This window comes from Mobula hypostoma, chromosome 25 (assembly GCF_963921235.1).
Source record: "Mobula hypostoma chromosome 25, sMobHyp1.1, whole genome shotgun sequence".
NCBI classification, from domain to species: domain Eukaryota; kingdom Metazoa; phylum Chordata; class Chondrichthyes; order Myliobatiformes; family Myliobatidae; genus Mobula; species Mobula hypostoma.
In genome coordinates, this window is record NC_086121.1 from 41343177 (window position 1) to 41487355 (window position 144179).

A 144179-nucleotide genomic window follows, 5' to 3' on the forward strand; every position below is an offset into this window, starting at 1 on the left:
AAAACCTCCAGAATTATTTTCTTCCTTGGTATCAATTGATGGAATGCATTCCTTTCATATCTCAGCCTCTGTGGGCAGATCTCTTGTTTGAACCCATCTCTCCTTTTACTACATGGTGACTATTTCCATGCTGGTAAAATATTTCTGGATTCCTTCCCCCTCTTTTTCTATCCTACTTTTTTTTACTTTCCCCTCTTACTGTAGTCAATTGTATTGTCAACCTGTTGCCTACCTTTCATGAGCTTGATTTTACACTATTATTTTGTTGAACCGAGCACTTCTGTCTTAAATTGTCATAACCTCCTTTTCCAGACTAGAGTGCACAATTATGCAAAATTAAGACCTTCTGATGAAAGTGATCCCGTCTGTGCTAATTAGAAATTGGAACTGGTTGTAATGTTCTCATTAACAAACTCCCAAAAGCAAATGAAATTTCATTAAAATCATCAGATGCACGGAAGGTCAAGGAGTGAAACGTCATTCTTTGACGCATCATGCTTTGAACGGCAAACCCATTTCTATAACCCTCAGCACATTTTCAAATGAATCCAAGAGGGTTTTGCTGACCTAACTGGAAAAGTATTCTTGGGAAATAATACCTTTATAAATGACAATTATATCTCGTCAAATTCTTGGTCTTCATTTCAGATCCACTTCATACAACATGATGCCCAGTGCAAAGGGTATTGTCTTTGAGTGTTCCTGTTTTGGGGTTTGGCTGTATTTGATCATCTAAGATCTTTAAACCCATAGAGTTATGGATGTCTAACCTTATGGTCTGTTTACCGTGTCCAAAGTAGCCTAGTCTCAGAGCACAGAAACCAGCCCTTCAGCCCATTGAATTTGTGCTGACCATGAACCACCCATTTACTCTAATCTGATATTAATCCCATATTCTCATTAACTCACCCAAAAACCTAGCACTTACATACGGGGGGGGGGGGGTGACTTACCTACCATCGTACATGTCCTTGAGATGAGGGAGGAATCTCACAGAGTTACAGGGAGAACGTGCAAGCTCTACACAGACAGCACCCAAAGTCAGGATTGAACCCAGGTTGCTGGAGCTGTGAGACAGCAGGATTACCAACTGAGCCAACCTGTGTTAAATTTATCTCCAGAGTTTGGGGAAAGAATGTGGATGGTAGGGAGTCCTGTGGAGTAAGTTTAGAGAGTTAGGAAGGGGGCTGAAGGGGACCTCCTAGGTGGTAATCTCCGGATTACTCCCAGTGCCATGAGCAGGGAAGGTCAGAACAGGAAGATAGTGCAGATGAATGAGTGGCTGAGGAGATGGTGCAGGGGGCAGGGTTTCAAGTTCTTGGAACATTGGAACCTTTTCTGTGGAAGGGGTGACCTGTACAAGTGGGACGGGTTGCACATGACCTGGAGGGGAACCAATACCCTGGGGGGGAGGTTTGCTAATGCTATTGGGGAGGGTTTATGCTAGATTTGCAGGGAGGTGGGGACCAAAGTGAAGAGACAGAGGATGGGGCAGTTGTCACACAAATAGAGTCAGCTTGTAGGGAGTTTGAGAGGAAGGATAAGCAGATGATAGAGCAAAGATGCACTCAGCCCGATGATTTATGAGTTTACTTTAATGCAAGGAGTATCATAAACAGGATGAATGAACTTAGAGCGTGGATCAATACATGGAACTATGATGTTGTGCCCTTACAGAGACTTGGATGTCTTGGGGTAGGAATGGCTGCTGAATGTGCTGGACTTTAGATGTTTCAAAACAGACAGGAAGGTAGGCAACAGAGGTGGGGTGTGGCATTTCTAATCAGGGATAGTATCATAGCTACAGAAGGAGGAAGTCATGGAGGGATTGTCTACTGAGTCATTTGGGTGGAAGTCAGAAACAGGAAGGGGGCAATAACTCTACCGGGTGTTTCTTCTAGACCCCCCCCCCAAATAGTAACAGAGACATCGAGGAACAGATAGGGCGAAGGGGGAACAAGCACCAATCTGCTTGTTGAAATTAGTGGCTGGATGTAGAAGTTATCCAGTCTCCCAATCCTTCAACTTCCTCTTGTAGATGTCCAGATACTTTTCTTGCAAACATTTATTCAATGCCCCTTTGAACACCAAAGTTGTTGTTGCAAGTTATACAGATGTCTTTGGTTCAATCCTGCCCTCGGGTGCTACCGCATGGAGTCTGCACATTTTCCCTAGAGATTTCTCCCGGGTGCTCCGGTATCTTCTCACATCCGAAAACTTGTGGGTTGATAGGTTAATGAACCAATGAAAATTACCTCTAACGCTGTCTGTTGATTGGAGGATTGGTTGGCGGGGGGTGGGGGGGTGGGGATGCAGGTGCTAAAGAGTGTGTGAAAGAAAAAATAGGTTAGATAGAAATAAGTGGGTGAAGAGGATTGATGGGATTGGTCTGGAAGCTGGCAAAGACTAGATAGGCAGAATTGCCTGTTGCTACATCATTAGATAATGTGAAATCTGCATCTTCCTCTACTAGAACAAACTGTAGTGCTTTCCAGACCCAAGCATACTTTGTGTTAAAATAATTCTTCATTTCTATTCTGATTCTTTTAGCCAATTCCTTCAAAACATGGAAATCTACAGCACATTACAGGCCCTTCAGCCCACAATGTTGTGCCGACCATGTACCCTACTCTAGAAACTGCCTAGAATTTCCCTACCACATAGCCCCCTATTCTTCTAAGCTCCATGTACTCATTTAAGTCTCTTAAAAGACTCTATTGTATCCACCTCTGCCACTGCTGCTGGCAGTGCATGTCACACACCAACCACTCTCTGTGTGAAAAACTTTGTTCTGACATCCCCCTTGTACCTACTTCAGGCACCTTAAAACTATGCACCCTCATGTTAGCCATTTCAGCCCTGGGAAAAAGCCTCTGGCTATCCACATGATCAAAGGCTCTCATCATCTGATACACCTCTATCAGATCACCTCTCATCCTCCATCGCTCTATGGAGAAAAGGTCAAGTTCACCAAACCTATTCTCATAAGGCATGCTCTCCAATCTAGGTAACATCCTTGTAAATCTCTTCTGCACTGTCTCTATAAAATCCACATCCTTCCTGTAGTGGTGTGACCAGAACTGAACACAGTACTCCAAATGGGGTCTGACCAGGGTCCTCTATAGCTGCAACAATACCTCTTGGCTCCTAAACTCAATTCCATGATTGATGAAGGCCAATGCACCATATGTTTTCTTAACCACAGAGTCAACCTGCACAGCAGCTTTGGATCCCAAGATCTCGCTAATCCTCCACACTCCCAAGGGTCTTACCATTAATATTATATTCTGTCTTCAAATTTGACCTACCAAATTGAACCACTTCACACTTATCTGGGTTGAAGTCCATCTGCCACTTCTCAGCCCAGTTTTGCATCTTATCGATGTCCCACTGCAACTTCTGACAACCCTCCAGACTATTCACAACACCCCAAACTTTTGTGTCATCATCAAACTTACTAAACCACCCTTTTCCTTCCTCATCCAGGTCATTTATAAAAAAGCTCAAAGAGGAGGGATCCCAGAACAGATCCCAGTGGAACACCACTGGTCACTGTCCTCCATGCAAAATGTGAACCATTTACAACCACCCTTCGCCTTCTGTGGGCAAACCAATTCTGGATCCACAAAGCAAGGTCTCCATGCATCCCACACCTCAATACTTTCTAAATGAGCTTTGCATGGGGAACCTTATCAAATGCCTTACTGAAATCCATATACACTACATCCACTGCTCTACCGTCATCAATGTATTTAGTCACATCCTTAAAGAATTCAATCAGATTCGTAAGGCATGACTTGCCCTTGACAAAGCCATGCCGACTATCCCAAATCAGCGTATGTCTCTCCAACTGCTCATAAATCCTGCCTCTTAGGATCTTCTCCAACAACTTGCTCACCACTGAAGTGAGACTCACTGGTCTATAATTTCCTGGGTTATCTCTACTCATTTTTCTGAACAGGGGAATAAAGTTTGCAACCTTCCAATCTTCTGGTATTTCTCTCGTCCCTATTGATGATAAAAGGTCACCACCAGAGGCTCAGCAATCTCCTCCCTTGCTTCCACAGTAGCCTAGGGTATATCTCGTCCAGTCCTGGCGACTTATTTAACTTAATACCTTTCAAAAGCTCCAGCCCATCCTCTTTCTTAATGTCAATACACTCAAGCATTTTAGTCCACTGCAGTCATCCCCACAATTGCCAAGGTCTTTTTCACTGGTGAATACTGAGGCAAAGTATTCATTAAGTCCCTCTGCTACCTCCTCCAGCTCTTTGCACATGTTTCCACTATCACTCCTGATTGGTCCTATTCTCACACGGCTCATCCTCTTGCTCTTCATATACTTGCAGAATGCCTTGGGGTTTTCCTTAATTCTGCTCGCCAAGGCCATCTCATGTCTCCTTCCAGCTCTCCTAATTTCATACTTGATCTCCTTCCAGGCACCCTTGTAATTTTCTAGAGCTCTAACAGGACCTAGTTTATTAAACCTTTCATGAGGTTTTCTTTTTTTCTTAACTAGATTTTCTACATTGTTTGTACACCATGGTTCTTTTACCCTGCCATCCTTTTCCTGCCTCAATGGAACATACCTTTGCAGAGCTCCATGCAAATGTTCCCTGAACATTTGCCATATTTCTGCTGTGCATTTCCCTGAGAACATCTGCTCCCAATTTATTTATCCAAGTTTCTGCCTAACAGCTTCATATTTCCCCCTACCCCAATTAAATGTTTTCACAAATTGTCTGCTCTGATCCCTCTCCAGCACGTCGTAAAGGAGATGTAGTTGTGATCACTTCCTCCAAAATGCTCTCCCACCAAGAGATCTGACACCTGACCAGGTTCATATCCCAACACCAGATCAAGTACAACCTCTCCTCTAGTTGGCTTATCTACATATTGCATCAGGAAACCTTTCCTGAACACACCTAACAAACTTCACCCCATCTAAACCCCTTGCTCTAAGGAGGAGCCAGACAATATTAGGAAAGTTAAAATCACCCATCACAATAAACCTACTGCTATTGCACCGTTCCAGATTGTGCCTCCCAATCTGCTTCTCAGTCTCTGTTACTTTGGCAGGGGGGCCGGGGGGGTGGTGGGAACGGTCTATTAAAAACATCCAATAGAGTTATTGCCCCCTTTTTGTTTCTGACTCAGTAGGCAATCCCTTCATTACTTTCTCTTTTTCTGCAGCCGTGACACTATCCCTGATTAGCAATGCCATGCTCCCACCTCTTTTGCCTCCCTCCCGGTCCTTTCAGAAGCATCCAAGACCCAACACACTCAGCAGCAATTCCTGCCCCTTAGACATCCAAGTCTTTGCAATGGCCACAATGTCACATTTCCATGTATTGATCCACACTCTAAGTTCATCTGCCTTGCTTATGATACTCCTTGCATTAAAATAGATGCATCTCAAACTATCTATCTGAGTGCTTCCTTGCTCTATCATTTGCCTGTCCCTCCTCATAAACTCCCTTCGGGCTGTCTCTACTTGTGCGCCACTCGACCCTTCCTCTGACTCCTCCGTTCGGTTCCCACCCCCACCCCCTGCAAATCTAGTTTAAACCTAAATAAAAATAAAAATAAAAATAAAGTATAAAGTTTGGATGACATGATGTATTGTTAAGTGTAATCAGACAAAACATGGAGCAAGGCCATGAGAAACTTGCTCCTTCTGGACATGATTTGTAAATGTCCCAGCCACCTAACCAACATTACTTTGGCCTCAGTGACAATATTTTTCCCATTGTTTGGTGCAGGCCTGGGCTCCTCTGACCCAGAACCTCAGTCCTTCATGTAGTAAGCTGAGATTTCAGAAAGACAAAAGATCAGCTATCCCCTCACTCACTCCAGTTCACCCCGATTTCTGGAATTAACTGGGGTTGACCATCAGTGTCCATGACCTTGTGGGTGGATATCATACTTTATACACTTTCCCATCAGAATCACAAACATCTGTAAACATAAGAGAGTCTGCAAATGCTAGAAATCTTGAGTAAAACACTCAAAATGCTGGAGGAGCTCAGCATATATGGAAGGAAATGAACAGATGAAATTTTGCACCAAGATCCTGATAAAGGATTTTGACCAACATATTTACTGTTTGTTTCCCTCACTCGATGCTGCTTGGCCTGCTCAGTTCCTCCACCATTTTGTGTGTGTGTGTTGCAAATGTCTAGAAAACTGTTCTCCAACTCACAGAAATAATTTAAACTGCTGCCTTTCACTGATAACGTGCCCCAGCAGGGCTGGAATTAAAGCAGATTAAATAGTTTTGCTCATCAAGTATAGGTCTTAAAATTTCAAATCCTGTTTTTAACTAGATATTGATTCAGTAAGTTTCTTAATAAGCTAATCAACAAAGCAGTGCCCATTTTCTATACGATTTTGTATCATTATTTAACATTAACAGAAGATAAACATTCAAATGATTGGTTCTCACTTTAGGGTTGTTAAAGAGCTTTTGTCCTTTAACTTTCTACTTTAGATTTGATTACCTGCTTATATCCACATTATTGACATTTCTCAGCTCTTAAAGAACCCTAGTCATGTTCCCTCACAATCTCGTTTTCTCCAATCACCTCATTAATATTACAGAGAGGCGAGGCTGCCTTTCTTCACTCTGAACCTTTTCCATTAGTTAGTTTAATTCTCATTCCTCCTGGCACTAACCCATCCCAACGTACATTTGTTATCAAAGTATGTATACATTACGCAACTTTGAGATTCATCACCTTACAGGGAGCCACAAAACAAGAGACCCAAAAGAATATATTTAAAGAAATCCAACAAACAGCCAATGTGCAGAGGAAAAAAACAAATCGTGCAAACAAGCAAACAATTCCTTTCGAATTCTGTTTGATAAAGTGATTACAAGCACTTTTACTGTTCTCAATCACTACCTTCTCACTCAAATTACCACACTACACAGATACTTTGAAAAATGAACTTGTATTTAATAGCTTGATTTACTAACCTCAACATTTAATATGCCTTTGGAAGAACTGAATTTACAAATCAATCTTTCATCTGGATTGTTTTGTTTTTTGCTCGATGTAATTTCCTTTGAAGCTTTAATCGTATATGATGTTCGGACACTAATACCTATCAGTCTAATTTGCGATTCAGCTGCACAAATCTCTTGCCTTTGTGTTTTTCTTTTAACTTTTTTTTTGATCATGGCCATCTTTAACATAACTGAATATTAACTATGAATTTAGCTATTTTTGACAAGGCAGGTTCAATAGACTAAACGCAGAATAGTGAAAACAATTGCTCCTCGGAAGTGGCACTTGACAGACCAAGTGATGGTAAATGGGATAGTATGGAGAGCTGCAATGGTAACCATGGACATGGTGGGCTGAATGGTCTGCTCCTGTGTGTATGAATCCGTGATTCTAAAGGCTGATTTATACTTCTGTGTCAAATTGACGCCATAGGTACGGCGTCGCTGCGAACCCTACACAGAGTTTATGTGGATCCATACACCGTAGGCTGACGCGCACCTCTCCCAAAATGTAACTACGCGTCGCGGCAACGCAGATCGCAACAACTGTGATTGGTCCACTTGGTAGCATCGCATTTCCTCCTACGCTGCAATAGCTTCCCATTGCGCGACTGAAGGGCAGGGAAGGAACTCTGTCTGCAATGCTTTCCATAAAGCTTTACAGACCTCAGAAATTATGAAGGACACATTTCGCTTTTACGAAAAAAGACGCTCGCTTTAAACTTGTTTACCCCGAGAAAGACTACCATGACCATGAAGCCTTGTACGGGCAGGTGTGTGCGCATGCGTGACGTGTGCGAATTGCAGAGCGACGCAGACGCACAAACACACAAGTATAAAGGCTCACAACGTGCGTAGGCCACTTTAGATTAGATTAGATTAGATTATGAGAACACTCAGTCCTCTTTCATTGTCATTTAGAAATGCATACATGCATTAAGAAATGATACAATGTTTCTCCAGAGTGATATCACAGAAAACAAGACAGACCAAAGACTAATACTGACAAAACCACATAATTATAACATATAGTTACAGCAGTGCAAAGCAATAGTAAAAAAAGTCTCAAAGTCCCGAGTGGATCGACTCCCGAGTCCCCGATAGCAGGCGGTGAAAGGGAGAAACTCCCTGCCATAAACCTCCAGGCACCGTCAACTTGCTAATGCCTTGGAAGCAGCCGACCCCAGCCGACCCCGAGTTCATCCGTCCGAAAACTCCAAGCTTCCGAGCAGCCTCTCCGATACAGCCTCCTGAGCGCCATCCTCTGCCGAGCGCCTTCGACCTCTCCCCGGCCACTGAAACATGCAAAGCCAAGGATTTCGGGGCGTTCAGCTCCAGAGATTCCGGTTACCACACAGTATCAGCGGTAGCAAAGCAGGCATTTCTGAAGTTTTCCAGATGTTCCTCCGTGCTCTCACGTCTGTCTCCATCAAATCAGGATTGTGTACGGTCCCCTACTTGACAAATAACAGATATTCTGTTATAGATATACTTGCGTAGGTTACGGCATCTATTTGACGCACAAGTATAAATCAGCCTTAACCCAGTGTGTTTACAAACATGAGACTTGATTACAATTCCAATGCAAATGCCTAGTCCACTTGGAGATCTCAGATCCAGCCTGGTGACCATCTTCCAGCTGGTGACTCATAATACAGACACTAGACCATTCTTTGGCTGACTGATGTCAATACATAGACTTTCCAGGTGACTGCTGTGGGAGGCTGCAATTGTCTGTAATGAAACAGTTACAAGAAAGGCACCGCTGGGTGGGAGAATACCCTTGTTGCTTCCCCTTAGCCACACCCCTCCTCACCTTCAGACCCCTGCACCTTGTTCATCAGATGGTGCCAAAAGCACGCTGGTGGTTGAGACAAGAGAGGAGGAGGCAAAGTACTAGGTGCCAGGAAGCTGGGATGTAGAGGAGGCGGTGGGTGTTGGTGAATCAGCCTGCAGCTGTCAGCTGTGCAGGGAAGGTAGGCCGAGGTGGGAACTCTCACTACATCCGGGGGCTCCTGTCAGTCAGTCAGCAACTCACACCCTCTCACTGGATAACAGTGACGGACACACTCCTTACAGCTCTACCCCCTCCACAGCATCTCACACATAGTCACTCACAGTCTCTCTCACACCAAGTCATGCTCCCTGTTATATACACACAGATCACACTCATTTTGATATTCACACACACACACACACACACAAACAAACAAACACACACATGCCTATATTTAATAAGAGATTCCTTATAAAAACCTCTTATAAGGAACATCTTATTTCTTATAATACAAACGTTTGTAAAATGACTGATAACGTGACTCGGACCACAGGCCTGGCTCAGCTGACAGTGTACTGCCTCTCTCAAAGGTATCAACATCGTCAGTACCTTCACCATCCATCCTTATCTCCTGGTAATGACGGCTCCTTCCTGTGTCTGCACTGACCATGGCATTTGGTAGTTCTGTGCTTTCATCATTATATTGCACTGCTCCATATCCTCATTTTCGCAGGGTCAGATCACTCGAATCATTAGATCATTTGGATTCATGTATTTATCACTCACAGCCTCCTGCAACACTGAGAAGGCACATCTATATTCAAAGGTTCAAAGCACAAAGAATGTATGAATTATACGCCTTGAAGCTTGTCTGTTTACAGGCAGCCACAAAGCAAGAGACCCGAATAATCTAAATAAAAAAAACAAAAATCACTGCTGAGAGAAAGAGAGAGAGGGAAACACACACACAGACCCACCCACACACACACATCCACCCACACACACACAAACACACACACACCTACACACACACACCCACCCACACACACACATCCACCCACACACACACAAACACACACACACCTACACACACACACACACACACACACACACACACACACTCATACACACACACACAAACACACACACACCTACACACACACACTCATACACACACAAACACACACACCCACACACACACAAACACACACACACACCCCCACCCACACACGCACAAACACACACACACACACTCATACACACACACCCACCCACACACACACATCCACCCACACACACACAAACACACACACACCTACACACACACACACACACACACACACACTCATACACACACACCCACACACACACACACACCCCCACCCACACACGCACACACACACACACTCATACACACACACACAAACACACACACACCTACACACACACACTCATACACACACAAACACACACACCCACACACACACAAACACACACACACACCCCCACCCACACACGCACAAACACACACACACACACTCATACACACACACCCACCCACACACACACACAAACACACACACACACACACACACACAAACACCCACACACACACACACACAGACACACACACACACACACACACACAAACACACACACCCACACACACACACACAAACACACACACACACAAACACCCACACACACACACACACACACACACACACACACACACACACACACACATCCCCACCCACATCATGCAAACAATAGAAGCAAGCCAACAGCATCCTTAACCAGACTGAATCCCAGATCCACTCCTGGAGTAGCCGGAGTAGGCCCAGAGCCTCGGTCCCCAGATTGACACAACAGCGTAACAGAAGCACACAGCAGCTGGATCAGTTCACAGCCTCAGCATGGCGGGAAAAGGAATAAACATTTACGGGACGGTGAGCAAAACCAGCCTGACCCTTGCCTCCATACCCAACACTCAGGCTTCTAGTCTACTTGGGCCGGCATTTTAATTATATCGAAACATAGAGTGGGATGTGTCCTTTGTGTTGACAAACAACACAACATAAGAACGTGCTGGGGGCAGCCTGAAAGAGGTTGCCATAGATTCCAATGCCAACATAGTGGGTCCACCATGTTTACAGAAGGACACAAACAGCAACAGCAATAACAACAGGACAACAACGGTAAAACAAGCCCCATTCCTTCCTGCCATCTACCAACAAAATTGGGACAAACTGTCTTTGGCCTCCAACCTGCAGCAGATCCAGACTTGAACTGACTTTCCCACAGGCACAGGGCTCTGTCCATTAGGCCTCTACATCCAGATTTTAGATCAACTTTAAGTCTGGCAACGACTCAGGACTCACCGATGATGATGAATCAGGACCTAGATGAGGATTTATGCCTCGAACACCATATGCTCTGATGACTGGGACCCCAAACACTAGGACTTGAACTCTGGTCTTAACTGACTTGAGTATTAGGGGGCCTTCTGCATGCACAAAACTCATATCCTGGAACCTGCCAATGCCTTGGGTTCACCAGCCCATGTACAGAGTGGTTTGCCAGACCAACACCCAACCACGGATGTCCTTCATCATTTGTCCACATTGCTGGCTTTTGAATGTGCAACAGAGATCTTAGACTCTGGCATGACCTTCAACTCACCCACATCCCTCTGCATAAACACTACCTGACCCATAACCCCCTTTATTGTCCCCAAAACCATCCCTGCAAACATAAAACACCAACTGAGTCTGAACCATGACCTCGACGGAGTCTGTAGCTTGGCAACATCTCGACTTGAAGAATCTCAGGAGATACCCACCTTCTCAGTTATGATGAAGGGTCATCAAACTGAAATATTGACTCTGATTCTTTGTCCTCAGACACCGCCTGACCTGCTGAGTGTCTCCACCATTCACTGTTTTAGTCTCAGGTGATGTCAGCTCCTCACTTCTTTCCCAGCTTCCATCACCACTGAGAAGGCACTTGATCACTTCATCTGCAGTTGCAAAGGACCAGCACGGACTGTAGCACACAGTGAAGATGTGAGCAGTTTAAATGGGCAATCTCTTGACACATGGTTGTCGAGATGTGGAGTGAGGCATCGCCAGCCTCCTACTGGAGCTCATGCAGAGCCAGAAATAAATTATTTCCAATTTGGACATAGAAGTCAGCACAGTGTCAGGGGCCAGACAAACATTTAGTTTAAATCAGATGAAGCAGCCTTCAGCTTCAAACAAGCCTACCCTCCGAGCAACTCCAGTCAGAGCACTGCTTGATGCCATCCCCAGGGCAGACAGTAACAACAGGGCTGAACTTCCAGCTCTGGGCAATAACTGCACACTTACAGCCCGTTCAAGTAAACAAAACCTTTGAAAGGCTAATTTTGTTCCACTGCCCGCATAAAATGCAAGACTCTGCATCATAAATTCCCGGGGCAACTTTTTCATATTTTTTCAGATGCAGAGAAATACAGCAAAGAACATGAACTAAAGTCCATCAAGTCTGCATTGATCACAAACAGCCCACTTGTACGTAAGATTCCTACATTAATCTTAGCTTTCATTCTCATCCGCATTCATATGAGATCACAATGATTTCACATCCGTCGAGCAAACTCATCAGTGGGTCACCTTCGTTGGTTCTTTCTCTCTTGAAACACTGTCTACATAATGTTTGTGGATTCCAGTGCGATGTCACTAATACGCTGCATGTACAAGATCAGCCTCAGAGCTAGTTCCAGTGTCTGCCCAATGAGTTGCCTCTTTCATTACCTGCACAGCTGCTTGGCTAGCCCTGCATTAGGACTGGTGTTCCCTATGGTGACATTGAGACCTAGAGGCTTCACTGACACAGAATATTTGCACCACATCGCTATCGCTGTTTCAGGTGTCTCACTGTTATTCTTTTAGATATCTGGCTCCTGAGCTTGGGTTTGAGCACAAACACCCTGCTCTGAGCTGGAATAGCTCAGCTCTGGACCTAGGTACATGAGTCTAAGTCTAGGGTAATTCTAACCTATGGGAAAAGCAATTGTCAGGTTTTGACAGAAACATCAATATTTCCTTTCTTTCCACAGATGCTGCTTGACCTGCTGAGCTCATCCAACAGTTTGATGCTTTTCCCAGATTCCAGCATCTTCAGCTTCTTGTTTCTCCATATCCGTAATCTGATAGCCAGATGCTCAGGCTTGGTTCTAGACAGATCTAAGCCTGGGGTGGCCTGGGTCTGAGAGACAAAAGGCATAGTTGTGCCTTGAAGCAGTCAGCTGAACTGAGCTTTACTGGTCCTGCCTACAAGATGTGGGATTTCTTGTCTCCTAATGACTAAACCTGCAGGAAGTGCATGTGATTTCAGCTCCTCATTGACCTAATGAAGGAACTGAGCTGGAACTGGATGCACGCAGGACCATCCAGAAAGCTAAGAAGCTCATAGATGAAAAGTTTACTGAAGTGGTCACACCCAGTGTGTAGACTACAGATAGAAGATGGGTGACCGCCAGGAGAAGTAAGAGGAATAAGCAGTCACTGTAGGGCTCCCCCGTGGTCATTCCCCTTTGGATACTGCTGCAGGAGGGGTGACACCTATCACTAGCACTGTTTCTGAAGCTCAACAGGGAAGGGTAAATTTAGGCAGGGCAATAGTGATGGGAGACTCAATAGTTAGGAGGAAGAACAGGCAATTCTGTGGCTGTAAAAGAGACACCAGGATGGTATATTGTCTCCCAAGTGCGAGGGTCCAGGATGTCTTATAACGGCTGCAGAATATTCCCATGAGGGAGGTTGACCAGCTAGAGATCATGGTGCACATTAGCGCCAATGACATAGGTAGAAAGAAGAAAGAGGTTCTGCACAGTGAGTATAGGAAGTTGGGAAAAAGGCTGATGAACAGGACCTCCAAGGTAGTAATCACTGGATTACTTCCGGTACCACGTGCTCGTCAGGGCAGGAAAGGAATGACAGTACAGATGAATGAGTGGCTGAGGTAAAGGTGCAGGATTTCAAGTTGTTGAATCATTGGAACCTCTTCTGGGCAGGGGTGGCCTGTAAAAGAAGAACAGATTTCATGTAAACTAGAGGTGAACTGTATCCTAGCTAGGAGGTTCACTACTGCAACTTGGTAGGGCTTAAACTAGTTTGGCAGGGAGCTGGGGACCAGAGCACCAGGTCGGAAAGTGGAGAGACGGAGAGGAAGGTGAATGTGAGGACCAGTAAAAAACAGGCAGGAGCAAAGTGATAGATAAGATGGGATGGATCATCTGAAGTGTGTGTATTTCAATGCCAGAAGTCTTATGGGTAAGGGCGATGAACATGGATCAGTACATGAAACTATGAAGTTGTGGACATTACAGAGACTTGGTGGAGCGAGGGACGGGAATGAATGCTTAATGTCCTTGGTTTTGATATTTTAGAAACGATAGAGAGGGAGGTAAGGGGGTCGGGTGGAGAGAGATGTACTTCCAATCGGGCACAATATCACAGCTGGGGGTATCATTCTCTGAGTCAATATGGGTAAAACTCAAAACTAGGAAGGGTGCAATCTCTCTGATGGCATTGTACTAGAGACCCCCCTGCCCCCCAATAGCCACCGGGACATTGAAGATTAGATATGCAGGCAAATTAAGAAAAGTTATAAAAACAATAGGATTGTTGTCGTGGGGGACCTTGACTTCCCTGGTTCAAACTGAGATCTTTTGAGTGCAAGAGGTTTAGTTGGTGCATCCAGGAGAGTTTCTTAAATCGGCATGCAGGTAGTCCAACAAGAGGAGGGGCCGTACTGGACCTGGTGTTGGGTAATAAGCCTGGGCAGGTGATTGAGCTTTCAGTGAGTGAACAGATAGGGAACAGTGACTAGTCTTAAGAAAGCTATAGATATGGACCTTGTAGGAGAATATGAAATTGGAGCTGTGCAAATTATAAGAGCATTTGGCAGGAACTAGGGAGAATTCATTCTGAACAGCTGTTTTTGGGCAAGTCCAAATCTGACATGTGGATGATGTTTAAAGGCCAACTGCACAAAATACAGAACAAGTGGATAAGTCCCTAAGGCCTGATGGAATATAGAGAGAGGCAAGAGAAGAGATTGTTGGGACCTTGACTCATATCTTTGTGTCCTCCCTAGCCACAGGCAAGATCCCTGAACAAAGGGGAGGACGGTAGGCTGATGAAGAGTGTAAAGTGCATTTTCCAAGCATTGAATGAACTCTCCTAATTTGGGCTGTGACATCAACCTCTCCTTCAACTTCCCCTTAAGCACTGCCAACTGACTTATGGGAGCGAACATACTCTGCCCGTGTAGTGGAAAATTTGAGGAAACTTTTCATTCTAAAGACGGTCAAGTGTGGCGATTTTTGTAGAGGAGGTGTGAGTTGGGAGAAGAGGATTCTAGGCCTTGGCCTATGAACAATTCTGATAGGATTAATGATGAAAAATTCCAATCTTCTGAGTCATTTCACTGCACTAGTGCAACAATGAACAGAAAGAAAGTCCGTCTTTTGTTTTACAAAACTATAAAAGTTTATTTGCACAAAAAATACACAAATTACAAACAATAAAATCATTCAAATTAAAACATGATTACTACTGTCTATAAAACAGTTACTTCCCTGGGGGAGGGGGTGGCACCAGTCCTGGAAATCCCTCACTGTACTCATCGTGACCATATGCTCCCTCTCCAAGGATAGCCAGGGACGAACATATCCTTTGAAGAGAGGCAGGCAGTAGGCCCTGGCAGAGCCCTCGACTTTTCATCGCCTAGACCAATGAAAGACCATCTTCGCCAGGCCCAGGAGCAACCCACCTGTAGATCCCCATCGCAACCCGTCCTCTTCTGTACAACCTCTCACACTCCCTATAAGCATGGTACACTGACCTACTCCTCTTGCGACCCATTCCTTTCCATGCTGGGTGCCTGTATATAAGGGGTGTGGGACTGACGTGCGACCAGAAGCTGATCAGCAGCCCCTTCAGATACTCAAACAGGGGCTGTAACCTCTCACACTCCATATAAACGTGGTACACTGACTCTTCCGGCCACAGACTGGACAGGTGGACGGGGTGTCAGTGTACTCTACCTGCTTAAAAACCTGTTGCACAGTACTGCCCAATGCAACACCTTCCACTCCAGGTCCCCAGTGTACAGGGGAAGCACCCCTTCATAAAGAGATTTCCACAGGAGACCTCCTCTGCTGCCAGATGGTAATGCAGATTGCCAAGGCGAGTCTGGTTGGCAGGCGAGGGCAAGGAGGTGAAAGGTGTGCAAGGGGAGCCCGTACAAGAAACGTTTTGGAGCGGCACAGTGGGCATCCCTCTGAGACAGCTCACATTGTGTGGGACCCTCTCCCACGTGGTATCCTGAGGCCTGGGTCCAAAGAGCGCTTCCAGCCCATCAGATGGTGGTGCAGCTGGAACCCCTGCACTTCCCTGCGCCTCCTTGACACCCACCGTGATGGGATGGGGAGCAGCTCCCCATCAGCTAGAGACTGTCCCCTGCCGGCACAGGAGCACCCTGTCTGGATGAGACTGGGGCCCAAACCCTCAGCAGCTCTCAGTAAAAGCAAGACAATTCCCTCAAAGTGGTGCTACTGGAATATGAGTGTCCTCCTGCAGGTAGTGTCCCCGGCAGAGAAAGTGCGTCGCCAGCGCATGACATCTCGGGGGCTGGTCGCTGTACAGGTATCTCTGCAAGGTCCCGAGGTGGAGAGCCACCAGCTGGGTGCAAACACCAATGACTGACTGCCCACTGCGATCAGAAGACTCAGCACTGCCTCCTGTTACCCCAGACAAAGTTCCCCTGCCTCTTCTGAGTCCTGGAGACAAAAGCAGTGGGTGGGACTAAAGTCATCAGCCAGTACCATATCTTCACAATGAAAGCTCTTATCAATGGGTTTTACACGGACTGGTGATCCAAGTTGTCCTATTCCATTGTGCCTGCTCTGTGGCCAACAACTTACAAATGTAGCAGTGGCTCCAGCAAAAATTGAAAAAACACTAAACTGCAAATCACAGCCATATGAAATGTAAATGCGCTGATTATTGTAAACGACTATTGGAATCTCAAAACAAACCGATTAAAGCTTTTGAAATTAAAGTCACAGTCAGTAAAAGGATTCAAGAAGCAAGTTATTTAGCAGTTTAAGACCAATTCACTCGAGAAAGTTTAACAAACTGTGTGAAAACCTGGACAACGAGCACACCAGTCTCCTGTTACATACAGAAATGCGGTGGGTTAGCAGAGGAAGTGTTCTCAACAGGGTGTTTGAGCTGAAAACTGAATTACAGGAGTACTTTCAAGAAAACAGTAGGCCAAAATTTGCTAAGGGCTTTGATGATGAAGAATGGCTGCAGAAACTAGCCGACCTAACAGACATTTTTCATCATATGAACCATTTGAACAAGTCTCTACAAGGCTCTGGAGAAAATGTTTTGAAATGTTTTGACTTTAAGTGTCAAGACTCTTGGATTTAAAAGGAAACTAAATCTTTGAAAAAAACCATGCTGCAAAAGGAAGTCTTGAAACATTTTCACTCCTGTTTGGGATTGAGAGCGAGGAAGGATATCACAAAATCTTGAGTTTTATTGAAAACCACCTGGAAGATCTGCAGAACAAAATTGAGAAGTATTTTTCTTTCCTTTCAACACAGTGTATGTCTGGGTGAGGGACCCTTTCTCCAAATCTTCTGCTCAGCCTGAGAATTTGACTTTAAGAGAAGAAGAATAACAATAAGTACTTCTGTATGAGTACTGTTGGGGGAGACGGTCTACCTGGGGGAAGCAACAGTGGCTGCACCTCTGGCACAGAGTCTGGCCCTGTGGCTCAGAAGGGTAGGGAAAGGAAGAGGATGGCAGCAGTGATAGGGGACTCTATAGTTAGGTGTCAGACAAATGATTCTGTGGGCGCAGGAAAGAAACGCAGATGGTAGTTTGCCTCCCAGGTGCCAGGGTCTGGGATTTTTCTGATTGCGTCCACGATATCTTGAAGTGGGAAAGAGAACAGCCAGAGGTTGTGGTACATATTGGTACCAACAACATAGGTAGGAAAAGGAGGAGGTCCTGAAAGCAGACTACAGAGAGTTAGGAAGGAAATAGAGAAGCAAGACCTCAAAGGTAGTAATCTCAGGATTACTGCCTGTGCCACGTGACAGTGAGTATAGCAATAGAATGAGGTGGAGGATAAATGCGTGGCTGAGGGATTGGAGCAGAGGGCAGGGATTCAGATTCCTGGAGCATTGGGACCTCTCTTAGGGCAGGTGTGACCTGTACAAAAAGGACAGGTTGCACTTGAATCCCAGGGGGACCAGTATCCTGGCAGGGAGGTTTGCAAAGGCTACTGGGGAGAGTTTAAATTAGAATTGCTGAGGGGTGTGAACCGAACTGAAGTGATGGAGGAAAGGAAGATTGGCTCACAAATGGAGAAAGCTTGGAGACAGTGCGAAAGGATGGATAGGTAGGTGATAGAGAAGAGATGCATTCATACTGATGGTTTGAGATATGTCTATATTAATGCGAGGAGTATTATGAATAAAGCGGATGAGCTTAGAGCATGGACCAGCACTTGGAGCTATGATGTTGTGGCCATTACAGAGACTTAGCTGGTGCAGGGGCAGAAATGGCTACTTCAAATACCAGGCTTTCGATGTTTCAGAAAGGACAGGGAGGGAGGCAAAAGAGGTGGGGGCGTGGAACCATTGATCAGAGATAGTGTCACGGCTGCAGAAAAGGAGGAAGTCCTGAAGGGGTTGTCTACAGAGTCTCTGTGGGTAGAAGTTAGGAATAGGAAGGGGTCAATAACGTTTTTATAGACCACCCTGTAGTAACAGGGACATCGAGGAGCAGATAGGGAGACAGATTCTGGAAAGGAGTAGTAATAATAGGGCTGTTGTGGTGGGAGATTTTAATTTCCCAAATATTGATTGGCACCTCCCTAGAATGAGGAGTTTAGATGGGGTGGAGTTTGTTAAGTGAGTTCAGGAAGGTTTCTTGATACAATATGTAGATAAGCCTGCAAGAAGAGAGGCTGTACTTGATCTGGTATTAGGAAATGATCCTGGTCAGGTGTCAGGTCTGTCAGTGTGAGAGCATTTTGGAGAGAGTGATCACAATTTTATCTCCTTTACCATAGCATTGGAGAGGGATAGGAACAGACAAGTTAGGGAAACATTCAATTAGAGTAAGGGGAAATATGAGGCTATCAGGCAGGAACTTTGAAGCATAAATTGGAAGCAGATGTTCTCAAGGAAATGTACGGAAGAAATGTGGCAAAGATTCAGGGGATATTTGCATGGGGTTCTGCATAGATATGTTCCAATAAAACAGGGAAAGGATGGTAGGGTACAGGAACCGTGGTGTACAAAGGCTGTTGTAAATCTAGTCTAGAAGAAAAGAAGAGCTTGCAAAAGTTTCAAAAAGCTAGCTAGTGATAGAGATCTAAAAGATTATAAGGCTAGCAGGAAGGAGCTTAAGGATGAAATTAGGAGAGCCAGAATGGGCCATGAGAAGGCTTTAGCTGACAGGATTAAGGAAAATCCAAGGCGTTCTACAAGTATGTGAAGAGCAAGAGGATAAGACGTTAGAGAATAGGACCAATCAAGTGTGACAGTGGAAAAATGTTTTACGGAACCGAAGGAGATGGCAGAGGTACTTAATGAAACTTTGCTTCAGTATTCACTATGGAAAAGGATCTTGGTGATTGTAGGGACGACTTACAGCGGACTGGAAAGCTTGAGCATGTAAACATTAAAGAAGAGGATGTGCTGGAGCTTTTGGAAAGCATCAAGTGTGATAAGTCACCGGGACTGGACAGGATGTACCCCAGGCTAATGTGGGAAGCGAGGGAGGAGATTGCTGAGTCTCTGGTGATGATCTTTGCATCATACAACCATATAACCATGTAACAATTACAGCATTGTAACAGGCGATCTCAGCCCTTCTAGTCTGTGCCGAACGTTTGCTCTCACCTAGTCCCACCAACCTGCACTCAGCCGATAACCCTCCATTCCTTTCCTGTCCATATACCTATCCAATTTTTCTTTAAATGACAATATCGAACCTGCCCCTACCACTTCTACTGAAAGCTCGTTCCACACAGCCACCACTCTGAGTGAAGAAGTTCCCCCTCGTGTTACTCCTAAACTTTTGCCCCCTAACTTTCAACTCATTTCTTGTTTGAATCTCCCCCACTCTCAATGGAAAAAGCCTATCCATGTCAACTCTATCTATCCCCCTCATAATTTTAAATACCTCTATCAAGGCCCCCCTCAACCTTCTATGCTCCAAAGAATAAAGACCTAACTTGTTCAACCCTTCTCCGTAACTCAGGTGCTGAAAACCAGGTAACATTCTAGTAAATCTTCTCTGTACTCTTTCTATTTTGTTGACATCTTTCCTATAATTCGGTGACCAGAACTGTACACAATACTCCAAATTTGGCCTTACCAATGCCTTGTACAATTTTAACATTACATCCCAACTTCTACAGTCAATGCTCTGATTTATAAAGGCCAGCATACCAAAAGTTTTCTTCACCACCCTGTCCACATGAGATTCCGCCTTTAGGGAACTATGCACCAATATTCCTAGATCCCTCTGTTCTACTGCATTCTTCAATGCCCTACTATTTACCATGTATGTCCTATTTTGATTAGTCCTACCAAAATGTAGCACCTCACACTTCTCAGCATTAAAATCCATCTGCCATCTTTCAGCCCACTCTTCTAACTGGCCTAAATCTCTCTGCAAATTTTGAAAACCTGCTTCATTATCCACAACACCACCTATCTTAGTATCATCTGCATACTTACTAATCTAATTTACCACCCTATCATCCAGATCATTAATGTATATGACAAACAACACTGGACCCAGTACAGATCCCTGAGGCACACCACTAGTCACCGGCCTCCAAACTGACAAACAGTTATCCACCACTTCTCTCTGGCATCTCCCATCCAGCCACTGCTGAATCCATTTTACTACTTCAATATTAATACCTAACGATTGAATCTTCCTAAGTAACCTTCTGTATGGAACCTTGTCAAAGGCCTTACTGAAGTCCACATAGACAACATCCACTGCTTTACCCTTGTCAACGTTCCTAGTAACCGCTTCAAAAAATTCAATAAAATTTGTCAAACATGACCTTCCACGCACAAATCCATGTTGACTGTTCCTAATCAGACCCTGTCTATCCAGATAATTATATATACCATCTCTAAGAGGCCGATAATTGCTAGGTTTACTCTTAGAACCCTTTTTAAACAATGGAACAACATGAGCAATACGCCAATCCTCCAGCACCATATTCGTTTCTAATGATATTTGAAATATTTCTGTCAGAGACCCTGCTATTTCCACACTATCTTCCCTCAAGGGCCTAGGGAATATCCTGTCAGGAATATTCAGTCCCGAAGACTTATCCACTTTTGTATTCCTTAAAAGCGCCAGTACTTCCTCTTCTTTAATCATCATAGTTTCCGTAACTTTCCTACTTGTTTCCCTTACCTTACACAATTCAATATCCTTCTCCTTAGTGAATACCGAAGAAAAGAAATTGTTCAAAATCTTCCCCATCTCTTTTGGCTCCACACATAGCTGTCCACTTTGATTGTCTAAGGGACCAATTTTATCCCTCACTATCCTTTTGCTATTAATATAACAGTAGAAACCCTTGGGATTTATTTTCACCTTACTTGTCAAAGCAACCTCGTATCTTCTTTTAGTTTTTCTAATTTCTTTCTTAAGTTTCTTTTTACATTCTTTATATTCCTCGAGCACCTAATTTACTCCATGCTGCCTATATTTATTGTAGATATCTCCCTTTTTCCCAACCACGTTTCCAATATCCCTTGAAAACCATGGCTCTCTCAAAGTTTTAACCTTTCCTTTCAACCTAACAGGAACACAAAGTTTCTGTACCCTCAAAATTTCACCTTTAAATGACTTCCATTTCTCTATTGTACCCTTCCCATAAAACAAATGGTCCAATCCACTCCTTCTAAATCCTTTCGCGTCTCCTCAAAGTTAACGTTTCTCCAATCAAAAATCTCAACCCTGGGTCCAGACCTATCCTTCTCCATAATTATATTGAAACTAATGACATTGTGATTACTGCACCTGAAGGGCTCCCCAACACATACTTCTGTCACATGACCTATCTCATTCCCTAACAGGAGATCCAACACTGCCCCTTCTCTATTTGGAACCTCTATGTACTGCTGCAAAAAACTATCCTGCACACATTTTACAAACTCCAAACCATCCAGCCCTTTTACAGTATGAGCTTCCCAGTCTATGTGTGGAAAATTAAAATCTCCCACAATCACAACCTTGTGCTTACTACAAATATCTGCTATCTCCTTACAAATTTGCTCCTCCAATTCTCGCTACCCATTAGGTGGTCTATAATACACCCCTATAAGTGTTACTACACCTTTCTCATTCCTCAATTCTACCCAAATAGCCTCCCTAGATGAGCCCTCTAATCTATCCTGCCAGAGCACCACTGTAATATTTTCTCTGACAAGCAATGCAACACCTCCCCCTCTTGCCCCTCCGATTCTATCACACCTGAAGCAACGAAATCCAAGAATATTTAGTTGCCAATCACACCCCTCCTGCAACCATGTTTCACTAATAGCTACAACATCATAGTTCCAGGTATCAATCCATGCTCTAAGCTCATCCTCCTTTCTTACAATGCTCCTAGCATTAAAATAAATGCATTTAAGAAACTCTCCACCTCTTACTCTCTGTTTATCATCAACGGTGCAAACAACTTTATTATCTTCTTTTTCTTCCTTCTCCCCTACAACTGTTCCTACACTCTGGTTCCCCTCCCCCCTTATATCTAGTTTAAATCCACTGGAGCCTCTCTAGCAAACCTACTTGCAAGAATATTTGTTCCCCTCCAGTTCAGATGTAAACTGTCCCGTTGGAACAGGTCCCACCTTCCTCGGAAAACTGCCTAATTATCTATAAATCTGAAGCCCTCCCTCCTGCACCATGTCTTCAGCCACGTGTTGATCTGCTCTATCTCACTATTTCTCAACCTGCCTGCACTTGGCACTGGTAGCAATCCTGAGACTGCTATGCTGGAGGTCCTGTCCTTTAACTTGGTGCCTAACTCCCTAAACTCACCTTTCAAGACCTCCTCACTCTTCCTACCCAGGTCATTGTTCCCTACATGGACCACGACATCCAGCTGCTCACTCTCCCTCTTGAGAATACTGAGAACTTGATCCGAGATATCACGGACCTTGGCACCAGGGAGGCAACAGACCATCCGGGATTCTTGATCTCTTCCACAGAACCTCTTATCTGTCCCCCTGACTATCGAATCCCCTATCACTACTGCTCTGCTCTTTTCCCTCCTTCCTTTCTGAGTTGAGGGTCCCGTCTCGGTGCCAGAGACGCAACCACTGCAACTTGTCCCTGGTAGGTCGTCCCCACCAACAGTATCCAAAGTGGTATACTTATTATTGGTGGGAACGGCCACAGGGGTGCTCTGCTCATTCTGTCTATTCCCCTTCCCTCTCCTGACAGTCACCCAGCTACCTGCCTCCTGACTTTAAGAGGTGACTATCTCCCTGTAACTCCTCTCTATTTCTGCCTCTGCCTCACGAATCATCAATGAGGATGGGAGAATTATGTTGACCTTATGAAAGTGAAAGAAAAAGTAATTTCAAGAAAGATACGCTAATCTTAACTATATGTTTTTTACAAGAAAGGTTGGCTAAAAATTCTTTCTCTACTCTAAAGAGCATTGTCAATAATTTTTGGATAACATAATGTGAGCTGTAGATATAATAGATTTTGTGCAAGGGTTCCCTGAGACCTGAAAATTAGTTCAAGGTTTTCTCCAGGGCAAGAAGTTTGAGAAAGGCTTTTCTAGAGTATCGTATACAATTCTGGTTGCCCCATTATAGGAAGTGCTTGTAGGCTTTGGAGAGGGTGCAGAAGAGGTTTACTGGAATGCTGCTTGGATTAGAGCGGATTTGCTATAATGAGAGTTTGGACAGACTTAGATTGTGTCCTCTGGAGAGGCAGAGGCTGATAGAGGTTTTTTAGGTTATGAGAGGCATAGACAGAGCAGACAGACAATATCTTTTTTCCAGGGCTGAAATATCTAATACCAGAGGGCATGCTTTTAAAGTGACAGTGGTAATTTTGGCGTTCACGCTTAAACTGGAAGATTTCTGATTTTCTCCTAAAAATGAGAATTTCTCACTGATGGTTAACCATGAAACCACTTGTTTTGTTATTAAAAGGCCCAAATGGTTTACTAGTGTCCATTCTAGAGGAAATTTGCTGTCTTTACCTGGTCTGACCTATATGTGACTCCAAACTTAAGGAGTTTGAACGACTCCTTCTCCAGTCTACAGCAATAAATACTGACATTGACAATGAGATCCACGGCCCAGGGATGAAAACATGTCGGGAACTGGTTGAAGTGGAAGAAATTTTGAAAATTGGCATGGTTTAACATTGAAATGTCACCTGGTCTCCACTATTCACCCTGGTAGCTGAGTCTCTCACAATTAAAACCTGCTTTTTCTCCTTTCTTTGTAGAGTGATGCCAGATAGCAGGAGGTGTATGTTCTGCCAAGGAAGAGGAAGGTGGGCAGCAATTATACACCAGTTTGCCCAACAATGCCGATAAGAGCATTTAAAGGATGAAGGGAAAACAAATTGCTCTTTGGAAAAGAGTGCAACAATCTTCACTGCACTTACTCTGGACCATAACACTAGCTTCTGCACCGTGTGACTGCATTTCCCTTGCATACCTCAATGTACTCACACTCTGCTATGTCATGGCTGTCATTGTATCCCGGTGCATGTGGCAATAATCAACCAAGTTATCTATTTAGCATAGATTAATAAGCAAAAGTGAAACAAGTGCCATAAGGGAAAGAAAGAAAGATATGGTATAGTACTGTGACATTTTATTCTGCAGTTCATCTTGTTTTTCCTTGTACTAACTCAATGTACTGATGAAATGAAATAATCTGTATGATGCCGTGCAAAAATGTTATTCACTACACCTCAGTGCATACGGTGCAGGTTACTGCTAGATAACAAGACCAGGAATTTTGGGAATGCCCACAAGATGGCCTTTTGGAACAACTTGTGGTCGAGCCCACTAGGGAACTGGCAATTCTGGATTGGGTCTTGTGCAATGAACCAAATTTGATTAGGGAGGAAAAGGTAAAGGAACCCTTAGGAGGAGTGATCATAATATGTTCAAATTCACCACAGGCACAATGAGAGTGCAGCAGTTAGCATGCTGCAATTACAACTTGGGGCATTCCAGAGTTTGGAATGCAATTCAGGTGCTATTCTATAAATAGTAGTCATAGTCATACTTTATTGATCCCAGGGGAAATTGATTTTTGTTACAGTTGCACCATAAATAATAAATAGTAATAGTAATATTATTATTAGTAAATAGTAATGGTCATAGAAATAATAAATAGTAATAGAATAGTAATAGAAAATAGTAATAAATAGTTAAATAGTAATATGTAAATTATGCCAGTAAATTATGAAATAAGTCCAGGACCAGCCTATCGGCTCAGGGTGTCTGACCCTCCAAGGGAGGAGTTGTAAAGTTTGATGGCCACAGGCAGGAATGACTTCCTATGATGCTCTGTGTTGCATCTCGGTGGAATGAGTCTCTGGCTGAATGTACTCCTGTGCCCACCCAGTACATTATGTAGTGGATGGGAGACATTGTCCAAGATGGCATGCAACTTAGACAGCATCCTCTTTTCAGACACCACCGTCAGAGAGTCCAGTTCCATCCCCACAACATCACTGGCCTTACGAGTGAGTTTGTTGATGCTGTTGGTGTCTGCTACCCTCAGCCTGCTGCCCCAGCACACAACAGCAAACATGATAGCACTGGCCACCACAGACTCGTAGAACATCCTCAGCATCGTCTGGCAGATGTTAAAGGACCTCAGTCTCCTCAGGAAATAGAGATGGGTCTGACCCTTCTTGTAGACAGCCTCAGTGTTCTTTGACCAGTCCAGTTTATTGTCAATTCGTATCCCCAGGTATTTGTATTCCTCCACCATGTCCACACTGACCCCCTGGATGGAAACAGGGGTCACCGATACCTTAGCTCTCCTCAGGTCTACCACCAGCTCCTTAGTCTTTTTCACATTAAGCTGCAGATAATTCTGCTCACACCATGTGACAAAGTTTCCTACTGTAGCCCTGTACTCAGTCTCGTCTCCCTTGCTGATGCATCCAACTATAGCAGAGTCATCCGAAAACTTCTGAAGATGACAAGACTCTGTGCAGTAGTTGAAGTCCGAGGTGTAAGTGGTGAGGAGAAAGGGAGACAAGACAGTCCCCTGTGGAGCCCCAGTGCTGCTGATCACTCTGTCGGACACACAGTGTTGCAAGCACACGTACTGTGGTCTGCCAGTCAGGTAATCAAGAATCCATGATACCAGGGAAGCATCCACCTGATTGCTGTCAGCTTCTCCCCCAGCAGAGCAGGGCGGATAGTGTTGAACGCACCGGAGAAGTAAAAAAAATGACCCTCACAGTGCTCGCTGGCTTGTCCAGGTGGGCGTAGACATGGTTCAGCAGGTAGACGATGGCATCCTTAACTCCTAGTCGGGGCTGGTATGCGAACTGGAGGAGATCTAAGTGTGGTCTGACCATAGGCCGGAGCAGCTCCAGAACAAGTCTCTCCAGGGTCTTCATGATGTGGGAGGTCAATGCCACCGGTCTGTAGTCATTGAGTCCGCTGGGGCGCGGCGTCTTCGGCACAGGGACGAGGCAGGACGTCTTCCAAGTACAGGAACCCTCCGGAGCCTCAGGCTCAGGTTGAATACATGGCGAAGTACTCCACATAGCTGAGGGGCACAGGCTTTGAGCACCCTGGTACTGACACCATCCGGTCCTGCAGCCTTGCTTGGGTTGAGACGTTTCAGCTGTCTTCTCACCTGTTCAGCCGTGAAGCCCACCGTGGTGGTTTCGTGTGGGGGAGGGGTATAGTCATGAGAGCAGGGTGGGGGACTGTGAGGAAGGGTAGGAGGGGAGAGTGGAATATGTGTTGGTTGGGGGCCGACTACAGATGGCTCATGTACAATATCAAATCTGTTAAAGAACAGGTTAAGTTCGTTGGCCCTGTCCACACTGCCTTCCACTCCTCTGCTGCTAGTTTGCCGGAACCCAGTGATGGTCCTCATCCCCCTCCAGACCTCTCTCATGTTGTTCTGCTGGAGTTTCCACTCAAGCTTCCTCCTGTACCTGTCTTTAGCCTCCCTGATCCTGGCTTTCAGGTCCCTCTGTATTGCCCTCAGAGTCCCTGTATGTTCTCTCTGTGGAATGCATGGGTTGTCTCTGGGTGCTCCAGTTTCATCTCACATTCCAAAGGTTGACCAGGTAGGTTAGTTGGTCATTGTAATTGGTCCTGTGATTAGGTTCAGGATATTCAGTGTTGTGGGGTTGCTGGGGTGGTGTGGATCAAAGGGCTGGAGGGACCCACTCCATGTTGTATCGCTGTACAAAATAAATAAAATAAAATAAAACTAAAATTCACCCTGCAGTTTGAAAGGGAGAAGCTAAAGTCAAATGTATTGGTGTTACAGCTAAGGTGAATACAGAGGCACTAGAGAGGAGCTGGCCAAAGTGATTGTAGAATCCCTATAATTTGGCTTTTTTGAGCAGCTTGTGGTTGAGCCCACTCAAGGATCAGCTATTTTGGATTAGGTGTTGTGTAATGAACCCAGTTTCATTAGGGAGCTTAAGGTAAAGGAACCCTGAGGAGTGCTGATCATAATAGAATTTACCCTGCACCTGCAAATTGAAAGGGAGAAGCTAAAGTCAGATATATCAGTATCAAGATCATTAGATATAGGGACACAATTAGGTCATTTGGCCATTTGGCACATTGAGTATTGGAGAGGAGGAAAGGGGATTACAGAGGATGAGAGAGGAGTTGGCCACAGTTGATTGGAAAGAGACACTAGCAGGGATGATGGCAGAGCAGCAACGGCTGGAGTTTCAGGAAGCAGTTTGGAAGGTGCAGGATGGATATACCACCAAGAAAGAAGTGTTCTAAAGGCAGGATGATGCCACCGTGGCTGATAAGAGAGATCAAAGGCAACATAAAAGCAAAAGAGAGGGCATATAATAAAGCAAAAAATAGTGGGAAGCTAGAAGATTGGGAAACTTTTAAAAACCAACAGAAGGCAACTAAAAAGCCATAAGAGGAGAAAAGATGAAATAAGAAGGTAAGCTAGCCAACAATATCAAAGAGGATACCAACATTTTTTTTCAAATATATAATGAGTAAAAGGGAGGTGAGAGTTGATATTGGACCACTGGGCAATGACACTGGAGAGGTAGTAAAGGGGGATAAGGAAATGGCAGATGAACTGAGTAGGTACTTTGCCTCTGTATTCACTGTAGAAAACACCAGCAATGTACCGGAAATTCAGAAGTGCCAGAGGTTAGAATTGAGTGCAGTTGGTATTACCAGGGAGAAGATGCTTGGGAAACTGAAAGTTCTGAAGGTAGATAAGTCACCTGGACAAAGATGTACTACACCCTAGGCTTCTGAAAGAGGTAGAGAAAGATATTGTGGAGGCATTACTAATGATCTTTAAAGAATTAGAAGGTAGGTTAGACAAAGGAGAATCAGTGGATGTTGTGTACTTTGATGTTCAGAAGGCCTTTGACAAGGTGCTTCACATGAGACTTCTGAACAAGATAAGAGCCCATGGTATTATAAGAAAGTTACTAGCATGGATAGAGCATTGGTTGAATGGAAGCAAAGATTGGGAATAAAGGGAAGCTTCTCTGATTGTCTGCCAGTGACTAGTGCTGTTCTGCAGGAATGAGTGTTGGAATGGCTTCTTTTCATGGTGTACGTTAGTGATTTCGATGGTGAAATTGATGGCTTTGTGGCCAGGTTTGTGGATGATACAATGATAGGTGGAAGGTCAGGTAGAGTTGGGGAAGCAGGGAAGATGCAGAAGGATTTGGACAGATTAGGGGAATTGATAAAGAAATGGCAAATAGAAGAGTATGGTCATACTCTTTGGTAGGCGGAATGAAAGCATGGACTATCTTTTAAACGGAGGAAAGTTCTAAAATCTGGGGTGCAAAAGAACTTGGGAATCCTTGTGCAGGATTCCCTAAATGTTAATTTGCAGGTTGAGGTGGTGATGAGGAAGGAAAATGCTATGTTAGCATTCATATCAAGAGGACTAGAATATAAAACCAAAAATATAATGCTGTTGCTTTATAAGGTTTTGGTGAGGCCTCCCATGGAGTATTGTGAGCAGTTTTGGGCCCCTTATTTAATAAAGTACATGCTGACATTGGAGATGGTTTAGAGGAGGTTCACAAGAATGATTCTGGGAGTGAAAGGCCTATCATATAAGGAACTTTTGATGGCTCAGGGCTTCTACTCATTGGAATTTAGATGGAGGATTTCATTACAATATATTGCATATTGAAATGCCCAGAACAAATGGAATATGAAAGGATGTTTCCTATGGTGGGGGAACCTAGTATGAGAGGGCACAGACTACGAATAGAGGAACAGCAGATGGTGACTCTGTGGGATTCGTTGCCATAGGTGGCTGTGGAGGGGAGGCCAGATCATTGGGTATATTTAAGGCGGGATTTGATAGGATCTTGATTAGTCAGGGCATGGAAGCCTATGGGGAGAAGGCAAGAGAATAAGGTTAAGAGGGAGATGGATCAATGATAATGGAATGGCAGAGCAGACTCGATAGGCCAAATGGTCTAATTCTGCTCCCAGGTTCTAAAAGCCAAAGAGAGGGCATAAAATATAGCAAAACCTGTTTGGAAGCTGGAGGACTAGGGAGCTTTTAAGAACCAACAGAAGGCACCTGAAAACACAATAAGGAGAGAAAAGGTGAAATGTGACTACGCTAGCCAATAAAATGAAAGAGGATACCGTAACCCCTTCTTTGGTCATCAGCCCTCCTTCTCTTTCTAGTTACCCCGCTCTGGTCTTTGGCCTGCTCTGGATTTTTTCATTGCTAACTGCCAATGGGGCGTCAACTGTCTCGACCCTCTCCAATTTCAACCTCACTTTTTCTGAACACACTGCTCTCCACTCTCACCACACTAATCCTAACCTCACCATCAAGGCTGCAGATGGGGGGGGGGGTGCTGTAGTGGTCTGGTGGACTGATCTCTATCTTGCTGAGACCCGGTGACAACTGCCAGACATCTCCTCTTACTTACCCCTCGAAAAAAGATCCCACTAAGAAGCAATAGCCCATTGTCTCCCACATTATCACTGACCTTATTAACTATGGGGATCTCCCAGCTTCATAGTTCCCTCATCCCACACCTCCTGATTCTACCTCCTACCCAAAATCCGCAAATCTGCCTGCTAGGTAGACCCATTGTTTCTGATTGTTCCTGCCCCACCGAACTTGTATCTCATACCTCGACTCTGCTTCATTCCCCCCGTTCAGTCCCCTTCCTACTTACATCCATGACACTTCACATGCTTTGGATCTTCTCAAGTTCCCTGGACCCAATCATTTTATTTTCACTATGGATATCCAGTTCCTATACACCTCCATCCCCCACCAGGAAAGCCTCAGGCCTCTCCATTTCTTTCCGGATACCAAACCAAAACAGATCCCCTCCAACACCACTCTCCTCTGTTTGGCAGAACTTGTCCTCACTCTTAATAATTTCTTCTTTGGCTCCTCCCACTTTCTTCAAACAAAAGGTGTAGCCATGGGCACTCTCATGGGTCCCAACTATGATTGTCTGTGTATCAGCTATATGGAACAGTCTATGTCTAAGCTTAGACTAGTATCACTTCCCAACTTTTCCTGTGCTACATTGACGACTGCATTGGTGCTGCTTCCTGCACCCATGCAGAGTTCGTCAACTTCATCAACTTTACCTCCACCTTCCACCCTGCTCTCACATTTACCTGATCCATAATAGATATCAGCTATATTGATATCTATTATAAATCCACAAGCTCCCATAGCTACCTAGACTATACTATACCTCAGCCTACCCTGTAACTTGTAAAAAAAAGTCATCTCCTTCTCTCAGTTCCTTCATCTCTGCCTCAACAGCTGTCAGGAAATGTCATTTCAGAACTAATGAGATTTCTTCCTTCTTCAAAAAGGGGCTTCCCTTCCTCCACCATCAACGCTGCCTTCAACATCTCTCGCTTTTTGCACATGTCTGCGCTCATCCCATCCTCCTGCCACCCCACCAGGGATAAGGTTCTTCTTGTCCTCACCTACCACTCCACCAACCTCCACGTCCAGCACATAATTCTCCATAACTTCCACCATCTCCAGTGAGATCCCACCACCAAGCACACCCTTCCCTCCCCATACCTTCTGCTTTCTGCAGGGATAGCTCTCTATGCGACTCCCTTGTCCGTCGTCCCTCCCCACTGATCTCCCTCCTGCCACTTATCAGAACAAGTGCTACACCTGCCCCTACACTTCCTCCCTCACTACCAATCAGGGCCCTAAGCAATCCTTCCAGGTGAGGTGACACTTTACCTGTAAGTCGGTTGGGGTCACCTACTGTACCTGGTGCTCCTGGTGTGGACTCCTGTATACTGGTGAGGCCCAACATAAACTGGGAAATGGCTTCACCGAGCACCTTCACTCCATCTTCCAGAAAAAGTGGGATCTCCCAGTTGCCACCCATTTTAATTATACTTCCCATTCCCGTTCCGTAATATCACTCTATGGCTTCCTCTATTATCCTCCCCCTTTTCTTTCTTCCATGGCCTTCTGTCCTCTCCTATCAGATTCCCCTTTCTCCAGCCATGTATCTCTTTCACTAATAACTTCCCAGCTCTCTACTTCACCCTTCCTTCCCCTCCCGGCTTCACCTCTCACCTTGAGGTTTTTCCTCTCCTCACCACATTTTCCTACGTTGACCCCTCATCTACTTTTCCAGTCCTGATGAGGGGTTTTGGCCCGGAATGTTGACGGTACTCTTTGCTATAGATGCTACCGAGCCTGCTGAGCTCCTCCAGTATTTTATGTGTGTTGTCTAGGCATCATCTTGGCACCTGTATCTCACTGTCCAGCTGTACTGTGCATTCTCTGTAACCATAACGCTTTATTCTACACTCTTTATTCCTTGAATAAGACACTTTATTCTTTTCCCTTGTACAACCTCAGTGAACTGATCTATGTGGAGGGTGAGCAAAACGTTTCTTTTCACTGAATCTCAGTACATGTGACAATAGTGGGCCAATTTACCAATTGAAACGATTCCCCAAGCTAACTCAAACAAAATGCTGGAAGAACTCACCAGGTCAGGCAACATCAATGGAAACAGTTGACGTTTCAGTCAGAGGCCGTTTTTCAGGACTGAGAAGAAAGCGGGAAGATGCCAGAATAAAAAGGTGGGGGGAAGGGATAGAGGCTAGCTGGAAGGTGATAAGTGAAGCCAGGTGGGTGGGAAAGGTCAGAGTGGGGAATAGAGGAAGGCTGGGGGGAGGGGGGTGGGGAAGGGGAAGGGGTAGAATTTGTTTACCGAAAAGAAAAATTGATATTCATGCTATCAGGTTGAAGGGTATCAAGACAGAATATAAGGTGTTGCTCCTCCACCCTGAGGATAGCCTCATCTCGGCACAGGAGGATGCCATGGGCCGACACGTCGGAATGGGAATGGAAATTGGAATTAAAATGTTTGGCCACTGGGAAGTCCTGCTTGTGATGGATAGTGCAAAAGAGCGGTCCCCCAATATACAATGGGTCAGCAATGAGGAGAGGCTCCATCGGGAGCACCAGGCACAACAGACAACCCCTGCAGACTCACCTGGAGACACTGTTTCGGTCCCCGAATGGAAGGGAGGGAAGAGGTGAATGGGCAGGTGTAGCAGTTAGGCCGTTTGCCTGGAGGGAGATTAATGGGGAAGGATGAGTGGGCAAGGGAACCACGAAGAGAGTGATCCCTGTGGAAAGCAGAGCTGTGGCGGGGGAAGGTAAAGATATATTTTGTGGCAGCATCCCTTTGAAGATGGTAGAAGTTACAGAGGAAAATGTGTTGGATGCAGAGGCTGATGGGGTGGTAGGTAAGGACAAGAGGGACTCTATCACTATTAAGGCAATGGGAAGATGGGGTGAGTGCTGATGCGTGGCAAATGGAGGAGATGTGAGTGAGGGGAGCACCAATAGTGGAGGGAGGGAAACCCCATTCTTTAAAGAAAGAGCGCATTTCTGATATCTTGGAACAGAAGGCCATGTACTGGGAACAGAGGCGGCAGAAGTAAAGAAACTGAGAAAAGGGAGTAGCATTTTTACAAGAGATCGGACAGGAAGAGGCATCGTTGAGATAACTGGGGGAATCAGTAGGTTTTGCTGGTGATGTCAGAGGAGAGAGAAGGGTTGGGGAAGACCCAAGAGCTGATGGTCGGGCCTGAGAATCATGGGAATGCAGAGTGGTAGGGGTGGTGGAAAGGGAGACCGGGCGTCCAGCAACAACACATAAAGCTTTGGCTCCTAGGTGCTGGTGGTCAAGCTCCAAGCTCGAGCCGGAGCCAGCGATCGTGCAAACAGCACTCTGGAGGTGTCTGGGGTCGTGGGAATCAGCATTGACAGTGGTAGAACTCCCCAAGTTACTACTATCTGGGATACAGTATCTGCCTGAAAGCCCAGAGAAAACAAATTCAATAACTTGCAAATTGTAGTCAGACACAAACCTGGAAAGGAAAATTTTGTAGGGCTACCAAAATAATTGTGTGACTTCCAGTTATCAGCTCCTGTGCAATGGGCTGAAGGACCTGGGGTAGTCAGCAAAGTACCACAGATTTTTAAGTATCTGAAATATTTATTATTTGCATTTTATAAAACTTTCCTGGGGGAAATTTCTCTCCCCCTTTTATTGCATGCCTTTAATAGAGTTGGATGATTTTTTTTTCCAACAGACTGTTTATCATGTTTCACAGCTTGTTTTAAAATTGGAACAACACTCACCATTTTCCAACCTTTTGATACACCCTCTACATTTAATGAGCTGTGAAAATTTTGATCCAGTGTTATTCTGCTTCTAGTCTCATTTCCTTGGGTATTATTGGCTTCATTCCATCGAGCCCTGATGCCTAATGAATATTTAAGCACTCCAGTTTTTAATGACCATTTCATTACCTACATCTGTTTTATTCATGAACTCATAAACAGGAGCCAACTTAGATTCAGGAGGGAATTTCTCTGCTTAATCAACTTCTTTGGCTTTACGGAGCAAGCCGCATTCCAAGTGGATTGCAGAACATTCTGTGTTGCAACACGTGCAGGGTTTCCAAAAGATTCTGATAAAGTTCCACATGAAAGGCTCCTGCTCGGGCTTAGCACGCTGAGGATGTAAAATTCCAAATGAAAGCAAGGAAAGAAATTGAACCCAGGGAAAATGGCAGTGCTCTGTTTTAATATCACGCTGAACTGCAGTGTTATGGGTATCAGCAACCCATTCAAATCATTTTAATTCCGCCAGCTTTTCATAGGAGGAATCTGAACTTTAAAGCATGTGATGCTTTCTCCATAGCCATGCTGCTTTTTCTCTTTTAAATGTTATTTCATACTGATTGACAATTGTATTGCCGTCTGACACAACTATTCCTTGTGAGATAACGTCCTATCTTTCAGCCTCTCTGGAAGATTTATTTATCTTTATTTATAAATACAGTGTAGATTAGGCCCTTCATGTCCTTTGAGTTGTGCCGTCCAGCAAACCCCAGTTTAACTCCAACCTAACCACAGGATAATTTATGATGACCAATTAACCTACGAACAGGTACAGTATGTCTTTTTGTCTGTGGGAGGAAACCCATGTGGTCATGGGGAGAACGTACAAAATCTTTTCAGAAGGTGCCGGGATTCCCAGACTCTGAATTCTGACGCCCCGAGTTGTAATAGCATTGTGCTAACCGCTACATGACCATGACGCCCTTTGCTTCTGCTCCCTCTTTTCTACAATTTTGAACGGATGACACCTCATTATTGACTTACCAAGCACTAGAGGTGACCTTTACCTGTCCACCATTTCAAAATACTTAGAAGTTATGCAGGTATTTAAAACCTCTATTAAATTGCCAGTTAGCCTTCTCTCCTTCAGCAAAAATAGCTCTACATCATGGGTCTCTTGACATTATAAAGAGTTACTCATTTTGGTAAATTTACACTGCTACTGTGCTTTGAACATTCTTACTATAATTAGAGTCTTTACACTAAGCAGAACAGCAGACCTATGGTCTAACATTCTTTAGTGCAGTTTTGGTACTCCTGACCTGAAAATAGATATAACAGTGGTGGAAGCAGTCCATTGGAGATAAACCAGGATGATTCTGGAGATAAAAGATCCATCCTGTCAAGAGAGGGCTGGACAGTTTGTGCCTGTATTCCTTGGAGATTAGAGGAATAAGGTGTGATCTTAGTCACACATTCTGACTTGATCTTGCAGCAACAGCATTCAGCCCAATGAGCAGATTGGTGACCAATGTTATTTAAAGATGATAAAATTGTTCACAGAAAAATAGCCCAAAGCCACTAACTGTGAAAGGGAAATCCAATTCTTGTCCTGGCTTCTGTCCATTCTGAGATGCTATCCAAGTCTGATTTTTCTTTTGTGAATGTGTGTGCATATTGAAAGAATGAATGAGTATTGCATTAAATGTGGGTTGAAGAAGGCATGGATGAGCTTACAGTATGTACCAGCACCACTAGCTATGTCTTTCAGATGCTTCACCAATTCATTAATGCAACAAATGCTATAACATTACCAATACATCTGATATGGAAAAGTTGCCCAGTTCTCCAATTGGACAGGAACTTGGAAACCATGACCCTCAATGCACAAACAACCAAGGCTGTTGTCTCAACACCTGTGATGGGAAGAACTGGAAAATTCAGGTTTGGATGGAGAAACACTTTTATGCAAATCTAGAAGCAACTAGTAAAGACAATTTTGATCACAAGCTTCATCCAAGCCGTAACATTGCCAAAATAGGCAAATTAGAGAAAGGGAATTTTGGACTTGTGTCTGAAATTCATGAATCCTCACTTTAGTGATGAGGTTAATTTTCACTTTGGCTGATGTTATTGACAATGATTTAGGCAGTCATTTACCAATCCAAATTTCCCCAATTTACCTTTGCATCCTGTCGATTACGGATAACCATGCTTATAACATGCACTGAATTGCGTAAGCAAAATTCTTCCTCTTTTTTTCTGCACTTTTGTAAATTAGGACTGAAATTAATTGGCAGTTTAAGTAACCATGGAAGTTAGTAAACATGTTTTAAATATCAGCATCGTGATTATTTTTCTTGGCTGCAATAAATAAAACTGTGACATGTTGCTATTTCGGTGAAAGCATTCACAGGTTGCAATATAAAATAATTGTGTGCTGTCACAGCCAGAGCACCGAAGTTTATTTAATTTACTGAAGCTGCTTTGTTTTCTTTCAGTTTAATTGCAACTGGACCATGTATTTTGTTTGTAAGTGCTGTATATTTAATTAAAGAATGGTTAGTATCATATTGGGAAAGAGGCTGAACCAGCTGGGCAGAATTCTGTCTCTGTCTCAGTGCAGCTAATCCCAAATTCATCAAAATCAATGGAAGTCAGGCTGCTTATGGCAAACCTACTTGTGATCCTTATAGACAGTGCCGACCTTTAACATATAGCCGCAATTTTTCTATGGGTGGTCTGTGTGAGATAATAGTCAATGGTTAATGGACCAGGTTCAGGAATATCTACTTTCCTACAACCATTATGTTCTTGTACTGATCTCTTGCACTACTGTGGATTTGTGTGTACTTTTTTTGCAGTAATATCTTGTTTTACACCACTGTATCTTCATTGTCTTGCATAATTTCTGCATAATCTACATATATTCTTGTGTTGTCTGAATCTATTTACTTATGATGCAGCTGCAAAGACATATTCCATTGTATCTGTATCTCCCTGTGCTTGTGCCCATGGCAATAAACTGGACTTGACTTGGTGACCTCCAGGATGCTGATGGCAGAGGTCTTGACACTGGTAATGACAGTGACTGGAAACAGTTGGTGGTGGGACTGTCTTCTGTTGGATGCAGTAATTACAAAGCAACCTTGTGGCATAAATATTACTTGGTACTTATCAGCCCATGCGAAATTATTGCCTAGGTCTCGTTACATGGACTGCTTCATTTGTGGATGAATTGTGAATGGAAGAGTACTTCCTGCAAACATCAACAAATATTTCCACCTCTAACTATATGAGGAAAACCATCAACAGAATAGATGAAAATGGGAGGATCCAGTTCACTACCATGATCAGTTCCTGGAGTGATGGCTTGGGGCTGACCTCCATCATCTACAGCCATTGTGCAAGGTGTGATTACAACCACTACAGTGTTTTTCTCTTAATGCCCATTGGCTTCAGTTTGACCAGGATTCCTTGATGCCTTATTTAGTCAGATCACTGCATTGAAGTCATGTGCAGTTACTCTCACCTCAGTGCTGGAATTGATCTGTTTCTTCAATGTTTGGATCAAATATGTGCTAAACTTTCTAGTCCTAACTAGCAAGCAAGTTACCAAGTTGCCATTTGAGAACATCACCAATGACACCTTCCTTCAATGTGCTAATTATTGAGAGTAGCGTGATGAGTGACAATTGACTGGTTTGCACTTGCCTGATTTTTACATTGGTGGATGGATACCGATATTGTAAATGTACTAGAAAAACTTGACCTGAGGTAAAGTTTCTGAAGTGCAGCTGTTTAGTCCTATAGCTAGGAAGTCATCTAGTTCAATAACCATTGCTCTATTCAGTGCTCTAAGCTCTTTCTTGATAGCCTATGGAGTGAATTAAATGGTTATCTTTGAGGTTTGGGAGGTCTTGGGGAATTTTCACTCTTGTTGCTTTCTTGTTCACCACCTTTCATGAGTGATGGTGACAAAATTACAGAATGTTGACCTGCTTCATTGGCTGTAGGGTCACCTTGTTCTGTGGACTGACATTTAGCAAGCATCTAGTCCTTCTTTCGCAAATACAGTATGTTGACCCACCCCTCTGCACTGCATCTTGAATCTATGTTGATTCCAGGTGTTTGGTCTAGTTTTGCCCTGTCTCTGATTTAATGTAGAACAGAGTGACTTGCTGGACTAGTTCAGGAGACAGTCAATGGCCAACAAATTACCGCAGGAATGGAGTCAAATATAGGTCAGCCTTTGTCGTGCTTTGACGGACAGCAGTAAATAACAAACAAGAGAGAACCTGCAGATGCTGGAAATGAAAGTAATGCACACAAGACACTGGAGGAACTCACCAGGCCAGGCAGCATTTATGGAACAGAGTAAACAGTCGATGTTTCAGGTCAAGACCCTTCATGAGGATGTTCCTTTTGGTCCTGATTGAAGGGTTTCAGCCCAAAATATTGACTTACTTTTTTCCATAGATGCTGCCTGGCCTGCTGAGTTTCTCCAGCGTTTTGTGTATATTACACCAGTAAATAAGTTGCTTTTTACCACACAGATGGTATGAAACTTGTTGAGTTCCTCCAGAATTTTATACGTGTTGCTACAGAGTTCTGGCATCTGCACTCCTATGCCTTGTGCATGAAGTTTTATGATCCTCATTAAAACTAATACTGTAATTCACTCTAAATTCAAGAACACAGAAAAATACAGCACATAAACAGGCTGAACCATCCACTGTGTCAGTGCTGAACATGACAGCAAATTGAATGAAATCCTTCGTTCTGTACATGACTCATATCCCTCCATTTTCTGGATGTCTAAAAGTCTCTTAAATGTCACAATCGGAACTGCCTCCACCCCTCTCCTGGCACTCCATTCCATGCGCCCACCACATGGTATAAAGAAACTAGCCCCATACATCTTCCATAAACTTTTCCCTACTTACATGTTTCTGAGGGGCAAAAAAGATTCTGACTTACTCTATCAATGAGCTTCAGACACGATAGTGCATCAAGGAAGGGGAGCGATAACTGGACACTGCGTTTTAGGAGGCAGACACATTCATTAGATTCACTGCTTCAAATTTGTTCTGAGGCTAAGAACAAGAGGGTATGATTGGATCCAAGAGGGAGTGCAAGAGATAATTCAGCCCTTGAGCTTTCCCAAAAGGGCTGACATTGTTGCTTCTGGTGAGGCTGAGAGTGCGGGCTATTGGAAAGATGAGCAATTGAACCGTGGCACTGTGGTTCAGGGAGCCATTCAAGAGGGGGTAGAAGTGAAATGTAGTTGTAGTTGGGGTAATGTAAATAAGGGAATGGACTCAATTCATTTGGGTGTTGTGCAATGAACCAGATTTGATTAGGGAGCCTAAGGTAAAGGGACCCATAGGAGACTGTGATCATAATGCAATGGAATTTACTCTGCATTTTGAGAAGGAAAAGCTAAGTTCAGATGTATTAGCATTACATTTGAGAAAAGGCAAAAGTTTAGGGGTGGCATGAGGGGGAACTTCTTTACTCAGAGAGTGGTAGCTGTGTGGAACGAGCTTCCAGCAGAAGTGGTTGAGGCAGGTTCAATGTTATTGTTTAAAGTTAAATTGGATAGATATATGGACAGGAAAAGAATGGAGTGTTATGGGCTGAGTGCAGGTCGGTGACATTAGGTGAGAGTAAGAGTTTGGCACGGGCTAGAAGGGCCGAGATGGCCTGTTTCTGTGCTGTAGTTGTTATATAATTATATGGTTATAAAAGTAAGTACAGAGTTATATCTACAGGCCAAAGTGATTGGAAAGGGACACTAGCAAAGATGGTGGCAGAGCAGGCTGGAGCTTTTGGGAATAATTTGGAAGACACAGGATTAGTTCATTCTAAAGAAAATGTTTTCTAAGGGGAGGATCTAGCGACTGTGACTGACAAAGGAATTCAAAGACTACATAAAAGTTAAAAAAAAGAGCATACAGTATAACAAGTCTCGTGGGAAGCTAGAGGATTGTGATGTTTTAAAAAAACAACAAAAACAACTGATCAAAAGCAATAAGGGGAGGGAAGATGACATATGAAGGTAAGCTAGGAAATAATATAAAAGAGGATGCCAAAATTTTGTATCAGACATATAAAGAGTAAAAGTGAGGCAAAAGTGAACCACAGGAAAATGATGCTTAAATGTTAGTAATGGAGGACACGAAGAAGGGGCTGACAGTGAATATTTTGCATCCGTCTTCACTTTCAGCCGTACATTTGAGAGTGTTATGCGGCAGAAGTGAGTGTAGGCACTATTAATAAGAAGAAGGTGCTCGGGAAGCTGAACGATCAGTAAGTCACCTGGACCAGATGGTCTACATCTCAGGGTTCTGAAGGGTCGCTGAAGAGATTGTAGAGATATTAGTAGTCATCTTCCAAGAATCAATAGATTCTGGAATGGTTCCAGGGGACTGAAAAGTCACAAATGTCACTCCACTTTTGAAGAAAAGAGGGAGGCAAAAAGCAGAAAATTATATGCCAGTTAGGCTGACTTCAGTGGTTGGTAAGATGTTAGAGTTTTCAGAGTACGTGGAGGCACACAATGAATGAATGAATGAATTAGAACAGTCAGGATGGACAAAGTAGAGTTATTGGATGTTGTTTACTTGGATTGTCAGAAAGCTTTTGTCAAGGTATCACACATAAGCTTGCTAAACAATATTAGAGCCCAAAGGGGCTTAGGAATTCTGGTACAAGTTTTCTAAAGGTTAGCATGCAGTTGAATCAGTGGGAAGGAAGACAAATGCAATGTTAGCTTTCATTTTAAGAGAACTAGAATATGAAAGCAAGGATGTAATGCCAAAGCTTTATAAGACATTGGTCAGACATGTTTCAAGAGAACTAGAATATTAAAGTAAGGATGCAATACTGAGGTTTTATAAGACAGTGGTAAGACACATTTGCTGTATAGTGAGCAGTTTCAGGTCCCGTGAAAGGATGTGCTGGCATTGGCAAGGGACCAAAGGAGGTTTATGAGTATGATCCAAGGAATCAAAGAGTTAACTTTTGAGGTGAGTTTGATAGCTGTGGTCTCATACTCACTGGAGTTTAGGAGAATAAGTGGGAGGATTTGTTTGAAATCTACCAAATATTGTATGTCCTAGAATGGAAAATAGGAGGATTTTTCCAAAATTGGGGAGCATAGCACAAGAATACAAAGCCTCAGAAGAGAAGAATGTCTCTTTAGAACAAAGATGAAGAGCTAGAAATTCATAAATTTTTTGAATTCCTTGCCACAGATGACTGTAAAGGCCAAGTCATTAGGTATATTTAAAGTGGAAGTTGATGGGTCCTGAATTAGAAAGGGCGTTGCATTTTATGGGGAGAAGGCAGGAAAATTGGATTGAGAGGGAAATTAAATCATTCAGGTCTCCTCTCAGCCTCCAGAATTCTCTAGTGAAAACAACACAAGACTATCCAGCTCCTCAAGTTGCCTTTTTGATAAACAAATATGTAACAACAGTACTGAGAGATGCATTATTAGGCGTTTCTCCAGTGTGTCCATATGTGTAGGTCCAATAAGCAAGAAAGGGATGGTCATTTTAAACCAACCAAATGTGACCCTGAGGAACAACTTACAGTCAAATTGATAATAGTTGGAAGAATAACTGGGCTGTATTAGAGGGAGATTTTAATGTCCATGATATTGACTCTGCCACCCTGAGTATAAAGGGCCTGGACAGTGTGGAATTTGTGAAATGTCTCCAGGAAAGTTTCCTGAGGCAACATATGAAGGGCCATACTCATGAGAGTGGACCTCCTAGGGAACAAGGAAAGGTAAGTAACTCCTAGGTAAGTTTCAGGTACGGAGAGGTAAGTTACTCCTAAGGTAAGTAACTGAATGGCTATCAGGGAGCACTTGAGCTCCAGTGGCCATAGTTACATTAACTTTAAGATGGTGATGGAAAAGGATAGGACAGGCCCACAGGGTAGAGTCCTAAACTGGAGCTCAGCTAGTTTTGGGGGAAGGAGACAGGATTTAGCAAAGGTTGAAGAGCTGAGGCTGTTTGAAGGAAAAGGAAGTGAATATGTGATATTAGCAGTACAGGAGCTGTACATTCCTGTTCGGGTAAAGGGTAATCTTGGCAAGTTCCAGGAACTTTGGCTGATGAGAGATATAGAGGCTCTGGTCAAGATAAAGAGGAAAGGTCAAAGATGAGTGTATCTCTTGATGACTATATAGAAACGAAGAGGCAAAGAGAGGGTATGAGCTGGATCTGGTAGGATAAGGTTAAGAAAAATATTAAGAGGTTCCATAGGTATATTGTGAGTAAAAAAAAAAATGGCCAGAGAGAATCTATATCCCCTTAGAGATCTGCAGTGCTACCTACCTCTTGAGCCGCTGGATGGTAGGATTTTTAATGAATATATCTCCTGATTATTTACTGAGGAGACGATCATGGCTGCTCGAGATGTGGAGAAAAGATAGTGATGTTTTGAAGAACAATCATATTGCTAAGGAGGAGGTGTTTACAGATTTACAATGCATTAAGGTGGACACATCCCCAGGGCCTCACCAAGTGGATCCTATGACATTGCAGGAGGCTAGAGGGGAAATTGCAGAGGCCTGTACGGAGAAGATTGCTTCCTTGTTAGCCACTGGTGAAATATCCGAAGAGTGGAAGGTGGCTAATGTTGTTCCAGTGTTTAACAAGGATAGGTGAAAAAGGCATTTAGCACTCTGGTCTTCATTAATCATGGTGTTGAAGTATAGGAGTTGGGAAATTATGTTGTAGTTGTATGAGTTGTTGGTGAAGCCAAACAGAGAACTCTACAGTTTTGATCTCCCTGTTACTGGAAAGATCTAGTTAAACTGGAAAGAGTGCAGAAAAGAATTACAAAGAACTAGAAGACCTAAGTTATATAGAGATGTTTCCCATGCTAGATCTTTATTCCTTGAATCAAAGGAAAATGGGACGATAACTTGTAGAGGTTTATAAACTCCTGAAAATCATTGATCATCAGTAGCAGTATTCACATCTGAGCAGCCCTATTTAGGATCCACTCTGCTCACCCTGAACTGGGAACGGGCTAGAAAAGGTGGCCTAAAAATAGTCTGCTTCACCCCATCCTGTCTGGAAAGCCGCATCCAGAGGGATCACCATGATACAGTCAAAAAACATTGAGAAGTGAAACTATGAAATTTGGAACCTGGAATATACGAACTCTGATGGATAACCCAGACTCAGACCGGCCAGAGAGGAGAACTGCCTTTGTTGCCCAGGAACTCCAAAATTTCAACTTTGACATTGTTGCTCTGAGTGAGACCAGAAGAGCTGGAGAAGGGCAACTAATTTAAGAACAAGGTCAATACACCTTTTCCTGGAAAGGATTTGATCCTGAACAACCGAGGATCCATGGAGTAGATTTTGTCATCTGAAACAGCCTACTTCAGAAGCTGACAGAGCAACCATGGGGAATGATTGAATGTCTCACGACTCTGCTAATTCAGCTTGTCAAGAACCAACACGCCACTATCATCAGCACCTATGCTCCAACTCTGGACATTGAAGATGAAGTAAAGATGAACTTCTACGCCCGACTTGATGACGTCCTTTCCTCTGTTCCCAACAACGACAAGGTCATTCTCTTAGGAGACTTCAATGCCAGAGTCAGGAAAGATCATAGGCTCTGGACTGGAATAATAAGCAAGGAAGGAGTTGGCAAGGTCAACGTCAATGGAACACTTCTCCTCACCAAATGTGCTGAACACAACCTGGTGATTACAAACACCCTATTTCGTCAGAAAAACAGGCACAAAGTCTCCTGGCAGCATCCACGCACCAAACACTGGCACCTCATCAACTATGTCATTGTACGATCTTGGGAACAACAAAATATACTGACAACAAGAGCTGTTACTAGTGCGGACAAGTGCTGGATAGACCATGGACTCATCTCGTCCACCATGAGAATGAAGATTCGGCCCAAAAGGAAACACTATAATCAGAACATTTTAAGAAATTCAATGTTGACATCCTTCAAGACATCAACCATGTACAGAAGTTCCAACAAAATCTTCAAGAACAACTGCCTCAACAAATCCCACCATCTGTAGAAGAACACTGGAGTCAACTGAAGAATGCTATCATCACCTCCTGCAAAGAAACAATTGGGTTTCAGACAAAAAAACATCAGGATTTGTTCAATGATAACGACAAGCTACTCCAACAACTCATCGACGAAAAGAGAAAAGCTTTCATCACCTTACAAAATGACCAACAATCGGCTACCAAAACGTATAAGATCCTAAAGGGATTGGACAGGCTAGATGCGGGAAGATTGTTCCCGATGTTGGGGAGGTCTAGAACGAGGGGTCACAGTTTGAGGATAGAGGGGAAGCCTTTTAGGACCGAGGTTAGGAAAAACTTCTTCACACAGAGAGTGGTGAATCTGTGGAATTCTCTGCCACAGCAAACTGTTGAGGCCAGTTCATTAGCTATGTTTAAAAGGAAGTTAGATATGGCCCTTGTGGCTACAGGGGTCAGGGGGTATGGAGGGAAGGCTGGGTTCTGAGTTGGATGATCAGCCATGATCATAATAAATGGCAGTGCAGGCTCGAAGGGCCGAATGGCCTACTCCTGCACCTATTTTCTATGTTTCTATGTTTCTATGAAATGCTGTCAGGAATGCAAGGCTGCAGTCCAGAAGAGCACCCGAAACCTGAAAAACCAATGGTGGAGGAAGAAAGCTCAGGAAATCTAATAGCTAGCAGATGCCAATGACAGTCGAGGCTTTTTCAACGCAACTAAAGCTATTTTTGGCCCATCCACTCATGGTCAAGCCCCTCTCAAAAGCAAAGATGGTCGAACCATCCTGAAGAGCAATGCTGACAACAATTCTAGATGGAGGGAGCACTTTGAAGATCTTCTAAATCAAACAATGTGACTAACAACATTTCTAAACAGCCTGTTGACGACTCCCTAAGCAAAATACCAATACTTGAAGAAGTCAAGAAAGCCATCAAAATCTTGAAAAACAACAAGGCCGCTGGACTCGATGGAATACCAGCCAAGGTCTACAAAATTGGAGGTAACCCGCTTCATTACTAACTGCATCATCTTCTCATCAAGATCTGGATAAATGAAGATGTAACAGCAGACTTTAGAGACTCAGCAATTATTACCATCTACAAAAGGAAAGGCGATCGATCCAAATGTGGAAACTATCGTGGAATTTCCCTGTTAGCAACAGCAGGAAAGATCCTCACCCACATCATGAACAACTGGCTCTAGCCGAGAAGATCCTTCTGGAGACACAAGCCGGTTTTAGACCATCATGTGGAGCAATCGACATGATCTTCACAATGTGACAACTACAAGAAAAATGTTGTTAACAACTTCAGCCTTTGTACATGGCATTCATCGACCTCACTAAAGCCTTTGACTCATTATCAAGGGAACTCCTATGTGATGTAATATCCACCTATGGATGCCCTGAAAAATACATTCAAATCCTGAGACTCCTCCATGATGGCATGCTTGCCACAGTCATGGTCAGCAACAGTAACTGTGAGCCTTTTCAAGTTAGATCAGGAGTAAAACAGAGATATGCGATTGCCCCAACTTCGTTCTCCATCTTCATTGCGAAAATCATCCACATCATTAAGGACGACCTACCCCCAGGAATCGACATTGTCTACAGAATAGGTGGCAGACTTTTCAATCTTGCCCATCTCAAGTCCAAAAACAAGACATCCACGAGTTCCCTCATCGAGTTCCAATACGCAGATGACAATAGTGTTGCAGCTTTCTCAGAAATCTACCTACAACAGATTCTGACTGCCTTCAACCGTGCATGCACGAAACTTGGACTTACCATCAATTCCAAGAAGACTGAGATCATCTACCAGCCGTCACCAACTGAGACAAATCGGATAGAACCATCAATTCAACTTGGCAAAACAACCCTGGAAAACGTGGACCACTTTCCACATCTTGGAAGTGACCTCTCCTCCAATGTCGACCTTAATGACGAGATCCAACATTGTCTTAAATGCACTGGAACAGCTTTTGGACGTCTCCGAACAAGAGTCTTTCATGATATTGACATCTGAACAGACACCAAAATGTTAGTGTACAAAACAGTGGTAATCCCAGCGCTCCTGTATGCATCAGAAACCTGGACAACATACTGACGACATCTGAAGGCACTTGAAAAGTTCCATCAATGCTGTCTTCGAAACATGTTAAATATCAGCTGGGAAGATAGAAGAACCAACGTCAGCATGGTAAATGAAGCAAAAACAACAAGCATTGAAGCCTACGTCATCAAGAACCAACTAAGATGGAGCAGTCATGTTGATCGGATGAAAGACAAAAGTCTGCTGAAACAAATCTTCTACTCCTAGCTTAAAGAAGGCAAACGTAAAAGAGGCGGACAACAGAAGAGATTCAAAGACGTCTTAAAAGCCAATGTGAAGAAATGTAACATGGACACCAGCAACTGGGAAACCAATGCCAAGGACAGGAAACTGTGGCAAGCCATCATCCGAGAAGGAACAGCAACTTTCCAAGCCAACAGATGTACAGAATTAGAAGAAAAGAGAAGAAAATAGAAAGAGAGGCAGCAACAACCAAAGTCCGATCTGCCATCTGGAACTACCTGTCCTGAATGTGGAAGAAATTTCAAAGCCAAGATTGGACTCATAAGCCACTTGAGAGCCCGTAAATAGATTAACAGAATGAAGACCATCATCCTCGACCTCAAGGGATAGCCACGACGATGGCATTACAAATAGCCAAATGCTTCAGCAGGATGTCAATTCTTAAGAATATCAATTGGTTTAGAAACAGAGGAACTGACATTTCTGGGTCCAACAGGAGCTTAGCTAACTCACCTCAATGAACTATTCTCTCTTCTGATCTCTGAAAGCTACTTTCATCAGTTAGATGATCTGTCTTCTGTTGCAAGCTTCAAATTAAAAGGCCAAAATACTGGAAATACTCAGCAGGTCAGATGCATTGTACAGATGGAAATAGTCTTAATGCTTCAGGCCAAAATTATGTCAAAATGATTTACCTATGAAGTCATTTAAGTTATGAAGGTCACAAGATGAACATGTGTAAGTTGTATCTTAAACCTCTTCCATGAGAAGTATTGTGGATAGGAGCTGAAGGCTGACAATGGACCAGGAAATGATATTGAATAATGACAGGAAACCTTTGTATCAAGTCTGTTTGGCGCACCTACTTTATTAATGCATTGTCAAGTCTTCAAAAATATTAAACCATCTATGTTACTAATATCGACACTTCTGTGATAACATGAAGGAAATTAACCCTTTCACACAACGGCACATACTCTGGGTCCTTTCCTCTAGTGAACATGGATTGTTCAAATGTGACTGACAGGAGAGTGAAATAGGATACAATTAAAATTATATTAGTCCAGAGGGGTGCATAATGTTGTATATTCGAATACTGTCTATTCATCACTCCAAATGCAGTCCAGATGGTTAAGGACATTTTCTCTCAGATGACTCGAAGAATTTAAGCTCAAAGCATAAATGTGCTCTCAATTTCAGCACAATTGATGGGTTCACAGAATCCCACAGAGGTGAGTTGCATCAGATTCTGTATATTTTATAGCAAAGTCCGGTGCACCACTCAGCAACTGTGGGCAAAGGGAAAACAAAACCAGCTTCACAGCGAATGCCTCCAACTCTCCTCCTCCATTTTAATCAGTACAAATACACAAAGAAAGGAAAATAGATATTATGACTAAAGTCATCAGAACTGGATAACATTATGGATGAGAACGTTGTCCTTTCATGAGGCAAATAGGTTCTGGTGCCTGTTAAGAATCCAAATTAAACAAATATGGATTTTTTTTTCATCTGTTCTTGGCCAGAATTATCAAAACAGAATTTTGTTTGCATTTGAAATTCCTTGCTCTGTGCCCATTTCAAATATTAAAGGAAAATTTGAACTTTAATAATTCAAAATTTATATTTTCTTAAAGATCAGGTTGCTGTATTTGACAGTTGAAAGTTCTCACTTCTACGATTGAAGAGGTATTTGACCACACATTAGGCACTTCAATAGCCTTTAACTTGGTCTGAGTGATGACAGATTTCCACTCATTTTATTCAATTCTCTTTGTCAAGTGCGTACATTCTTCTGACTTAAATAATGTTCGCAGATTAGGGCAGACTCAGGAAATAGACACTTTGATCCAAGTTCTGTCATGGCAAAGGGATTACTAGGCAGACTGAGGAAAAATTCCAGGATGCGCCCAAAGTTTTCTAGAAAAAAAATAACATTCCCACTGACTCCTGGCAGTCTCTGGTCCATGACCAGTCAATGTGGAATAATGCACATTTACGATGTTACTGAAAATCTTCAGTCTGTGATTTGGAAGAACACAGAAGCTCCGCTTGATTTTGGAAGGAATGCACAATCTCATAAACTACCCACCCACCTGCCCTACCGGACTCTTCCTGCCCCATCTGTGGACAAGTTTTTAGTCCTGTGCTGGCCTCATCAGTTATTTCAGAACCCACAGGACACAATTTGAAACAAGTGATCCTAGTTCCTCATGACTGCCTAAGACTTATCAGTTTTTGCAATGAGCTATCTTCTTTTGATAAAAGCAAGGAATTATTTTTCAAGTGTGACAGAATTATCTATTTATTGAGATATAGTGCAGAATAGGACCTTCTGGCCCTTCAAGTTGTGCTGCCTAGCAACCCCCGATTAACCTTAGCCTAATCATGGGACATTTACAATGACCAATTAACCCACTAACCAGCACGTCTTTGGATTGTGGGAGGAAAACCATAGCACGCAGAGAAAAGTCACGCATTCCACGGGGAGGGCACACAGACTGCTTGCAGAGACATCAGAATTGAACTCTGAACTCCCACACCCTGAGCTGTAATAGCATGCACAAACCGCTGCACTGCTGAGGATACCATGAGCTAGTTACAGTTGGTAGTTTGTAACTGGTTTATTTTTATTGATTTATTAATATTGATATTGCTTTATTCAATTCTATTTGACTGGTACATACATCCGGTAAGATGGCGGTGTGCTCAGACACAATGGCTTCTACAAAGCCAACCAAAGATGTTAATGTCTTTTTTAAACAAATTTGCTATGATCACGACACCCTGATGGACTTTAAGAACTTAAAGTACAGTAGATCTACCCAATCAGCAAATTGCTCGATCATGAAGCAGCTGAAGGAGCTGAACTTCACTGGAAGATTGCAGTGTGCAGTCTAACAGCGAGCGATCATCTTAATCACTTTTACTGTGATTGCGAGACCCTGCTGGACATTGGTATTGTGGAATGCTGCAAGTCCGATCCACTGATTTACTTAGCGAATGGTGGGGAGCTTAGTGGCCTTGGTCGTGCTGAGGACTAGGCCTCGAGCTGTGGTGTCGTCTGTTTGAATCCACCTAGGAGAGAGGTATTGAGTTGGTGCGCTCCACCAGATTACCAGAGACGGTGTGGCATGGCAGCCATGCTGGATTCAGTGCTGCCCTCCGGCGTTCATTTGGCAGAAGACAAGATGTATGGTGTTTGACGGCACACTGTCGCAACATTCATGGATTCAGGGACTTGGAGTATATTCTTCATGTGACTGTAGTTTACTGCTGTCTTATATATACTATGTGTTCCTTGTGCTGTGAATGACTGTTGGTACTGTGTTTTGCACCTTGGTCCTGAGCAACACTGTTTTGTTTGGCTGTCTTCAGGGGAAGTCATGTATGGCTGAACGACAATTAAGGTTGAACTTGAACGTCAGCTTGATTTCAGTCACATCACTGAGACACAGTGAAAAGCTTTTGATTGCGAGCTATCCAGATGGATCATTCCATAACAAGTACATCAAGTTAGTACAAAAGGGAAAAAAAAAGAATGTTGCAATTTCAGAGAAAGTGCAATGCCTGTAGAAAAATAAAGTACAAGGACCACAGTGAGGTAGTTTGTTTTGTTGAAACCAAATTCAAGTTCGATATTTCAGGATATTCCAGATGATGCTATCATCATGAACTTATGTATAAGACATACATAAAAACACATGTGCATAACTCCACATATAAGTACATTCATATACACATACTGTATCTGAATGCTTGCATGCACAATTGCACAATCTTGTCATATATGGAGTCATGTGGACAAATAATGCCAATGCACGGTATGAGTTAAATTTTAAATATTTGTACAAGTATAAAAGCCTCCATTTTATTAATAAGTATGATGTACTTATTTCTATGCTGTTTTGACAAATTGCTCTGTTGATAGTGTTGTGTCTGTACAACTGCACATCAAATAAATAAAGGCATGCACTCGGAGAAGTTAACATGTATGGTCACTTTGCAGAGAGAGCAACAAATCAGTACGCATGTGTATGTTATCAGTCAATAATCAGTGCTAAGAGGATTATTGCACTAAAAGAAATAGATCCATACATTGCACTTCATCGCCCTTTAAATCAATGTAACATAAAACTGTATGTGTAACAAAACATTCAATTTCCCTTTAACAGACCCTATTCAAATAAACATGACTTCAGAATAACAGTCCATAATGAACCACTTTGCTAAAGACACAGTCTTTTAAGTGGCACTCTGTTTCTTTCAGGATAGTGCCTTTGGACCTGTGGAGTGGCGTCAGGTTTGGTAAGTGTCCTATTAAAGCCAACTTTCTCTGTTGCAGGTGTCACATTGTTGTTAGTGACATGATTATCACTGAGGGGTAATTCTAGTGACTGTAATGTGTCTGTCTTGTTGGATGCAGTCGACACAGGTGTGCTGTTCAGCTGAGCATCCAGTATCTTATGCTCATGACGTCTCCATGTCTGATCTCCAACATCCACTGTGTGGGTCAGTGGTCTAGTTCTTGTAGCTATCCTACCGGGTGTCCACTTGTCTTCTCAGTAATCATGTTCCATAATCACTTCCTATCCAATCTCAAAGCTTCTTGCTGATTTACTTAGCAACTTGATGAATTGTGTTTTCCTCACTTCCCACTGTTGATTTGGTTTCAGGAGAACTATGTGAGATCCCTGATTCCTGCTCATGAACAGTACTGCAGGTGTTTGATTTGTCGTCGGATGAACAGAGTTCAGATACACAAAAAGGAAGGTTGTCCACCTTGTCCTGTAGGAAAAGGCCCTTCTTGTCCATAAATTTAATAGACTTCTTGAAGGATTGGATAAACCTTTCAGTTAACCCATTTGTTGCCGGGTGGTGAGAAGCTGACTTGAAATGTTTGATGCCATTTTTCTTCATGAGTAGTTTGAACTCTTCTAACGTGTATTGTGGTCCGTTGTCACTTGCAATTTTTCCTGGTAAGCCATTTCTGGAGAAGATAGTCCTCAGAGCAGAAACAATCATTTCTGAGTGGTTGACTTCATTGGTGTGACTTCAGGCTACTACAAATTAGTATCCACAGCAATCAGAAACATGGAGTTCATGAATGGCCCAGCAAAGTCAATATGTACTCTTTGCCATAGTGAAGATGGCCACTTCCACGGGTGTAAAGGTGCCTGTGGGGGTACATTTTGAACTTCAATCTGTCTAGCTATTCCCAACTACCACACATAGCTCCAGGTGAGACTCTTTGTCTTGACTATACCCAGGTGTCCTTCATGAAGATTTTCTACCACTCTGATGCGCAGTTTAGAGAGAACCACAACATGAGATCCACATATTAGGGTTCTTTGACATATAGAAATTTGGTCTCGTCTCACTGAGAACTCTGGAAACATAGGATTACCATGAGCTGGCCATCCTTGCCATGATGATGTCATAGACTTTTGACGAGGTTGGCTCATTCCTTGCTTCTCTTTGCATTTCAGGATTTGTGACTGGCAGCTGGTCCACCAATACTGTGTGGAACACTTCTGTTGGGACACAGAATGAAGACTTTTCTTTTTCAGTTGTCAACAGTGGAAAATGTAGCAAGCCTGTGTTGTTTGGTTTCCTGGAACTTTATATCATAAGAGTGGGCTCCTAGGAAAGTGCCCAATGTTGCAGTCGGGTAACAGACATCACTGGGATTCGCTTGCTGGGATTGAATATAGTCAAAAGGGGCTGGAGGTCTGTCATTAGCATTAACTTCTGTCTGTAGAGGTAGTGGTGGAACTCCTTTATTCCCCATACTAGACTAAGAGCCTCTCGGTCAATGTGCGCGTACTTGCATTTTGCATTCATCAGTGATCTTGAAGCAAATGCAATCTGACATTGAGATCCATCTTTCATAGTATGTGACAAAACAGCACCAATTCCGTAACAGGACACATCACACACCAGTCAGATGGGCAGAGATGGGTGATAATGGGCGAGCAGTTCATCTGATGTTATTAGTTTCTTTGTTTCCTTGAATACTCTTTCACAGCTTTCTGACTATTCCCACTTTGCTCCTATTTGCAGCAATGCATTAAATAGGTGCAGCACTGTAGCAAGATTTAGGAGAAACTTATGGTAGTAGTTTACAAGGTCCAAGTATGACCTGAGTTGTGACACATTTTCTGGTTTGGGCGTCTGCAACTCTGCTTCAGTTTTCTCTTGTGATTATGTGAGGCCTGCTTGTCAATGGCATGTCCACAATATGAGATTTCATTTTCGAAAAACTCACATTTCTCTACCTTTGCACACAGACCATACTCATTCAGCCTGGAGCACTTGGTCCATTGCCTTTTGCCAAATTGCTGGAACTGAAATGGCGCAAAGATGAGATGATGACACTGGAACAGTACCTTGGGAGTGTTACCTGTGAGATACTTCCTGCTTGACTCTTCAATCTCCATTTGCAGATAGGCTTGTGACAAGTCAATCGTTGAAAACTTCTCCCCATCTGCCAAGGATAAGAATGAATGTATTCTATTCATGGCAGGGTATACTGCACAATATGCAGCACGGGGTTGACGCTCACTTTGAAGTCCCCACATATGCAAACAGCTCCAGACTTCCCTTTCTTCATCTGGGTCAATAAGCATGGCACAATCACACCACTCAACCTTGGAGAGAATTCCAGGCGCCCCTAAACTCTGCAATTCAGCATACACTTTAGGACATAGTCCGTAAGGCACTGGATGCGCTTTATGAAATCTTCATGTTGCTGTTTTATGCGTTTCAATTCTGGGCTTCATGCCTTTGAGTTTACCAAAGATCTATCTGCTGTGTTTTGCCACGGTACATCACATTCACTTTCAGTTTGCCTTTGGGAAACACTTTTTCACCTGTGTTGGTCTTTAGCATCACCGAGGTCTTTTTGAAAAGTAGCTTCGAAAGCAGTCTGTTGTAGTCAGCCTCGGAAATTATTGACAAAGCTGACTTTGTATCCAGCTCCATGCTCAGTTTTACAGCAGACACATCTGTTGTGATCCACATGATTTTGCAAACTGCTTCAGTAATTCCATACAGTTCCTGGCATGGCAGTTCACCTTTGTCAGACTCTGTGTTGTCTAATTCAGTTTCACGTTTAGGCAATTTAGTCACTTTATGTATTTGTTTAGTTTTATGATTGAAACTTTTCACTCTGTTGTTTTTCTCTTTGGTTCTGCTTTTTGTCTGACTTGCAGACTCTCTTTATATCACCTTGTCTGTAGCACTTTCTGCAACCTTTTTCTTTGAACCAACAGTTATAAATCATAAATAGAAAATAGGAAAATGGAAAGTAAGATAGTGCAAAAAAACTGAGAGGCAGGTCCGAATATTTGGAGGGTACGGCCCAGATCTGAGTTAGGATCCGTTCAGCAGTCTTATCACAGTTGGAAAGAAGGTTCCCAAATCTGGCCGTACGAGTCTTCAAGCTCCTGAGCCTTCTCCCGGAGGGAAGAGGGACGAAAAGTGTGTTGGCTGGGTGGGTCGTGTCCTTGACTATCCTGGCAGCACTGCTCTGACAGCGTGCGGTGTAAAGTGACTCCAAGGACGGAAGACTGGTTTGTGTGATGTGCTGCGCCGTGTTCATGATCTTCTGCAGCTTCTTTTCATCTTGGACAGGACAACTTCCATACCAGGTTGTGATGCACCCTAGAAGAATGCCTTCTGAGGGCTTTAGGAGACAGGCCATATTTCTTTAGTTTTCTCAGGAAGTAAAGGCACTGGTGGGCCTTCATGGCAGTGGACTCTGCTTGGTTGGACCAAGTCAGGTCATTTGTGATATTGACCCCAAGGAACTTAAAGCTTTTGACCTGTTCCACTTGTGCACCACTGATGTAAATTGGGTTGTGCGGTCCGCTACTCCTTCTGAAGTCAACAACCAATTCCTTCATCTTGCTGACGTTGAGGGATAGGTTATTGTCTTCGCACCATGCCACCAGGTTCTTAATTTCCTCTCTGTACTCAAACTCATCATTACCCGAGATACAGTCTACAATTGTTGTGTCATCAGCAAACCTATGTATTGAGTTTGATGGAAACTTTCACATTCTAAACTCTTTTTCTGTCGTTCTGCTGCATCCTTTGCTGCAGTCTCAATGCCCATTCTAAGGTTGGGTCTCTTTCTGACAGTGGCCTCTTTTGAGTGTTTTGCCACATACAAGCCTGTCCCTTAAAGCATCAGAAAGTCCATCTCTAAAGTTATAGCATTCGGAAAGTTTGCATAGTTCTACAATGTATTCAGAAGTTCTTTCATCCTTTGACTAGCTCCATTTGTGAAATCTAAATCAATCAGCTATTACTAGTGATTTTGGGATCAAGTGATTTTGTAAAGTTACAACAATTTCATTGAATGTCTGCCTGCTGGCTTTTCAGGGGTTAGTAATTTGCATTAAGAAACTTTATGTTCTAGCACCCATTAAGCTAAGAAGTGTGGAGACTTTCTTTACCTCATCCACTTTGTCAGCATTACAATACAGTTCAACACTTTCGATTTATGATTCCCAGTCATCATTAGCACTATCATATTCATCAACTTACCCAACTAAAGCCATCATCACATTATTTTTGCTTTAGCTTTGCTAGTTGTGTGTCTTTCACTGTGCACTGTTGCTTACGCATCCTTTTCTAGCATCCATGACTGTCTTCTCAGTACTGGTTCAGTTCACTCTTTCCTCTCGCTGCCTCTCTCCTTTCCTCCAAATCTGTCATCACATAACTATTGGTGCAGTTGGTGATATCTGCTGACATTCACGTTCATGCTCATCATAAATTTGTTATGTCTGTACAACTACATATCAAATAAATAAAGGCATGTACTCGAAGACGAAGTTAACATGTATAGTCACTTTGCAGAGAGAGCAACAAATCAATGTGCATGCATAAGTTATCAGTCGATAATTAGTGCTATGGGGAGCCATTGTGCTAAAAGAAATAGATCCATATATTATAGATATTTTAAATGGGAATTACAGTATTTGATAGGATCTACCCTTGTGCAGGTTAAGATTCCTTCTGCTGAGCTGCAGCACCATCTCTGAAGGGAGGTGTAAGCAGAATTTGTCAAGTTTACACTGGCAGGGTCCATTGGAAAAGTTCTCAGAAGAATTTATGTGGAAAATCATTTATCAAAGTGAAAATATTTCGCTGGTACGGTTTGTTCAAGTGTGAAACAAATCAGTTAAAATGGTTATTGAAAGCACACATGATGTTTTTTTAATCAGGTACAAAATTTCTATGAATCTCAATCATTAACATATAACATAATTGCTGAGAGTGCTCCCAGAAGCTGCCTGTCATAAAAGTCTGATTAATCAGAAACTTAATGTTCAGTCTTTGAATGGAGCTGGTCACCAGAGCACCATAGTGGAAGCACCTCTGTGTTTTGATCATATGTTAACTCTGTTCTGTGCATTCATAGTCTCCACATTGTGCCTGCTGCACACTAGATTCACTGCATTAAGCTAACAGGAGGAGGATTCACATGGGATCTTCAGAGCAATTGAAAAGCCTCTACATTGCAATGCCGCCTCTCTTAATAAACCCAAATCAGTCTGTGCTTGACTCAGTTGAAATGGAAGTTAGTATACTCTAAAATGTTTGTAGATGTTGAGCTCTTCCTGTGTACCTGTCCAGTCTTGTCTTCTCCACTGAGGTGGGACTCAGTTGGAACAGCTTGAATACCATCTTATCAGAAATTCCAAAATCTGAACATCCCTGAAACCCAAATTTTTTGATCACTGACGTAATGTCACAAGTGGAAAGTTTCACAAGACACTGGGAAGTTTCCCAGGCAATGCGCAGGTCTCTGCGCACCACAGACAGTTTTCAGAAATGACCTCACATACGTAATGAAAAGAAGTTAATGAAAAATAGAAAAACACAGTATAAAGTGAAAAGTGAAGATCTTGATCGTGTATTGAAGGAGTGGATTAGTCAGTATCGAAGTGAATGTATACTGCTAATCTCAAAACAAGCAAAGATCTATCACGAGAAACTGAAAAACAAAGATCATGGTAAATATTCAGCAGGCCTGGTGCAGAAATTTAAGAAAAGGCATGGCATTACATTTTTAAAGATTGGTGGTGATAAAACATCTGCTGATCACAAAGTAACAGAGAAATTAATTGACGAGTTTGCCATTGTTGATGAAAATCTAACACACTGAATAGTTGCATCAGTACTGAAATGTGATGAATAGGTGTAAGAGAAAGACTGATTATCTGTAGCATATAAATTCAGACTTGGGAAATATAGCCATTGACTATCCACCTGGGCCATCAAAGTAATGATTGCTTGCCTTTCTGATGACTCAATATACACATTATTGTTTCATGCTCAAAATTATTAAACATATTTTATAAACCACTCCCCTCCCATTGTAGTTGCTGTGGAATGGAAGGCTATTTGAAATCAGTGGTGGATAGGAAGCCAGTCGCAGCGCTGGAACTCTGTAATAGGCGCGGTTGGAGATGGTAATTCAAATCCGACAGTCTGTGAGGGACTCAGCTCCATCATGTCAGACTGTGCTCCGACTGTTCACTCTGTGAGCTTCACAACAGTTGTACATAAGCCATATGCGTAATGTAAATGGATTTCATGTTCAGACGGGGATACCCTCCCCAAGGTATCTCATTATAGACATAGATGCAAATATTCCAAAATCTAAAAGGCTTCCAGCACCAAACATTTCAAATTAGGGGTGTTCAACCTTGTTAGTCCAAACTGAGATTTGTGCTTCTTACCCCTCACACAGAACATAGAACAGTGTACACAGTACAGGCCCTTCAGCCCATCATGTTTGTGCTGCCATTCTTAGGTTTCGTCCTCACAGGAACACTGAGGTTTGTGAATAGTCCCATTGTTCTGAATAGTCAGACCATTGTCTGAGCAAGCCTTTGACCCAAGCTACATGTAACACGTGTCTCCTGCTGGTTCCAGGAGCAGAAATTCTTTTTTTCTGGTATACCTCATCCTTGTCTCATTCTCTGACAGCTTGTTACATTGCTTAGCAGGTCTGTTTCTCAGCTTGTCCAGGACTTATGCAGGTGTTTCTGTAAGGAATACCCATTGTCCTTGGATTTACTTCTGTCATAATGGTAAGACACACACCCTTCATGTTGATCTGTTGTCCCTTACTGGAAGTCATCTAAGAATTTAGGGCTCTTGAAGTGTATTCTTTTTATATTGTTATTTCCTTGTTAATATTAATGAAATTGATTTGTTATTGTCACATGTACCAAGATACAGTGATAAACTTTTGTTTCCTTTCTCTTGTTGGAATTCCACTTCTGGTGATCACGTTATTTCACCTCAGCTCTATATCAACTTCCTCGGCATGCAACTTCAGGGTGCTTGAAGCCAATCTATTATCTTACCTCCTCCCGGAAAGGTCATATGTTTAACTGCTGCGCTCTGCTTTCAGCCTAAGCTTCGCAGAGCCTATCGTATGGACTGCTGTTAGATTCCATTCACAATGCTACTGGTGCATTCCTACCAGCACCTCAATCCCCACGCCTGTCCTCATGGAGACAGCTGGCAGATTACTGTTTGGAGTTGTAGGACAGTAGCAAGTGAATAGTCAATCTGGAGGCTCCAGTATATAAAAGACTGGTGTGGCAGTGCCTGTGAATTCGAGACCTTGTGTCGACCAAGTACACCTGGTCGGTGATATCCCTGGGAAGGCAAACACATCTATGACTAAGAGAGTGGAGCTTAGTTCTGATGGCGCTAAACGGCAACTCCTTTGCTTCCATCTTCGGAAACAGATCAATTTCCATCTTCAATACCTTTATTTTTCACTTTCAGGGTTCTTTTCAAGACTTTGACCTGAAGTTACAGGCTGACTTCGATTCTTTGCGGGAACTGGACCGGCTCTCGGGGTTTCACGACTGGCCATTATTCAACGTGTCAAGGATGCGGCCTAAGAACTTAATTCACCTTCAGAGGGCCAAGATCTTGTGGCCGTGGAGACAGACGGGTTGAAGATCAGTATCCCAGCAGGAGATGGGAGTTAGAAGGTCTCTGGCTGTGTGCCCAGAGACCTGACATCTTTGGGCACAGAGCTCAGAAAAAGCGATGTGGTCGAGTTTTAACATCGTAAACCAGCGAGTAGTTTGTTATGTCTCCCCTCTCGCTGTGAAATGGGGACACCTTTTTTTCCCTTATTAAGGGGAGAGAGAGCCTGTGGTATGTTGAATACTGGGTGAACAAGTAGTCTTTGGAGTACTGCAAGTCTGTGTCTTTGCTGTTGCTTCGCTCGTACTTGAGTGCTCGGTGATGGGCGTCAAAGCTTTTTTTTTGCTGGTGAGGGGAAGGGGGATTGTTGCTTGCTCTCACTTACGCGAGGGAGGGAGGGGAGCTGGGGGCTGCTTTGGGGTTCTAACATTTAATTGTCATTCATTCTTTGGGGGCGCTCTTCTGTTTTCCTGGATGGTTGTGAAGTAAAAGCATTTCAGGATGTATATTGTATACATTTCTCTGACATTAAATGTACCTTTGAAACCTTTGAAACTTTGAAACCTTTGATAGGTGGGACTCCTGGATTTCCTCTCTCATCAGTCTACAGCTCTTTCACACCCACAGTCGTTTGGCCTGAAGACATAGTTCAGTCTATCCCCATGATTACTGGTGCATGGTTTTAGTCCATTATATAGGCAACTGGACTCATCTACTGCTAACTCATAACTCATGAAGTCCCCTCTGGCATGTGTGCCCTGCAATGCTTTATTCCAGCTCAATGAAAAGTGGCTGAGGTATTTCCGATGCACATCTGATTTGCCACCGTCTCACCAGATACGTTTACTGTCGGTATGTCAGTCACCAAGGTGGACTCTGCTTACATAGGCAATAGTTACCATTCACTCTTTCCTCCATCTCCTCATTATCTGATTCTGCCATTATGGAATACCTTAATGTTACTGATCCACACAGATTCACACTATCATGATGGGTGTAGGCTGAATTAAATCCTCTTGTATGAGGCAAATGGGGACAATCCTCTTTATCAGTAGTTACCTGTGCATGGATTTGCACCTTTGTGCAATTTACTGCCCCAGGTCAGTTTCCTCCATGCTTACCATCAGTACAGGTACACTACAAGGCTGTGTGCTTAGTGTCCACTTTACCCATTTTATACTTATGATTATGTGGCTAAATACAGCTCCAATGTCATAGTTAAGATTGCTGATGACAACTGAATCAAGGATGGAGATGAATTGGAGCATAAGAGGGAGATTGAATATCTGGTTGAATGGAACCACAATAACAACCTCTCACTCAACAGCAGTAAAAACAAGGAGCTGATTATTAGCTACAGGAGGACAAACCCACAGGTTCATGAGCCAGTCATTGTTGGGGTGATGGAGGTGGAGAGAGCCAGTAGTTTACAATTCCTTGGCATTAATATATCAGAGGATCTGTCTGGGAACAGCACGTCAGTGCCATCACAAAGAAAGCATGACAACACCTCCACTTTCTTCAAAGTTTTCATTGATTCAGCATGTCACAAACAATTTTGATAAAGTTCTATGGATGCACAGTGGAGAGTATCCTAATTGGTTGCATCACAGTCTGGTACAGATACACCAATGCCCAGGAACGGAAAAGTCAACAGAAAATAATGGATACAGCCGAGCCCATCACAGGAAAATCCATTGAATGTATTTATATGGAGCACTGCTACAAGAAAGTAACATCCAACTTCAAGAACCCCACCACCCAGTCCTTGTCTTCTTCTCACTGCTTCCATCATGTAGGAGGTATCGAAGCCTTAGGTCCCACACTACAAGGTTCAGGAGTAGTTAATACCCTACAACTGCCAGGCCTACAGACTCACTTTCAAAGACTCTTTAACGATCATATTCTCAGTATTTTTCTTCCATTTATTTGCACTATTTGTCTTCTTTTGCACATTGGCTGTTTGTCAGTCTTTGTTTATATGGAGTTTTTTGTAAAATTCATTACATTTCTTTATTTTCCTGTAAGTGCCTCCAAGAAAATTAATCTCAAGGTAGCATATATGTGTACACTTTGATAATGAACTTGACTTAGTTCACTTTGAGTGTTATTGGTATTTCTGGTTTATTATTGTCACGTGTATTGAGCTGCAGTGAAAGCATGTTGTGCGTATTGTGCATAAGAATCAAATCATTACACAGTCCATTGAGATACAACAAGGTAAAATAATAACAATGCAGAATAAAGTGTAAGAGCTACAGAGAAAGTGTGATGCAGATAAACAATAAGGTGCAAGACTGTGATGAGGTACATAGATTATGAGGTTAAAAGTGCAATTTATCGTACTAGGGAACAATTTAATTGTCTTATAACAATGGGGTAGGAGCTGTCCTTGAGCCTGGGGTATACGATTCCAGGCTTTTGTACATTTTGACTGATGCATGAGAGAAGGGAGAATGTCGGGGGTGGCTGGGGTTTTTGATCATGCTAGCTGCTTTACTGAGGCAGCAGGAAGTACAGGCAGAGTCCGTAGAGACGAGGTTAGTTTCCATGATCTGTTCACACCTCTTGTCAGTTTCTGCTGGTCAGGTGCAGAGCAGTTGTCATGTAAGCCGCTATGTATCTAGATAGGACGTTCTCTATAGTGCATCAATAAAAGGGTTGATGAGGACATTCAAAATTTATAGAACATTACAGTATAGTGCTGTTCCTTTGGTCCATGATGTTGATCTGACCTTTTCACCGAAGATCAACTTAACCCTTCCCTCCTACCTAGACTTACATTTTATAGAACATAAAACATGTTGTATAAAGTTCCATGTTAAGAAAACAAGCATTTTATTGCTGTACAATTGGCTCCTATTGGATTTTTTTTTAGAAAACCTGAAAATTGACTATTAAAACAAATACTAAAATTCAGGGCAATTATAGTATTGAAAAAAAAATCCAAGGTGCATGTCACAGAGTAACATGGTTAATATTTTTATTTAAATTCACTGTTCTATTTATCTTCTTGGAAAGAATGTGTTTAATGCATGAGAATTTTTTTCCAACTGAAAGATATTTCTTTACACAGTTACAGTTGGAGGTGTTATTAAAAGGGTCTTAATAACGGGGATACTAAACAGACTGATTATACTGAACACAAGAAAATCTGCAGATGCTGGAAATTTAAAGCAACTCACACAAAATGCTGGAGGAACTCAGCAGGTCAGGAAACATCTATGGAAAAAAGTAATCGGACGCCATTTCAGGCTGAGTTCTGATGAAGGGTCTCAGCCCGAAATGTCAACATTTACTCTTTTTCCATAGACGTTACCTGGCCTGCTGAGTTCCTCCAGCATTTTGTGCGTGTTGTCTTCTGAAAATATTCCACTTAAATAGATTGAATCAAAGCCTCTTAATATAGAAATTAACCACTTTTACTATATTTTGATCACATCATCTGATTATTAAATTGCCTGACAATCTTAAAGATAGGCATAAATGCATTTCTGTCAGCTTTCTAGATTGTCCTTGTGCATATGCTAGCATTCAGCACATGTAGAATTAAATGGAGACTTTAAAAAGGAAAGTTAGTATATTGATGTAAGGGATTTGCATTATATCTATTTTGATGTGAATGATAGTTATACAGTAGGTTGAGAGTTGTTACAGAAACAGCAATGAAGAATCCTTCTACATCTGAGTGTGATGGTATTGCTGGGTTTCCACCCGGGACTTGCATGACTGACAGTGTTGGAAACCAAGACAAAGCTCCTGGCATGAAGAAGGAAGCCCTGATCACTGTCAGAGTTGGAGGACCTTCATTACCGCCCTAAATTCAGTGGCATAATAAGTAATGCTATAAGTAAGTCTGAGAGTATACTTATGAATAATAATCAGTGTGTGGAATTCTAATTTCTTTAGCCTGTGAGCAAGTAAAACTTTTGGTAGGCTTTCTCGGCTGTGACATCAACATGGTTGGACCATTTGTGCACCATGCTATCTTATGAGGGAGGAGAAGATGGTGGCACGACACACCTCGCAGCGGCCACTCTGGTGGTGATGTTTGTTATTTGTCAAGTATGGTGCCGTGCACAATCCTGATTTCATGGAGATGGACGTCAGAGCACGGAGGAACATCTGGTGAAACTTCTGAAATGCCTGCTTCGCTGCTGCTGCTACTGTGCGTTCCAGAATCTCCGGAGGAGAAGGCCTCGAGTCCTCGGTTTTGCTTGTTGCTCGGTGGCCGGGGCGGGATCGAAGCACTTGGCAGAGGATGGTGCTCGGAGAGACTGTGTTGGAGGGCTGGTCGAAGCTCAAAGTTTTTGGACGGACTCAGAGTCCGCTGCGGTCAGGTGCTTCCAATGGTGCTGCATCGGCAAGTTTGCGGCGCTTGGAGGTTCATGGCAGGGAGAGTTTCTCCGTTCTACCGTCTGTGTGAGATGATGAGGCTATCGGAACTTTGAGACTTTTTTTTTACCGTGCCCATGGTCTGCTCTTTATCAAATTACGGTATTGCTTTGCACTGTTGTAACTATATGCTATAATTATGTGGTTTTTGTCAGTTTTAGTCTTGGTCTGTCCTGTGTTTCTTCTGATATCATTCTGGCGGAACATTGTATCATTTTTAATGCATGCGTTTCTAAATGACAATAAACGAGGACTGAGTGTCCTCATAATCTAAACAAGCATTGTGAGGCACAATGGCTCTCAGGACATCCTTGGAACAACCTCCTGCATCTAGCTTTCATGCTGTATACAGGTTTTCCACCAATCCCCCTCGTAGTGTCTGTGTGACTTGGCTGTGGGGGAGGCCGTCCATTCACTGCTGTCTCTGTGAACTTGCTCTCTGGTTGCACACGGAATCCACCCCCTAAAGAGGTTGTCTCATGTTGTTAAGCTCCATCTCCACGCTGTCCAAATTCTACCCTTTCATTTAAATTCTAAGTCTTGTGTGTCAAATAGTTTCACAAAGTTCTCTGATTCAGCAGCTAAGTCATCCTTCATGGCCTGACTTTCAAATTGTACTTTTTTACAGTCTCTTCAATATGAACAACTGTTTACCAAGCATTTCCTCTATCCTTGGTTATCTATATCAAACTTGTTCCTGTAAATCCCTGAGGCACCAAATTACGATGCCTCTTCAAGGCTTACACATGTGATACCCTACCTGTAGTTTGTAGCATTTACAGATTCACCCTGGCTTCATATACTGTGCATCACAAGATGGCGGTGCGCATGGTTGCAGCAGTCTCTTTGGCTCAATCAACAGTGAAATTTCTTGTCCTGTTCGTCTTTTCTATGATTGAAGAACACTGCTGATCATATAGAATACTAAACTCTGCATGTCTACCTCACTGGTGAGTGGACTAACAAAGGTGCTATTCAGTTATGGACTAACATTGGGAGTGGGTCCTTAATTCGGGCCGCGGCCTGCTACAGCTCCTCTGGGAAGTGGCCATCGGAAGCAGTGCGCAAGGATGTAGAAGCGCGGTAAGCACACCAATAGTCAAGTGAGTCTTAAAACGGATCTCTGCAGGACCATGCTCCCGATGATTCTACTTGCTAACATTCAATTGCTAGAATATGATGGATTACCCAGGTCTGCATCTGAACCAGCGGGAGATGAGGGACTGCTACGGTTTAACATGGAGCTACTGAAGACAGGCAATAGCTTACTGGTGGTTCATAAAGCAAGAAATACAACTAAATACTTTATTTATTTCGTAGGAAAGTTGGAGCAGAAGAGTTTTGGAGCGCATCCACCTAAACAGAAAGTGAGGTCTGATCAATCTAAGTGCTGGGCCGATTTGGGAAGGTCAGGTACAGGCCGAAACATGGTGGCAGGGTCCAGGCTCAGAGCATATCAAAGTGACAGGGCCTGGGTCCTAATGCTGGGAACAGCCTAGTGTTCAGATGATTGAAATGCTGGGTCAGATGGACTGAAAAGGCCGGTATCGTGATCTGGGACAAGAGTTGGGCCAGTCTGCTCCACAGCTTTTGCTTTGATCTCCACTTCATTGAGGCTGAGGTTGTGGGCCTGCTCTGCCTGCTCCAGACTTCGTGTCTGGGAGCTCCGCTGTGTGACAAACTGACTCTGAGGCTGTGGGCCTGCTCTGCCTGCTCCAGGTTTCATGTCTGGGATCTCTGCTCTGTGACGAACTGACACTGAGGCTGTGGGCCTGCTCCAGGCTTCGTGTCTATGAACTCACTTTCATTCTGAACGCTGTCGCTTCCTTTTATCATTTGCACAATTTGTGTGTTCTTTCTCTCTCTGCACGTTGGATCACTGATTCTTGAGAATTTGGATAAAACAGGTTTTAATTTTGAAAAGGAAATATTTTAAATGTTAAGAAATCTAAGCTTATATGTTCATAGAACAGGATCTCAGCAAGCAAGCAATATTTTGGTGCAAACACGAGGAAATCTGCAGATGCTGGAATTTCAAGCAACACACATAAAAGTTGCTGGTGAACGCAGCAGGCCAGACGACATCTATAGGAAGAGGTACAGTCGACGTTTCGGGCCGAGACCCTTCGTCAAGACAACTGAAAGAAAAGCTAGCTTTTCAGATCTCCCCCTCCCCCTCTCACTTTCAAATCTCTTACTAGCTCTTCTTTCAGTTAGTCTTGATGAAGGGTCTCGGCCTGAAGCGTCGACTGTACCTCTTCCTAGAGATGCTGCCTGGCCTGCTGTGTTCACCAGCAACTTTTATGTGTGTTGCTTAATAATTTGGTGCAACCTGATTTTGTAATTTTTTCATAAAATATGTGTTTTTCCTGTCATTACTTAGTTTTTGTCAACACAGTCAGACACAATAAAAAGCTAATTATTCCTACTTATTTAGTCTTATATAGATTTAGAGCTTTTAAATCATTGTGTCTACACCATAGGTACACATCACATATATGCAGTTAAATGTTGAATATTCACTTTTGTTCATTTTTTATACTATTTCACGTATACTCCTTTAAAAACTCTTACATCATGCAACTTTTATCATTGACATTAAATATACAAAATAACAATTTTGGACATAAAAAAACACATTTTTAATTTTAAAGAGACAATTACTTTAATCAATCAACTGTTTTGGAGGAACAGATTGTAAGCATATTAATTTAAAACAAAAGAAGTTCCATCTGACGGTGGTGACTGAGACCTGACGGTGGTGACAGTGGCCTAATTACAACAAAAAATTCCAACCTTTTCATCACTCAAGTCAATGCCTCCTTGCTTAACAACTTCATTTAACAATCTGGTACAACAAATAACAATTTGTCATGTACATTTTATCCTTCTGTAAATATTAACAACAATGGTAAACAACAAAATAAAAACTACAGTACAACTGCAATATTTAAGTATAAACATCAGAAAACACACCAGGAACTAAAAAAATTCCATCCATCTCTGGGCTTGAAGATCTTCGAAAACGTTCAGTCAGCTTTATCAGGAAGTAGATGGTTAATATGCTCCTCCTCTATGAAGTCCATGACTTCAGCAGACAGGTGGTAGATCTCCCTCGTCCTGCTTGCACGACCCGGTGATGATGGCTCCATCAGTTTGACCAGAATATCTTCAACTGGTACAAAGCACATATCCTTTCCACCTGGTTTTGGATGGAAGCGCGTGTTGGGCCCATGAGGGTGGAAAAACTCCACCTGAACATCTTGATGATGAGCATCCACAGTGAGAGCCTTTGCTAACCACCAATTTTGGTCATAAATGACTGCAAGCCAATCTCCACAATTAATGACACCAGCAGATATATCTGTCGTAGTCCCGTCAGGACCACTCTGGGGTTCCTGCTCCATTTCCTCCATCAGCATTGCCAAAGGCCCTCTGTTCTTTCCCATTGTGGTAGGGCCATCATTCTCCTCAGCCTGTACCCTGGCATGTGTATTTTCAGTCAACTGAAATGATGTTGGGCTGAAACACTGGCACATCTGTGGCTCACTGCAGAAGTATGATAAAGATCTGCAATGGATGCTGTTTCCGTAAGGTATGACCAGATGGATTTTCCTCGTTGCTGGTACAGGTTTTAGTGGTTGAGAAAGGAATGCATCAGCAATGTGGTAGAGCTGAGTACTGCAAAGGCTTCTCCCAACCATCTCATGGAAGGTTTTGCTTCCCTGTTGCATCTGCTGTGTTTTTTTTCTTGGTGATTCTTGTGTTTTTTTATTTCTAGTTTGCTCTTGTCGCCAATGCCTCTACAGTTTGTTCCTATCTTTTATTATCTCTTGAAGTTTATTTTTCAAAGCTTTCATTTCCCTCAAGAATTTGTTGGTCTTTTATTATGTATTTTTAATAATATTTTGTGTTAATCACCTGGTCCTGCATTGCCACAAGGAACCCTTCTGGTCCTGGGAAGAGGGGTCCAACTGTGAGCCATCCGTATGATGCTTCCTTGTCGACCATCTAGACAGTTCAGATTGTGGGGATGCCTTCCATGGAGGGTCATGCTCTTCTATTGTATAACACCTGTGTAGTACTTGTCTTACCTCATGTAACTGGTCATCACACTCTTTATGAGAAAAATCAAATTACATAGTACTATACTCGCTGTTAGTAGGCCATCTGAAGCTCTAGATATTGGAAGGAGGCAGTGAATAGAAAACACACACTTCTGGAGGTAAGCTTTGTTTATAAAAATACAAGATACACAATTCATCCCTTGGTGTGAATTAACAAACTAATTCCCGGTTACACGGTGGAGATCTTGGACACTCATCTCTGCTGATACAATAAATCTTTTATCACTATCGTTTCTCCTCCACCGATGCTTTCCAGTAAGTAGGGTAAGTACTCACTACAAATTCCACTTTTAATGGTTTATATCTTCAGTTTCTAACAGTTTGCTGCGTTTCTTTCACTTTCCCGTGCTGCGTCAGCCACGTGTTGTTCACGCTTTTTTCCCAAGTTCTTATTTTTTTAATTTGGTAAACCTCATTTTCATACCTTCATGGGTGGAGCTTTTTAACGTTACATCTTTGGGTTTAATTAACGTGGGTTGCAATTGGTTGACTCTTTCTTCTGTAGTGATAACTTCTACATTTTTCTGGACTGCTTTCATTTAAGTTTAGTAGTGTGTACTTCTCAGAATATGCATAAGCCAGTGAGGAGTGCTGAATCCTGTTTTCGTTGATGGAAACATATCCTTAGAAGTTTTATTTGAGTAAATTGTTTATGTCTGTTATTCCTGTTCCTCCTTCCGTCATAGGAACTATTAATCTAAGTGTGTTGCATTGTACATAGTGTTTTATAAATTTGTCATTTCAGTTCATATTTTACTTTGCAAATTTTCCAGTTCAGTTATGGACCAAGATATTAAGCTAAAAGCATACATTAATATGGGTACAGTGAAAGTGTTATTAGCTTTGTTATATATTTACTATTGAGCTCTGTTTGGCAGATTTTCTTAAGCCTTAGAGTAGATTCTGTCAAAAGATTTCCCTTTATAACACTATGATCTATTTCTTTGCTTGTTGATATCCCAGATACTTATAAGCTTCATATTAATCCATTAGTTGCATTGTTTTATATTCTCCGCACTCTATTGCACCTTTCTTTGTTTAATATTTTGCAATTATCTAGTCCAAAGTTCATGTATATATCTTTTGAAAATAGTTCCACTATTTGAATTAATTGCTTTAGCTTTACTGATAAAGGAGCATATAATTTCCAATCATCAATCTATAAAAGATGTGTCAAGACGTAACTTGTTTGGTTGTTTCTGATTCTCATTATTATTATTTTCATGTATTTTGCATTTACTGTGAATACCCACAAGAAAATGAATCTCAGGGTTGTACTGTACTTGGTGATATATATGTAATTTGGTAATAAATTTACTTTGAACTATTCCTTGTACATTTTCATGACAGCTTCCTTCTAGGTTATACCTATGTCATTGGTTACCACAGTAATCTCAATCATTAGGCCGTTCTCTGAGATGATAACCTTGGCATCAGGTAGGCAGCAGTTCAGAATTCACACTCAGCATTGCAATCGTTGTAACTGCACTGACTCCCGATACACTAATACCTTCCTTTTGCTACCACAGCTTGAAAGGTTCATGTACTTGGGAAGGGTGTTTACGTATCCTTTCTATGCTCTTCTTATAAAGGTTGCAAGGACTTTCCACCTGTCGGACACGTGCAGGGCTGGGTTCCTCCAGTGCCACTTTCAGGACCCCTATACATCACTCATATTGTCTAAGGACGCAAATTAGTCTTGAAAAAAAGTATCTAAGTAACTTTCCCGCTCTCTGAGGCAATCACCATGTCCAAATCTTGGCTCCATCTTATCAACTCTGAGCTGGATTTCCTTAGGCTGTGCAATGTGATTGTCGAGGTTTCCTCTTTCAGCACTTACTTCCATTTTCCTTTCCCTTTCTCAGACTGATCTATCCATCTTTGGTCTTCTCCACTGCCGTGGTGAAGTAGAAGAACAATATGGATGAGCTGTTTCCTTACAGTATAACCCCATGACTTTAATACCTCTTATTCTTCAGGCATTGTCAGCAACCCATTGGTATGACATTGAATTTCATAGTTTCATGTTGCCATCATCTCCCATGTCCTCCTTTTCTCTCCTCCTGATCCTGGTCCTGTTTTTCAGTTCCTTTTCCCATTAACTCATTTTCGCTCCCTGGCACCCCACTCCCCTCCCCATTCTGGTTATATCCACCACCTGCATACACACAGGTACACTTCACCCACCATATCCCTTTCTTCTGGTTTCTTCTGCCATCCATCTCTCCTCCAGTGGTTCGCATTGTCACCTTGCTTACTTTGAAGATTCCACCACCAATGATAGCCTTTGTGTTCCCAATCATCACTCACCAGCAGGTATCTCCACATCTACCCAAACTTCTACTCATTCGGCTCCATCTGTCCCTTTCCTTCTTTTTTCTTCCTCACTCGCTTCCATCTTTCACCCACCTGTCTTTGTTTCCAACTCCACCGCTTCCCCTGCCATGATTCCATCTGTCCATCATTCCCCACTCCTCCTTAATCCTATTGCATTCTGTCTTCCTCTTTATATTGACTACTTTCCCTCTCTTCTCTCAGTCCTGATGCCGAGCCCTGATCTGAAAAGTCAACAGTTCATTTCATAGATTTCAATAGGTACATTTAATGTCAGAGAAATGTATACAATATACATCCTGAAATTCTTTTTCTTTGCAAATATCCACGAAAACAGAGAAGTGCCCCAAAGAATGAATGAGAGTTAAATGTTAGAACCCCAAAGACCCCCCAGCTCCCCCTCCCACGCACAAGCAACAGCAAGCACCAATCTCCCCTCCCCCACCAGCAAAAAAGCAAAGGTACCCCCACTAAGTACTCCAGCATGCAGCAAAGCATCAATAAAGACACAGTACTGCAAGACACAATATTCCTTCACCTAGTAATTCAACATACCATAGGCTCTTTCTCTCTCTCCCTCGTAAGGGAAAAAGAGGTGTCCCCGTTTCACGGAAAGAGGGGAGACATAACAAACAATTCACTGATTTATGATGTTAAAAGTCTGTTGCATTGCTTTTTCCGAGCTCTGCACCCAGAGAGCTCAGGTCTTTGGACACACGGCCCTGGCACCTTACTCACTGCTCCTGATGTTCTGTGCTCTCCCACAACACCCCAGTGAGGGGCACCAGCCTTGAATCAGACCATCTCTAGAGCCATGAAAATCCAGGACCCTGAAGGCACGTTAGTCTTCCAGACCGCTTCCTTGGGATATCAAAAAGCAGCCTATTGTGAGGCACTGAGAGCGGGTCCCATTCCCATAAAGAATCAAAGTCAGAGTGTTACTTCAGGTCAGGGTCTCCAAAAGAACCTTGAAAAGGAAAAAAAATTAATCGTCATTTAACCATATATGGATACTCATGAACACAGCCAAATGAGACAAGGTGCAGACACAATACCAACAGTCACACTTAGTCAGCACACTCAAGATCACAATCACGTAATAAGGGTCCTGATACCCACCTCACACAGCCCCCCATTGTCCACACCCCCAGTCCACTGATATCATCTGTCAACTGGCTCCCGACGCTCACTAGGCGACATCATGGCTTTGAGGCCTAGTTCCCGCATATACAAACACAACCGGACAAATATATATGTATATCGTCCAGTCCCCTCAGTCCATTTTAAATCTTCAGTCACCACAACTATGCTACGCCACCCACGGTAGAGAACAATGGCTCTAACGCCTCTCCTCCTTTGGCAAGTGACCCCGTATCTTGAGGCCCAAGTCCACTGAGTGCCACTAAAAAGTCTGCAGTTGTCCATAAGAGAGCTTGTCTTCTGCCGAGCGAAACCCTAGGAGGCCCGAGGGCAGCTCCGACTCCGTTTTGGACAACGTGCCATATGGGACCTGGCGAATCGTATTGGCTTGGTCCCCTCACTCTGGGCAATTGGAAGCAGGCGACACCATGGTTTCAGGCCTAGTCCTTGTTATGATCACTCGCTATTTGCCTCTGACCCTCCATCCACTCAGACAGCAGCACGTTGTGCAGCTCCTTCATTATCTCCGCAAGCGAGCAACTCACTGATGGTGTAGACCTGCAGTCCTTTGACTTCTTAACATATAGCACAGTCTTGCAACTATTAGACATGCGGTAAGTACAATGGTAGCATCTTTTGTTGACTCCGATGAAGCCACTGTGACCAGTCGTGCCACCATCTTGCTGGAAAGCCAACTTAAGCGCCTTTCCCACCACAAGATGGTGCTGACCCTGATGAGTTCCTGCAGCTCTCTCATTCTTCACCTGCTCCGCCACACTAGTTTTAATACTAATTAGATATTTAATTACTTTAATTCTTAACTGTTGCCTTTTCCTCATTAAAATCCTTCACTCGCATAAAGCCCATTCTCTGTAGTTACTGAGCTTGGAGAGGTAATGAAAGGAGCAAAAAATAACAGATCATGAATACATGGTGTATAAGTACCTTGAAAGTGAGCTTTTTCAGGATCAGCACAGTACATTGCAAACATGACAAACACACAGTAAGCAACATAAACTTAAATAAATATAAATTATACATAACCGAGGTGAAAAAATAAACAAAAGAAACACGATTGACTTCAGTGTAAGTTAAAAAAGAGAAAAAGATATTCCAGGGTAGAAGTCGAATTTTTTAGGTTGGTTCAAGATCCTGGTAGGCCCTTCCAGCCCAACGAACCAGCACTACCCAATTACCCTCATGAGACAGATTAACCTAACCGACCAGCCCATATATCTCTGTGATGTTCAAGGTTGGAAGTAAGTTTAGTATCAAGTGCATATATTTCACCATATACAACCCTGAGATTCATTTCCTCACAGGCATGCACAGTAAATACTGGAAATGCAATAGAATCAATGAAAGAACGCCTCCAACAGGATGGACAAACAATCAAAGTGCAAAGGACAACAAACAGTGCAAATACAGAAATAAAAAATAAATAATAAAAAAAATATTGAGAGTGTGAGAAGAAAAGTCCTTGAAAGTGAGCCCTTTGGTTGTGAGAACAGTTCAGTGATGGTGTGAGTGAAGTTGAGTGAAGGGTACTCCTAAATCATCAGGATCTGGTTCAGGAGCCTGGTGGTTGAGGAGCAATAACTGTTCCTGAACCCGGAGATATGAGTCTTGAGGCTTCTTTCTGATGGCAGCAGCGAGAAGACTACAAGGCCTTGATGGTAGGGGTCCTTGATGATGGATGCCGCTTTCTTGCAACAGGGACGATGACCAGAGTGTGCAGAGGAAATCCACGCAGTCATGGGAAGGCAGCAGAGGACTTGAAGCCAAGTCGCCAGTGCTGCAAAAGTGTTATGCTAATCACTACTTTACCATGCAACCTTGTGGTGTGGGACTTCAGGCTCCTGTACCTCCTGCAGAGTGGCAGAAACAAGAAGAGGGCATGGCTCAGATGGTGTTGGTGCACAGCAATGGAGATCACCTTCCTGGAACGTTGCCTCTTGTAGAAGCCCTTGATGGTGGGGAGAGCTCTATGTGTGGTAGAGCCCGTTAAGACTCCATGTGTTCCCAATCTTCCCAATCATGAACATCAGCTTCTCCAATTTCCAGAAATGACTCCACTCCGTTAAACCCCTCTTTATTTACCCTCATTCTGATTACCCTCTCACCCCCACTCTTCCTCTTCCTGGCCCTCATGAGCGGCCTATCACCTCCCACTGGTTCCTCACCTCCTTCCCTTTATTCCATGGTCCACAATCCTCTCCTATCGGATTGCATTAGCTTCATCCTTCTATGTCTTCCAACTATCACTACCCAGCTTCTCATATCATATCATCTCCCCAATCTCCCTTTCTTCCCCCTCACCTGGTCTTACCTATCACCTGCCAGCTTGCACTCCTCCTCTTCCCCCACTTTCTTATTTTGACTTCTGTCCCCTACCTTTTCAGCCCTGATGAACAGTCTTGGCCTGAAATGTTGTCCTCCATAGATGCTGCCTTACCTGTTGAGTTCCTCCAGATTTTATGTGTGCGGGTCTACAGCTGAGAGTTTGTTGCTTTGTAGTTACACTCTTCTGCCAGTGGGGTCACTGTGGCACTACTATTTCCTCTCTCCCAGATCCAGTGTCTGGGCTGAAATCACCTCCACCACCATCTCATTCTCTGCAAGTATGTGAAAATACAGAAGTAATGCAGGACTTCATAATTCACCATGAATTATATCTGTGCACTCTGCTGTACTAACCTTGTCATGTTGGTATGGCAATCGAATTGTGCAACAACATGAGGAGCTGCAGAGAGTAGTGGACTGTGCTTAATACATCACAGGCACATCTTTCCCTACCATCGGTAGTATCTACATGAGGCACCTACCTCAGGAAGGCAACATTTCAAATGGTTCAATTTAAAATCAGAGGATGTATACAGTATACAACCTGAAATTCTTAGTCTTCATAGAAACATCCATGAAACAAAACACCCCAAGAATGAATGATGGCAATATCGTCAAAGATCCCCACTAGTCAGACCATGGCATTTTCTCACAGCTGACTTTCAGCAAGAAGCCCGAAGTTCCACACAAGCAGGGTCAGGAACAATGATTTCAACCCTTCAACAATTCAGTTCTTTAACCAACCAGCACAAATCGAATCTCTACATCTGTACGGTAACACTATGACACGCTGACCACTTTGCACCACAATGGATTTTTTAAAATTGTCTTCTTTCTTGGATATTTTTGCATAATTTATGTTTAATTTATATTTTTCTTCTGAATGATGGGTCTCTAATCCCATGTACATGTGACGCTGCTGCTGTTCAGCTTTTCATTGCACCTGTTCTGACATGTACTTGTGCATACGACAATAACTTAACTTTCAACTTTCAAACCCCTTTCTCTACAACAGGTCTGCCTGCCACAACAATGGAGTAAGAGCAGCTTGATGGAATATCATTCGACTCTTCTGAATTCACTCAAGGTCACACAATTCTCATCTCCATTCTGATCATTTTCCTGCCCCTAGACCTCCTCCCTCTGCACAACTCGGGGCCCTAAACAGTCCTTCCAAGAGATGCAGAATTTCACATGTGTGAGAGCAGATGCAGATTAAGGAACCACTTCATCAAGCACCTTCTCTCTGTCTGCCATACCAGCCAAGATCTTATAGTGGCAGCCCTGTTTTAATTTCACTTCCTATTCCCACTCTGACATATCCGTCCACAGCTTTCCCTACTGTTATGTTGAGGCCAGATATAGATTGGAGGAGAAATACTTCATATTCTATCTTGGAAGCCTCCAGCTTGATGGTATCAACATTGGTTTCTCCAACTTCCAGTAGCCATTCCCTTCTGTCCCCCACCCCCATTTCTGGTTTCCCTTCTGGCCCTTTTACTACTCCTCTTTCTCTTCTCATAACCTGTTAATCACCTTCGCCTTCTTCCCTTAAGTTCCCCACCTTCTTCCCATGATTTCATGGTCCACTGTCCTCTCCTGATAGATTCCTGATTCATTAGCTCTTTGCGTCTTCCACCAATCAGCTTCCAACTTTTCACATTATTGCCTCTTCTCCCCCCACTTCCCCCACCTTTACACCTTCCCATTCTCCCATGAATTCACCTGTCATTTGCCAGCAATTTCCTTCCAACCTTTATTCAGTCTTCCACCCTCTTCCTTACCAGCTTTGATGAAGTGTCTTGGCCCAAAACATTGATTGTTCATTTCTCTCCATTGTAGCTGCCTGACCTGGTGAGTTCCTCCTGTGTTTTATGTATACATTTCCATAATGTACTTTAAAGACTAAATACCTTCATAAATTTAAATTCTAAGCAAAAACACAACATTGCTGACACGAGAACTAGTGCAGAAAATACTGGAAATATTACATCAGGCTGCAGTCGAGAAGGAAACATATACAATATTATTTAATGACAGTTATTACTGCTTTAGTGACACAACAGTACAGTTAGTGGAGCTGCTACCTCACAACTTCAGAGACCCAAGTGCACGGAGAGAGTAAAATGGGATTAATGTTCGATTAATGTGAATGGTTGTGTTTAACGGTCAGCTTGGACTTGGTGAGCTTCAAGACCTACTTCTGTGCTGTGAGACTGTGTGACTTGAGATTCCAATTGAACGTATTATCTCCTGCCTGAGAAGTAACTTGGATCTGCTCCAATTTGCTTGCTGGCATAAAAGGTCCTCAGCAGATGCATTTCATTGACTCAACCTTGGAAGATCTGATCAGCAAAAATGCACACATCGGGATACTCTTTATTGACTATAGTTTGGCATTAAATACTATCATCCAAAAACTAATCAATAAGCTTCAAGACCTTGGCCTTGTGGAATTGGATCCTCGATTTCTTCAGTCAGTTCAGATTAGCAACATCTTCTCCACAGTCTCCATCAGCACAGGTGCACCACAAGGCTGTGTGCTTAGCCTTCTGCTCGACTCACTTTATACTTATGACTCCAAGACTATGCATAGCTCCAATGTCATGTTTAGGTTTGCTGACAAAGCAACAAAGAGGAAGGAGATTGAAAATCTAGCTGAGTGACGCTACAATATCATCAACTCATTCAATATCAGCAAGACCAAGGAGCTGTTTAGTGACTTCAGGAGGAGGAAACCGGGGTCCATTAATCAATTCCTCATTGGGGAATCAGAGGTGGAGAGGGTCAGCAACTTTAAATTACTCTCTGTTGTCATTTCAGAGGATCGGTCCTGGACCCAGCATGTAAGTGCAATTATGAAGAAACTGAGGCACATCTACTTAGAATTTTGCGAAGATTCAGGGAGGAGGAGATGGTGGCGCGCCTGCGTGTGCGCAGCCCTCCGGTGAAAAATGATACCCTATCTGTTAAATAGGGGCCGTGGACAATTCTGATTTGATGGAGAATGGACGTGAAAGCACAGAGGAATACCTGGAGAAATTTCTGAAACACCTGTTCACTGCTGTCGTTTCTGTGTGGTTCGGAATCTTTTGGAGGGTAGACCTCAAAATCCCCGGCCTTGTCTGCTTTTGGCGACTGAGAAGGAGGTCGAATCATTTGGACAGAGATGGGGCTCAGTATTCAGTGTCGGAGAGCTGATCAGAGCTCGAAGTTTTCGGATGACTCAGAGTCGGATTGTGGTCGGCATGGCAGGGAGAGTTTTTCTTCTTTCTCCCATCTGCGTGAGATGTGGGACATTTGAGAAACTTTGAACTTTACTGTGCTCACGGACTTCTTCATCAAGTTATGGTATTGTTACACTGTTTGTAACTATATGTTATAATTATGTGGTGTTGTCAGTTTTTTCAGTCTTGGTTTGCCTGTGTTTTGTGATATCACACCGGAGGAAATAATGTATCATTTCTTAATGCATGCATTACTAAAATGACAATAAAAGAGGTCTACATGTGTTCATAATCATCTAAAACTTTGACAAACTTCTATATGTGTATGCTGGAGAGCATATCGACTGGTTGCATTATGACTTGGTATGGAAACACCAATGCCCATTGAACGGAAAATCTTATAAAAGTGATTGCCCGATTGATGACAGGTAACACCCTCCCCACTATTAAACACATCTACAATGGAGCTCTGCACAGGGAAGTATCAAGGACCTCCACCACCCAGGCCACTCTTTCTTCTCACTGCCACCATCATGAAGAAGGTACAGGAGCCTTACGATCCACACTACCAGGTTCAGGAGTAGTTATTAACCCCCCAGCTATCAGGCTCTTGAATCCGAGAGGATAACTACCCTCAACATCACTCACCCTGTCACTGAACTGTTCCCATAAACTGTGGACTTACTTTCAAGGAGTCTTTATCTCATGTTCTTGATGTTTATTGGCTATTTATTTATTTGCTTTATTTATTTTTTCTCAACTCTAGCTGGAAAATCCTACAGCACGGGCATAACCAAGCACACACATTTCTCAATTGCTAGGAACCTTTGGACTATTCTAGCGGTGTTTAATGTTGTGGCTTTCTGACGATTTACATAGATAGTGCTGTGTAGCCCTAATTGTTTAATGCTACTGTGTAGTGACTTTGTGATGATGCCACTTTGTAGATATTACTATCAGGACAATATATATCCTGCTCATTTTCCAAAGTCTTTCGATTTCCTCTTTTAACTCAGCATATTTCTGATGTTTTTCACTTATTGATTTCTGTATGTTATGTGTGATTGGAATGGTTATGTCTATTAAGTAAGTTGTTCTTACCTGCTTAGCCTGTATTATGATATCTGGATTGTCCTACCTGTAACAGCGGATTGGTTGTATCATAATTTGTGGAATTCTGACTCTAAAACTGGATCGGGCTTGATTTTTTCTTCCTCTTATCATTATTATTATATTCTCTTTTGTACTTGCATAGTTTGTTATCTTTGGTACATTTGTTGTTTGTCCATCCTTTTGGGTGCAGTCTTTCATTGATTCTATTGTGTTTCCTAGATTTACTGTGTATGCCCACAAGAAAACAAATCTCAGGATTTCATGTGATGGCATAGATGTACCTTGATAATAAATTAACTTAGAATGTTGAATGTTGGAGTAACTATTTGCTCCGTAGGCTAGAACAATATGTGCGAAAATCTCAGAGGCATTCGGAGTTTAAAGTTCAAAGTTCATTTCTAAAAGGGAAGTTACGGGCTATTGATTGCAGTGATCCTTTATGAGGAAAAAGTATGATTAATAAAGTAGCTAATAGTTTTGTTTGCTGCCAGCAAGTCGTCACTGTGCTTCACCGGCTCCATCTTAAACCAAAAGCCTGACCTTCATTTCCTTCATTTTCTGTTCCTCCCTGAATGGATTGCTTGGCAAGAAGTTCCACAAGATTCTTTCTGGTGAAGGGCATGACTTATTAATTATAATGCTGGTATGATTTGATCTCCAGAAGCTTGAGAAATTGAACACAAATAATAGCGTAACCCCATAAGCAGTCCATAGCCTCCTGTAAAATCATTCTTTACCAAAGCATCTTAATTCAGAATTACAGTCATAAAAAACATTGTGAATACTTTAACTCATCTGCTGTACAGTGTGCAAGGATTCAAAGAAAAGAATTAACATTGTCAGTATCTTGACAAGCTCTCTAAATTCCGAAACTAAACTGTTAATAGAAAACGTTATAAAATCTGACAGTAATAAATTCTGATTTGAAATTATGAAGTCCAAACCTTTTACAATATCTGACAATCACCTTCATTTGCATTGTGAAGTTCACATTATTTCACTCAGGGTGAATCTGTTGTGCCAGCTGATACGGACACTCCCTCCTCCCTGACACTCCATTGTCCACTGGGAACGATTCAGATCTGCAAAATCAAAGTAGGTGTGAGTGAAAAACACATCGACTTCTGGTGGAAAATACATCAGGATTATCTGACCTGAGCTGTCCACACTTTTTAAATGACTCATTGATCAATATTAGGAAAACGTAAAACTCATGTTAAACAAACCCTTTCAAGGATTCACATCAATCCATCAAATTCCAGGTGAAGGGAGAGTTTATTGTTATATGGGCAAGTACATCTATGCACAGATGCAATGTAAAACTTGCTACAGAGCATCAGATACTCAGCATTCATAAGAAAAACATAAATTATACATATTATACACTATTTTTTCAAGAAAGAACACAATTAGAACAAATAAAAGCCATTGCAATGCTTTTAGTCATCATGTTGCTATACTGAGGTAGTATTAGGCAGTTTTATACACAACATCTTATGAGACAACATCCCTGTCTCCTTGTTTTCTTTCATTCTTGCAATTAACTCTCTCTCTCACATGCCCATCCATTCCCCTTTGGTTCTTTAGCCATTAGGGGCTTATGCAGCAACCTGCGTTCATAGGGTGTGGGAAGAATTGGAAACTTGCAGAGAAAATCCAAGTCACAAACAACAACTGAGGTCAGATTTGAACTTGGGCCACTGGAACTGTCAGTCATAGATCTCCTGTTGGGCCAAAATGATACCTCTGCCTCATTGTATTTTTCCAGAGTCATTGGTCGAGGGAGAAATCTGATTGTAAGACGTCTTCCTTCTTTGATTGCCAAGGGATCTTTTACTTCTAGCTGATGGAGCGGACGGACCTACAGGTTACAGATCCCTGAAGGCTGCACTGAAGTGAGTCTAACAATGTAGAACAACAACTCATTTGGCTGGTGTTGCAGCACTTCAAAGTTAGCATGCACTGGAAGCACATGCCCTCAGGACTTGTTACGCAATAGTGCGTCATTTAAACTTGCAAAAATGAGTTGCCTCTTTTCAAATGAGGAGGCATACAGGAGCAAGATAGATCAGCTGGTTGAGGGGTGTCACAACAATCTTGCACTTGACATCAGTAAGACCAAGGAATTGACTGTGGACTTCCGGAAGAAGTTGGGAGAACACACACCAATCCTCATTGAGGGGTCAGCAATGGAAAGGGTGAGCAGTTTTTAAGTTCCTGGATGCCAACATCTCAAAGAATCTATCCTGAGCCCAACACATTGATGCAATTACAAAGAAGGGTCTTTTGTGGATACAATAGGGTCTTTTAAGAGACTCAGAGAGGCACATGGAGCTTAGAAAAATAGAGGGCTATGCAGTAGGGAAATTCTAGGCAGCTTCTAAAGTAGGCTACATGGTCGGCACGGTACTGTGGGCTGAAGGGCCAGTAATTTGTTGTAGATTTCTATGTTTTATGTTCTAAGGCATGCTACTTCATTTAGCGTTTGCAAATTTCTACAGATGTACAATGGAAAGCAGTCTGACAGATAACATCACCAGCTGGTATGCAGGTTCCAATGTGCTGGATGAAAAGAGACACAGAGAGTTGTAGATTCAGCAAGCTCCATCACGGGTACAAGCCTCCCACCATCAAAAGGTAGTGCTTCAAGAAAGTGGCATCCATCATTAAGGACCCTCATCATCTGGGACATGCCCTCTTCTCTTCACTATCAGAGAGGACATACAGAACCCCAAAGGTTCACAGCCATTGCTTTATGAACAGTTTCTACCGCTCTGGACGGTGTATGATACCTCACTAGCCCACTTTTGGACTATTTATTTATTGGATAAAACTTACAGTAATTTTTAAATCTTGCACTGTACCACTGCCATAAATCACAAACTTCGAAACTTATGTCAGTGGTAATAAACCTGATTTTGATTCTGACTCCCTCAAGACTGGGGTAACAGAGGGTGATCATAAGTGTAGTCAGGCTGAACAAAAAACTCCACTAGGTAGTCTATTATCGACGCATTTTAACATCTTCCTTAAAAGGAAGATTGTGACCGCATGTTTTCCTGTACTGGAGTTCAGTCTACACTTGAGGTAATGGAATGGGTCTAAATGAGATCGAGCTTCTTTACAGATCGGAGGAGTACCCACATCCAAGAAAATGCAAGGTAGTACATCTTTCCCATGACTTGTGTGTATAGATGTTGGAAAGACACACCTTTGACCAGCTGTTGTAGCCATGTGTGGTTTGTCTGTTTGAAATTCTGCTCAGTGGTGAAACTCAGGATATCGACTGCGTGGGATCCAAAGGTATTGAATGTTGAAGGTGTAAATGGTGTAATGTTGACTGTTGTATTCACCATTTAATGTAAATGGTGAGTGTTGAAATTCTGCTCAGTGGTGAAACTCAGGATATTGACTGTGTGGGATCCAAAGGTATTGAATGTTGAAGGTGTAAATGGTTATACTCTTTCCCCCAGCTTACTTCCTGTGAGATCTGAATGTTATTTGCCAATTATTAGCAAACATCTGCATGTTGTCAATACCTTGCTATACTTACTGAGACGGCATAGAAATTTAGAATAGTACAGCTTGGGGTCTGGTGATTTAGCCCACCAAGCTGTGGCAGTCTTCTATCAGATATTTGCAGAAATCATACCACAGTCACATTTTATTGTGCTCACAGTCCATCACTCCACCAAGACTTTAACGTTCATTTACACATGAGGAGGAATTTGCAGTTGCCAACTCACCTACCAACCTCCATGCTTTGGGAAGATGGGAGGCAACTAGAGGACTGTGAGGAAACCAACATAGTCACAGAGAGAAAATCTTATTTTCAAGCATTCCTGCAACCTAGTCTCTATCGCCTGCCCATCAATGCCCTTTGGTTCTTTAGCTGTGCATCTACACGCGTGGTAATCACAGCAAGCAGCTTCCTTATTAAAAAAAACAAAGGGTGGCCTATCTGTGGAATGAGCTGCCAGAGAAAGTGGTTGAGGGAAGTCTATTTAAAACTGTTCAAACACCGTTAGATGGGAATGGTTTAGAAGGATTTGGGCCAAACATGGGTAAATGGAACTAGCTTCGATGGGTATTGTTGTGAGGATGACCAGTTAGGCTGAAGGGTCTCTCTCTGTGCTATAGGGCTCTATGACTATGACAGCATCAAAGACCAATGTTGAATGCAAGTTTCTGGAGCTGTGTTGCAGCAGCACCATAGGCTGTGTCATGGTGCTCCTCAATATAATGGAACATGATGCAATTTATAGTCCTCACCAAACTAATGACAAAGACCTGAGATGGTTGGGCATAGAGCCAAGGTCCTGTAGAATGTCTGCAGTAAAATCCTTGGGCCAGAATGATGACCTCGTAAAACAGAAGCAGTTACAAACATGAGAAAGTTTGCAGATGCTGGAAATCCAAAGCAACACACACAAAATGCTGGAGTAATACAGCTGGTCAGGCAGCATCTTTGGAATGAAATAGGTAGAAAGTGCTTCAGGTCGAGACCTTTCTTCAGGACTGAGAAGAAAGGAGGAAGGTGCCAAAATAAAAAGATGGGGAAGGGGAAGGAGGCTAGCTGGAAGGGATGAAATTTGTTCACTGGAAGGAGAAATCGATATTCATGCCATCTGGTTGGAGGCTACCCAGACGGAATATAAGACACAAGAGGGGACCAGGGACTGACATGTCAGAACGGGAATGAGAATGGGAATTGTCATGTTTGGCCACCGGTGCTGCCCGACAACGAAGTCGCTCAATTTACGATGGGTCTCACCAATGTAGAGGAGACCACAGCAGGAGCACCAGACACAATAGAAGGCAGCAAATTTGCAGGTGAAGTGTTGCCTCACTTGGAAGGACTGCCTGGGGTCCTGCATGGAGGCGAGAAGGGTGGTGAGCAGTTACTTTGTGTGAGATCTAACTACAATGTCTTCTCCTTTACTTTATGTTGGGCACATGGCCAAGTGGTTAAGGCATTGGTCTAGTGATCTCAAGGTCGCTGGTTCAAGCCTCAGCTGTGGCAGCGTGTTTGTGTCCTTGAGCAAGGCACTTAATCACATATTGCTCTAATAGCTGTGCGAGGAGTGGCGCCCCACACAGACTTCCAATCTGCGCCTTGTAAGGCATGAAAATGCCCGACGCAGGCCTCTCACGGTCCGAGTTGACGTTCCCTCTTTACTTTATGTGCTTTAGCCTCACAAGAGTCCCTTGCTGAGATATGGAGATGAATGCTCCAGTTAAAACCTAAACCAGTATCAGTGAAGAAGTTATTGGTGAGTGAGTAGGAGCTGTTTCATTGTTCATATTTCATGGAATTGTGGTCTGTTGAACCTGGTGATAGACAGGTGATGGATCAGGCAAGAGATTGAAGAGTCACTTCACAGGTCTGGGCCAAGTGGAGAACAAGGGACACAAGAGACTGCAGATGCTGGGAGAGAGAAACAAAGATATGGAGGAACCCAGGCGTCAAACAATAACTGTGGGGGCAAAGGCATGACTGATACTTTATCACCTTGCATCAGGACTGAGTCTGCAGAAGGCAGATACTTACATACTTGGGCCTTTAGTTCCTAAGTGACCTCCTGTCTCCATTATCCTCTGAAGTCGATGGCATGGTTGGAGTTCATCAATCCCTCTGCAATCCACTTCATCCACTGAACAGAAGATTGGCCTTCAGCTTCGCCAGGGCCCTGTTAACCAGCCTTGCAAATGGAGATGTAGGATCGAACTTTGAGAAGCAGAGAGCAGATAGCCAGTATAAAAGATGAGAGGGATGGGTGAGGAAGGGGAAGGAGGTGAGAGGTGGAAATAGATAAGGTGGGGGTTAATGAACAGATTGAGGCAGACGGTTTCAAGACAGAAGCTGGTGGAGAAGGGAAAGGTAGAGGCTGGAAAGTGATAAAAGTATCAGATAAGGAAAGATAATGGGCAAATGGAACCTGATGTGGACGGGGAGTGGAAGGTAGGACAGCAGGAAGAAATCAAGGTGGATAACTGTGTGGGTGATGGGCAGGTACATGTGGGAAAGGTGAGCAAAAAGAGAGAAAACATGGGTGAACCTGTAGAATGGGCAAGGAACACAGGAAGCATGAGTTACCTGAAACTGGAAAGTTCAGTTCATGCACAACAATAATATAAATGGAACTGGAATTGCAATTGGATTTGGAGGTGGTTTATAATTGCCACATGTACCAACATGCAGTGAAAAGTTTGTCCTTTTATTGCAACAGTACATTGAGTTGGTACAAGGTAAAACAATAACAGAGTGCAGAATAAAGTGAGTAATATGTTGGGTCATTAATTAGCCATAAATCTGAGTGTGTTCTACTTTGTGAAACTTTTAGCATCACACCGCAGAGAGACAAACTTATCCTGACTGGCATTTTCTTCTCTTCAGACATCATTTCAAAAAATAATTAATTCTGTTATAAAATGCTTACAAATTTGCAGAAAATTAAATCTCTCTTTATTCAAACCAGGACAATTAGAACTCTTTTTGAATTCTAATGAGTATTTCAACATTTGGGAATAATTTTGTTACAACAGCTAAAATTTCATCCAGTTGCTACTGAAGCCCATTTAATATGAGAATATTTCATTCCAAATTGTGCAAAACTAAAGCGAAACAACTGTAGCATGACAAATTTTGGCAGTGGGTCAGATTGCCTTCTCTTTAATTGCAGTATTGATTGGAAATGAAATGAAAGCATACAGTGCAACGTAATCTTGATTAGCATTGTTCAGAATGGGAGACATTGCAGTGGCTCGGGTGATAATCCCAGACTGGGCAGTTCTGACATTTTGTCAGAAGGATTCTCCACCACTTGAATATGGATGTAGAGATGCATCACTTATCAAGATAGGAAGATCGGAGAAGAAAATTGAACGTTGACAGTGAAAACAGTAGGTGAAAACTGAAAATTAATTTGTGTTTGGAAGCCTGCACCTTCGTTACGGGCTGCCTGGTGTATCCTGGCTCTGTTAATCTCAAACTACTACAAAGGAGCAGACGTTTTGAGGGCACACAACAATGCACAAGGTTGGAAACAGTGATGCTGTTTGCCCAGAATGTCAGGCTAATTTAGTTCCCTTTCCAACAGTGTACATCTCTTGTCGTGTACAATTTTCATTCCACATATTCATCACTGTCATCTGTTCCATTGTGCACACAGCTTGCATTAATATTGAACCCACTCTCCAAGAAGAAAGGCTATTGTAATCTAAATCAGAATAACACTTCATCACCACCAAATGGCAGCTCTTATCCCCATCACAAATAATATTCAACATTCTCTTTTACTGAAGGAAAAAGCAGACTGGTGCAGGAACTGAGCAGGTCAAGTAATCTGTGGAGGCAAAGGGATGGATGATGATTTGTGTCGAGACCCTGCATCAAAACCTTTTCACAGCATAGGTTCAGTATATTGTATTTTCAGAATATTCTTTGATATTGTTTCATTCTCCCATTGAGTTGGAATTTTCTTCCAGGGATGAAGAAGTAAACAAGTGAAGATTGTAAATTGTGGGACCGTTTTGTTGAGCATCTCTGCTCCTTCAACCAAAAGCGGAACTTCCCAGTGACCCAACATTTTAATTCTGATTCCCATTCCCATTCCAGCATTTCGGTCCAGGGCCTTCTCTTGTTCAAAGATGAGACCACCATCAGAGTGGAAGAGCAACCAGTTATATTCCGTCTGGGTAGCCTCCAAATGATGGCACGAATATTGATTTCTCATTCCAGTAAAAAAATGTTTTTCTTCCACTATTCCCCACTTTGGCCTTTTTTCTCTTCTCCCTGGGTATCACCTCCACCTGGGTCCCCTCCCCCTTTCCTTTCTCCTATGGTCCCCTCTCCTCTCCTGTCTGATTCCTTCTTCTCCAGCCCTTTACCTTTCCCACCCATCTGGCTTTCTCTATCACTTTCCAGCTAGCCTCCTTCCCCTCCCCCCACCTTTTTATTCTGGCATCTTCCCCCTTCCCTTTCAGTCTAAATAAGGTTCCTAGCCCAAAATGTCAATTGTTTATTCATTTCCATAGATGTTGCCTGACCTGCTGGTTCCCTCTAACATTTTGCGTGCGCTTCTTTCGGTTTCCAGTTTCTGCAGAATTTCTCATGTTTATGTTATGCTGAAATGGTTTACATGAAGCCTTACATGTCATCTGTTAAATTCCTTGGAATGAACTTTAAAGAAACGACATCACACAATGATGAGTGGTCCAAAACAAAGAAAGGGACCCAAAGCATTTTGACAATTGGATCAGTTCCTGGCCAAGTGAGAAGGGGCAGAGAGTGACAGTGAAGTATTTTTATTGTAATTGAAATCATGGATGAGTAATGCACCACAAGGATTGGTCTTGAGACCCTAACTATTTGCTATATATGTATGTGAACAATTTGCTTGTGAATATAGCAAGTATGAACCATCAGTTCACAAGAATGGCATGAAAACCTTTAGGTGCACAGTAATATTGATGAGCTTGTGAATAACACAGGGAAATGGCATATGCAGTAAAAGGAAAAGCTTAAAAAGTGACCAGTGCTTCTAAGGACTTGTCTATGAAGCAGGAAGTCATGGAGTGAGTTGGAGACAGCTCTTTATGGACTTTACATGCCAGGTTTAAAAGCGACTGAGGCCTCTCAGAACTTGTCTGTGGAGTGGGCAGTTGCTTGTGTTATTAGTAACTTTGCAGGGGCCAATAAAAAAAAGAAGTGAGCTGTAAGCAGAGTGGCCGTTATGGGAGCGGCCGCTGATGGAATGGGTCAATGTTAGAGCGGTCTGGCTTTGAATCAACAGGCTTGGGTGAGAACAGGCACAGGCTAGAACTTAGGTTTGAAAAATTAGAGGTATAACAAGTGTAGTGCAGGCAGTGGAATGCTCCTCCTGTGAGATGTGAGATTTCAGCATACCTGACAGTCTTCTTGAAAGCTACATCTAGAGGAAGTGCATACAACTGCAGCTCCTGACTGACAAGATCAAGGAACTAGAGCTGCAGCTGGATGTACTCAGGACCATCTGGGAGGCTGAAAATGTCATAGATGAAACTTTTACTGAGGTGGTCAGCCCCCAGAGTGCAGACTTCAGAAGTAGATGGGTGACCACTAGGAGAAGTAAAGGGAGCAAGCTGTTAGTGCAAGATTCCCCTGTGGCCATTTCCCTCAGCAACGAGTATAGCAACCAGTGTAAATGTCACTTATTTCTTTAAGAAGGGAGGGAGGCAGAAGAAAGGAACTTATAGGCCAATTAGCCTGACCTTTGTGGTTGGGAAGATGTTGGAGTTCATTATTAAGGATGAAGCTTTGGGGTACTTGGGGCACATGATAAAATAGGACAATGTTTGCTTAAGGAGAATCTTGCCTGACAAATCTGTTGGAATTCTTTGCGGTAATAACAGGAAGGAAAAATAAAGGGAACAAAGGGATCTGGGAATATAGGTCTATAATTCATTGAACATGGCGTCACAGGTAGATAGGGTTGTAAAGAAATCTTTTGGCCCATTGGCCTTGATAGATTAAAGCATTGCGTACGGGAGTTGAGATATTATGTGAAGCTGTATAAAAAGTTGGTGAAGCCTAATTTGGAGAATTGCATGCAGTTTTGGTCACCTTCCTACAGGACAGATGTAAATAGGGTTGAATTTACAGGGAACAGTCACAAGGACTTTATTCATAAATGGCATACATCATCAAACCACCAGGTCGTATATGCGTACCTTGCTAAAAGTAAAAACAAAGTGAGACTTGCAATCAGGTCTCTCCATGTTTTTCTTCCAATTAGATGTTACAATACATAACACTAACTCCCTGAAATCACTTTGCAGGAGCTCGTCGCCCTTCCTACTCACACCATTGGTACTGACTTGGATCATGACCACCGGCTTCTTATCCTCTCACTTAAGAATGCTGTGGACTCAATCCAAGACGTCTCTGGCATCTGGGAGGCAACATACCATCCAGGAATCCCATTCTCATCCACAGACCCTCCGATCTCTTCCCCTAACCAAATAACTTCCTATAACTATAACACGCCTCTTCTTGCCACTTGCCTTCTGAACCACAGAGTCAGACTCAGTGTCAGAGACATGACCACTGTGGGTTTCCTCTGCTAGGTCATTCCTGCCCCATCCCCCTACAGTATCCAAAGTGGTATGCCTAATATTGAGGGTAATGTCCCCTGGGGTACTCTGCACTGGCTGCCAATCCCCTTTGCCTCTCCTGACTGTGTTCTTCACCTCGTGTGTAACTACCTCCCTGTACAGCCTGTCAATCTACCCCCTCAACGCCCCAAGTGATCTGGAGATCACCCGGCTCTGCTCCAATTCCTTAACACGGTCTGAAAGAAGCTGCAGTTCTGTGAGCAAAAACGTCTTGTTCATGAGAGAGGTCAGAGGAGAATGGCCAGACTGATTCAAGCTGTCAGGAAAGTCAGAGCAACTCAGATGAATATACGTTACGAGAGTGGTGTGCAGAGGAACATCTCTGAATGTGTAATATGTCAAACCTTGAAGTGGATGGGCTACAGCAGCAGAAAGCCATGAAGACACAGAAGTACACGCAGAGCCCTCTTTAGTAAGTTTCTAGTAGAGTGGCCACTGAGTATATGTGCTGTGCTGTTCACCTCATTCCCAGAAAGATGTGATTGTACTGGAGAGAGTGCGGAGGAGATTCACTGGGAAGCTGCCTGGTAGGGAGTGTTTCTGTTACAAGGGATAACCCATTCTCTTTTCTCTTGGAGCAGACGAGACAAAAAGGAACCTCAAAGGGTATACAAAGTCATAAGATGCATTGAGGGCATACGTTTAGGGTCAGAAGAAGATGATTTAAAGGGAACTTGAAGGATATTTTTTTTCACCCAGAGGGTATTTGAAAGATGAAACTGTTGATTGGATGAGTGATAGAAGTAAAGACTCTCAGAAGATTGAAGAAGTGTTTAAATTTACACTTGAAACACAATGGTTTAGAAGGCTTTGGGAAATGGAATGAGTATAGATTGGTACCTCTTTGCCAGTAAGAACATGCCCGGCTGGAGGACCTGTTTACTGTGCTGTATGATTCTATTAAAGCACCTATAATCCTGCTTGCACTTTTATGTCTATAGAGGACAAATTTCAAGCATCGTATTTTTCCCCCAAGATGAACAGCAGTGCCTTGTTACCTGAGTGCAGTCCCTGGCCTGCTGGCCTGCTTGAAGCAGTTTCCACTTTTACTTTCAAAATCAACCCCAGGGTGCACGTGGATTTTTCTTTTGTTAAATATATCCCATCCATAGAACCGATTCTTCAGATAGAGGAAATATTAAACAGTCTTACAAAAGTTACATGTCCTTTGAAGGATAGAGGTGCTCAATTTGCTTCAGAAAATTGTCAGCTGACTTAATCCCCTCCTATGTTAGATTATTTCCGTCCATTTTAAATTGAAGACGATGAGGAAAATGATTGTTTTGCAGTAACCAGGTGGCATATTAGCAAATGTGAATCTGGTGAAGTACATTACACTGGGTAAACTGTCCTCATTCGGACTCAGTACAACTCTCTGGAACTGGATCTTGGAATTCTTGATGGAAGGACCCAAGTTAGCAGCAGCATCCCATGCTCTATCATTCTGCGCACTGTGCCCCATGGTTGTGTGCTCAGCCCGCTGTTGCTCCTGTCGATGCTGCTGACTTCAGCTCCAGCTTGAACCCCATCACCAAGTTCGCTGGTGATACAACAGCGGCTGGCCTCATCGGCAACAATGATGAGTTGGCATACAGAAAGGAAGTAGAGAGGCTTGTCAAATGGTGTGATAACAACAACCTCAATGTGGACAACATGGACAAGACAAAAGGGATGATTATGGACTTCAGGAAGATGCAGATTGACTACCCTTCATTCTATATTAATGGGTCTGCCATTGAGAGAGGGAAGTACACAAAGTTCCTTGATGTGACCTAACAGACAATCTAACCTGGCCCCACAATACCTCCTCATTAGTCAAGAAGGCACAGTAATGTTTACACTTTCTGAGACGTTTGAAGCATGCAAGTCTCTGTGTCCCCATTCCTAACAACTTTCTACGGGAGCACTATGGAGAGGCTGGCTGCATCACTGTGTGGTATGGAAGCTGCAAGGCATCAGACCCCACGACCTACAGAGGACAGTAAAAACCACCGAGAGGATCACCAGGGTCTCCTTCCTCACTATTTATGACATTTCCTGGGAATGTTGTATGCAAAGGGCCCAAAGCATTGTTGAGGGTCCCTACCACCCATTGCACAATCTCTTTGACCCACTGCTGTTCGAGATGAGGTTCAGATAGACCAGGATTAGTACTGTCAGACTGGGTAAGAGCTTCTTTCCTGAGGGAGTGAGACTAATGAATGCCCTGCAACCACTGAGGTCTCATCAGAAGGACAGTGAGCTGCTTACTGTTCACTGTTTACCCGTGATGCTCACTGCAGGCATTTTGAATTATATTTTCTCAACTTATTTGTGGTAAAGTTTTGTTTTGTGTGCTGTGTGCGATATATGTATTGTGGGTGCACTGTGATCCGGGGGAATGTTGCTTTATTTGGTTGCATACATGTACAGTGAAATTGAAAAAGACAAATGCTCCTTAAAATGACTGGTCCAGAATTTCCTGGCAGCAATGAGCAGTCCACACCCACAGTTCACCAACCTCGACACACTCTCCCACGAAACCATCATGTAGAAAGGTGTTGTGACTCATATTGTAGCATCACCAGATGTCTTCAGGGAGTCAATCCCATCATGCAACTGGGCCAGAACAGGACATAAATGCCAGGAAGGTTCCTGACACTCAAAAACATGCGACAATATCAAAACTTAATCAATCTTGTTTCTTTAAAGTAAAAATAAAGAATAAATATTTAAAAGTAAAATGCCCAAATAAAAAAATTAATTGAAAATATGACACTTACTTTATAATTACCAATGCCCATTGGAGTTACTCTTCTGCATTGAAATGAATGGACTCATTGCCCTATGCTTGACACAGTACTGTGCAGGTAACATTCACCATATTTAAATCTACTGATGTCACTAACACTTGGGTTTCCATAGAAACAAACAGAAGCTAAACACTCTGGAAGAGGAACAGAATCAGAACAAATAGAAAATGTAAATCTGTAAGTTGCACTAAAGGTTTGCCAAGAATCTGCAGAGGAAATAAATAAGATAATTACGCAGAAAATAAATGTGTCTAATTCAATGCAATATGGTGACCTTTATTTAACAGAGGAAGCAAAGGCATTGCAGATCTTACATTGTTAATCCTTATTAAGTGAACAAAAACCAGATAACTGTGATCCATTTTGGAATCATTTTACATCAAGCTGTTTGTGTATTGTGGGATCATGATTTAAAATGGATTTACAAAGATGATTTCATGATTGAGAATGTATCTTGCACACAAATAGCTGGGGTTCTTTTCTCTAGAAAATGGAAGATTGAGGAGCCCTTTAAGATTATGAAGTGATTTGAAGATAGACAATAGAGGTATGCACTGAATGGGAAGCTAAGCAATGAGATGAATCGAGAAAGGAACACAGGGGAAAGGTTGTTATTCAGAGAGTGAGTGGAATGTGAACTGTGCTACCAGAAGATGCAGCTAAGGAAGGGTCAGGTATGTAACCTAGACTGGAGGAACAGAGGGAAGAGCAGATGGTGTCAGATGAAGTAGAGAGGGACTAGACTTCCTTGGTATATTTTTGGGTGAAGTGATTCTCCGATGGACTTTGAAAATCCATATAAAATTCTTGAAACCATTTCAATTCAAACCATAAAAACAAACTGCTGAAGGAACTCCGAGGGGCAAGCAACATCTGCAGAATCAAGGGGATAGTGGACATCTTGGGTTGAGACCCTGCATCTCATGTGTCTCAATTCAAGTCAGTCATAGCTAACTCCAAAAATCCTAAATATGACAGCACTGCCTTGGCTTCGCTCAGTACAGATGGATACCAAGCATTAGGCATCCACCCATTAAGATTAATGAAGAGGAAATCTTATGCTAAGGCTGATCAGCTTCTAAGCATGTAGACAAATATTTAGCACCACACTTTCCCAACTGCAAGCACCTTAAAACTGTTGTACTTTGCCTGTCCTGAGGTTTCTCCAAATGAAGATTCATAATTAGAAATAGACAGGAGGCCTTTGTGGCTTTATTTATACATTTGACTTTTCAATTATATTTTTCTTCATTGATTTAACTTTCAGCAGTATGTCTGCTGAATTTCAGGCTCTGTTATCAGCTATTGACATCACTGTGACCTAATGGGAGTCCTCTTCCAGAGTTCTGTCCATCCTACGCAAGGAAGGGATGGGCCAAACAGTTCATGTTGCAGCTTCAGGTTTGTATCCGACACAGGTCAACAGGGGTGACTGGAATGGACCTTGTTACACCAGTGTATACATCAAAATGTTTCTTTAAAGTATTACATAAAGAATAAATATTTAGTCTCAATGCACCTGCAAAATGCAATTGCAACAGCATATTGCTAATTACTTTTTATGTTACTGCTCTTTGTTGTGGAAATAAACATTTAATGGAAGATATAATGCAAATGGATCATTAAAACTCTATAAAAATTATTAAACAATAAAACAACAGAATGGCAAGGCACCTATAACTCTATATTAAGAAGTCAAAAATTGAGTTGGGCACTGTTTGAAGGGAAGGACATTGGGGCCTTAAAACAATTTTTGAAAGATGTAGATATTATTGAGAATAAATTATGAATTATTTAGTAACACTGTGAAAAGATATGTGATTTCCAATAATGCTAAGAAGTGATTTTTGCCTTATGGAACCTCTGTTGCTGGGAATGTATAAGCACGCGTCATTCAGCAGTTGTGAATGCTTAAAAAACAGCATGTGAGATCAGTGACTGAACTGTGCCTCTGTGAGAATGGAGAATGCTATCACTACAGAGAGTGAGCAGGGAAGAGATAAATCAGCCAGTGTGAACGTTTGACTGTAAAACTGGTGTGTGTGTGTGTGTGTGTGTGTGTGTGTGTGTGTGAGAGAGAATGGGATCACTGTCGTAGAAATCTGTGAGTATGATCACTGCAGTGTGAATGTGTGTGAGTGTGATCACTGCAGTGTGAATGTGTGTGAGTGTGATCACTGTGGACTGAATGTGTGTGAGTGTGATCATTGCAGTGTGAATGTGTGTGAGTGTGATCACTGTCGTGTGAATGTGTGTGAGTGTGATCACTGCAGTGTGAATGTGTGTGAGTGTGATCACTGTGGACTGAATGTGTGTGAGTGTGATCACTGCAGTGTGAATGTGTGTGAGTGTGATCACTGTGGACTGAATGTGTGTGAGTGTGATCACTGCAGTGTGAATGTGTGCAAGTGTGATCACTGTGGACTGAATGTGTGTGAGTGTGATCATTGCAGTGTGAATGTGTGTGAGTGTGATCACTGTCGCGTGAATGTGTGTGAGTGTGCTCACTGCAGTGTGAATGTCTGTGAGTGTGATCATTGCAGTGTGAGTGTGATCACTGTGGACTGAATGTATGTGAGTGTGATCACAGCAGTGTGAATGTGTGTGAGTGTGATCACTGCAGTGTGAATGTGTGTGAGTGTGATCACTGCAGTGTGAATGTGTGTGAGTGTGATCACTGTGGACTGAATGTGTGTGAGTGTGATCACTGCAGTGTGAATGTGTGTGAGTGTGATCACTGTGGACTGAATGTGTGTGAGTGTGATCACTGCAGTGTGAATGTGTGTGAGTGTGATCACTGTGGACTGAATGTGTGTGAGTGTGATCACTGCAGTGTGAATGTGTGTGAGTGTGATCACTGTGGACTGAATGTGTGTGAGTGTGATCACTGCAGTGTGAATGTGTGTGAGTGTGATCACTGTGGACTGAATGTGTGTGAGTGTGATCATTGCAGTGTGAATGTGTGTGAGTGTGCTCACTGTCGTGTGAATGTCTGTGAGTGTGATCATTGCAGTGTGAGTGTGTGTGAGTGTGATCACTGTGGACTGAATGTATGTGAGTGTGATCACAGCAGTGTGAATGTGTGCGAGTGTGATCACTGCAGTGTGAATGTCTGTGAGTGTGATCACTGCAGTGTGAATGTGTGCGAGTGTGATCATTGCGGTGTGAATGTGTGTGAGTGTGATCACTGCAGTGTGAATGTGTGTGAGTGTGATCACTGCAGTGTGAATGTGTGCGAGTGTGATCATTGCGGTGTGAATGTGTGTGAGTGTGATCACTGCAGTGTGAATGTGTGTGAGTGTGATCACTGTGGACTGAATGTGTGTGAGTGTGATCACTGCAGTGTGAATGTGTGTGAGTGTGATCACTGTGGACTGAATGTGTGTGAGTGTGATCATTGCAGTGTGAATGTGTGTGAGTGTGATCACTGTGGACTGAATGTGTGTGAGTGTGATCACTGCAGTGTGAATGTGTGTGAGTGTGATCACTGTGGACTGAATGTGTGTGAGTGTGATCATTGCAGTGTGAATGTGTGTGAGTGTGATCACTGTCGTGTGAAAGTGTGTGAGTGTGATCACTGCAGTGTGAATGTGTGTGAGTGTGATCACTGTGGACTGAATGTGTGTGAGTGTGATCACTGTGGACTGAATGTGTGTGAGTGTGTGTGAGTGTGATCACTGTGGACTGAATGTGTGTGAGTGTGATCATTGCAGTGTGACTGTGTGTGAGTGTGATCACTGCAGTGTGAATGTGTGCGAGTGTGATCATTGCGGTGTGAATGTGTGTGAGTGTGATCACTGCAGTGTGAATGTGTGTGAGTGTGATCACTGCAGTGTGAATGTGTGCGAGTGTGATCATTGCGGTGTGAATGTGTGTGAGTGTGATCACTGCAGTGTGAATGTGTGTGAGTGTGATCACTGTGGACTGAATGTGTGTGAGTGTGATCACTGCAGTGTGAATGTGTGTGAGTGTGATCACTGTGGACTGAATGTGTGTGAGTGTGATCATTGCAGTGTGAATGTGTGTGAGTGTGATCACTGTGGACTGAATGTGTGTGAGTGTGATCACTGCAGTGTGAATGTGTGTGAGTGTGATCACTGTGGACTGAATGTGTGTGAGTGTGATCATTGCAGTGTGAATGTGTGTGAGTGTGATCACTGTCATGTGAAAGTGTGTGAGTGTGATCACTGCAGTGTGAATGTGTGTGAGTGTGATCACTGTGGACTGAATGTGTGTGAGTGTGATCACTGTGGACTGAATGTGTGTGAGTGTGATCACTGCAGTGTGAATGTGTGTGAGTGTGATCACTGTGGACTGAATGTGTGTGAGTGTGATCATTGCAGTGTGACTGTGTGTGAGTGTGATCACTGTCGTGTGAATGTGTGTGAGTGTGCTCACTGCAGTGTGAATGTCTGTGAGTGTGATCATTGCAGTGTGAATGTGTGTGAGTGATCACTGTGTTAACACTGTGTTAATTCATTGTATGTAGGTTAATTGCCGCAAGTGTCTGGGTAAGCGGTACAATTGGGGGGTGATGTGGGGAAAGTTGGGAGAAGAGCAGAGACGTGGTATTACTGTAGGACTGCTGTAAAAGGGAGTTTGATGGCCAGAATGAATTTTGCAGGCCGAAGGGCCTGTTTCCATACTGTACTCAGATTCAGATTCTGATTAATTTATCACATGCACATCATGAAATGTGTTGTTTGTGTTAACAACCAACACAACCTAAGGATATCGGGGGGAAGGCCACAAATGCTGTCACATATTCTTGTGCCAGCATACTGTGCCCACAATGCACAACAACAATGAACCACACAGAGCACAACAACAATAAAGCAACAACAGCAAAACAAGCTGGATTCCTCCCTTACACCCACACACGGTCCTCCAATCCCAGGACTGGCTGTCTCCGGCTCTATCACCCAGCCTCCACAGGGTTCACAGGCCAAGGGCTTTGACTTCCTCAGTAGACTCTCAGACTCCGGGCTCCGGCCATCAGACCTCAACTTCCAGACTCCTGGTTGACCTTCAGGTTTCAATCATTGGTATCAACCCCAGGACTTGCTAATGATGTTGGATGAAGACCCTGGATGAGGATCCCAAACTCAAGACTCGCTGATGATGGGATCCTGAATACTAGGCCTCAATCTCAGGTCTCACCGATTCGCGTGGCCAGGAGTCACCAGACTTCATGTCTCTTGCCACATGGAGCACTGATCCTGTTACCTGCTGATGACTCACTGACCTGGGGTACACCAGCCCTTGTCCTCACTGGTCTGGTCTGACTATGGATGTCCTTCATTCCCCATCCACATCGCTGGCCTTCAAGCACAGATTTGAGAAAAAGGACCAACCATAAGTGTAACTCCCCTTGCTGTCCCCAGAATCATCCCTTGAAACCTAAAAAGCAACCAAGTCTGAGCCAGAACCCCAGTGGAGACCGTGACTCAGCTCCATCTTGACCGTAAATTTTGTCTGTCTCTTTGATGTTCATTCAGCGTGTCTGCTACACAGAACATCTTCAATTTGGAAACAGGTATAAAACAAGTTGTTGCACATGCTTGGTCAAAGTTTCATTTAGTCACGATGATTCTAACAGTTCATGTCTTGGTTGTGTTGTTGTAATTGGTGACCATGTTTATAACATTTAGAAAACAGAACACAGAACAGTACAACACAGAAACAGGCCCTTCGGCCCACAATAACTGCACTGATTGTGACCATGAATTAAACTAAATCTCTTCTGCAGGCACATGATCCATTTCCCTCTATTCCCTTGTTATTTATTTTTTTTTATCTAACAGCCACTTAGACATTACTATTGTGTCAGCTTCCAACACCTCCCAGGCAGCCCATTTCACTCTCTGTGTGTACGTCTCCATTAAAGTTTGCCTCAGATGTGGGTCTGAAGCAAGCTCATTGTAAGTTGAAGGAGGGCCAGACCTCCACTGCTGAGCCCTCTCAGCAACACTGCCAGCGGCTTCTGATAGATGGCAGGGGAGGCAAAACGACAAGGAGTCACTTCAGGAGCATCAGTGGATCTCGGGAGAGGGCCTCACCCAGGCTGCATCATTAACCTGAGACCTGCACATTGTGTGTCCTTTGTAGAGGAGAAATGTGCAATGTATGTATCATTATTATAGCTACATATCTCTGAAGCCAAATAAATACAAGTTTCATCGGTGCCCTCTGCTTGAACTGGTCTCAAATGTCAGTGCCTATATTTCACTCAACTCATAGCATGCAGTTACAGAAATGACACACAAGACAGAACAAACACTTATCAGTTACACATTCCTTGCTTCACTTCCTAGTGAAAATGTCCCAACAAAACAGAATTAATGAAATTAATATGACAGTAAATTTTTACTTTTGGATGTTTATGGCCTGTTTCTGATATGATGTGCCCAACATACAAATTTTCTTATCGAACCCTATCCACGTTCCTGAACTATCAACCTGAATTATGTTGCCTAGACATGTCAATAGGAATGGGCATTGTTTTCCTTGAAACAGTGATGGACAATGCAACTTATAAATTTATAAGCAGCTAGAGCAGTAATATGAACACACCTGCGGATACATTTCTGTGTCCCAAAGGCAGATTGCTCTTTGATGCCTTTCACTGACGAAAATAACAATTAAGTCTCGTCGTCTTTGAAGTGGTGAAACTCACAGAGCTCCTATTGCACTGCGAGTAGGCACACCCACCCACCATCAAAACAATCAATGATAACTGCACCAGAGGCACCCTTGAAACATAATCTGACCCATTATTTGTTGATCTAAAAATGAAAAGCTTTACTAGTAGATGGGAGCCAATGAGAAAAAGAAAGTCGCAAGCAGGGCTTTCTCCTGGAAACTGAAGGGAAGAATGAATGGAGGTCATGATATTAATTACATAAGGTTTTTAAGATATATCTACTATACCAGGGTATGGGGTGTCAGGGAGGGGTAGCACCTCTGGTGGGGGAACATGTCGCGTCCTTTTCAGGGCGGTTAGTCCACCTTTGGTCCCCACCTGGCACTCAGCTCTCACTTGTGGCTCCCCGTAGCTGTTTGCACGCGACAGCAGCCACACCCCAGGCAACGGCTTCGACAAGCCGGCTAAACCAGGTGAGGGTAGCCGACGAGTCTCAAACCCTCGGTGTGATAGGGAGTTGTCTATCCCAGCATGTGAAGACAGACGAGACTTGAGCGGACGAGACCAATGGAAGGTCCAACGGTCAACAAGGCGGTCTCTGCAAGCGTCGTGGAACGTGTAGAGCAGGACAAGACACAGAAGACGTCCTGGTCATCCACTGCGCCTAGTCCCATCTCCAGCCATCTCGACTCTTGTCTTGCCACTGGATCCAGACGGGAATTGGGAAGAGAGAGTGAGGCTGACGCTGCACAACTCTCCCTCACTTAATTCCAAATCACGCGCTAGTCTCGACACCATCATAATGGAGTCGAGGTCCTCATCAACGTCAACGATGGACGAACAACAACTATACCAAAGGAAATGTCACTGAATAGTACATGCCTGTACACCAGCTCAGCAAGCAGAACACCTGATTTTAATGCATCTAGGAGAAGTTGAAAGGTTTCATCATTGTTTCAGGGAAATCCCAAATGTCAGCTTGGCTTCATCTTCATTGAGGTGAAGTACATACTTGCTCAATGTCAGCAGTATGCTCTTCTGTAATTACTTGCTGCTCATCTCCTACCAAACACAGTGCTTTGTTAGGTCTTCCTTCCACTGATGGTCTCCCAGACAGGGGTGCTCTAATCTGGTTGTTATCGTCAGCTCTGGTGTCTCATTTTCTGTCCTGGGTTCTGGAAGGAATGACCTGGATTACCATTTCACTTGTGTTTCAACTGCTACACAGTTGTATCATATCATTCCTGAGGGTCACTCATGTGACACTGGTTTTATTTAAACTATTTACGATTAGGTAATGATATTTTAAATCATACACATAACAATGCAAATATTAAATAATAACCTATAAACCGCAGTTGCTACAAATCTGAAATTTAAAAATAAATATTTCTGGAAAGACTCAGCAGGGCACACGTAATTAATGTTCCATTAACTCGTTCTCTTTACACAAATACTGCTTAACCTGTTTTCTGTTTCCTGCATTTAATGCTTTATTAACAAAAATCTTAAAATTTATTAACAATCTTATTTTGGTTCTGATAGTTATCAGACAACAGCAGGTTGTTTAAATGAATTTCATTTAAAATGGGAGGAATTTTAGTTATTTATTTTGATACGTTTTATTTTAATTTAATCTATCTGAAATCATTGATTAAAACCATTAGTGGTTTTGGAAACTTCACAACGGTTTGTTCATTGATTTCACCAGCTATTCATGACTGTATGCACTGTCTCACAATTCTATCAATGCGCTGTAGGAAAGCCTCCTATGTAGATGCACTGTGTCTTGGTATGGTGACTGCTCTGCACGTGACCTTAAGAAACTGCAGAATTGTAAACACAGCTTAGCATAGCATGAATACCAGCCCCTCCTCCACAGTGTCCATTATGTGCACTCCTCATTAAAGCAGCCAGTATAATCAAAACCCCACCCATCTTGTACACTCTTAATTCTCCCAGATTCAAGAACAGCTTTTACCTCTGTTGTTGTAAAATTAATGAATAGTTCCCTAATACAATAAGATGGACCTCACAATCTCCTCATTATGGTCTTGCTACTTACTGTCAATCGCAGAGCACTTTCCCTGTGGCTGTTACACTTTATTCTGCACTCTCTTATCGTTTTATGTTCTACTAGCACGATGCTCTGTGTGATGTCTCTCTGTAGAAACAGTATGCAAGAGAAAATTTCCACTCTACCTCAGTACATGACAATAATAAACTAACTCCAAATCCAATTCTTAATTAACACTTAATAATTCTACTTCTCGCTTAGCATTACTTATTGCATTTTAAACTCCATTTTCTCTCCTTAAGTTCCCTCTATCTTGTATTTTGCAGCTTGATACTTATTTTTCATCAAATGAACATTCTGTATTTCATTTGACACAAATATTTTATGTTTATCTAATTAAGCTATACATCATCTTTGTAAATTGGTACTTGATAGTCAGCAAGGATTTGATGGGCTGCAGGGCCTGGTTCAGTCCTGCATGAACCTATGTCTGTCTCTGCTTGTCCAGTGTTTTGTTGATGAAAATATTGCACACCTCCTCTTTCTCCTGAGCTCAGCTGAACCACAGGACATGCAGAGCACAGAATGAAATTGAACTTGAAACACCATTATTTCCCAAACATTGATTTTATTGAACAGAAAATAATCTGGTTTATGCAGTTTAATTGTAAGTGAGTCTGGTTTACACAGGGAGTCCAAAAGTATAAGATAGTCTTAATGGAAATAAATATAGGGAGATTTCCACAATGAGTACATAAATCATATTGCAGCCAATTCAGAAGCAGATAAAGCAGGTATGAGCCATAAGGCAACAATTATGCTGTGGGTAGTTCAGTTCGCTTCTTCTGATATCACCGTGGGGCAGCATGGTGACGTCACAGTGCTGGTGGCCTGGGTTCAATTTCCACTGCGTCTGTATGTTCTTCCAGTGACCGTGTAGGTTTCCTCCAGGTACTCCAGTTTCCTCTCACAGTCCAAAGATCTACCAGTTGGTAGGTTAATTGGTTATTGTAAATTGTCCCATAACTAGGCAAGGGTTAAATTGGGGCTTGCTGGGTGATGTGGCGCGAAGGGCCGGAAGTGTCTATTCCACTGTATCTCAATAAATAATAACAGTAATTCCCAATATGCTGATAGTTTCCCTAAAACTGAAGAAACATCAGAGAAGGTATATAAAATTATGATGGACACAGACAAGATAGATAATCTGAACCTATTTCCGGTAACAGGGGTGTCTAGATCTAGAGATCTAAGGGGTGTTCAAGGAGAGGTAGCACTTCTGGCTTGTGTCCACTCTGAGACAGCTCACTCACCTTTGTTGTGTCCACTCTGAGACAGCTCACTCACCTTTGTCGTGTCCACTCTAAGACAGCTCACTCACCTTTGTCGTGTCCACTCTGAGACAGATCACTCACCTTTGTCGTGTCCACTCTGAGACAGCTCACTCACCTTTGTCGTGTCCACTCTGAGACAGCTCACTCACCTTTGTTGTGTCCACTCTGAGACAGCTCACTCACCTTTGTCGTGTCCACTCTGAGACAGCTCACTCACCTTTGTCGTGTCCACTCTGAGACAGATCACTCACCTTTGTCGTGTCCACTCTGAGACAGCTCACTCACCTTTGTTGTGTCCACTCTGAGACAGCTCACTCACCTTTGTCGTGTCCACTCTGAGACAGATCACTCACCTTTGTCGTGTCCACTCTGAGACAGATCATTCACCTTTGTCGTGTCTAGTCTGAGACAGATCACTCACCTTTGTCGTGTCCACTCTGAGACAGATCACTCACCTTTGTCGTGTCCACTCTGAGACAGATCATTCACCTTTGTCGTGTCCACTCTGAGACAGCTCACTCACCTTTGTCGTGTCCACTCTGAGACAGATCACTCACCTTTGTCATGTCCACTCTGAGACAGATCATTCACCTTTGTCGTGTCTAGTCTGAGACAGATCACTCACCTTTGTCGTGTCCACTCTGAGACAGATCACTCACCTTTGTCGTGTCCACTCTGAGACAGATCACTCACCTTTGTCGTGTCTAGTCTGAGACAGATCACTCACCTTTGTCGTGTCTAGTCTGAGACAGATCACTCCACTCTAAGACAGATCACTCACCTTTGTCATGTCCACTCTAAGACAGATCACTCACCTTTGTCATGTGCACTCTAAGACAGATCACTCACCTTTGTCGTGTCCACTCTGAGACAGCTCACTCACCTTTGTCGTGTCCACTCTGAGACAGCTCACTCACCTTTGTCGTGTCCACTCTGAGACAGCTCACTCACCTTTGTCGTGTCCACTCTGAGACAGATCACTCACCTTTGTCGTGTCCACTCTGAGACAGATCACTCACCTTTATTGTGTCCACTCTGTGACAGATCACTCACCTTTATTGTGTCCACTCTGTGACAGATCACTCACCTTTGTCATGTCCACTCTAAGACAGCTCATTCACCTTTGTCGTGTCCACTCTGAGACAGCTCATTCACCTTTGTCGTGTCCACTCTGAGACAGATCACTCACCTTTATTGTGTCCACTCTGTGACAGATCACTCACCTTTGTCGTGTCCGCTCTGTGACATATCACTCACCTTTGTCGTGTCTAGTCTGAGAGAGCTCACTCACCTTCGTTGTGTCCACTCTGAGACAGATCATTCACCTTTATTGTGTCCACTCTGTGACAGATCACTCACCTTTGTCATGTCCACTCTGAGACAGATCACTCACCTTTGTCGTGTCTAGTCTGAGACAGCTCACTCACCTTTGTCGTGTCCACTCTGAGACAGATCACTCACCTTTGGTCCCCACTGGACACTCAGCTGTCACCTGTGGCTCCAAGTAGCTGCCTGCACGTGACAGTGGCCACACCCCGGTACACTGCTTTGACAGCTGGGCTAAACCAGCTGGGATCTGTGGTGAGATACAACGGCCAGGGAGGCGTTTCTGCAATGCTGCATGGAGAGGGAAGGGCACTACAAGACAGAGAAGGTATCATGGTCATCCACTGCAACCAAGGAAGGCTCCAGTTAGTGGCGCTTGTTCGTACTACTGGACCTGGACCTTATAGTCGTAGTCGTAGTCATAGTCATACTTTATTGATCCCGAGGAAAATTGATTCTTGACTCCGAGGTCAAGAAAGTGGAACTGCCCCGTTGCAACAGCTTTTCCACTTTCAAACCTCTCCAGTACAGGTCTCGTGCCATCGTCAGACATGATAGACAGCCACGACCAGATCTCGAGGGAGTAGATTTGGGTAAAGGGTGAAAGGTAAAAGGGCTGGAAGATTAGAGGGGATATGACTGGAATTTTTTTTTACTCGCATGGTGGCTAGAATCTAGAACATGCTGTCTGAGGCCATGGTGAAGCTCACAGCATCATCTGGATGATTACTTGATTCACAAAAGCTTTAAAGGCTACAGATCAAGTGCTGGTAAATGGGACTGATTTAGATAGGTAATTGTTATCACTCAGTCTAAGCAGCATAGAAGTAAGTTCTGTGAGTGTTGTCTCACCAAAGACTCTTGGAAATTTACGGTGGAAAGCGTTCGGACTGGTTTCATCACAGCCTGGGGAATGGAGGCTCCAGTGCATAAGATATCAGGAGACCACAGGCATTCAGACTGGTTTCATGACGGCTTGGGGAGTGGAGGGTCCAGTGCATAGGATGACAGAGGCCACAGACATTCGGACTGGTTTCATCACAGCCTGGGGAATGGAGGGTCCAGTGCACGGGAGAACAAGAGGTCACAGGCATTCGGACTGGTTTCATCACAGCCTGGGGAATGGAGAATTCAGTGCAATGGATAACAAGAGGCCACAGGCATTCAGACTGGTTTCATCACAGCCTGGGGAATGGAGGGTCCAGTGCACAGGATAACAAGAGGCCACAGACATTTGGACTGGTTTCATCACAGCCTGGGGAATGGAGGGTCCAGTGCACGGGAGAACAAGAGGCCACAGACATTCGGACTGGTTTCATCTCAGCCTGGGGAATGGAGGGTCCAGTGCACAGGATAACAAGAGGCCACAGACATTTGGACTGGTTTCATCACAGCCTGGGGCATGGAGGGTCCAGTGCACAGGATAACAAGAGGCCACAGACATTTGGACTGGTTTCATCACAGCCTGGGGAATGGAGGGTCCAGTGCACGGGAGAACAAGAGGCCACAGGCATTCGGACTGGTTTCATCACAGCCTGGGGAATGGAGGGTCCAGTGCACGGGAGAACAAGAGGCCACAGGCATTCAGACTGGTTTCATGACGGCCTGGGGAATGGAGGGTCCAGTGCACGGGATAACAGAGGCTGCAGACTTTTAGACTAGTTTCATCACAGCCTGGGGAATGGAGGGTCCAGTGCACAGGATAACAGAGGCCACAGGGTGTTGCCGACTCAGCCATTTCCAACACAGGAGAACTGTTCCCCTCATTGAGGCAGTGCCTTAGGAAGGTAGCATCCTTCATTGAAGACCACCACCATCTGCAACATGCACTCTTCTCATTACTACCTTTGGGGAGGAAATATAGGAGATTGAAGATCCATACTCAGCCTTTCAGGGACAACATCTTCTCCATCATTTCTGAACAGTCCTTGAATAGATGAGCACTATCTTGATATTGATCTTTTGCACTGTTTACTTTTGCGCAGCTCAGTAATTTTTATGTCTTTTCTGTACTGCTGCCATGAAGCAACAAATTTCATGACTTCAATCAGCGATAAACCTGATTCTGCCTGAGATTTTGGACAGGAAACAGGCAAATGGAGTTTAATGTGGGGAAGTGTGAGGTTGTGTACTTAAGCTAGAAAAATCAAACCGCAGATACTTATTGAAATGAAGAGAGACTGCAAATGAATAAAGATCAGAGCGTTCCAGGTGAGTTTCAGCATGAATCACTACAAGTTAGCAGGAGGCAGGAGAGTGTAGCAAATAGATATTTATGCAAACAGTATGTTGGCCTTTACTGTGAAGGAGTTCAAGTTTAATAATAGGAAGGTTTTGTTCTAGTTGTGGGGAATGTTGGCAAAGCCACAGCTCTGAAGTATTGACACTGGTTTTACCAGTACTTTTATGTAAAAATAGACATAGCAGCTTTTAATCCATTCCAAAAGAGATTCACCAGGCTAATTCCTGGGATAAGAAGTTTGTCCTATCAAGAGGGGGATGGAGAGTTTGAGCTGTATTCCTTGGAACTTAGAAGAATGAGGGGTTGACCTTATTCAAACATACAAGATCCAAAGGGGACTTGAAAGAGTAGATGTTGAGATGTTTCCACCAGTAGAAAAGCCAGAAAAAGAAGAACCTAAATACAAAATTAAGGGCAGATCATTTAATAGCAAGATGCATGGAAATTTCTTCTCTCAGAGAGTGGTGCTCCTCTAGAATTTGTTGCCCCCAAAGGTGGTGAAGACTGGGTCATTAAATATATTTAAGGTGGAGATAGATAAATATTGAAAACATCAGGGAATTGAGGGTTATGAGGAATTGGCACCATATTTAAATTAATAAGCAATATTGAGGACTGTGAAACAACATCTGTTTTAAGTAAATATCCTTGGCAACAGTTCAATGAAGATGCTTCAGTTTAGCAATCTCTGCCTCACAGCACAAACAACCTTCCCCAATGTTTTTCCCAACCTCAGGTAAATGAGATTATAGTGGTTCTATGTATGTTCCTGGATTTGTGAGATATGGACTAATGGTATGAACCTAAGAGCTCAACTTCCTCCACAACAGTTGGCAAAATGGGGAAATTAGATTCAGTTTTATATATTTGTTATTCACTTATAGATTTCTGTGTTCTCTGACATTGGCAGCAGTTCATTTGAACCTTCCCACAATCCCCACTGTTAGCTTAAAGGCAGCAAAGACTGCAGAAAGGCATGCTGGGAGCAGCACGAAGCAGATCAAGACACGAGATTGGTATTGGTATTAGAATTGTCACATGTACCAAGACACAGTGTAAAGCTTATCTTGCAAACTGTTCGTACAGATCAAATCATGAAACAGCGCATTGAGGTAGGAGAAGAAAAAACAATAAAGTGTAGAAGCTACAGATTAACTGCAGTGCAAGTAAACAATGAAGTGCAAGATCATAAGGAGGTAGATTGTGAGTTTAGGAGTCTTATTGTACAAGAGACCAATTCAAGAATCAGAGAACAGAGGGCTAGAAACTGTCCTGAGCCAGGCGGAGTGGGCTTTCAGGCTATTGTATCTTCTGTCCGATGAGAGGGAGGAGAAGAGGGAAAGTCTGGTGTGGGTGAGGTCCTTGATTATGCTAACCATTGAGGCCAGGATGCAGTATTAAACAGTGAAAAGAGTGCAGGGTGGATAGGGTTAAGTGATCCAGCAACCAATAGTCTTTTGTAAGATTGTTGCATACAGGAAAGCAGATGGAAATGCAATAGGTGGCTTTAGTCTTCATTGCAGTTGTCCACATCAGGTTGGTGAAGGAACTTTGTGGACAACTACTTGGAGTGGATGGAAGACAAATTTCTGGAACAATATGTTATAGACCCAAACAGGAAACAGGCATTTTTATGATGTGGTTCTAAGTAATACAATAGGATTAATTAAAGATATTCAACTCTGGTGAGGCATAAAGTCCAAAAAGCAGACATCTCAGAAGAAAGTCTCACTGTTGATGCATCAATGAAAATGAAGAATGGAATGAGAATGGAATGGCATGATTACAGAAGACAGGGTGGATGGACGTATAATCTATGGGCTTTGTGATAGATGTTTGTCAGAGATCCAGAAAGGGAAGGGAAGAGTCAGAGACAGAGCAAGGGAAAGTGAGGCTGGAGTGAAAATTGACCACAAAACTAATGAACAATTTGAAATCTGTTTGAGCATAGGAAAGAGAAACAACACAGGTATCAATGTTCCAGAAGAAAAGTTGAAAGAGTGGCCTAAAAAAGATTGAAACAAGGACCACAGCGCATATCTCATGGAAAGACCTATAGATTTGGGCTAATGTCAGTTCTTGCAGCTATATCTTTCATCTAGAGAAAACGGTGGAGTCAATGGAGAAATTCTTCGATCTGGCAGAATTTATTCTCACATTGTGCTATCTCTCCTTCCCAGTTCTGATAAAGGATTTTCAATCTGCAATGTTAATTCTATGTCTCGGTTCACAGACATTGCCTGACCTGCTCGTCGTCTCCAGCACTGTCTGTTCTCCTGAATCGGTGAGAAAATGCCTGATTTCATTATTAAGGAAATGGCAAAAGGACACTAATAAAATCATAACACAGTTAGGCAGAGTTCATGGAGTTTTAAGAAGAAATTGTGTTTACAAATCACTGAGAGATCATTCAGGATGTCACCTATGGGAAACTTGTGGAAATAGAAGTGTCGCGTTTCAAAAGATGATGGATAAAGTGCTACAAAGATATGATTATTAAAGTAGTTGGACAGATTTACAGATGAGGCAGGTTTAAAAGGATATGGGTCAAATCTGGGAAAATGGGACTAACTTGGACAAGCTTCCTGACCGGGGTGACGAGTTGATCTGATGAAAGTCCCATTTTTATGCCGAATGACTCAAAAGAGAATGGATGTCGGAACTGATAGACAATGGATATAGGAACAGATAGAGAATGGATATAGGAACAAATAGAGAATGGATATAGGAACAGATGGAGAATGGATAGAGGAACAGATAGAGAATTGGTGTAGGAACAGAGAGAGAAGGGATGTAGGAACAGATAGAAAATTGGTGTAGAAACAGACAGCTGAAACAAAATGAAAGGGAAGATAAATGAGTCATATTCAGAGTGCAAACACTAGACTGCCACAGGGATTGGTGCTTTCACTTATAAACTCTATTAATTATTCAGATGGAGAGATCAGGTGTATCATGTTGTCTTGCCAATTATACAAAGGTAGGTGGGATGATAAGTTCTGAGGAGGTTGCAACATATTTGTGAAGGGATGTGGCAGATGGAGTATAATGCAGAGAAAGCTGAGGAAAAGAAAAGCAGAATATTGATTAGGTAATGTGACACTCTAAAATGTCAGTGCCCGGAGAGTTATGGGTGCACGTACAGGAAGCAGCAAATAATTAGAAATGCAAATTAAAATATCTGCTTTATTGCAAGAAAAGAAGGACTTCTAAAACAGAAAGTTTTTTTTCTACAATTGCCGATGTACTGAGTGAGACCATACCTAGAATATACAAAAGTACCCTTTGGGTCTCTTAATTTCAGTAAAGAACAACTTGCCTCCAGAGGAAGTTCACTGGAATGATTTCAGTTAAGTTATGAGGTTTTCTGGAATATAGAAAACTGAGACAGCAATTTTTTGAGACATAAAACATCCTTAGGTGGTTTGGCAGGGTAGTTGCTGTCAGGACATATGAGCATAACCCTGAACTATGGGGTGTGGGCTCATCAGATGGACAGAGACAAGTAGGGCTTCCATCAGAGTTTTGTGAATCTTTGATAATGTCTGCCATAGGGAGTTTTGAATGCTCAGCTATTAAATACATCCAAGGCTAAGATAATGTTTCAGATTTTAAGGAAAGCAAAGGTCATGGGAAATAGGGGAGCAGTAATTGATTGTGATCATATTCAATGGTGCAGCAGGCTCAAGGAGGTCTCAACCTTGTCTCTTTCTTCTACCTCTTATGCCCTTGTGAGAAATACCAGTGTGATTGAATAGGAAGCACAGAGAACAGAGTGGGTGGAAGAATTAGGGTTAGAGGAGACAACAGGGGCCATTAACAAACCTCCAGTTCCGATGGTTTAAGCACTGGCTCACAGGGATGTGGAACGACAGGCAAAAGTCAAAATCATTGAGTTGCCCAACTCCATCAGGTCATTATTCTGCTCGTGACTGATTGGAAACTCTCCGGTGTCTCAGGCCTCATGAGGCTGCTGCAAACACCTTCTCCCTGAGAGGGGAAGAACAATAGTTACCCAAAGTAAACAGCGGCCTAGTCCCCTGCTGTAGAGAGACAGACACAGACAGGGCAAACAGATGGGTAACTGATGTTTGGGTACATTCTCTTCATCAGCAGTGGGGCACACTATAACTCTACCTTCTCCCCAGCAACAAAGCCATCTGGCATGCTTTTCTGGCATTCTGCTTGACTGCCCCTATGGATATAATGTTTTCACTTTACCTAGAACAACACAACAACTCACACAAGTTATGTATGGTACAAATGGCCATTCTCACTGCATTACTTCAAAGAGCTTGGTTCAGGGAAGTATCCTTTTCAGGATGACAGTGGAGAGGGCAACAGAATGTGTAAATCATTGGTATGCAAGGGAATGCCCAGAAGATCTTTATCAAACAGACGAAGGTTCATAGGTCAACTTATCCTATTGCTCTAAATCACTTTCTTCAGGATGACTCCTATAGGAGTCAGCTGTAGGAGTCCGGAGAGCTCTCTGCTTCCTTTGAAATTGTGATAAAGGCTTTACAAATTTAAAAAGTGTTGAATTGAATGTGAAAGTTAAATCAACCCTTCACAACACTTGGTTTTTCTCCAGATTCTAAGGGTCAATGCAACACACACAAAACAGACCTAACCTATTCCCCTCCACCACCACTCTCCTCTGTCTGGCGGAACTGGTCCTCACTCTCAATACTTTCTCCTTCGGTTCCTCCCTCTTCCTTCAAACCAAGAGTGTAGCCATGGGCATTCGCATGGGTCCCAGCTATGCCTGCTTTTTTGTTTGCTATGTGGAACAGTCCATGTTCCAAGCCCACACCAGTATCACTCCCCAACTTTTCTTACGCTATCGCGACGACTGCATTGGTGCTGCTTCCTGCACTAATGCTGACCTTGTTGACTCCATCAACTTTGTCTCCAACTTCCACCCTGCCCTCAAATTTACCTTGTCCATTTCCAACACCTCCCTCCCCTTTCTCAATCTCTTTGTCTCTATTTCTGCAGAGAGTTTATCTATTGATATTTTTTATAAACCCACCGATTCTCGTAGCAACCTGTACTATACCTCTTCCTACTGTGTCGTCAAAAATGCCACCCCCTTCTCTAAGTTCTTCCATCTCCACTGCATCTGCTCTCAGATGAAGCTCTTCGTTCCAAAACAACTGAAATATCCTCCTTCTCCAAAGAAAGGAGCTTCCCTTCCTCCACCATCAATGATGCCCTCAACCACTTCTCGTCCATTTCGCACACGTCTGCCCTCACCCCATTCTTCCACCACCACACCAGGGATAGGGGTGCTCTTGTCCTTACCTTCCACCCCACCGGCTCCGCATCCAGCACATAATTCACCATAACTTCCGCCACCTCCAATGGGATTCCACCACCAACCACATCTTTTCCTCCCCCCCTCACTTTCTACTTTCTGCAGGGTTCATTCCCTACATGACACCCTCATCCATTCATCCCTCCCCACTGATCTCCCTCCTGGCACTTATCCTTGCAAGCAGAACAAATGCTACACCTGCCCCTACACCTCCTCCCTCACTACCATTCAGGGCCCCAACTCAGTCCTTCCACGTGAAGCAACACTTCATCTGTGAGTCTGTTGGGGTCATCTACTATATTTGGTGTTCCTGGTGTAGCCTCCTGTAGATCAGTGAGACCCTACATAGATTAGGAGACTGCTTCGTTGAACACCTACGAGCACTGCTCGAAAATACAGGATCTCCCAGTTGCCACGCATTTCAATCCTACATCCCATTCCCATGCCAACATGTCAGTCCATGGCCTCCTTTTCTGCTGCGATGAGCCCACACTCAGGTTGGAGGAGCGACACCTTATATTCCGTCTGGGTAGCCACCAATCTGATGGCATGAACATTGATTTCTCAAACTTCTGGTAATTCATTCTCCACCCCCCCCCCCCAGCCACCCGTCACCCATTCCCCATTCCTATCTCCCTCTCTCACTTTATCTCCTTACCTGCCCATCACCTGCGTTTGGTGCATCTCCCCTCTCCCTTTCTTCCACGGTCTTCTTCGTCCTTCTGTCAGATTCCCCTTTCTCCAGTCCCTTATCTCTTTCACCAATCAACTTCCCAGATCTTTATTTCACCACTCCCCCTCTTCCGGTTTCACCTATCACCTACGACCTTGTACTTCTTCCTCTCCTCCCCCTTACCTTTTCAGTCTGACCTCATCTTCTTTTCCAGTCCTGATGAAGGGTCTTGGCCCAAAACGTCGACAATACGTTTTTCCATAGATGTTGCCTGGCCTGCTGAATTCCTCCAGCATTTTGTGTGTGTTGCTTTGATTTCCAGCATCTGCAGATTTTGTCATGTTTGTGACTCTAAGTCTTGATGCCTCATTTGCTTTGCTCATCTTTTGCTTATGTTGCTAGATGTTGAATGCACATCCATGGACATACTGGCATATAAATAAACCTTGGCCTGTCTGTAATGGGATAAGCCTTGCACTCAATGTCAGTAAGACCAAAGAATTGATTCTGGACTTTTTAGAAATGGCAAGACGAGGGAACACACACCAGTCCTTATTAAGGAATGAAAAGTGGAAAGAGTGAGCAATTACCTCAAGAGTTAACGTTACCTCAAGGTCCTGGGTGTCAACATTTCTGAGGATCTATCCTGGGCCCAACATATCGATGCAGTTACAAAGAAGGCACGACAGAGGCTATATTTCAGTAGGAGTTCAAGGAGATCTGGTATGTCACCAAAAATTTTGTATTTCTACAGATATAATATGGAGAGCATTCAAACTGCCTTCACCGCCATCTGCTATCGGGGTGGGGGCACCACACAGGATTGAAATAACCGGCAGAAAGTTGTAAACTCAGCCAGCTCCATCATGGGTACTGGCCTCCTCAGTATCCAGGACATCTTAAAGGAGCATTGCCTCTAAAAGGCGGCATCCATCATGAAGGACCCCCCCGTCACCCAGGACAAACCCTCTTTTCATTGCTACCATCAGGGAGGAGGCACAGGAGCCAGAAGGCACACACACAATGATTCAGAAACAGCTTCTCCCCCCCTGACATCAGATTTCTGAACGGACATTGAACTTATGAACACTAACTCACTTTCTTTTGCATTACTTATTTAATTTAAATTTCTAATACATACACAATATATATACTGATATATATTCTTCACAGCTTTTATTATTATGAATTACAAGGTACTGCTGCCACAGGACAAGTTTCTCAACATATGCCCAGCAATATTAAATCTGATTCTGAATTTGTTGTAGTCAGAAAGGGCATTTTTGCTGTGCACTGCAAACACTGTAATAATGAAAGATCAATTCTTGCTGGTAGCTGAGCAAAATGCTGGACAATCCCAGTGGGTTAGGCAACATCTATGGACAGAAAAACAGTAGAATTTTTGAGCCTGTGATCCCCTAGCAGAACATTTTTGCCACTTCTGACGAAACGTCATGGGCCCGAACCATTAACTGTTTCTCCTTCTAATAACACATTTGTTCTGTTGAAAGTGCAGACTTGCCAAGGCTTCCGATTCACTTATCATACGTACATTGAAACATGCTGTGAAGTGCTGCGTTTGCTATAGCAACTTAAGGATGTGTTAGCGACAGCCTACTCGTGTCACCACACATTCCTGCACCAAAATAGCCTGCCCACAATGCTTGGCAGAACAACACTAAACTCTACAAAACAGGACACAATAAATAACATAACAACAGCAGCAAAACAAGTCTTGGAAGAGTAGAGAGCATATATTGGTAAATGGAATTATTCTGCAAGGGTACACGAATAGAATGGACAGTTGGCCAAAAGGCTTCCTTTGGTGCTGTGAGACTTTCTAAACTCAGCAGGTTCGGTATCATCTACAGAGAATGAAACAGAATTACTGTTTTATCTTGGGAGTATTACAACCATTCATCACTGCTTCGCCCCACCAACTCTGTTTGTCATTACAGTTTTTTTTCATCATTCTACACGTGGCAAACCTTCGCTGGATTAAACATTCGGTATATTTATATCAAGGTGTGTATACATTATACAACCTTGAGATTTGACTCTTTACATAAAAGAAATAAACCTCAAAGGTATCCTCTTTAAAAAATCGGACCGTTAAACTCCCAGTGCTAAGAGAGACACTGAGAGACTGAGAGAGAGAGAGAGAGAGAGAGAGAGAGAGAGAGAGAGAGAGGGAGAGAAATAGAAGTTTGCAAACAGCTTCAGAGCTGAAGTTTTACGAAAGATGTGCAGCCAGGCATCACTGCACCTGGAGCAGACCACAGCCTCAGTTCAGTGCAGAGCTGAGTAAATGTCAAAGAGTAGCAAGCCAAACCAGGCAGAACCAGTCCTCACTCTGCCTCCAGTCCTCCAAGCACCCTGACCTGGCATTTCCATCATTTCCTTATTCTCATTTGGATCTCCTGCATCTGCAGTATTTCCTTTCTGTTACAACACTGCTGTGGCAAATTGGGAATAGATTCGGAGTCACTAGATAATGTCGGGGTTGAGCCAATCCACATACTTTATGAGTGTGCACAATTGCTACAACACAAAACCATCAGAACTTTGCCATGGACTGAATTTTATCAGCTTGCTCTGAATACTCTGACAAAGGAACAAACCACTGACGTTGAAATATGTCATGCAGGTCCGATTAAACAAAGTCATATCTCCTCTCCCAAGTTATCAACAGGGCACTCAATGAACACATTATCAGGAGCATACCTTATCAGTTAAAGGATGTAATAAACTATCATCCGCAGTTATGGAGCCAATGCTCATTTCCATTTGCTGAGCTTGTGGTTGCTGTAAGCTCAACCCTGCAAACAATTAGTCCTACTTGTAGAAACGTAGAGCCATTCTGATGATGAAGAAAGCTATGCAGCTACCTTGGAATTCCTGATGAGACCTGCAATATAAAATGTCTCAACAGCTCCATGGGTCCTTCATAAGGCAATGTTTGATGCCAGGGAATCAACAAATCAGATTTTAAGGAGATTTTAAAAGGGAGAACGAGAAGTAGGGAAGTGGGAATCTTAAAGAGTATCAGAAATCCACAGCAACCATCATCCACCCATTTAGACTATTCCTACATGAATTCCTTTTATGCTGTTCTCACTACATTCTCATCATGTCACTCCAGATTCTGTTACTAAGGGAAATTTACAGTGGTCAATTCAACTGCAATCTTCTATGCTTTAGGAATGAGAAGGGAAACCAAAATACCTGGAGGAAGCCAATTCAGTTAAGAGGTTCAGTTCAAACTCCACGCGGACAACGCCCATGTTCAGGATTGAAACTGGGTCTGTAGTGGTGTGGGGCTGTGGATCTACCAGATGGACCATTAAACCGGCTGAATAAAGGATCGGACCTGGTGTAACTGGAACTGGAGAGAATCTGGAACAGGCAGAGTGTGATTGCTTTGGAGCTCTGTAAAGCTAGAGATGAGGACAGGAGACATTGTGGAAGACCACTGTTGCCCTTGGCCAATAGTAGTGGACACAACCCAGTGCATCAGAAGACACAGACCTCCTTTGAAAGCATCTACGGGAGGTGCTAACTTAAGAAGGAGGAATCCATCATTTGGAACCTGCACCACCCAGGTCATGTTCTCCTCTCACTCCCACCGTCAGGTAGGAAGTACAGAAGCTTGAAGTCCCTCACCACCAGGTTCAGAGACAGTGACTTTTCAACAAGCATCATGTTCTTGAACTACCCTACACAATCATAAACCTTCCTCAGCAGTGCAACACTATTTACCACATGTTCTCTATGATAGACTTGTCTTTTTTTTTACACTATGTCTTGTTTTGTACCATTTTTTTTCAACGTCTTGGATAATTGATGGTTAATTTATGTTCTATGTGTTGTCTATACCTACTGTACATGCCTGTAATGCTGCTGAAGGCCGTTTTCATGGTACTTGCACCAGATTGAAAATGAACTTGACTTCCAAAGTTATGGAGTGGGAGATATTCACAAATTGTTTATATCTGTCACAAAAGTTTTAATGACGGTGAAATTTCCTTTCCGGGAGCTTTTTGGCTTGGTAGCTGACCTACTTACATCAACAAACTCTACTTTGAGCTTATCTTATGGCAAAGGTGCTAAATTTGCTGTCGAGGCAAAAAGCTAATTCAAATGAATCACAGATTAAACGCATTGATATAAAAACAATTTGAATGTGGGAAAACATTCACAGATGCTTCACAGGAGCTTTATCAAACCAAAATCTATTGCTTCCCTTCTTTAGAATGTTTGGATATTCAAAATCTGGGATGTTATTGTGAAAAAAATCCTACAATAGAGACAAATTGTCCTAATATATCTCCATTTAAGAAGGAGTCAGTTAAGGCAGAAACAGTGAATGAAATTTTGAAGAAAAGAGCCACATGATTTGTCTTCTTTGGTGGTAAGTGGTAAGTTTCAACAAAGTGCAATGTGGTTATTTAGAATTTCAAAGTAATACCATAAATTTATAAAGTCATGGGGCCTTTTGTTTTATCTATGATTTTGTAACTTAAGTGGTTGGTAGATAAATGTTTATTGTAAATTCTTAACTGAACTATGTGATGGTTATATTATGTTTGTTCATCTTTTAGCTTTGGACTTGTGCCATAGCTGGATGAGATCCAACCTTGCATTAGAAGCATATCAGATGCAAAGGATCTCACTCTCTGATTTTTCCATTTTGTCTGTGAAAGAAAATCAGTTCTTCAGAGTGTCCACAGGCAACCAGATACTCAGGGGTACAGACACACCTCTTGCCTTCAGAGCCACATTATGTAGAAGTCAACACAAATAACACAGAAATGATACTTAGCTCGTGTTCAAAATCTACAGCATGTTTTGAATGTGGGAGGTCTGTAACTTCGTTCAATTAAAGTTTACCAGCTGCAGATAAAAAGCATTGGATGGAAACAAATAACTTTGTATATCAGGCGAGGGAGGAGAGTTCAGTACGGAGCAATTCTGCCAAGTCATCAGTGGCCACACAAAGGTTGATGGTGACATTAGGTTTGCAGTTACACCTACTACACTCAGAACCACCATCCTGCCCCATCTGCCACAAAGTGAAACGAATTGTGGTCTACTGGATACCTATAGGACTGCGCTGAAGGATCCACACAGCTCTTTATTGCAGTACTCTACACTGAATAGGAGAAAGGCCAGGAGAAACTCAATTGAACTTTGGACAAAAATCTGAAATTTCTTTTGGACCCATTGGAATTATTTTATATATCCACAGCTCTGATTTTCTTCATGTAAAAGATGATTACTCCTTCAAATACTTTGGACATTTTCCCTGATCTCCTTTTGTCCTTGTTTGTGTTCTTCAGGTTTGTAAGGTGCTTTTAATTTTGATCTAACTTTCCTCCACATTTTCTTTATGAAACATAACAGTCTTGTTTAACCATGTACGAAACAAGAGAAAATCTGCAGATGCTGGAAATCTAAGCAACACATACAAATGCTGGAGGAACTCAGCAGGCCAGACAGCATCTATGGAAAATAATACAGTTGACGTTTCAGACCGAGACCCTTCATTAGGCCCAAAACGTCAACTGCACTCTTTCCCATAAATGCTGCCTGGCCTGCTGAGTCCTTCCAGCATTTTGCGTGTGTTGCTCAAGCTCTCTTTGAATGCTTTGGACTAGATTCTCAGTCTTCGGCAGAATTTGAGCAGTTATCCAATGTGGTTACCTCATCCACGCTGGCCATTTAAAAATCTATAACCAGAATCCATCTGCTTCCCACAGGGTAAACAATCCAATCCAGAGACCTGAGTTCAAATCTCACCATGGCTGTTGTGCAATTTAAATTCAGTTAATTAAAAATTCTGGAATTAAAAATGATCGGTTGACCTGGCAATAGTGACCATGACATTGTCAGATTATCATAAAATCCTGTCTGGTTTCCCCAAATGTTCAACAGGAATGAAACCTATACCAAGACCATTAATAACGTAGTTTGATCTTAAATGTCCCTGAAATTGCCAGCAAACCACTCAGCTGTACTAAAACAAACCAGGCAAAGCAACTGGCATCAACTTGGAGACCAAGTTCAAACATCGGAAAGCCACTGAAGGCCCAGTCACCCTTGTAAGTACGTATTTGGGGAGAGTTGTCAGATCATAGGAAATCTGTGGACTTCCATTGCATGGTTCTCAATACCAGCCTGAATGCTTCTTATTACATGTTCACTGGGAGTATGAGATGTTGTCATATTTTCTTTACTCTGTCAAAACTAATTTCTTTACTTCCAGAAATGAAGAATTAAAACGCCTCCACAAAACCCCAGAATTCATTTTATAGGATTTCATAAACAATGCAGAATTCTGGCATGTCCAAGTGGTGGGCTGTGTGGCTCACAGCTGTTCACATCTGCAATTCCAATGGCCAGACCTGATGGCTGAAGTTCCGTCAGAATCTGCAGCCGAGTAGGCACAACCAGAAACGATAGATCGCAATTGGAGCAGGTGTTTATCACATTGCCTGACTGTTGTCCAATCGTAAAATGCCCATTAAAGAGTATTTTGTTCTTTCTCTCTCTCTTTCTCAGTTTAACATTTCAAACAGTAGAAACCAACATGCATTTCTCAGTGTCCCAGATTACAACTGCATTCTGTCTCTGAAAACCATGCGTAACCCAAACAGTTTACAAGTTGGAAATTCAGCCGCCTGACAATGTATCTAAATAAGAACACAGGGTGACTCTGGGCAATGTGTCGCTAAACCAGGAGGTTTAAATTAGCCACTCCAATATTGTCAAAAACCAAGTTTCCACACAACTGAAGATATCTATAACCCCCCAGCAGCCAGTCCACCCGGCCGGTCTCACAAATCCTCATCTGTATGTATAGGCTGTACATAATTTGGGTGCCCGTAAGCTGGGGAGGGCCTGCAAAGTTTCGGCCCAGTGTTTTTGAATGCAGAGATAAGGGAGCAGACAGCATGGAATCTGATTCTACAGCTCACTAAGTCTTTGCTGATTATCAAGAGCCCTTTACACCAACCCCGTTATATTCTCCCCACACTGCCATCACCTCTCTCCAGGTTCTACCAGTCGCTTACAGACTAGGGGCAATTTAAAGTGGCCCAAGCCTTTGGGATGTTATGAGGAAAGCAGAAAGTGTGCATATCTACAGAGACAGCAGTACAAGTGAGGAATGATCGCAGGTCATTGGAATTGTGCATGGCTTCTCAACAACGTCAGGAAAGATCTGAAATACAATTCTCAGAAGGTAGTTTTTAAATCATTTTTCTCTTTAGTGCAAAGCAGTAATATTAATATTAAGGCAGGGATGACAATCACAATGAATACACATATCCTGAAAATCTGAAACAAAAACTCATACTACTATGCTCAAGCACAGTTTCTGTCATAAGGCTATTGAAAGGGTCTCTAGTACGATAAGATATACCCTTGAATTCACAATCTACTTTATTGTGATACACTGTTCTTTTTCTGTTGCTGTTACACTTTATTCTGCGTTCTACTACCTGAATGCCCTGTGTAATGAAGCGATCTCCTCCATGATCTCCATCAGCACAGCTACCCCGAGGCAGTGTGCTTAGCCCCTGCTCTACTCACTTCATACTTATGACTGTCAGGCTAAGTACAGTTCCAATATCATATTTAGGTTTGCTGACACTGCCACTGTTGTTGACCGAATCAGAGGTGCGGACGAATCAGAATATAGGAGGGAGATTGAATATCTGGTAGGTAGTGCCACATCAACACTCAGTGTCAGCAAAATGAAAGAACTGATTATTGACTACACAAAGCAGAAATCAGTTTCCATGAGCCAAAGCTCATTGCAAGATCTGAGGTGGAGAGGGTCAGTAACTTTAAATTCCTGGGCATTATCATACCACAAGACCTGTCCTCGGACCAGCTCTTAAACACCATTTCAATGAAAGCACGGCAGTGCCTCTACTTTCTTCGAAATTTGCGCAGATACACTTTGACAAACTTCCATAGGTGCACAGTGGTTGCACCATTGCCTGGTATGCAAATACCAGGCCCAAGAACAGTTCAGGAACAGCTAGTACCCTTCAACCATCAGGCTCCTGGCCAGTGTGGACAACTTCATTCACCGCAGCACTGAGCTGATCATTGAAGTCAGCCTGTGGACCCACTTCCAAGGACTCTACAACTCATGTTCTCAGTATTTTCCATTTATTCATCACTCATTGTATTTATTCTATTATTTATTTATATATTGATTAATTGATTGATAGATAAATAGATTACTCTTCTATTTGCAGCATCGGGCACGCAGCCAAGTGGTTAAAGCGTTTGTCTAGTGATCTAAAGGTCGCTAGTTCGAGCCTCAGCTGTGGCAGCGTGTTTGTGCCCTTGAGCAAGGCACTTAACCACACATTAGCTCTAGTGTCTGTGCGAGGAGTGTCGCCCCACACAGACTTCCAATCTGCGCCTTGTGAGGCATGAAAATACCCGACGCAGGCCTCTCACGGTCTGAGTCGACGTTCCCTTCCCCTCCTTATTTGCATAGTTTGACTTTTTTTTGCACATCGGCTTCTTCTCAGTCTGTGTGTGTAATCTTTCCATGACTCTATTCTATTTCCCTGTACTACTATGAAAGCCTACAAGAAAATGAACCTCAGAGTAGTATTTGGTAATGTATACTTTGAAATTACATTTACTTGAACTTTGATTTGTACGAACAATATGCAAGACACGCTTTTCACTGTTCCTCAGTACATGTGACGATAATAGACCTGTCCCAATTCCAAACACAGTTACACTAGAAACAGCAGGTCAGACAGCATTTGTTTCAAGCATCTTCCAGCCAAAACATTAGCTCTGTTTTATTTTCCTTTCCATACATGTTTTTTACTTTCTACCCTGCTGAGTGCTTTTGTTGTAAGTTAAGGATGTTTCCCATTTAACATTGACTGAGATGAGAACCATCAATCAGACTGGCTGCTGGAGAAAGGTAGATGGGAGAAGGAAATGAAACAAGTAAAACTGCTGTAAAGCTGTGCATCAGTAACTTTACTCTGCTCTTTTATATTTCCGAGTAAGAAGTGAAAGGTGCAGTTTATTGCTGCTGCATTCACAGTTACTCAGAGTGACATATGGCAACCGAGTTTTGGAAAGTGTTCATATTCCAAGCCTTTGCAACCATGTGAGCTCCTGCCCCAAGCATTTCTACTTTGATTTTCTCAGCAAACAGAACTGTTCAACAGCATAAATCAACATGCCAAGTGTCATTGCCTCTTGAAAGACAGGCTTTCAGATTTGAAAGTTACATTGGCCTTACATTTACGTTTACATTTGAAAGTTACCTGTTGTTTGGAACTTGTGCTTATCTGGTCTGTACTGAGAAAATCATCCTTCTAAATAAATTGAGCAACCAAAGAGTTCTCTCAGTTTTATTTTTCACCTATCGTTAATCGCCACACTTGTTGGATGCTAGATTACTAGTAAACACCTGTGCAGTGGAGGTATCTGTTTGATGCTGGGGGATAAAATCTTGAATTTCAAAGCTGCAAGCAGTGACAGGAACGTAAATTCAGGAAGCAGTGGTTTCTAATGTTATTTCTTCTGTCCACCAGAGTGACCTGAATGCTTCTGGGGTATAGTTTACATGAAAGCTTGTAGAACTAGTATTGCTCGCTCCCCTGTCTATCTACTCTTACCAGGGCAGGTAATTAAATTACCACAAGCGGTGCAGAGGTTTTGCCTGGGGATTTTAAGCAAATGACAAAACTAATCAGAATTCTATATTCTGCGTGAATTATATCTAGGTAGAAAATTACTGTGATCTCAGTATAACAGCCGATATGGGAATGTACTCTTCCTTCCCCCTACCCCTCTCTATTATGTGCTGAGTCCTGTGAATACTCACAACCACCTTGTGAGTTACTTCACAGACAATCCAATGCAACATCATTTTCTATGTCAGACCGTGTCTTTCTCTTCACACTGCTCCCTGTCATTTCATTTCCACAAGAGATATCCGTCCATGATCCACCACAGAGCATCTGCTGGTGACTGACGGAGTCACTTTGCCCAAGTGTTATGGCTGAGAGGTTTTACTTTAAGGTAAAACCCTGTCAACATAATTGAAACTGACTCTCACAGTTATCTTGAATATAGCTCTTCCCACCCTGTCACTTGTAAAAATGCCATTCCCTTCTCTTAGTTCCTCTCCCTCTGCCGCATTAATTTTCAGGATGAGGCATCTGAGATGTCCTCTTTTTTCAAAACATCCTGGGTTTCTCTTCCACCGCCATTGATTGTGCCCTCATCCACATTTCCTCCATCAGCCCTCACCCCATCCACCCTCTGTCGTAACAGGGATAGGGTTCCCATTATCCTTACTTACCATGCCATGAACCTCGGTATCTAGCACATCATTCTCTACAACTTCCACCACCTACAATGCAGTTCTACCACTAAACACATCTTTCCCTCCCTCCCCCAACTCTTGCTTTCCACAGGGAACGCTCTCTACTGACTCCCTTGTCCACTTGTCCCTCCCCATGATTTCTCTCCTGGCATCTAACCCTGCAAGCAGGGGAAGTGCGGCACTTACCCCTACACCTCCTTCCTCGTCACCATTCAAAGCTCCAAATAGTCTTTCCAGGTGACCGGCACTTCACTTGCAAATCTGTCAGTGTCATCTATTGTGCTGGTGCTCCAGGTGCAGGCTGCTCTACATAGGTAAGACCCGACGTACAGTAGATTGGGGTCCACTTTGTTGAGCATTTTGACTCTGTACAAAAGGCTACCCATTTCATTGCAACTTCCCTTTCCCATTCTGACATGTCTGTCCATGGCCTCCTCTACGGCCAAGATGAGGCCAAACTCAAAATGACAGAGCAACATCTCATATTTTCTCTGTATAGTCTCCAACCTGATGGTATGGGCATTAATTAATTTCTCTGAAATGGTAATTAATCCCCACTGTGGTTCTCCTTTTTCCCACTTCCAATTCTGGTTACTTTCTCACCCCTTCTCTTCTCCTCACTTGCCGATCACCTCCCTCTGGATCCCCTCCTCCTTCCCTTTATTTCACAGTCTACCATCCTCTCCTATCATATTTCTTCTTCTTCAGCTGTTTACCTGTTCTGCCTATTACCTTCTTACTTCATCCCATCTCCACCACCCACCCACCTTCCCCCTCCTCACCTTGTCTCCCCTATCATCTGCCAGCTTGTAACCCTTTCCCTCCTCCTACCTTCTTATTCTGGCTTCTGCTCCCTTTCTTTCCAGTCCTGATGAAGGTTCTCAGCCCAAAACGTCATCTGTTTATTCCCTTCCATAGCGGTTACCTGACCCGCTAAATTCCTCCAGCTTTTGTGTGTGTAGTTCAAGAGTTCAAGCATTTGTAGAATCTCGTGTGTATTGAAATTGCAATGTCTCCTTCGATTAGAGATTAAGCTTCATACTCTTCATCTTCTCCTACCATGAGAAAGCTGGCTTCAACACTTTTCACTTTCCTCTTGGTATGTACATCAACTGATTGATAATATTTGTCATGTCATAAATTCATAATTTCCAAATTTCATTCCCGATGGTTAAATACAATATCAAAAGTTGCAACAGCATTGCATCCCTTCAATAATACTTCGGGTAGGAAGGTGGTTTCAACGGATTATACTGTATATTCACAATGGGAAACAATTTAGATAGATTAAAAACTTTAAAACTTCCCAGCAACTGTACTTCGTTCACAACTCAACATTAACATGAAATGGCAAATGAAAATCTTTCAGCCACCTTTCGAAGAAAATTTAACTCACTCAATTTGTTTTTGAAATATTGGCATTTCTAAATGACCCAAAGACAATATGCAAATGTAAGGGACCTATTTTGTCACAGTATTATGAATATTATAGTTCTATAGGCAGTGACAAGTCACAGGTGATCAGAGTAATTTTGGATGAACAAATCTAACCCATTTCTCTCTTTATTTCTCCCCCTCAGTCACCACCTCCTTTCTCTTTCGTTTTTCCCCCAGTATCCCCAACTTCTCTCTCTTCAACTTTCACCTCCTCTCTCTTTCTACCTTATTTTCCCCCATCTCTCTCTCTATATATCTCTATTTACGTACACCCAGACCATATCGCTCTAAGCCCCTCCTATCCATGTACCTATCCAAGCTTCTGTTTAGTATTGTAATTGTCCCCACTTCTGTTTTTGCTGGCAGCTCGTTGTACACTTGCATCAGCCTCTGAGTTAAGAAATTTCCCTTCACATTCCCCTCAAATATTTCACCTTAAACCTATATTCTCTAGTTATTTTCTTACCCAAACTGAAGAGAAAAATCATGTATGAATTCACCTTATCTATACCCATCATCATTTTGTGTGTAAGTTCTCAGTTCCAAGGAATGAAGTCTTAACCTATTCAACATTTCCCCTATAACTTAGATCCTCGAATCCAGGCTACATCATTGTAACTTTTCTCTTCACTCTTTCAAGCTTACTGATATCATTCTTGTAAGCTGACGACCAGAACCGCACACAATACTCTAAATTCAGCTTCATGAACATTTTGTACGCCTTCAATAAAACAACCCAACACTTGTACTCAGTTTGCCGATTAATGAAGGTCAATGTTCCAAAAGCTCTCTTTATGACAATATTCACCTGTGACACCACATTCAGGAAATTGTGGATCTGTATTCCCAGATCCCTCTGTTCCACTGCACACCTCAGAATCCTACATTAGAACATAGAACATAGAATAGTACAGCACAGAACAAAGCCATTCATAGGTTCAAAGGTTCATTTTATTACTAATGTATGCAGAATACAAATCTGAGATTTGTCTTCTCCAGATAGCCATAAAATACAGAAGACCTTAGCAGTAGTTGAAAGAAAGACTTCAATTTCCCCCCACCACATGAAAAGAAAAAGAAACAAAAATTCGCAAACCCTAACACCCTCATCCTCCTTTCACACAGAAACTAACAGATCACCAAACTCCCCAGCCCGCCAATTGGTAACATGAAGGAACGGGCGAGAACATGAAAAAAAACACAGAACTTGAAGAGGCCAATATGAACTACAATCCAATCCATAAATGTCACTATTTCGATAACATCTCCAAAAGTATTGGAAACTAACCTTCCGAGGGATGCAACTCAAACTAGCAGCCCATCCAAGGGAAGTAACACGAACCAACGGCCTCTCAAAGAACCATTCGCTCTCTTTTGTATTTGCCTCGATGTTTCAGTCTTCCTCGATGCTCAGTGAGAAATGTGGTCAATCGTAGCCCTCCACCTCATCCCTGAGCTTCTCCTCATGGTACCTTGTGCCCACTTTTCTCTTCTGGAGTTTTCTTGGGTACAACAGAGCACTACTCACTCGATCCAACTACAGACTGTAAGCCACGGGCTCCAACAGTTTCAAAAACAAGATAAAGATAAAAAGAATGAGTAGAAGACGCAGAAAAACTGAAATGATTGACTATCTGGAAGATATCGCCTGAGGAATCATTGTTCACTGGTGCCATCTTGACTGGTAGAATCCCACAATGTTGTGCCAAACCAGCTAAAATGCAAATCTAAAACATCCAAACTAATCCCTCCTACCTACACCATGTTTTCCCTCCACATTCTTTACATATATCTGCCTATCCAAACGTCTCTTAGAAACCTCTAATGTATTTGCCTCCTCCACCATAATGGCATCCACCACTCTGAATAAAAACTTACCTCTCACATCCCCTTTGTACCTACCCCCTCTCACCTTCAATTCACGCCCTCTTGTATTAGATATTTCAACCCTGGGAAACAGATACTCTCTGTCCAGTATATCTATGCCTCCCATAATCTTGTAGACTTCTATCAGATCTCCGCTTAGCCTCTGGCACTCCGGAGAAAATATCCCAAGTTTATCCAGCCTCTCGTGATAGCACATACCCTCTGAACCAGGCAGCATCCTGGTGACCATCTCCTGCACCCTCTCCAAAGCCTCAACATCCTTCCTATAGTGGGACCTTCAGAACTGTTTACAATACTCCAGAAGTGCCTAAGCAGAGTTTTATAATGTTCTAACATCATCTCTTGACTTTTGAACTCAATGTCTCAACTAATAAATACAAACAATCCATTAGCTTTCATAATCAGCTTTTCAACCTGTGTAGCCACTTTCAAGGAGCTATGAACTTGGATCGCAAGATCTCTCTGCTCGACAACACTTTTAAAGACTTTGCCCTTAACAGTGTACTGTTTCCTTGCATTTGCCCTACTGAGGTGCAATCCCTCACATTTATCTGGGTCATCTGTAGCTCACCCTACATTATGTAAGTCTTATCTTGGTTGTCCTCCTAAACTGCAACACCACACTCTTGTCTGTATTGAATTTCATCTGCATTTTTCTGCTCGTTTTCCCAAGATCACACTGCAAGCTTTGTCAGCCCAATCTTGCACAATGACCCCAATCTTGGTGAACTTTGCAGAAACGAGAATGGCTGGTTATCTGAAGTAATTCATGAGCCCTGTGGGATGTAAGGTGTTTAAGCAGAAGATGAGATGCTGAACCCTGACTTGAGTTTGGACTTCATTGGAATAGTGCAGGAGGCGAAAGACAAGCATTAAAATTAGAGTGGAAAGGAGAATAAAAGTGATTGGGAGCCAGAGCCTCAGGGTCACCAATGTAAACTTAGTTGAGGTGTTCTACAAAATAGTCAGCCAATTTATGTTTGGTTTCCGCAATGCAGAGCAGACCATATGTGAGCAATAGATATAACACACAGAGTGAAAAGAAATTCAGGTGGATCTCAGTTTCACCTGGAAGGAATCATTGAGTCTCTGGGTGGTGGGAAGGGAGGGGATATGATGTGTCTAGGCAATTGCATAGGAAGGTGCAATAAGGAAAGAAGTAGGAGCTGATGGGACAGAAAAATGAACCAGCGAGTTGTTGAAGCAGCAGTCCGTTTGAACTGTTAAGAGTGGAGGGCAGGCGAAGCTAATGTCTGTTAGACATTAAACCATGATTTCAATATTGTACAAAATTTCCACAGAATGTAATCAGCTACTGGATGGCTATGTCAAAGGTTCATTTATTTATTATCAAAGTATACAACTCTGAAATTCTTCTTCTCCGGATTAGCCATGAAACAAAGAAAGAAAAGAAAGGCAGTGTGGTCATCAACCTCCAAATCTCACCTCCCCTAAAAAAACAAACAAAAATGGAACAGGCACATCAACCACGCAAAAAATGAACAACTGACCCTCAAATACCTCTCATTGCACAAGAAAAAATGGGAAAGATCGGGTGAAAAACACAGAATCTAAAAAATTATAAGACTGAGAAAGAAGTCTATTGTCTAAGTCCACATTCAAAACACAGAAAACCGAGGCAACATTCTCCAGGCACATCGCCAGGCCTGTCCGGTACAATGCGATCAAAAGACTGGCAGCCTGTGCTGACTCGATGCACTTGCCTCGAAGCTTCACTCTTCACCGTCGCTCTATTTGGCGCAAAACAGAAGATTTAATTGGTGAAATGGAGTCAAACATCGGTTCACACACCATCCCGCAGCCTGCCCGGCATGAAGCTTGCTCATGTTTCTCTGCCTCTGTTATCCTCTTGGAGACTGCAGAGCGCTGGAACACCCAAACAATCCGAAAACAGCAAATCATCATCTCCAACAATTCCAGAATTACATCCAAGACGAAAGACAAACGTAACAGAGAGAAGGTGTCAACCAAAGTAGCATTGTACAAGGTGCCTTTTGACTGGAATAATTTCAAAGTTATTCAGCTTTCTCTGCCTATCTTTCCAGTGTCCTTATAAATAGGGTAAAAATCACTTATATACTGCCACAGGGAACTCATTCTACTCGTAGATCCTGGCACCAGAATGGAGCCTTAAAATAGCTTGCACTAAGTCCAAAGAGAAAATGAAAATGAACCTACAAAGTTATATACAGAAATTTATTTGCCAGATTTAACTCCCTTACGATAGACTGATACATATAATCCAAATGAGTACTGACAAACTGCTGGAAGTGGTGCTCCACTGGTATAATGTCGAACCAGGTGTAATCTCCACTTTCCATAATCTTCAATGATTCAAAGATTCAAAAAGCACATTTGTGAATAAGGAAGGTATAAATTATACACCTTGAAATTTAACTGCTTAAAGGCAACACAAAACAAGAAACTCGAATAACCTAATTTGAAAAAGGACCAAAAACAGCTGTGCAGACAACAAGTGAGAAATAAACCACATTGTACCGACAATGGAAGCAAGCCAACAGCATCCCAAACCAGACTGAGTCTCACATGTGCTTCTGGAGAGCCGGAGTAGGTCCAAGCCAAGCCTGAGTCCCCAGTTTTCACACCAGCCGGGCAGAAACGCACAGCAGACGCAGAGAAAGGAATGGACATTCACAGGAGAGTGAGTGAAATCAGCCTGGAGCCTGCTTCCGTACCCAAGACTCAGGCTTCCAGTCTACCTGTGTTGGTGTTTTGATCGTCCAAGCACCGAGTACTGCCACATTCTAGGACCTGGAACCTGGTGCCCTGATATGCCCAGGCCGCCCCACCGAAGTCAGCTTTGATCTCACTAAATCGGCTCAGTGCTTGGAGCGAACCAACCTTGCACATGGGTTAGGTGGATGGGCATCTGAGCTCTTCCTCATTGATGCCTCTCCAAATCGCTCACTCCATCTCTGATAGTGATATGAACTCCACCTGCGGACCCAATGGCACAAATGTGTTGTGCCATGCAATGCACAGCGTTGCTCATCACCCAAGCCAGCCTCATCTCCTCCTGCCTCCTCACTGTTTGCAGTGATAGTTCACTATAATTTGCTGCATGAAAGATAAGTCATGTTTTTAGTCGATTCTCTAGCGTTAGGATTTACCTTCTGTCGCACATCTTCGGTAGCACCATCTTAAACTGGAAACCCATACATATCTTTATACTATCTTTAAGACATGCACGATAATTATCTTTAATCATTTGCCTAATTGTTATCCCTCAATTAGTATCAATGCTGCCTTAACCCCAATATCCTACCACTTTAACTGATAAAGCACAACATCTGTAACGTAACAAAATCAAAATCACCTTACCACCCATCTAAGATTCTCACAAAATGACTGACTTAATTGTTGCTTTAGTCCAATTATGTCGTATGTAATATCGATAACAATTTCAGAATGCATTGCTGAGAGAAATAATTTGCCTCAATTCATATAGTAAGAACTGATTTGTGAGTCTTGTAGTTTAGGAAAATATTGTAATATCAATAAACATGAGAAAGTCTGCAGATGCTGGAAATCCAAAGTAACACACACAAAATGCTGGATGAACTCAGCAGGTCAGGCAGCATCTATATACATGAATAAACAGTCAACATTTCAGACCGAGACCCTTCTTTGGACAGAAGGAAGGGGGGAGATGCCAGAATAAAAAGGTGAGGAGAAGGGGAAAGAGGCTAGATAGAAGGTGATTAGTGACACCAGCGGGCTGGAAAAGGTCAAGGCTTGGAGAAGAAGGAATCTGATAGGAGAAGAGAATGGGCCATCGGAGAAATGGAAGGAGGAGAGGATCCAGGGGGAAGTAATAGGCAGGTGAGAAAAAGTAAAAGGTTAACGTGGGGAGTAGAGGAAGGAGGATGGTGAAATTTGTTTACCAGAACATGCCTTCAGGTTGGAGGGTACCAAGATGGAATATAAGGTGTTGCTCTTCCACCCTGAGGATGGCCTCATCTTGGTACAAGAAGAGGCCATTGAGTGACATGTCGCAATGGGAATGGAAACCGGAATAAAAATGATTGGGCACCAGGAAGTCCCACTTGTGGCAGATGGTGCATAGGTGTTTGACGAAGGGGTCCCCCAATTTATGACACATTTCACCGAAGGTGCATTGGAAATAACTGTTCCATTTTGATAGATGTTCTGCAAATTTCTATGCTCTGTACATTATGAATCCTTCTTCATTTTCATCTAGAGTTTAAGGAGAATTATATTTCACTCTAGAAATTGTCCAATTGCTTCTTTACAAGTGATTCAACCTCTAACAACAAACAAAAATTGGTCAACAAGATGAGGACAAGGAGGGGAGGTACCTGTTAATTTGTAATTAATTATTTATCTTTGAAACAACTCCTCTGAGATATTAATAATATCTTTAGTTCTCATGAGCCATTCTCACATGACTTTCACTTTTTCAGTATTTCTGTTCCCCTTGGGCCGAGACCCTTTGTCAGGACTAACTAAAAGAAGAGATACCTTTCAGTTAGGCCTGATGGAGGGTCTCGGCCTGAAACATCGACTGTGCTTCTTCCTATGGATGCTGTCTGGCCTGCTGCATTCCACCAGCAATTTTGTGTGTGTTGCTTGAATTTCCAGCATCTGCAGATTTCCTCGTGTTTGCACCAATAAATGAGGAATTTGTTTAGTTTTGTTGGCAAAAGTCCACTTCAGTTGATGGTCTTTTAACAGCAGAGAGTTTTTAGAAAAGCAGAAAGCTTTTTCATATTCCCATACATGGCAGCACAAGCACAATAATTAAACTAGGCTAGCTTATCATCTTGGGACCGTTGCTTGATATTTGAAAAAAATACCCAGCTAGTTTCATTCCTCAACTTGCCAATCTTTGAGATCTGGGCATTTCTTTCTTTTTCAATTATATGTCCAATTTTTGTTGGTATGTTTTTATTGAATCTGCATCTAGCAGTAGATTTCAGATCATTAAACCTTGTTTTGGAAACATATCATCCTCTAGATCATAAGTCACTTCCTGCAAATGTGTTGTTGTGTATTTAATATTTCAGTAATATTTGAGGAATCTTGCATATACATTGGTTGATTAAGTATTCTTGTTCACTTAAGTAACACATGCGTGCCTCGCTTAAAGTAAACTTGGAGTTAGACCAACATTTCTGAATCCTGTGTCTTCCTTTGGATTATTTTAATGTTTTGAAGTTAAAAAACATAACATATGTGTCCTGAGGTTATCACTCCAAATGATAATAGGAAATAACTTTTCTTTATTTATTTCACTGAAACTCATAATTTTGAATATTTCTCTTAAGCATGTCTGTTCAAAGTAGAGCAAAATTGGATTCCCTGCTGATGAGATCCCATTTGTATTTTCTGCTGCTGCAGACAAATTATTTGTTGCAGTGGATTAATTAATGAGGATTAGTCAAGACAATGTTTTTCTCTGCAGGGAAGGAAGGACCATACAAGTCATGCTGCTCATTAGTGAAAACTTAGAAAAGCATCAAACTATCTTTAGCTTCTGCAAACACATCCTATATCAGCTTGTATCAAAATAGCCAAAGACATTAGTACAGTGAAGGGGTGGCATAGTAACTGCAAAATTACCTCCTCTGCAGAAGCCAACGTGAAATTATTGTATGATTTCATGTCTTTAGCTTAAAGAGTTAGAATAAAACTTAAATTCTTCATTTTGTTATTCTCTGCCAAGTGATCCTTCTATTTCAATCAATGTTCCCATCCTATTCTTCATTTCAACATTTAAGAGAAGTTTTGTATGGATACATAGATGGCAGGGGTATGGAAAGCCATGGTTCCCATGATAATCGATGGGAGTAGGCATCTTAAATAGTTTTGGAATGGATTAGATGGGCTGAAGGGCCTGTTTCTGTTCTGTACTCTATTTCCTGGCGGTATCAACAGACACACATTTAATATCAATCAATAAAAATAAGCAACTCTTTTTGAATTGATTGTATTGTATTGGAGACTTTTAGAACATTAGTGCTGATCTTCATAGTCCTTTTAGGCAGGGGTAAGAGATAGCAAAAGTTTTGAAATATCTTCGTACGTGCAATGGAAACAACTGAGCAAGTTTGTAGCTAATATCAGAAGAGTTGACTTTACAGCAAAAGAATGCAATGAAAATTGAAAATTTAAAAAATTAAAATTCTTTACCCTTGCAGGAAAGAAACTAAGAGTTTTTGGCTTTAAACCACATCCTTCTTTGGAATGCTCAGAATAAATATGTAGGTGAGGTCAGTGAAATGCTGATGATTACCATCAGGGACTTATTGAAAAGGAGGTGTAACTGTGGTGATGACCGGAGAAAAAGACAAGTTGCTGGAGGAAGCCGTTGGGCCAAGCAGGACGAGTAGTGGTTGAGGGAAAGTCTCCATTTTGTGTCAAGAGCCTGCCTCAGGACAGACATGCTCAGTTTCTCCAGCTACTTCTCTTTTGTTGGATTGTCATCAATCATAGAAAAACTCAAACTGAAAAATAATCCAGAGAATGACAGAATCATTACCTTTACCCCAGCTAGTAGTAAAGTAACACAATTGATTAGATGGACCTACAGAAGATTCTCTCTGTTAATAAACTAAAGGACAATACCTTCTTCAATAGAGGGTTCTGTCAATCAAGATTCTTGAGGAATTACCTTTTAATGTTGCCTGTGGAACATTGTCTACCTGGATTTCCAAAAATTTTTCAATTAAGATCCCAGCAAAAGGTCGCCGCAATGCTAAAATCAAGTGGGAATACAAGACACAGCAAAAAAGTAAGCAAGTAATGGTGTCATAAACACAATTTCTATTTTTTCCATAGGTGTCAGTGACATGAAACCATGCAGGCCATTCTTCAAGAGGACATGGATTTCTTAAGCTATAGGGATGAAAGTAAACCTATAGAGAGTCCATCCACTTTGGTAGGATGCATAGAAAGCAATTTTATTCAAATATTGTGACAATGAACACTGATGTTCTAAGTGGTCTGAGATTTCCTGCATAAGAAACAGAGAAAGTTAACCTGAAAGCTCCATATATAATCAGGAAGCCAAGTGGAATGCTGACAGTTTTGATCTCTCTTTATTAAAGCATATTCTTATTATGGAGACAGGGCAAAGAAGATATGCTTGGCTGATTTCAGATGTAAAAAAAAATTTATTTAATGAGGATGGATTAAGCATATTGGGCCTACCTGCTCTAAAATTCAGAAGAAACAGACGTGACATCACTGAAACCACAACAGCTGAATGGGCTTGATATGGCAGATGAGCGAAGGTTTCCCAGGTGGGGAGAGCAAATATAAAGGGGACATGTGTTGTCCATTACAGAGAGTAACAAGAAATAACTCCTTCTCTCAGAGCATTACTACTTGAATCCTTGGAATTCTCTGGACTGAGGACAGATTTTGGACTTCAAAGGAATCAAGGATTACAATGAAGTTGAGGTAAAGATCAGGAGAGACACACTCAGAGGGACAACTTACCTGCTCCTGACTCTATTTCCTAGACATGGTTTTTCAGTCATCTCATCCGCCTAAATGCTTTCCATCGCTCCTCATTGCAATTACGTTCAGTTCCTCATTAAATACAAGAATGGTTAATGCATTGCAGTTTCTTGTTTCCAATTTTGTCTCAACTGATGACATTCTGTCATATTAATCCTTGGAATTTATAGATTTAAAATGTATAAAATAATGAGAAGCATATATAGTATAGTCAGTCAAAATCATTTTCCTTGGGTAGTCATTTGAAATAGTAAAGGACATGAATTTAAGCTGAAAGGGAAACATCCAAAAGGAAGGTACAGGGAAAGATCATTCAAAGTTCAAAGTTCAAAGTAAAATTCAGAGTATGTACATGTCACCACATACAACCCAGAGATTCTTTTTCTGTGGGCATACCTAGCAAATCTATAGAATAGTAACTGTAAACTGTAAATATCAGGAACTATAAACTGTAAACAAACTGTGCAAATTCAGATATAAATTAATAATAAATAATGAGCATGAAATAACAATATAACAGTGTCCTTAAATGAGTGCAGCTACCCCCTTTTATTCAGGAGCCTGATGGTTGAGGGTAGTAACTGTTCTTGAACCTAATGATGCAAATCCTGAGGCCGCTGGACATCTACCTGATGGCAAACAGCAAGAAAAGATCATGGCCTGGTGGTGAGGATCTTTGATGGTGGATGCTGCTTTTCTACGGTAACGTTTTATGTAGATGTGCTCAATGATTGGGAGGACTTTACCTGTGATGTACTGACTGAATCCATTACCTTTTGTAGGATTTTACGCTGAAAGGCATTGGTGTTCCCATACCAGGCCATAAAGCAGCCAGTCAGCACACTTCCCATCACACGTCTACAGAAGTTTGCCAAGGTTTACGTGTAGAGCGATGGGTGCCTGGAGTGGGTTACCCAGGAAAGCGGGTGCAATAGTGATATTAAAAAGGCTTTTAGATAGACACATGAATATGTCAGGAATGGAGGGATATGCATCAGAGACAGGCAGAATATACTTAGTTCAATCTGGTATCACGTTCAACACGATCATTATAGTACCTGAAGGACCCGTTTCTGTTCTTTGTTCTGCATTCCAATTCTGGTATTCATAAAATATTCAAAAGCAAAAGCACAGAGCTGGCCCAAGAAACCTCCCACACATTGAACTACTGTATTAGGAGGAAATTATTTATACATTTTAGTTAACGATAAATGGAATGACTCTGGGGATTTCAGAGACAAAGTAATGGTCACTTTATTTGTGCCAAAGAGTTTCGCTTAACGAGCGATTTAGTCTAAACACGCTTCTTTGCTCAATCCCTAAGTGCATTACTGTAAGTCTTCTTCAAACAAATAACTGACTTTGTTTGATATTGGATGAATTCCAACACCAGCTTGTTGCAGCGAAGCAGACATTCTGCATGTGCGACTTTAGTTGACTTTCCCTCCCACAGATGGCCTCTGTTTCTAGAAGCTGTATTTAGAGGTGAGATATTGGCTGAGATTTCCTGAGTGTAAATCTGATAGATTGGCAGTACCTGCAGAACTGGAATACCACGTACAACGCTTGCAGGCTTGTTTATTGATTAACAGCCTACTTTATACAGACTTTGTGGTATCCAGTCAGATCCCTTCCCTATTGACTTCAAATGAGAGAAAAAACTTTGGAACTAATGCCGTTCACAGCATTGAGATGTTCAAAAACATTTTGCAATCAAGTGCGCAATTTTATTTTGCAATCTCAAAGCTTGGGAAATTCCCAAGCTTTCATCCACCCATGCTGTACTGCCTCTACACTAGACTGATATGTGCCCCTTGTCTCTAGGCGCCAGACTTGGGAATTCCCCTGAATCCATAAAGGAGGCAATTCTAGCACATCAACGTTATGCCAGTTTACAGAACACCACCACTCACCACTAACCTAATCACCCCACATTCCCATCAATGCCCCCTCCTCCAGATTCTGGCACTCTTTCATACACTGGGGGCAATTCACAGTGAACATTTAATGTACCAACTCACTCATCTTTGAGACTTGGAAGGAGACCTTCTTACATATGGGAAACCCATATAGTCACAGGGAGAACATGACACCCTGACACAGTGGTGCCAAGATAACAACCTCCCCCTCATTGTCCAAAGAACGAAAGAGCTGGTTGTTGATTATAGGAGGAATAGAGACAAGCTCACCCTGATCAACATCAATGGGAGTGCAGTTGAGAGGGTGGGTAGTTGCACATTCCTCAGTGTAGGCTTCACTGAAGATCGCTCCTGGACTCTACGCACTGGCTGCGCGGCAAAAAGAAGCACAACAGCGTCTCCTCTGCCTCAGGCGAATGAAGAGCCAGTGACTCCTCAAGGCCTACAGGGCCACCATTGAGAGCACCCTGACTGGCTGTGTCACTGCCCGGTTCTGGAACTGCACCACCCGTGATCGCTGGGCATTGCAGAGAGTGGTACGGACGGACCAGCGCATCTGTGGATGTGAACTTGCCTTCAGTGAGGACATTTACAGCAGCAGGTGGATAAAGAAGGCCTGAAAGGTCATCGGGGTCACCAGCCACCTCAACCATAAACTGTTTCAGCTGCTTCTATCTGGCAAACAGTACCACAGCATTAAAACCAGGACCAACAGGCTAAGGGACAGGTGCTTTCTACAAGCCATTAGACTTATAAGTTCACATGTCTGTACATTGCAATGGAGTCATAACGCAAAGATTTTTATTCCCTCATGTGTGGGAAGGATGTAAGATTTAAATAAATTCAAATAGAGAGTACCAGAGCTCAGGAATGAACTTCACTCACTGGAGCTGTGGGCCACTGCTCTACTAGCAGCAATACTTCAGGATGGTTGAATCCAAAACTTTACAACCCCTACCCTTTTCTACAAGAATTCTGTCATGTGAAATATGACTGCCAACCACATAGTTGATGGTTTATGTTTATGTTAACACTGGCCTGTTATTTATTGAGGAACCCCCAAAACTTTAACATATTAATGCAAGCTCCCTGGTTCTCCACTCAGCTAGTCCAGCGGTCCCCAACCACCGGGCCACAGAGCAAGCACTAGAGCGAGGAAACGATATGATTTGGCAATATGAGTCAGCTGCACCTTTCCTCATTCCCTGTCACGCCCACTGTTGAGCCATTACGCATGCGAGGTCACTACGTGCGCGTCGTCCATGTTAGCGCGGGAAGGAGATCAACTCCTCGAGCTTGCAAATGACGGCGGCTGAAAAGTATGTTTGACATAACATCTCTGCCGGCATTCCGGAACAAAGTCAAGGCTCAATATCCTGAGATAGACACGGAAGCACTGAAGATGTTGCTTCCATTTCCAACATATCTCTGCAATGAATGTAACAAAAACTAAATTGCAGAATAGACTGGACATAAGGAACCCCCTTCGAGTATCGCTGTCTCCCATCACCCCTCGATAGGACCGTCTTGTTGCAGGAAAACAAGCCCAGGGCTCCCACTGATTCAGCGATATTGGTGTGTTGCAATGCTTTTATATGTTCATATGGGGAAAATATGTGCAGTATGTTTAATATCCAAATGTTACTTAAAATGTTATGATGCTATTGACTTATATAACCATATAACAATTACAGCACGGAAACAGGCCATCTCGGCCCTTCTAGTCCGTGCCGAACGCTATTCTCACCTCATCCCACTGACCTGCACTCAGCCCATAACCCTCCATTCCTTTCCTGTCCATATACCTTTCCAATTTTTCTTTAAATGGTAATATCGAACCTGCTTCTGCCACTTCTACTGGAAGTTCGTTCAACACTTACTTCAAGCTCCCCTGTCCTCCCCTGATAATTGACCTATCGTTATATTCACGCGAGGAAAATATGCGCTGTGTGTTTAATATTAAATTAGTTAGATAAACCCTTTTAGAAATGAAATTGAGTGTACTAGCCACTTATTACTGATATTCCAGTCGTGATTAACACACCAACACTCCCCTCCCGAACAGAATCGCCAAAAGCGATTTGTAGAAAAAATAATCAGCACGTGCACACATGTGTAAGTCACACATGCGCACTGGTGCCCACGCAAGGCTCATGGTAATTGTAGTCTTATCTGGGTAAACACAATGTATTTGACTGCTACTCTTGTCCGTTAGCAACCATTCTCCACCACCAACCCCCCCCCCCACCCCCCGCCGGTTGGCCGGTCCGCAAGAATATTGTCAATATGTAACTGGTCCGCAGTGCAATAAAGGTTGTGGACCCCTGAGCTAGACAATAGCAATACCTATGTCAGGCTGCTGTTTATTGTTTACCGCTCAGTGTTCAACACAATCCTACTCTCAGTTCTAATCAAAATTTGGGCTTCTGTAGCTCCCTCTGCAACTGGATCCTTGACTTACTCATCAGGAGACCATAGTCAGTGAAGATCAGAAATAGCATCTTCTCCATGCTGATGATCAACACCTCAAAGATGCCTGTTTAGCCCATTGGGCTACTCTCTCTACAACAATGACTGTACGGCTAGGCACAACTCCAATGCCGTCGATAAAGTTGTCAATGACACAACTATCGTTGGCTGAATTTCAGATGGTGACGAGGAGCTGGACAGGAGCGAGATAGATCAGCTGGTTAAGTGATGTTGCAACAACAACCTTGTGGACTTCAGGAAACAGAAGTCAAGAGAATACACACCAGTCCTCAGTGAGAGATCAGAAGTGGAAAGGGGTTCAAGTTCCTGGGTGTCAAAATCTCTTAAAATCCATCCTGGGCCTTCATTTGATGCAATTACAAAGAAGGCACAACAACAGCTATAGTTCATTAGGAGTTTGAGGAATGTTACCAAAGGCTCTCACAAATTTCTATAGGTGTAATGTAGAGTGCATCCAATTGGCTGCATTACCATCTGGTATGAAGGGGCCATTGCTCAGGATCGGAAAAATGCTGCAGAAACTTGTTAACCCAGCTAGCTGTATCGTAGGCCCGAGCCTCCCCAGCACGGAGGACACCTTCAATAGGCAATGCTTCACGAATGTGGCATCCATCATTAAGGACCCTCATCACTTAAGAAATGCCCTTTTCTCATTTCTACCATCAAGGAAGAGATACAGGAGCCTGAAGACACAACTTTTCAGGAATAGCTTCTTCCCCTCCACCGTCAGATTTCTGAATGGACAATGAACCCATGAACACTAACTCACTATTTGTTTTTGCTCTCTTTTTACACTACTTAATGTAATTTAATTTTTAAATGTATATTTCTTATTCTAACTTTTAGTTTTTCTATTATTATATATTGCAATGTACGGCTGCTGCCAGAAAGAAAAACTAATTTCATATCATATCCCAGTGATATTAAACTTGAACCTGCTTCTAATTTGTTGCTCCTTCAATTTTCAGCCAAACACTCATATTTTCATTCTCAGAGCTTTGTTTGCTTTACTAAAAATGCCTGAGGAATGCTTTATAATTAAATTTCAATTCTTTCAAAATAAAGTTTTATGTATTTTAGAGAGAGAAAACTGAACATAGGAACATCAGAACAAGTACTTACCTCCTCGAACCATTCTTAGTTCAGCTTTATTTGATTGCTTTGTGTGTTCCTAGAGATTAATAACTGATTGCTATCACTGATTTTCTATCTGCTTCAAGCAGTACTCTCTTAAATCAATCCTCAATGTGCTGAGGTCCAGTTCCAGATGGAAAATCCGCAGTTGAATGAGCTTGTATCTTTGGGTTGCCTGCAATTAGTTATCTTTTTTTAGTAACAAGCCCCGAACAGCAACAATCACCTTTGTCTCCTACTTTGTCCAATCTATCTTCTCTGGCCTCTTGCCAACTTGCAACATGGCTTGCACCGTAGTGAATAATTGCCTGCATGCCTTTCATCTCTTGATATTGCAATCCACTTTAATTCATCCATTAACATCATTTTCTTTCTTCCTTTCAGCATTTCTCTATTTCTTGATAACGGTGCTTTGTGAAGTCAATTCCTTTCCATTCTCTGATGGCTCGTGTGACTAATACTATGGCCTTCAACACCACTGACAGAGTTATTTATGATTCTCATCTTGTCCCAGCTATTTCTCTCACCCTTCTGCTTCATAGCTTTGCAACAGTTCACTTACCAGTTCAATATTAGCCACTCCACCGCATCTTTCATTCACCGAGTCCTAGTTACTCACTTACCAAACAAAAATGAGGAACCATGAATGCTGGAAATCTGAAATGTCAGCAAATGCCAGAAATATACTCATTTACAGGACACATATATTGTTCATTGATCTTCCCTCGCCCCAGTTTTCTGTCCCGTCACTGATTATGGAGACCTTGCTATTAAGTTCATTCACACTCAGAGGTGAAAGTGACTTTATTTTCCTATCATTACAGTCATATCACTAACATTGCCAATGCAGCCCATTGATTGTATCAGAGACTTCAGACCACATGGCCCATACTGGCTTACTTTCTCCTCCATGTACCCCTGACCGCACCCTCACATTCATAGCTGAGGGTAATTCAGTGTTGTATCATTAACCAGAAATTCCTGTTTGCCGGTGTGAGAGGTAGTAAAGTCACCAGTTCCCAGCACCAGAGAAAAAGTTCAATCTTGACCCCAGGTACTGCCTGTGTGAAGTTTGCACATTCTTCCTGCGACTGTGTGGGTTACCTCCTTGCTGTCTGCTGTCTTCCCACATCCCAAAGATGAGCAGTTTGGTAGGTAAATTTTTCACTACAAATTCCTCCTGTTGGATAGGAGAATGGTAGAATTTAGGAGATGGGGGTGACGGAGGGGGGAATTGATGAGAATGTAGGAAGAATGGAAGTGTATAGGTAATAGAAACATAGAAAACCTACAGCACAATACAGGCCCTTCAGCCCACAAAGTTGTGCCGAACATGTCCTTACCTTAATCTTTACCTAGGGTTATCCATAGCCCTCTATTTTTCTGAGCTCCATGTCCCTGTCCAGGAGTCTCTTAAATGACTCTATTGTATCCGTCTCCACCACTGTCACCTGCAGCCTATTCCACGCACTCACCACTCTCTGCGTAAAAAACTTACCCCTGACATCTCCTCTGTACCTACTTCCAAGCACCTTAAAACTGTGCCCTTTCGTGCTAGCCATCTCAACCCTGGGAAAAAGCCTCTGACCATCCATATGATCAATGCCTCTCATCATCTTGTACACCTCTATCAAGTCAACTCTTATCTTCCGTCGCTCCAAGGAGAAAAGGCCGAGTTCACTCAACCTATTCTCATAAGGCATGCTCCCCAATCCAGGCAACATCCTTGTAAATCTCCTCTGTACCGTTTCTATGGTTTCCACATCCTTGTTTGGCATAGTGTTGATGGGCCAAAGGGCCTGTTCTTATGCTGTATCTCTCAATGAATTTCTACAAGCCTATGTCAAAGGGTGCGAGGGAAGGGAAGTGACTGCAGTTACTATTACAAGAGAGAAGGTGCTCAAAAAGCTGAAAGACCTAAGGATACGTAAGTCACCCGGACCAGATGAACTGCACCCTAGGGTTCTGAAAGGAGTAACGGTAGAGATTGTGAAGGCATTGGTAATGATCTTTCAAAACTCATTGGACTCTGGCAGGGTGCTAAAGGACTGGAAAATTGCAAATGTCACTCCACTCTTTAAGAAAGGAGGAAGTCAGCAGAAAGGAGATTATAGACAAGTTAGCTTAACCTCAGTGGTTGGGAAGATGTTGGGGTCCAGAAAACTGTAAGACCAAAAGACATAGGAGCAGAATTAGGCCATTCAGCCCATTGAGCCTGATTCACCATTCCATCATGGCTGACCCTGAATCCCACTCAACCCCATACACCCAACTTCTTGCCATATCCTTTAATTCCCTGACCGATCAGGAAACAATCAACTTCCACCTTAAATATACGCAAGGACTTGGAATCCACCGCAGTCTGTGGCAGAGCATTCCACAGATTTATATTCTCTGGCTAAAAAAATTCCTCCTTACCTCTGTTCTAATGGGTCACCCCTCAATTTTGAGGCTGTGCCCTCTAGTTCTGGATACCCCCACCACAGGAAACATCCTTTCCATATCCACCCCATCTAGTCCTTGCAACATTCCCTAGATTTCAATGAGATCCTCCCGCATTCTTCTAAATTCAAGTGTACAGGCCGAAAGCTGCCAAACCCTCCTCATATATTAACCCCTTCATTCCCACAGTTGTCTTCGTGAACCTCCTCTGGACTCTCTCCAATGACAACACATCTTTTCTGAGACATGGGGCCCAAAATTGTTGACAATACTCCAAGTGCAGCCTGACTAGTGTCTTATAAAGGCTCAGCATTATCTCCTTGCTTTTATATTATATTCCCCTTGAAATAAATGCCAAGGTTGCATTTGCCTTCTTTACTACAGACTCAACCTGTGAATTAAACTTCAGGGACCTTGCACAAGGACTCCCAAGCCCCTCTGCAGCTCTGATGTTTGAATTTTCTCCCCATTTAGATAATAGTCCACACTATTTTTCCTTTTACCAAAATGCATAATCATACATTTCCCAACATTGTATTCTATCTGTCACTTTTTTACACATTCTTCCTATTTGGCTAAGTCCTGCTGCAGTCGCATTGCTTCCTCAGCACTACCTACTCCTCCAGTTATCTTTGTAGAATCCACAAAGCCATCAATTCCACTATCTAAATCATTGTCAAGCAATGTGTAAAGTAGTGTCCCCAATACTGATACCTGAGGAACACCACTAGTCAGCCAACCAGAATAGGCCCCTTTTAATCCCACTTGCTGCCTCCTGCCTGTCAGCCATTCCGCTATCCATGCCAGTATCTTTCCTGTAACACCACAGGATTTATCTTGCAAAGCAGCCTTATGTGTGGCACCTTATCAAGAGCCTTCTGAAAATCCAAATAAGTGACATCCACTGACTCTCCTTTGTCCACCCTGCTTGCTACTCCCTCGAAGAGCTCTAGCAGATCTGTCAGGCAAGATTTCCCTTCACAAAAAGCATGCTGACCATATCGTTAATTGTTAAGTATGAGGTTATGGAGTACTTGGTGATACAGGACAAGACAGAACAAAGTCAGCATGGTTTCCTTAAGGGAACTTCTTGTCTGATGAACATGTTGCAATTCTTTGAGGAGACTACAAGTAAGAAACTATGATAGATAAGGAGGATGCAGTAGTTGTTGTATATTTGGATTTGTATATTTGTGCAGAACAACCCAAAGGTTAACTTGCATGTAGAGTCGGTGGTGAAGAAGGCAAATGCAATGTTAGCATTCATTTCAAGAGGTCTAGAATACAAGAGCAGGGATGTTATTCTGAGGATTTTTAAGGCACTGGTGAGACCTCACCATCGGTATTGTGAACAGTTCTGGGCTCCTCATCTAAGAAAAGATGTGTTGGCATTGGAGAGGGTTCAGAGCAGGTTCACAAGGATGATTCTTGAAATGAAAGTGTTATGATTTGAAGAACGTTTGATAGGTCTGGGTCTGTACTCGCTGGAATTTAGAAGTAGAGGAGGGATCACATTGAAACCTTTTGAATGTGGGAAAGATGTTTCCCATGATAGAGGGGTTTAGGACAAGAGGGCACAGCCTCAGGATAGTGGGCATCCACTTAAAACAGAGGTGGCGAAATTTCTTTGGCGAGAGGGTGGTGAACTTGTGGAAATTATTACCACCGGCAGCTCGATAGGTTCTTGGTTGGACACGGCACCAAAGTTTCTGGGAGAAGGCTGGAGAGCAGGGCTGAGGTGGGAAAAAAAGGATCAGCCATGATTGAATGGCAAAGCAGACTCGATGGGCCAAATGGCCTAATTCTACTCCTATGTCTTATGGTCTTATGGTCTATATCTGGTGATCGGAAAAAGAAGATATACTGACTGGTGGTAACCTGTACCTTCACTGTTATCCTGAAGGAATATTGTTGCCCTTTTTTGCTCTGCAACTCAGTAAGACAGAGAAAACATTAATTAATCTTTTAGATGACATCCTCTCCAGGCCCTTTTAGCAGTTGTTGTGTCGAGAGAACATCTGCAATATAATATAGGCCGGGAGCCAGAACATGAATTACGGTCGAAAACTAACAATGGGTGCAGGCAAATGTCCTGCTTCTCTCCTCAGTACCTGAAACAATTTAATTAAACCATTTCAGTAACACACACAAAATGCTGGAGGAACTCAGCAGGTCAGTCATCGTCTATAGAGAGAATTGAACAGTCAACATTTTGGCTCAGACCCTTTATTTGGACCTTGTTCATCGTCCATTTCCCTCCACAGATGCTGCCTGACCTGTTGAATCCCACCATCATTTTGTGTATGGCTCATGATTTCCAGTATCTGCGAAATTTCTTGAGTCTCTGTTTAAATCATTTCCTACGACACTGACAATAAATCCGACCTGAGCACTCAGCTACCATCATTTTAGCTAATAAACTTGAGTGTTGAGAGTGGCTGTAAAAAATATTACATAAATATCGCTATGTTTTTTTCTTGTGAGTGCATACATTCATATAGTGATATCAATTTTTTTCAAAATATAAATAGTAAGAGAGGCAAGAATGGATATCACATCATTAGAAAGTGATGCTGGAGAGGTAGTAAAGGGGGACAGAGAAATAGCGGATAAAATCAACAAATATTTTGCATCAGTCTTCACTGTGGAAGGAACCAGCAGTTTACCAGAAATTTGAGAGTGCCTGGGGGGCAGAAGTGAGTGTAGCAGTTAACACTAAGGAGAAGGTGCTTTGTAAGGTCTGAAGGTCAAAAAGTCACCGGGGCCAGATGGACTACACCACAGGGTTCTGAAAGAGGTAGCTGAAAATATTGTGGAGGCATTAGTAGTGATCTTTCAATAATCAGTAGATTCTGGCATAGTTCCAGAAGACTGGAATATCACAAATGTCACTTCATTCTTTAAGAAGGGAGGGAGGCAAAAAGACTAGAAACTAGAGGCCAGTTAGCCTGACTTCAGTGGTCACAAAGATGTTGGATTCCATTATTTAAGCATGCGGTTTTTAGGGGTACTTGGAGTCACATGATAAAATAGGCGAAAGTCAGCATGGTTTCCTTAAGGGAAAATCTTACTCGACAATTCTGTTGGAATTCTTTGAGGAAGTAACTGCCAGGATAGACAATGGAGAGTTACTGAATGTTGTTTACTTGGATTTTCAGAAGACTTTTGACAAGGTGCCTCGCATGAGGCTGCTTAACAAGATAAGACTCATGATATTACAGTAAAGGTACTAGCATGGATAGAAAATTGATAGGCAGAAGGCAAAGTATTGAAATAAAGGTCATCTTTTCTGGTTGGTCGCCGGTGTCTAGTGGTGTTCCATATGGGTCCATGTTGCGTCCACTTCTTTTCATGTTATATGTCAAGGATCTAAATGACAGAACTGATGGCTTTATAGCCATGCTTGTGGACAATACAATGATAGGTGGTGGGGCGAATGGTAGTTGAGGAAGCAGGGAGTCTGTGTAAGTTCTTAGACAGATGAGGAGAATGCTCAAACGAAGAGGCAGGTGGAGTGCTGTGTAGAGAAGTGTATGGTCATGCACTTTGGTATAAGGAATAAAGGCAGACACTAATTTTATGCTGGGGAGCAAATTTAGAAATCAGTGCTACAAAAGGACCTGAGAATCCTTATGCAAGATTCCCTAAGGGTTAACTTGCAGGCTGAGTTGGTGGTAAGGAAGGCAAGTGCAATGTTAGCATTCATTTTGAGCGGGCTGAGATATAAGAGGAAAGATGTAATGCTGAACCTTTATAAGGTACTTGGTGTATAATGAGCAGTTTAGGACGTTTGCTCTGAGAAAGAATGTGCTGACATTAGAGTGGGTGCAGAAGAGATTCGCGAGAATGATGTTGGGAATGAAATGATTAATGTATGAGAAGAGTTTGATGGCACAAGGCCTGTATTCACTGAGGTATGGAAGGATGAGGCAAGATTGAAAGGCCTAGTTATAGTGAACGTGGAGAGGATGTTTTCTATAAAGGAGGAAGCCTAGGACCAGAGGGCACAGCCTCAGAAAATAAGGACGTCCCTTTAGAACTGAATTGAAGAGGAATTTCTTCAGCTAGAGGGTGATGAATCTCTGGAATTCATTGCCACAGATGACTGTTGAGGCCACGTCATCGGGTGTACTAAAACAGAGGTTGATTTTTTTCTTGATTAGTAAGGGTGTCAAAGGTTACGTGGAGAAGGCAGGAGAATGGGTTTGAGAGGGTTGGTAAATCAGCCATGATGGAATGGGAGAGCAGACTTGATGGGCTGAGTGGCCCATTTCTGCTCCTATGTCTTATGGTATTATAGTTTAATTGTATCAAATGTGTCTTATTTTGTTTAATACTCTCCTCTCAGTAGAATTTCATAGAACCATTAAAGTGCATCAAACTCATGCACAAATCTGTCAAACACTCCGTTTTCCTCGAGTGTTTGAAAGAATGCCTGAAAGTACAAATTGAGATTTACTTTTAGATGTGAGAGATTTTAAACATTAATTTCCAATTTGTGCTGCTCAATACAGGCGGAGGAATTTCCACTAAAACAGAGGGTCTGTCTGTTTTGGCATGCACCTGGGGAGTTAGTTGTATGGAGGTTGATGTAAATTCAGTACAAACATTCATGAAATCCAAGTGTAGCCAATCTAATAGACTGAAATTTCAGAACCATTATCCTTTTGTTGCAGATGCAAACTCACTTGCTCTCTAGTTACTTTTCTTTTAAATCAGAAATCTTAAAATGAGTCTAAATTGCAGATTGTTTTCTCGAATTTATTGTTTCAGTAAACAATGACCTTGAGCCATATTACTGCTGGGAATATTTACAGAGCATAACTCGGATTGGAACAATGTTGGGAGACAGTAATCACTTTAAGAGCAGCAGCAGCTATAGAAAGTGAAAAAGGATCAGCATTTTCGATTCTGACCGAATATCTTTAACCTGAACTGTGATCTTCTTTTTACAAATGCTGCCCGACTTGTTGTTCAGTTTTCATTGCAGATTTCCAACGACATTCATTCTAACATACTGATACTTGGGCTGGCAGACTTTGTGCATGAAAATTTCAGTAGAGTACATATATCAACAGCTACAACTTCAACAAAAACAGAATCAAGTCCTTCAAAGTAAATAAAAGGAAAGGAAAAAATCATCAAAAAAGTCCAATAAAATCTGGTTGTCTATGTAATCTCCTTTATCAGGGCCTACCAGTGACTTTCTCACCCATTAGCCAATTGTTCTAGCAGCATGCAGCCTACGCAGTGCACTACACCATGCAGGTACAAGAACATAGGACATAGGACAGTACAACACAGTACAAGCCTTTTGGCCAATGACTTTTGCTAACCTTTCAACTTACTCCAAGATTAAACTAATGCTTCTCTCCCACATAACCCTTCATTTCTTTTATCATCGATGTGCCTATCTAAGATTCTCCTAAATGACCCAAATGCACCACAGCCCTGACAGCTCATTCCAAGCACCCAGCTTTCTCTGCTTAAAAAAAAACTACCTCTAACATCCCCCTATGCTTTCCTCCATTCATCTTAAAATTATACCTTCTCACATTAGCCATTACTGCCCAGGGATAAAGGCACAAGCTATCCAGTCTATCAATGTCTCTTATCATCTTATCCAACTGTATCAAGTCACCTCTCATCTTCCTCCTCTCCAAAAAGAAAGAAAATCTTTAGGTTACTCATCTTTCCTCATAA